The 137,014-nt window shown below is 43.1% G+C and overlaps 3 protein-coding genes across 4 annotated transcripts in view; all 3 read right to left on the minus strand.

Annotated features, from left to right (window-relative positions):
* Positions 1–45,815, minus strand: part of NELL1 (neural EGFL like 1) — a 926,144-nt gene extending 880,329 nt beyond the window's left edge. The window contains exons 1-2 of one of the 2 annotated variants that reach the window (XM_002821956.3): positions 45,584–45,815; positions 37,221–37,349 (exon numbers count right to left, since the gene is read on the minus strand). In XM_002821956.3, the coding sequence (XP_002822002.3) occupies positions 37,221–37,349; positions 45,584–45,638 (184 nt within the window). In that variant the 5' untranslated portion in view covers positions 45,639–45,815. The remainder of the gene's footprint in view (positions 1–37,220; positions 37,350–45,583) is intronic. The other variant, XM_002821957.4, reaches the window with a different exon arrangement.
* A 15,274-nt stretch (positions 45,816–61,089) lies between these two features.
* On the minus strand, positions 61,090–111,763 carry LOC100431924 (sodium- and chloride-dependent glycine transporter 2). The gene is made up of 14 exons (XM_063728507.1): positions 110,341–111,763; positions 107,630–107,761; positions 107,116–107,289; positions 99,996–100,137; positions 96,908–97,040; positions 87,967–88,101; positions 86,726–86,829; positions 83,971–84,095; positions 78,329–78,441; positions 77,444–77,575; positions 76,196–76,295; positions 67,666–67,766; positions 62,831–62,998; positions 61,090–61,254 (listed from the first exon to the last, which is right to left on the minus strand). Exons 1-14 carry the CDS (start codon positions 110,408–110,410, stop codon positions 61,210–61,212), a joined length of 1,674 nt encoding a protein of 557 aa, XP_063584577.1. The 5' UTR covers positions 110,411–111,763; the 3' UTR covers positions 61,090–61,209.
* A 719-nt stretch (positions 111,764–112,482) lies between these two features.
* LOC129048669 (sodium- and chloride-dependent glycine transporter 2-like) lies at positions 112,483–118,182 on the minus strand. Its single transcript, XM_054524577.2, has one exon. It carries the CDS (start codon positions 113,605–113,607, stop codon positions 112,975–112,977), a length of 633 nt encoding a protein of 210 aa, XP_054380552.1. The 5' UTR covers positions 113,608–118,182; the 3' UTR covers positions 112,483–112,974.
* Positions 118,183–137,014: the final 18,832 nt, after the last annotated feature.

Consider the following 137,014-nt stretch of genomic DNA (forward strand, 5'->3'; position numbering starts at 1 on the left):
CACTCCAGCCTGGGTGACAGAGCAAGACTCCGTCTCAAAAAAAAAAAAAAAACCAGGAACGAACTGGCCACCTTATAAATGAAAATGAAAGGAAATAGAGTCCAGAAATTCCAGAGCTTGTAGCATTGAAAGCAACAACATTTTCTCATCTCCAACAATAAAAGATAAACCTGAAAAAGGCTTTGGGCAGGCCAATTAAATCTCAGCCTTGAAAAGAAAACAAAAAAACTCAGCCTTGAGGCAAGGATTAAGTCAAGCAAATAGATGTCCCACCCATTGTTAAAGCATCTGAACAAATTAAGTGAATCTTTTCAGTTGGACGAGATAAAGAAAAGTGACTAACAGTCTGGTTTTTCCATGAAATCCTGATAGGTGTGTGGTACTCAAAATTAATTGTGAGTATGGTTCCTGGTACATACCATGGCTGATTGGAATTAAATAGATGATAAAAATGACCAAGTTTCACTCTTATTTCATAGCCAAAGAGTCACACTATCTTAGACTAAAAAAGTCTATGATTGTTTAGGAAATAAAATAATCCTCATTCTTCCAACCTCTATGGGTAAAGAGTGGACTGACAGAGTTTTTCAAGACTATAATGGAAAAAGAAGGACCCCAAGAAAGTGAAACCATAAGCCATGGAAAACAATGAACTAGAGAACTGTTTCCAGGGAGTTAAAGAACATGCTCAACTTTTAAGGTAAGGATCCTTGTAATGTCTGTCCCATTAAATCCCAAATTTTTTCTAGAAGTAACTATTGTGTATCCTCCATTCTTCCTTTTTCCAAAACTGTGTGTGTGTGTGTGTGTGTGTGTGTGTGTGTGTGTGTGTGTGTGTGTGTTTATGTGTGTTTAATAGTATATTTAAATATTCTGGCCTTGTTCTGACAATGAATATTTAATATGAGAAGCAGATAATTTGCTTTTTTCCTTCATGGATACCTGAGGCAAGAGAATCAAATAAATACCTAGAGAAAGACACATCACAGGATCCTGGGCTATGATCCTACTGCCATGATTAGATGGGACATTTGTTTGGCCTCCCTAGAGAAAGGCCAGAAGAGAGTGTATTTTCTCAATCAAAAAGAGATTGAACCAAATATTTGTGATGAGAAGAAAAGACTGCAATAAACTTTATTATCATTCACAAATATTTGTTGTCTTTTCCTAGGGGAGGCCACTTCCTTGCTTAGCCATGGAACTTGCTTTAAGCAAAAGGGATACACTTCTAGAAGATGCTTTCGAGGCCAGCTCCTGCTTCATCATGCTCTCTTTTCCTTCTGTCAGAACACCAGCAATGTTCTACATAAAGGCTGCCCTGTCAGCTTGCTCCAGGAGTCCCAGATGTCCCATAATGAACACATAAAGAAATCAGCCCTCAGTACTAGCTACAGTGCAATCCAGCCTATATTGAATGATACAACCATAAATTCCCTCCTCTTTGAAAGATCCAAGCCGATATTCCTTCTGCCTCATAAACATTTGGCTCCTCGTTCTCCTCATCGTACTGGGGCTGAGTTCTAGAGCCTTAAGTTCTAGAATCCAGACTAACAAAGATTACAGATATAAAAAACACTACGCACAGAAATCCAGTCTGAAGATTAGCAATACATTTTGCCAGGAGCTCATAGCTTACCTTGAAGAAATGTTTTAGGTTTGACACCTAAAAGAGGAAGACCCTTGAGAGCAAGAGTCATGATTGCCTTCTACAAAGCTATATCCCAGTACCCAGTACTGTGCCTAGCACATAGCTGATGCTCAGTGAAAGAAAAAATATTTTAATCTATTAAATAAATTTAAAAAATGAATAAACAAACCCTGACCCTAAACAGGCCATCCTATCTGCTTGTTGGTTTCTCCCCATATGCTATACATGCCATTTCATCTTTTAAAATTCTGATACTGTTTTTCTAGAATGGCACTGCCCAATAGACCAGCCACTGGCCACATATGGCTACTTAAATTTAAATTTAAAATCCAGCTTCTCAGTTGCACTAGTCACATTTTAACTACTTAATAGCCACGTGTGGCTTGTGACTATAGGATTGGGTAGTGTAGCTATAGATCTTTTCCACCATCACAGAAAGTTCTATTGGATAATGCTGCTCTGGAATAACCAATTTCATTTTTAGAAGCAGAAAGTGACCTTGGTTATTTAATTCAACCCTCTCCTCTTATAGATAGTAATGAAATTTAATGGTAACGAACATAAGGACATAAATATGAGTCCAAAATCTAACTGCATGAGCTCAAGAAGGGAGAAGTCAGAGATTAGCAGGAACAAGTGAAAAACAAACAAACCTCTTTGGGGTTTTGGTCCACAATAAGTTTACTACAAATTAATATTGTGACAGGGGCTACACTAACACCAACATATGCACTTGAACTGAGTGTCACACATTGTGCTGGGTACTGATTTATGATGGAAAACAAAACAAGTAGAGTTTATGGAGTTATTTATTATTTACTGGGGGACAAAAATTAAAGGAGACCAAAAAAATATGTAATTTCAATTTATGAAAAGAACTCTGAAGGACTAAACAGGAAGTAGTGATTGATAACAAAATGGGGAACCCTCAAAGGTAAGACAGTCCTTAAGAAAGTAACATTTAAGTTAAAAAGAGACGATGAGTAAGAGCCAGATACAGAAAATCAAACAAGCTGCCTAAGTTCAAACCCCAGTTAAGACTCTGACTAGCTGTGTAATCTTGGGCAAGGTGTTTAACTTCCTCACTTCATTTTTCCCATTTGTAAATAGAACCTCTATTTACAAGGAACAGAAACTATTGTTGTAAAGTTCCTTGTGTAAAGGAACTGTGTAAAGACAAAGAGGTCTTCCACAGGCAAAAGGCAAGCAGAAATGGTGGCATGAGTCAGGGAAAATCTTAGAGTATTCAAGGAACCAAAATGTGGCCAGCATGACTGAAGCGATTTAGGTGGGACAAATGTTAAGACCATTGCACTAAACCAAATTTAGTCTTCCTTCAAATTACTTCTAACAGAGTAGTCCAAAAATATTATTTGCTGCCTCACAATGTAGTATTATCTCCATCACTGGGATAACCAGGCATAGGATTGGACTAATGAGTTGTTGGATAATTAAGTATTTCCTAAAGAATTCTCTCTATGGTGAGGTATGTGCCATAACAATTTAAAAGCCATGAACAAGGAGGTATGCATGAAGATGTATATTGCAGTATTGTTTGCCAAATATCTGAACCAAGCCAAGTTTTCATCAATAGCAAATGGATGAATACGTTGTGGTATTACGCAGTAGTTCAAACTAATGAACTAGATCTAAATGTGTTCAGAAGAATAATGGAGAGTGAAATGATAAGTTTCAGAGGAATTCATATTGTATTATGCCATTTAGATAATTTTGTAAAATGCATAAGGCAACAGTTAACATTCACTGAATGTTTGCTACATACCCAATGATGTTCTAATACATTATATTAACTAATTTACTTAATCCACAGAACAATACTATGAAATAGACACTCTATTTACAAATGGTAAAAATGAAGTGAAGAAGTTAAGGAAATTGCCCAAGATTACACAGATAGTAAGAACCATAGCTAGGATTTGAATTTAGGCAGTCTGTCCCCAAAGGCTTCACATTTTGCCACTAGACAGAAGCCCTCTCTACTATCTATCTCGTATATGGACACATACAAACGTGGTAATATGTAAGCATGCACACATACATACACAAGTACATGGACATGGATCGAATGCTTTCAATCACATTAGTAGTGACATCTGGCAAGGTTGATAAAGGAAAGGAACCAGGAGAGGAACTTCCATTTATTTTGCAATTATTTTTTGTTAAAGATCGAGGCAAATATGAAAAAATGTGAAGATGTGTTGATTCTGAGAGACAGCTACAGGGTTGTTGCTAATAGCATCCTTTGTGTTTGTGTGTATTTTTATTTTGTTTTGTAAAATAGTTCCTTGTCAAGCTATATAGCCATTTGACTGAGAGCTAAGGCCAGGAAAAGTTAAGTGATATACCCAGGGGTCAATAGTGAAGGCTAGAGCTTGGGTGCCCAGGCAGGTGGCCCCATGCCTGCTCTGCTAGCCCATGCTGCCAGGCAGTTTGTGTGCCTTATTTTTTAACAGACTGTAAGCATGAGACTGGAGCCAGCCTACCTTATCACTACATGTGCTTTATTTCATATATTGGCTGCATTCACAGAAAGTTGTATTTAAGTAAAATATTTGTATATCGAATCTTTTTTTTCACTTACATTTTAATTTCAGAGATGTGTTCTCACAGAAAATTTAGCCCCAATATGTAAAGATAAATCCTACTTAGAATCAGAACATTCATGAAAGACAGTGTAGTCAATACGGATCTAATTCTCCCACAATGCTTTCTCAGGAAAGCCCATGTCAAATATCCACAAAGGCTACATTGAAATACCTGCCTATTAAATTGTGGCCCCATGGTTAATTCAGATGTTCTTGCACATTCTCTTTAAGCAGCCAAAAAGACTACCAGATACTCAACTCTAGGTATTCAGCAGGCTCCTCCAAGTGAAAGGATCATCAAAATTCCATTAAATGGAATTCACCAATTGACAAGACAACCATCTGTCCCGGTTAATTTAAAATACCTGTCAAAAGACACATTGGCAGATGTCCTTTGGTGTCTCTTAAGAGAAGCTGTATTTCTATCAGGTTGCACTTATTTATTTATTCCTTTCCACTTTCATGAAGTAGGGGAAACATGCATAAGGTGAAATGAGTCTAAGCCACAGGCTCTGCAGGCAGTCTCCTGAGTTCAAATCCTATGTCTGCCATAACAGCTAATCTGTGATCACAAATGAGTTACCGGAACCTCCTGGGTCTCAATTTCCTCATCTGGATAAAAAATATAAAAATAGTACCTGTATAGGAAGGCTGACAGAAGGATTAAATTATAAATTTTAGGTATTTGAAATCATTCTTTTTAAAAAAAAAAAAAAACCCAGCTCAAATGGCAGTTATCCATCCTCACTAGGAATTAAGCACAATATATACATATTTTTTCTCACTCTGTCCCCAGGCTGGCGTGCAGTGGCGCGATCTCGACTCACTGCAAGCTCCGCCTCCTGGGTTCACGCCATTCTCCTGCCTCAGCCTCCGGAGTAGCTGGGACTACAGGCGCCCGCCACCATGCCCAGCTACTTTTTTTTGTATTTTTAGTAGAGACAGGGTTTCACCGTGTTAGCCAGGATGGTCTTGATTTCCTGACCTCGTGATCTGCCCGCCTTGGCCTCCCAAAGTACTGGGATTACAGGCGTGAGACACCGTGCCCGGCCTATAATTTCAAATATATACTTCTTGAGAGAAAACAAAGCAGAAATATTTTCCTGATTTAAATGCACGAATTTTCTTAAGTTAAATAAGGTGAACATACGCTACACTTACTTATTTGCCTTTTGTCTTTGATTTGTTCACTGTTACATCCCTCATGCTTTAAAAAGTGCCTAGCACATGGTAGGAAATTGCTGGGTATTTATTTAATTTAAAAAGTATATTTTCTAATAAATACTCTTAATAATAACATTAATTAACATTTAATTTTCTTTTTGTCATTAGCCAGGTGTGGTGGCACACGCCTGTGGGTCCTAGCTACTCAGGAGACTGAGGTGGAAGGATCACCTGAGCCTGGGAGGTCAAGGCTGCAGTGAGCTGGGAACATGCCACTGCACTGCAGCCTGGTTGAGAGAGTGAGACCCTGCCTCAAAAAAAAAATAAAAGATAAAAAAACACATCAGGGCCAGGCATGATGGTTCACGCCTGTAATCCCAGCACTTAGGGAGGCTGAGGCGGGCAGGTCACCTGAGGTCAGGAGTTTGAGACCAGCCTGTCCAACATGGTGAAACTCTGTCTCTACTAAAACTACAAAAAATAAAAAGCCAGGCATAGTGGCGTGATCCTATAGTTCCAGCTACTCAGGAGGCTGAGGCATAGGAACTGCTTGAGCCTGGGAGGTAGAGGTTGCAGTGAGCTGAGAAGGCACCACTGAACTCCAGCCTGGGTGACAAGAGCAAAACTCTATCTCAAAAAAAAAAAACAAAAAAAAAAAAACAAAAAAAAACAAAAAAAAACATCGGGGAGATAGCAGATAGGAGACAGGGGAGGTAGCTCCCACTTCGACTAACAGAACAGTGTGTGGAGACTCACACCATGAACTTTTGCTTGAAGAACCGCCACAGAAACATACCAGAAAAAAACAAAAGAATTCATCGATCTTTTGAAAGAAGTGGCACACTGAAGCAAACTCTGGGAGACAGACAAAAAACTGAGTTCCCGAAGGGTGAGAGGGGAAAAACTGGCCCCCAAACACACATGCAAACTGAGGAATCTGAATATCCAGATCTCAGGAGAAAGATTTAACCTTACCTAGAGCTGAAACAAATTTAGGGAGCTGCACAAAATAAAAAATAGAAGCAGCAGCGGGAAGAGCCTTCTAGGCACTCCCAAACTCCAGCTTGAGTCCAGGGAAGCCATCCCTTACTATACTCATAGGCATCCTCAAAAAAGGCAATGAGTAGAACTGGGGAGGGGTCACAAGGTGAACCAAGCTTCCAAATGAAATCTGTAATAATTTCAACTGGACACAAATTTTCTTGAGTAAAATCTGGGGGGTGGCCAGGAACTGCTGCAGATATGAGCACAGGAGCTGCTGACCACAATGTGGACAGACAGGGAGGGGGCGAGGCCTGAAAGCCATGTTTTCTCAGTGGGAAGTTTACGACCTGGGCAAGATATGAACAGGGGGCACTGCAGGAGCAAGACCAGCCTCACCAACTGCGTGGGAGCTGGGTGAGGCCTTTCACTACCAGCTATCCCCCACTTCCCTGGTGAACTATATGACACAGAAAAGGCAGCCATAATCCCCTCTGAAACATAACCCCATTGGCCTGAGAACCACCGCCCATCTACCAGCCCTCAAGGTGGCTGCAGCAAGTCCCACCCAAGGAGAGTCTGAGCCCAGACCTGCCTAAATCTTCCCCCACCTGATGGTATTTCTCTACCAACCCTGGTAGCTGAACACAAAAGACAGAAACTCCAGAGCTTTGTAGACCTGCCCATCACCTGAGAAACCAGAATACTTACCCTGGCCAACTTAGGGCAAGCTTATATCCCCCTACTACCACAGCTGATGCTCTCTTGAAAGCGCCACCTCCTGGCTGGAGGCCAACCAACTCAGGCCATTAAAGCAACTCATGATGGAATAATCCTGCTCCCAGGAAAGAGAAAACAACAGGTAATTCCACTGCCTGCAACATCCTAGCTAACCAGAGGTCCTGTCTGTCCATGTGATGGCTTCACTGTTAACATAACTAGCATTCGAGAAAGTAAGCACACTAAACATATCTACAACCAAGGACTCTCATAGAGTCTGTTTTACTTCCCTGCCACCTCCACCAGAGCAGGTGCTGGTATCCACAGCTGGGAGATCTGAAGACGGATCACATCAGAGGACTCGTTGCAAACATTCTCCCGCAACAGCCTAGAGCCTGGTAGCCCCACTGGGTGGCTAAAACCCAAAGAGCAATAACAATCACTGTAGTCTAGCTCTCGGTAAGCCCCATCCATAGTGAAAGTGGGAGAGCACCACATCAAGGGATCACCCCATGGGACAAGAGAATCTGAACAGCAGGCCTTTAGTTGCAGACCTCTCCACTGCATTACTCTACCCAAAAGAGAAGGAACAAAAAAAGTAATTCTGATAACATGACAAAACAGGTTCTATAACACCCCCAAAAGATCACACTAGCTCCCCAGCAATGGATCCAAACCAAGAAGAAATCTGAATTTTCAGATAAATTCAGAAGGTTATTAAGCTACTCAAAGTTCAGAAGGTTGATTATTAAGCTACTCAAGGAGATGCCAGCGAAAGGTAAAAACCAAGTTAAGGAAATTTTAAAAAACAATGCAGGCTATGGATGAAAAATTTTCCAGAGAAAGAAATAGATACCATAAAAAAAATAATAATTTCTGGAAATGAAAGATACACTTAAAGAAATACAAAACACAAGGGAAAGTTTCAACAATAGACTAGAACAAGTAGAAGAAGAACTTCAGAGCTCAAAGACAAGGCTTTTGAATTAACCCAATCAGACAAAAACAAAGAAAAAAGAATTTTTAAAAAATTAACAAAGCCTCCAAAATATATGGGAATATGTTATATGACCAAATCTAAGAATAACTGGTGCTCCTGAGGAAGAAGAAAAATCTAAAAGTTTGGAAAACATATTTGAGGGAATAATTGAGGAAAACCTTACTGGCCTTACTAAAGATCTAGACAGCTAGACAAGAAGCTCAAAGAACTAAAGATCTAGACATCTAGATCTAGGCATCTTACTAAAGATCTAGACATCTAGACAAGAAGCTCAAAAAACACTTGGGAAATTCATTGCAAAAAGATCTTCACCTAGGCACACAGTCATCAGGTTATCTAAAGTCAAGATGAAGGAAAGAATCTTAAGAGCTGTGAGACAAAAGCATCAAGTAACCTATAAAGGAAAACCTATCAGATTAACAGCAGATTTCTCAGGAGAAACTTTTCAAGCCAAAAGGGGTTGGGGTCCTATCTTTAGTCTCCTGAAAAAAAATAATTATCAGCCAAGAATTTTCCAGCAAAACTAAGCTTCATAAATGAAGAAGAGATAAAGTCTTTTTCAGACCAAAAAAAAAAAAAAAAATGCTTAGAGAATTTGCCAGTACCAAGCCAGCACTACAAGAAATGCTAAAAGGAGTTCTAAATCTTGAAATAAAACCTCAAAATACACCAAAATAGAACCTCTGTGAAACATAAATCTCACAGGGCCTATAAAACAATAACACAATGAGAAAAAAATACAAGGTACTTAGGCAACAACATGATGAATAGAACAGTACCTCACATCTCAAAACTAACATTGAATTGAATGGCCTAAATGCTTGACTTAAAAAATACAGAATGACAGAATGAATAAAAATCTACCAATCAAGTGTCTACTGTTTGAGAGACTCATCTAACACCTAAGGACTCACACTAACTTAAGGTACACAGGTGGAAAAAGCTCATAATAGGGACACAACTTATCAAAACCTCTGGGATACAGCAAAAGTGGTGCTAGGAGGAAAGTTCATAGCATTAAATGCCTACATCAAAAAGTCTGCAGGAGCACAAATAGATTATCTAAGGTCACACCCCAAGGAACTAGAGAAACAAGAACAAACCAAACCTAAACTCAGAAAAAGAAAATAAATAACAAAGATCAGAGTAGAACTAAAAGAAATTGAAACAAAAAAATAAATAAAACAAAAAGCTGATTCTTTGAAAAGATAAACACAATAAATAGACCATTAGTAAGGTTAACCAAGAAAAGAAGAGAGACGATCCAAATAAGCTCAATTAGAAATGAAACAGGAGATATTACAACTGATACCACAGAAATTCAAAAGGTCATTCAAGGCTACTGTGAACACCTTTGCTCACACAAACTAGAAAATCTGGAGGAGATGGATAAAATCCAACCCTCCTAGATTAAATCAGGAAGAAATAGAAACTCTGAAGAGACCAATAACAAGTAGCAAGATTGAAACAGTAATAAAAAAAAAACTGCCAACAAAAAACACTCCAGGACCAGATGTATTCACAGCTAAATTCTATCAAACATTCAAAGAAGAATTAATATTAATCTTACTGAAACTATTCCAAAGGAGGGCATTCTCCCTAAATCATTCTGTGAAACCAGTGCCACCCTAATACCAAAACCAGGAAAGGACATAACAAAAAAGAAAACTGCAGACCAATATCCCTGATGAACACAGATGCAAAAATCCTCAACAAAATACTAGCTAACTGAATCCAACAGCATATCAAAAAGATATGACACCATGTTCTAGTGGATTTCATACCAGGGATGGAGGGACGGTTTAACATATGCAAGTCAACAAATGTGTTACATCACATAGACAATTAAAAACAAATATATGATCATCTGAATACATGCAGAAAAAGCATTTGACAAAATCTAGCATTGCTTTATGATTAAAAACCCTCAGCGAAATTGGCATAGAAGGGACATACCTCAAGGTAATAAAAGCCTTCTGTGACAAACCCACCACCTACATTATACTGAATGAGGGAAAAGTTGAAAGCATTTCCCCTAAGATCTGGAAAAAGACAAGGATACTCACTTTCACCACTTCTATGCAACATAGTACTGGAAGTCCTAGCCAGAGCAATCAGACAAGAGAAAGAAATAAAGGGCATCCAAATCTGTAAAGTGGAAGACAAACTGTTGCTGTTCACTGAAGATATGATCGTTTATCTAGGGAACCCTAAATACTCGTCCAAAAAGCTCCTAAATCTGACAAATGAATTCAGTAAAGATTCAGGATACAAAATCAATGTACACAAATCAGTAGCACTGACATACACGAACAATGACAAAGCCGAGAATCAAATCAAGACCTCAATCCCTTTTACATCAGCTGCAAAAAGTAATGATAATAATAATAAAATACTTAAGAATATACCTAACCAAGGACACGAAAGATCTATATGAGGAAAACTACAAAACACTATTGAAAGAAATTATTGATGACACAAACAAGTGGAAATACATCCCACACTTACAGATGGGTAGAATCAATATTGTGAAAATGGCTATAGTGCCAAAAGCAATCTACAGATGCAATGCAATTCCCATCAAAATACCATCATAATTCTTCACAGAACTAGAAAAAAGAATCCTAAAATTCCTATGGAACCAAGAAATACTCCATGCAGCCAAAGCAAGACTAAACAAAAAGAACAAATCTGGAGGCATCACGTTATCCAACTTCAAACTGTACTAAAAGGCTATAGTTAACAAAACAGCATGGTACTGGTATAAAAATAGTCACACAGACCAATGGACAGAATAGAGAACCCAGAAATTAAAGCCAAATACTTACAGCCAACTAATCTTCAACAAAGCAAACAAAAATACAAAGTAAGGAAAGGACACCCTATTAAACAAATGGTGCTGGGATAATTGGCAAGCCCCAGGTCAAATAAAGAAACTGGATCCTCATCTCTCTCCTTATAGAAAAATCAACTCAAGATGGGTCAGACTTAAATCTAAGACCGGAAACCATAAAAATTCTAGAAGATAACATCAGAAAAACTCTTCTAGACAAGGGGTCCTCAAACCCCTTGTCAGGAACCAGCCACACAGCAGCAGGTGGGCAGTAAAGAAGCAAGCATTACCACCTGAGTTCTGCCACCTATCAGATCAGCAGCAGCATTAGATTCTCATAGGAGCATGACTCCTATTATGAACTGTGCATGCAAGGAATCTAGGTGGCATGCTTCTTATGAGAATCTAATGCCTGATGATCTGAGGTGAAACAGCTTCATCTTGAAACCATTGCCTGCCCCCACCACAGTCTGTGGAAATACTGTCTTCCATGCAACTGGTCCCTGGTGCCAAAAAGTTTGGGGACCACTGTTCTAGATATTCGCTTAGACATAGACTTCATGACCAAGAATCTGAAAGCAAATGCAACAAAAAATTAATGGATGGGACCTAATTAAACTAAAAAACTTCTGCACAGCAAAAGAAATAACCAGCAGAGTAAACAGACAACCAAAAGAGTGGGAGAAAATATTCACAAATTATGCATCTGACAAAGGACTAATATCCAGACTCTACAAGGAACTCAAGCAAATCAGCAAGAAAAAAAGCAAATAATACCATCAAAAAGTAAGCAAAGGACATGAATAGACAATTCTCAAAAGAAGATATACAAATGGCCAACAAACATAAAAAAAAAAAAATGTTCAGGGAGGTTCCAAGATGGCTGAATAGGAAGAGCTCCAGTCCACAGCTCCCAGCGTGAGCGATGCAGAAGATGGGTGATTTCCGCATTTCCAACTGTGGTACCAGGTTCATCTCACTGAGGCTTGTCAGACAGTGGGTGCAACCCAAGGAGTGTGAGCCAAAGCAGGGCAGGGCATTGCCTCACCTGGGAAGTGCAAGGGATGGGGGAATTCCCTTTCCTAGCCAAGGGAAGCCATGACAGATGGTACCTGGAAAATCGGGACACTCCCACCTTAACACTGTGCTTTCCAAGAGTCTTAGCAAACAGCACACTAGGAGATTATATCCTGTGCCTGGCTTGGAGGGTCCCACGCCCACACGGCCTCACTCACTGCTAGCACAGCAGTCTGAGATCAAACTGCAAGGTGGCAGTGAGGCTGGGAGAGGGGCACTCACCATTGCTGAGGCTTGAGTAGGTAAACAAAGCAGCTGGGAAGCTCAAACTGGGTGGAGCCCACTGCAGCTCAGGCAGGCCTGCTTGCCTCTGTATACTCCACCTCTGGGGCAGGGCATAGCTGAACAAAAGGCAGCAGAAAGTTCTGCAGACTTAAACGTCCCTGTCTGACAGCTTTGAAGAAAGTAGTTGTTCTCCCAGCACAGAGTTTGATATCTGAGAATGGACAGACTGCCTCCTCAACTGGGTCCCTGACCCCTGAGTAGCCTAACCTACTGACACCTCATATAGCCAGGTGCCCCTCTGAGACAAAGCTTCCAGAGGAAGGATCAGGCAGCAACATCTGCCGTTCTGCAATATTTGCTGTTCTGCAACCTCTACTGGTGATACCCAGGCAAACAGAGTCTGGAGTGGACCTCCAGCAAACTCCAACAGCCTGCAGCTGAGGGGCCTGACTGTTAGAAGGAAAACTAACAAACAGAAAGGACATCCACACCAAAACCCAATCTGTACGTCACCATCATCAAAGACCAAAGGTAGATAAAACCACAAAGATGGAGAGAAACCAGAGCAGAAAAGCTGAAAAGTCTCAAAATCAGAACGCCTCTTCTCCTCCAAAGGAATGCAGCTCCTCGCCAGCAATGGAACAAAGCTGGACAGAGAATCATTTTGATGAGTTGAGGGAAGCAGACTTCAGACAATTGGTAATAACAAACTTCTCCGAGATAAAGGAGGAAGTTCGAACCCATCACAAAGAAGCTAAAAACCTTGAAAAAAGGTTAGACGAATGGCTAACTAGAATAAACAGCACAGAGAAGACCTTAAATGACCTGATGGAGCTGAAAACCATGGCATGAGAACTACGTGACAAATGCACAAGCTTCAGTAGCCGATTCGACCAAGTGGAAGAAAGAGTATCAGTGATTGAAGATCAAATGAATGAAATGAAGCAAGAAGAGAAGTTCGAAGAAAAAAGAGTAAAAAGAAATGAACAAAGCCTCCAAGAAATATGGGACTATGTGAAAAGACCAAGTCTACGTCTGATTGGTGTACCTAAAAATGATGGGGAGAATGGAACCAAGTTCGAAAATACTATTCAGGATATTATCCAGGAGAACTTCCCCAACCTAGCAAGGCAAGCCAACATTCAAATTCAGGAAATACAGAGAAAGCCACAAAGATACTCCTTGAGAAGAGCAACTCCAAGACACATAATTGTCACATTCACCAAAGGTGAAATGCAGGAAAAAATATTAAGGGCAGCCAGAGAGAAAGGTTGGGTTACCCACAAAGGTAAGCCCATCAGACTAAGACCAGATCTCTCAGCAGAAACTCTACAACTCAGAAGAGAGTGGGGGCCAATATTCGACATTCTTTTTTAAATTTTATTATTATTATACTTTAAGTTTGAGGGTACATGTGCACAATGTGCAGGTTTGTTACATATGTATACATGTGCCATGTTGGTGTGTTGCACCCATTAACTCGTCATTTACATTAGGTATATCGCCTAATGCTATCTGTCCCCCCTCCCCCTACCCCACAACAGGCCCCAGTTTGTGATGTTCCCCACCCTGTGTCCAAGTGCTCTCATTGTTCAATTCCCACCTATGAGTGAGAACATGCAGTGTTTGGTTTTCTGTCCTTGTGATAGTTTGCTCAGAATGATGGTTTCCAGCTTCAACCATGTCCCTACAAAGGACATGAACTCATCCTTTTTTATGGCTGCCTAGTATTCCATAGTGTATATGTGCCACATTTTCTTAACTCAGTCTATCAATGATGGACATTTGGGTCAGTTCCAAGTCTTTGCTATTGTGAATAGTGCCACAATAAACATACGTGTGCATGTGTCTTTATAGCAGCATGATTTATAATCCTTTGTGTATATACCCAGTAATGGGATGGCTGGGTCAAATGGTATTTCTAGTTCTAGATCCCTGACAAATCGCCAGACTGACTTCCACAATGGTTGAACTAGTTTACAGTCCCACCAACAGTGTAAAAGTGTTCCTATTTCTCCACATCCTCTTCAGCACTTGTTGTTTCTTGACTTTTCAATGATTGCCATTCTGACTGGAGTGAGATGGTATCTCATTGTGGTTTTGATTTGCATTTCTCTGATGGCCAGTGATGATGAGCATTTTTTCATGTGTTTTTTCACTGCATAAATGTCTTCTTTTGAGAAGTATCTGTTCATATACTTTGCCCACTTTTTGATGGGGCTGTTTGATTTTTTCTTGTAAATTTGTTTAAGTTGATTGTAGATTCTAGATATTAGCCCTTTGTCAGATGAGTAGGTTGCAACAATTTTCTCCCATTCTGTAGGTTGCCTGTTCACTCTGATGGTAGTTTCTTTTGCTGTGCAGAAGCTCTTTAGTTTAATTAGATCCCATTTGTCAATTTTGGCTTTTGTTGCCATTGCTTTTGGTGTTTTAGACATGAAGTCCTTGCCCATGCCTATGTCCTGAATGGTATTGCCTAGGTTTTCTTCTAGGGTTTTTATGGTTTTAGGTCTAACATTTAAGTCTTTCATCCATCTTTAATTAATTTTTGTATAAGGTGTCAGGAAGGGATCCAGTTTCAGCTTTCTACATATGGCTAGCCAGTTTTCCCAGCACTATTTATTAAATAGGGAATCCTTTCCCCATTGCTTGTTTTTCTCAGGTTTGTCAAAGATTAGATAGTTGTAGATATGCGGCATTATTTCTGAGGGCTCTGTTCTGTTCCATTGGTCTATATCTCTGTTTTGGTACCAGTACCATGCGTTTTGGTTACTGTAGCCTGGTAGTATAGTTTGAAGTCAGGTAGCATGATGCCTCCAGCTTTGTTCTTTTGGCTTAGGATTGACTTGGCAATGCAGGCTCTTTTTTGGTTCCATATGAACTTTAAAGTAGTTTTTTCCAATTCTATGAAGAAAGTCATTGGTAGCTTGATGGGGATGGCATTGAATCTATAAAATACCTTGGGCAGTATGGTCATTTTCATGATATTGATTCTTCCTACCCATGAGCACGGAATGTTCTTCCATTTGTTTGTATCCTCTGTTATTACATTGAACAGTGGTTTGTAGTTCTTGAAGATGTCCTTCACATCCCTTGTAAATTAGATTCCTAGGTATTTTTATTCTCTTTGAAGCAATTGTGAATGGGAGTTCACTCATGATTTGGCTCTCTGTTTGTCTGTTATTGGTATATAAGAATGCTTGTGATTTTTGCACATTGATTTTGTATCTAGACATTCTTAAAGAATTTTCAATCCAGAATTTCATATCCAGCCAAACTAAGTTTCATAAGTGAAGGAGAAATAAAATCCTTTACAGACAAGTAAATGCTGAGAGATTTTGTCACCACCAGGCCTGCCTTACAAGAGCTCCTGAAGGAAGCACTAAACATGGAAAGGAACAACCGGTACCAGCCACTGCAAAAACATGCCAAATTGTAAAGATCTTCAAGGATAGGAAGAAACTGCATTAACTAACAAGCAAAATAGCCAGCTAACATCATAATGACAGGATCAAATTCACACATAACAATATTAACCTTAAATCTAAATGGGCTAAATGCTCCAATTAAAAGACACAGACTGGCAAATTGGATAAAGAATCAAGACCCATCAGTGTGCTGTATTCAGGAGACCCATCTCACCAGCAGACACTCACATAGGCTCAAAATAAAGGGATGGAGGAATATCTGTCAAGCAAACGGAAAACAAAAAAAGCAGGGGTTGCAATCCTAGTCTCTGATAAAACAGACTTTAAACCAACAAAGATCAAAAGAGACAAAGAAGGCCATTACATAATGGTAAACAGATCAATTCAACAAGAAGAGCTAACTATCCTAAATACATATGCACCCAATACAGGAGCATCCAGATTCATAAAGCAAGACCTTAGAGACCTACAAAGAGACTTAGACTCTCACACAATAATAATGGGAGACTTTAACACCCCACTATCAACATTAGACAGATCGAGACAGAAAGTTAACAAGGATATCCAGGAATTGAACTCAGCTCTGCATCAAGCGGACCTAATAGACATCTACAGAACTCTCCACCCCAAATCAACAGAATATACATTCTTCTCAGCACCGCATCGCACTTATTCCAAAATTGACCACATAGTTGGAAGTAAAGCACTCCTCAGCAAATGTAAAAGAACAGAAATTATAACAAACTGTCTCTCAGACCACAGTGCAATCAAACTAGAACTCAAGATTTAGAAACTCACTCAAAACCGCTCAACTACATGGAAACTGAACAACCTGCTCCTGAATGACTTTTGGGTACATAATGAAATGAAGGCAGAAATAAAGATGTTCTTTGGAACCAATGAGAACCAAGACACAACATACCAGAATCTCTGGGACACATTTAAAGCAGTGTGTAGAGAGAAATTTATAGCACTAAATGCCTACAAGAGAAAGCAGGAAAGATCTAAAATTGACACCCTAACATCACAGTTAAAAGAACTAGAGAAGCAAGAGCAAACACATTCAAAAGCTAGCAGAAGGCAAGAAATAACTAAGATCAGAGCAAAACTGAAGGAGATAGAGACACAAAAAAACCGTTCAAAAAATCAATGAATCCAGGAGCTGGTTTTTTGAAAAGATCAACAAAATTCATAGACCGCTAGCAAGACTAATAAAGAAGAAAAGAGAGAAGAATCAAATAGATGCAATAAAAAATGATAAAGGGGATATCACCACTGATCCCACAGAAATACAAACTACCATCAGAGAACACTATAAACACCTCTATGCAAATAAACTAGAAAATCTAGAAGAAATGGATAAATTCCTGGACACGTACACCCTCCCAAGACTAAACCAGGAAGAAGTTGAATCCCTGAATAGACCAGTAACAGGCTCTGAAATTGAGGCAATAAGTAATAGCCTACCAGCCAAAAAAAGTCCAGGACCAGACAGATTCACAGCCGAATTCTACCAGAGGTACAAGGAAGAGCTGGTACCATTCCTACTGAAACTATTCCAATCAATAGAAAAAGAGGGAATCCTCCCTAACTCATTTTATGAGGCCAGCATCATCCAAGGCCTGGCAGAGGCACAACAAAAAAAGAGAATTTTAGACCAATATGCCTGATGAACATCGATGCAAAAATACTCAATAAAATGCTGGCAAACCAAATCCAGCAGCACATCAAAAAGCTTATCCACCACAATCAGGTGGGCTTCATCCCTGGGATGCAAGGCTGCTTCAACATACGCAAATCAGTAAACGCAATCCATCATATAAACAGAATCAAAGACAAAAACCACATGATTTCTCAACAGATGCAGAAAAGGCCTTTGTCAAAATTCAGCAGCTCTTCATGCTAAAAACTCTCAAGAAATTAGGTATTGATGGGACGTATCTCAAAATAATAAGAGCTATTTATGACAAACCCACAACCAATATCATACTGAATGGGCAAAAACTAGAAGCATTCTTTTTGAAAACTGGCACAAGACAGGGATGCCCTCTCTCACCACTCCTATTCAACATAGTGTTGGAAGTTCTGGCCAGAGCAATTAGGCAGGAGAAAGAAATAAAGGGTATTCAATTAGGAAAAGAGGAAGTCAAATTGTCCTTGTTTGCAGATGACATGACTGTATATCTAGAAAACCCCATCATCTCAGCCCAAAATCTCCTTAAGCTGATAAGCAACTTCAGCAAAGTCTCAGGATACAAAATCAACGTGCAAAAATCACGAGCGTTCTTATACACCAATAACAGACAAACAGAGAGCCAAATCATGAGTGAACTCCTATTCATAATTGCTTCAAAGAGAATAAAATGCCTAGGAATGCAATTTACAAGGGATGTGAAGGACCTCTTCAAGGAGAACTACAAACCACTGCTCAATGAAACAAAAGAGGACACAAACAAATGGAAGAACATTCCATGCTCATGGATAGGAAACTCAGTATCATGAAAATGGCCATACTGCCCAAGGTAATTTATAGATTCAATGCCATCCCCATCAAGCTACCAATGACTTTCTTCACAGAATTGGAAAAAAACTACTTTCAAGTTCATATGGAACCAAAAAAGAGCCCACATCGCCCAGACAATTCTAAGCCAAAAGAACAAAACTGGAGGCATCATGCTACCTGACTTCAAACGATACTACAAGGCTACAGTAACCAAAACAGCATGGTACTGGTACCAAAACAGAGACATAGACCAGTGGAACAGAACAGAGCCCTCAGAAATAATACCACACATCTAAAACTATCTGATCTTTGACAAACCTGATAAAAACAAGAAATGGGGAAAAGGTTCCCTATTTAATCAATGGTGCTGGGAAAACTGGCTAGCCATATGTAGAAAGCTGAAACTGGATTCCTTCCTCACACCTTATACAAAAATTAATTCAAGATGGATGAAAGACTTAAATGTTAGACCTAAAACCATAAAAACCCTAGAAGAAAACCTAGGCAATACCATTCAGGACATAGGCATGGGCAAGGACTTCATGTCTAAAACACCAAAAGCAATGGCAACAAAAGCCAAAATTGACAAATGGGATCTAATGAAACTAAAGAGCTTCTGCACAGCAAAAGAAACTACCATCAGAGTGAACAGGCAACCTACAGAATGGGAGAAAATTTTACAATCTACCCAACTGACAAAGGGCTAATATCCAGAATCTACAAAGAACTTAAACAAACTTACAAGAAAAAATCAAACAGCCCCATCAAAAAGTGGGCAAAGTGTATGAACAGACACTTCTCAAAAGAAGACATTTATGCAGCAAAAAAACACACGAAAAAATGCTCATCATCACTGGCCATCAGAGAAATGCAAATCAAAACCACAATGAGATACCATCTCACTCCAGTCAGAATGGCAATCATTAAAAAGTCAAGAAACAACAGGTGCTGAAGAGGATGTGGAGAAATAGGAACACTTTTACACTGTTGGTGGGACTGTAAACTAGTTCAACCATTGTGGAAGTCAGTCTGGCGATTTGTCAGGGATCTAGAACTAGAAATACCATTTGACCCTGCCATCCCATTACTGAGTACATACCCAAAGGATTATAAATCATGCTGCTATAAAGACACATGCACACGTATGTTTATTGTGGCACTATTCACAATAGCAAAGACTTGGAACTGACCCAAATGTCCATCATTGATAGACTGAGTTAAGAAAATGTGGCACATATACACTATGGAATACTAGGCAGCCATAAAAAAGGATGAGTTCATGTCCTTTGTAGGGACATGGATGAAGCTGGAAACCATCACTCTCAGCAAACTGTCACAAGGACAGAAAACTAAACACCACATGTTCTCACTCATAGGTGGGAATTGAACAATGAGAGCACTTGGACACAGGGTGGGAGAACATCCCAAACTGGGGCCTGTTGGGGGGTTGGGGGGGGACAGATAGCATTAGGCGATATACCTAATGTAAATGACGAGTTAATAGGTGCAACACACCAACATGGCACATGTATACATATGTAACAAACCTGCACATTGTGCACATGTACCCTAGAACTTAAAGTATAATAAAATAAATAAATATTTTATTGAAATATTTTTTTTCTTTTTCTTTTTTTGAGATGGAGTCTCGCTCTGTTGCTCAGGCTGGAATGCAGTGGCACTACCTTGGCTCACTGCAACCTCTGCTTCCCAGGTTCAAGCGATTCTCCTGCCTCAGCCTCCCGAGTAGCTGGGACTACAGGCATGTGCCACCATGCCTGGCTAATTTTTGTATTTTTAGTAGAGACGGGGTTTCACTATATTGGCCAGGCTGTTCTTGAACTCCTGACCTCATGATCCATCTGCCTTGGCCTCCCAAAGTGCTGGGATTACAGGCATGAGCCACTGCACCTGGCCTATTGAAATACATATTATCCATTTAACATATATTTTGTTTTTTAAGCTCTGTTTTTTTTTTTCCTGAAAACAGTTCCTTAATGAAGCTTGCTTTGTCAAGGACTATGTTGACTGATAATGAAAGCATCATTTTATTTAAAAAAAAGTTCTACGTCACTAATTATCAGAGAAATGAAAATTAAAACCACAATGAGATACCACCTTACTCCTGCAAAAATGGCCATAATTTAAAAACTAAAAGATAATAGATGTCGGTATGGGTGTGATAAAAAAGGGAACACTTTTATACTGCTGGTGGGAATGTAAACCAGTACAACCACTGTGGAAAACAGTATGGAGATTCCTTAAAGAACTAAAGTAGAACTACCATTTGATCCAGCAATTCCACTATTGGGTATCTACCCAGAGGAAAAGTCATTATATAAAAAAGAAACTTGCACATGCATGTTTATAGCAGCACAATCAGCAATTGCAAAAATATGGAGCCAGCCTAAATGCCCATCGACCAATGAGTAGATAAAGAAAATGTGTGACCGGGCACAGTGGCTCACGTCTGTAATCCCAGCACTTTGGGAGGCCAAGGTGGGCAGATCATGAGGTCAGGAGTTTGAGATCAGCCTGGCCAATATGGTGAAACCCCATCTCTACTAAAATACATAAATTAGCTGGGCATGGTGGCGTACACCTGTGGTCCCAGCTGCTGGGGAGGCTAAGGCAGAGGAGTCGCTTGAACCCAGGAGGTGGAGGTTGCAGTGGACAGAGATCGCACCACTGCACTCCAGCCTGAGTGACAGAGCAAGACTCCATCTCAAAAAAAAAAAAAAAAAGAAAAAGAAAAAGAAAATGTGGTATATACATATATATACCATGGAATACTACTCAGCCATAAAGAGGAAAGAAAGAATGGCATTCGCAGCAACATGGATGGAGTTGGAGACTGTTATTCTTTTTTGTTTGTTTTGTTTTTTTGTTTGTTTGTTTTTGAGACAGAGTCTTGCTCTGTTGCTGAGGCTGGAGTACAGTGGTACGATCTCCACTAACTACAACCTCCACCTCCTGGTTTCAAGCAATTCTCCTGCCTCAACCTCCCGAGTAGCTAGGGCTACAGATGTGCGCCACCATGCCCAGCTAATTTTTGTATTTTTAGTAGAGACAGGGTTTCACCATGTTGGCCAGGCTGGTCTCAAACTCCTGACCTCAGGTGATCTGCCCACCTCTGCCTCCCAAAGTACTGGGATTACGGGCATGAGCCACCATGCCCAGCTTGGAGACCGTTATTCTAAATGAAGTAACTCAGGAATGGAAAACCAAATATTGTATAACTTACAAGTGGGAGCTATGCTATGAGAATGCAAAGGAAAAGAATAATATAATGGACTTTGGGGACTTGTGGGGAAGGGTAGGAATGGGGTGAGGGATAAAAAAACTACACATTAGGTACAGTGTACACTGCCCAGGTCATGGGTGCACCAAAATCTCAGAAAGCACCACTAAATAACTTATCCATGTAACCAAAAACCACCTGTTCCCCCAAAAACTATTGAAAGAAATTTTAATATAAATGTCTTTTTCTCACACCATGAATTTAAGTTATCTAAATTAATCCTTAAAAATATCTTCTACCTTGGACATTATCATTATTATTCAACGTCTGAAAAGGCAACACATTTAAAAGATGAAGCAATTTGCCCAAGGTTAATTTGTTCAGATGAAATTGGCCCATATAGCTAAATAGTTTCTAAAATAATTCTTATGATTTTGCATTCTCTGCTGTCTCTCTCCATCTCTGCTTTCCTTAATGTACTATTTGATGGCAGAAGGAGCATGACTGAGAGAATAGATTTTAGTGCAGACGGTAGAAGTGGACAGATTTGGAGAATAAACACAGTTTATTTGCTCTATGATAATCACAAAGCTATTTAATGATTTTCCAGAATAAGCCAGTGCAGGTGTTAATTTGCCCCAGAGAGGGATTTGAAAAACCACTCCACTCTCACAGCTAGCTTGAGCTTTTATTTGGCAAGAGCAAAAACACTTATATTTGGGAGACACTGGTATGTGAATTGAATCACTCGGCTAATTGATTAAATGCAAAGTTATACTAAATCACTCCACTCAAAGTGAGGTTGACTAGTAAATGCTCCCTGAGGTAATTAGTGACTAGGCTCATCCAATCAACAGAAAAAACAATTCAGACTTGGGCAACAGTGGGTGGCAGGAAATCTGGAAGATCGGCATTTAACAAACCCTTTGGGTAATTCCACCTTACTCAGATTTTCTGAGCATTAACAGCTATAGCTCAAGCCTCAAGCACGGTTTTGTGTAAATGATTACACATGAGCAGTGTTCCTATGAAAAAGAAACCACATATTTAACTCCTGTACATCTTCCAAGGTCTGTTCAGGTGCCACCTCCTCCAAAGACCATTTCCCAGGTCATCCAGTAAGAAGTTTCTTTCTTGAACATTCTTAAGACTTTATCCACACTTGACGGCAAGCCAGTTCTCTTTTATTCTGAATTAGGGTGCCAGAGGTCATATTTGCCCTTCTCAACTGTAACCTAGTTGAGGCTAAAATCTTACCTTATTCATCCAGGTCTTCCACAACATGTAGCTCAAAGCCTGGAATGCAAATAGGTGCTAAATTCCTGAATCTTCCCCTGGAAGCAGCTACATTAGCCTTTGTTCTATCTTGTCACATAAAACAAGCTACTTGAAAGATACAATCTATTCTTCCTTTAGAAACTCTTTTCAAGCAGAACTCCTAAAAGGTAGCACTTTCCTGGCCGAAAAAAAAAAAAAAAAAAAAGCAACATATTAAAGAATTTGCACTCATGCATATTCTAATTCACTTTTATAAATGAACCACCAATGACACATCTCCCAACTACTTAACACTAAGCCACTGTCAGTCAAGGAGCAGTATAGTTTCAAACTCTCAGATCTCCTCCGAGTACCACTCAAAGCAAAGCAGAGGTATTCCAAAATGATTTTTGAAAATCTAATGCTGGTATTTAGGATGGTTTTCAGCTTAAATATCTGTGCCAGCCTTACCCATTGACACTCATTCTTTTCCCGGCACCATCGCTAATTTGTTGCTAAATTTGGTCTAAAGTTGCCTCCTTGTAAGTTTGGCCTAGAGGTTTTTCTATACATAGTGAACTGAAACCTAACTGGATGTGTAAACAGACTGTAACATACTCTTACACCAATCATTGAGTTTTAGCCAACCAAAGGCAGCCAACTGTTTAAACAGTGTTGAAATAAAGCAAATGCCAAACTATAAACAATTCAGCTATTTCCATACCTCACTTTTGTTTTATGTATATCACTTTCTTTTTTCTGTCTGTAAATCCTCTCCAACCACGTGACAGTACTAGACTTATTCTGGTTGTTTGGAGTTGGGGAGGGTGGCTGTTCAATTCACAAATTATTCTTTGCTTAAACTTCGTTAAATGTAATTTTTCTAAAGTTATTGTGAGTGTCAGATGACAAAAAATAAATGGTGAGATGTAGACCAAAAAAACTGAATAGTATTTTTATTACTTCATAATCAGGCACAAACAAAACATTAGTCCACTCCTTACAACCTATAATAGGTTAAAAAATGAAAAACATTACCAAAGGCTTTCCCTCTTCTAGATAGACATCATTTATTAGGTCCCTTTTGGCATAGTTTAAAATAAATGTGGCAATAATGTTAAATATATCCCTCTGCAGCAAAAGCAGTGTTAAGAGGAAGGCTTATAGCACCAAACGCCTACCTCAAAAAGTTAGAAAGATCTCACATCAATGATCTAACATCATCCCCAGAGAAACAAGAAAAAAATGACCCCAAAGCTAGTGTTTTCCACACCTAGAAAAACAAGAAAAAACTAACCCCAAAGCTAGCAGAAGAAAATAAATAACTAAAATAAGAGCAGAACTGAAAGAAATTAAGACTCAAAAGTCCACCCAAAGAATCAATGAAACCAAAAGTTGGGTATTTGAAAGTATAAACAAAGATCAATAGAGCACTAGCTAGATTAACAAGGGAAAAAGAATATCCAAAAAAGCACAATCAGAAACAACAAAGGTGACATTTCAACCAATCCCCCAGAAACACAAAAGATCCTCAGAGACTACTATACACATCTCTATGCACACAAACCAGGAAATCTATCTAGAAATGGATAAACTCCTGGAAACACATAACTTCTCATGATTGAACCAAGAAGGAATTGAACCCCTGAACAAACCAATATCAAGTTCTGAGATTGAATAAGTAATTTTAAAAAATCCTATCTACCAAAAAAAAAAAAAAGCCCAGGCAAGATGGATTCACAGCCAAATTCTACCAGATGTACAAAGAAAAGCTGGTACCAATTGCACTGAAACTATTCCGAAAAATCAAGGAGGCAGGACTCCTTAACTCATTCTACGAAGCCAGCATCACCCTGTTATCAAAAAACAAAGACACAATGAAAAACTAAAACTATAGGTCAACATCCCTACCCTAATGAACACAGACACAAAATTCTTCAACAAAATACTAGCAAACAGAATCCAGTAGCACACCAAAAAGTTAATTCATCATGATCAAGTAGGGATGTAATCAACATAAACAAATCAATAAATGTGATTCACCACATAAAGAACACTAAAACAGAAACCATATGATCATCCAAATAGGCAAAGAAAAGGCTTTTGATAAAATCCAATGTCTCTTTATGATAAAAACCCTCAAGAAACTAGACATCAAAGAAACATACCTCAAAATAACAAAAGCCATCTATGCAAACCCACAGCCACCATCATATTGGACAGGCAAAAGCTAGGAGCATTCCCCTTGAGAAATGGAACAGGCAAAGATGTCTACTTTCACCACTCATATTCAACACGGTACTGGAAGTGCTAGTCAGACCAATTAGGCAAGAGAAAGACATTAAAGGCATCCAAATAGGAAAAGAAAAACTCAAAATATCCCTCTTCACTGATGATATGATTCTATACCTAGAAAACCCTGAAGACTGTGCCAAAAGGTTCCTGGAACTGATAAACGACTTCAGTAAACTTTCATGATAGAAAATCAATGTATGAAAATCAGTAACATTTTTATATAACAGTAATGTTCAAGCTGAGAGCCAAGTCAAGAACACAGTCCCATTTATAATATACACACAAAAAAATAAAATACCTAGAAATACACCTAACAATGGAGGTGAAAGCTCTCTACAAGGAGAACTATAAAACACTGCTAAAGGAAATTATAGATGACACAAACAAATGAAAAAACATTCCATGTTCATGGATTAGAAGAATCACTATCATTAAAATGACTATACAATCCAAAGCAATCTATGGATTCAACACAATTCCTATAAAGCTACCAATGTCATTTTTCATAGAATTCAAAAAAAACCTACACTAAAATGTACATGGATCCAAAAAAGAGCTGACATAACCAAAACATTCTTAAGCAGAAAGAGCATTACCCCACAGAAACATCACATTACCCCACTTCTATATTTTCTATTACCAAACTATACTATAAGGCTACAGTAACCTACAGTAAACAGCATGGTATTAGTACAGAAACAAGCTCATTGACCAATAGAACAGAATAGAGAATCCAGAAATAAAACCACACACCTACAACCATCTGATCTTTACTAAATGGACAAAGATAAGTGATGGGGAAAGGACTCCCTGTTCAATAAATGGTGCTGGAATAACTGACGAGCCATATACAGAAGAATGGAAATAGACTCCTGTCTTTCGCCATATGCAAAAATTAACTCAAGATGGATTAAAGATTTAAATGTAAGACCTCAAACTATAAAAATCCTAGAAGAAAACCCAGAAAATACCATTCTGGACATCAGCCTTGACAAAGAATTTATGGCTAGTGCCTCAAAAGCAATCACAAGAAAAACAAAAATTTACAAGTAGGACCTAATTAAAGAGCTTCTGCATAGCAAAAGAAAACTATCAACAGAGTAAACAGGCAGCATACACAATGAGAGAAAATATTTGCAAACTATGCGTCCAACAAAGGTCTAAGATCCAGAATCTATAAGGAACTTAAACAATTGAACAAGCAAAAACCAAATAACAAAATTAAAAAGTGAGCAAAGGACATGAACAAACACTTTTCAAAAGAAGAAAGAAGACATATAAGCAGCCAATAAGCATATGAAAAAACGCTCCACATCACTCATCATTAGAGAGATGCAAATCCAAACCACAGATACCATCTCACACCTGTCAGAATGGCCATCATTAAAGAGTCAAAATACAATGGATGCTCAAAAGAGTCAAAATACAACAGATGTTCGTGAGGCTGCAGAGAAAAGGAAACACTTATACACTGTTGGTGGGAATGTGAATGAGTGCAGCCACTCTGGAAAGCAGTTTGGAGATTTCTCAAAGAACTGAAACAGAACCATTGACTCACCAATCCCATCACTGGGTATATAACAGATATATCCAAAAGCAAATAAATCATTCTACCAAAAAACACATGTACTCGTATGTTTGTTGCAGCACTATTCACAATAGCAAAGACATGCAATCAATCTAGATGCCCATTAATGGTGGATTGGATAAAGAAAATGTGGTATATATGTATATACCATGGAATATCACACAGCCATAAAAAGAAAGAATGAAATCATGTTCTTTGCAACAACATGGATGCAGCTGGAGGCCATTATCCTAAGCAAATTAATGCAGAAACAGAAAATCAAATACTACAGGTTCTCACTTATAAGTGGGAGCTAAACATTGGATAAACATGAACATAAAGATGGCAGCTACAGACACCGGGAACTACTAGAGGGGGAAGAGATTGATGGGTAAGAGTTGAAAAACCACTGGGTACTATGCTTACTACCTGGGTAACCAGATCAATTACATACCAAACCTCAGCATCACACAATATACCCAAGTAACAAATCTGCACATGTACCCTCTGAATCTAAAATAAAAGTTGAAATTATTTTTAAAAGCAAAGACAAAACTTTTTTAATTTAAAAAATAAAAAAAAGTTCTCTCTCATAGTAGCCTCTATAACAAATTCTACTACGAAAACTATGGTTACACAATGGACTTCTTTAAATTCTCTTACTAAAAGTATACTAAATAAAATAAATAATTTACTTTAAATTGCATACTTATTAAACAGGAAAAAATCTATATGGTTAGTGACACTTCTTGTTACACATTAAAAAATATGTTGAGCATTATAGGGATTCAATTATACGAGATTAATAAAACAGACTACTTAGTTAAAACAAATAGTCTGTCTAACTTATTCTTTGACCAATTTAATTTTAGTTAGAGTAGGCCGGGCATGGTGGCTCATGCCTGTAATCCCAGAACTTTGAGAGGCCGAAGTGGACAGATCAGTTGAGGTCAGGAGTTCAAGACCAGCCTGGCCAACATGGTGAAACCCCGTCTCTACTAAAAATACAAAAAATTAGCTGGGTGTGGTGGTGAGCACCTGTAATCCCAGCTACTCAGGAGGCTGAGGTGGGAGAATCGCTTGAACCCAGGAGGCAGAGGTTGCAGTGAGCAGAGACTGTGCCACTGCACTACAACCTGGGCGACAGAGTGAGACTGTCTTGAAAAAAAAAAAAAAAAAAACTTAGTTTAGTTCATAAAGACCCTAACCAAAAAACATACTCCGTATTCTTAACATTATCTTCCTAATCTTCATAATACCAGTCTCCCTGGCATACTACATTCTCCCAAAAATTGTAAATGTCTATATACAGCCATTCATAAAATGTCAAATAGTCTGTCTTCTACTGAAACTACAAAAACTCAATAAACAAAAATACATAGTCATAAAGACACCAGATGACATATGACATACTGAGACCAAAAATTCAAAATAATAACAAAAATAGCACTAAAGTCCTAAGTTTTGGTCACACTCATCTACATTAATATCTGACCACTATTACACATTGTATGCCTGTATCAAAATATTCAATACCACATGTAATAATGTACTCATAAAAATTAAATAATAAGAAAAAATCTCACTAAAAGAATTATTAAACAAAATTAGGAGAGGCCTTCTTTTAGACAAAACTCATATACTAGTCCCTAACAGACCAGATCAGATCAAACCAAAATGAAGTCACTCATACTAAATATAACATAATCAAACTAAAAATTAAAAAAAAAAAAGAGATCCCAAAACAGACCAGGTGTTTTTTTCTCTCCTGAAAACAGGAGATTCCAGCATTAAAGGGACCCCTCTACTCTAACCTCTATTAAAAAAAAAAAAAAAAAAAACTGAAGCCCCTATACCCATATGTTCCACTATTTCCCAGTGATATTTGAGACCAACTAAATATATTTACAATAATGACAGAGTCACTTCAACGCCTAGAGTTTTGGTCAGCTTCTCAATTTGGAGAGGGCACTGAAAGGGGAGAATTGTTAAATTAAGTTTAGCCTAAAGCTTCCTCCTTGTAAATTCCACCTGAAAGTTTCTCCATACATAGTGAACTGTAACCTAACTGGGTGTGTAAACAGACTGTAACCTACTCATATTGATCACCGAGTTTCCGCCACAGTGGCCACATGTTCGAACAAGGCAAATGCCAAGCTACAACAAATTCAGCTGTTTCTGTAGCACACCTCCTTCCATTTTTTGTACATCACTTTCCCTTTTCTGTCCATAAATCCTCTCCAACCACGCGGCAGTAACAGTCTCTCTGAACCTATTCTGGTTCCGGGGGCCGCCTGATTCACTAATCATTCTTTGCTCAATTAAATTCTGTTAAATTTAATTTGTCTAAAGTTTTCCTTTTAACACCCTAAAAAAATTTCAAGCAAGAAGAAAATAAAAATCTTACTTACTCAATTCTTTGTGCTCTACAAAGACAGCAGTAACAAAGATAACTCAAAAGCTGGCTAGCCCCAAAATAAATCCTACCAGGCTTTCGAATTGGTACTGTAGAAATGTTCCCAGTTAAGTGAGGTTTCTATTTAAATGTATCGATATTATTAATAGGCTAGCATTGAAATGAAGGTTTTCATTCTCTGAACACACAATTCACAGCTGGACATCAGATGGTGAAATATTAGGAGAAATAAAAATAAATGAAAGAATAATGAACTGTTTTTTTTTTACACTTTGCACTTTTGAAGTGCTTTCCCATACGTAGTCATTGAATTCTTATCAGTCTCTTTATTCGTCCCATTTGCAGACAAGGAAACTGAGGCTTGAAGACATCAAGAGACGTATCCACTGTCACCCTTAAATACTGCCTCAAAATACTTCGATTTACTCACTGATAAAAGGGGGTAATAATAGTACCTATTTTATATCATAGTAGTGAGGATGAAATAAATTAAAACAAAAAATGCTAATTTTAATCTTCTGCCCTTCCCCAGTCTTCTGCTTTTTCCACTATCCTAATCTACCTCTGGGCTAAAATCTGACATCAATAACACATAAGGCAGATGATACACATGAGGGAAAAAAAGCCAAAGCTAGACTCAAGTTTAATGAGAGCTCACCACAAAGTACTGTTCAAGCACTTTATATGTATTATTTCACCCTCACTACAACCATATATAGTAGGTACTATTATTACCCCCACCCTATCAGTGAGCAAATGGGAGTATTTTGAGATAGAGAGCTTAAGTAGCTTGATAGTTGCTATCATACATTAACCTTAAAATACAGGATTTTTGAAGCCTGTCTATATGAACAGAGCTGTGGTGAAACAGTAAAATTTCTGAGCATCTCCAGATCTGTACTGTCTTATATGGTAACCCCTAGCCACATAAAGCAATTGAGCACATGAAATATGGCTAGTGTGGCTGAGGAAATGAATTTCCAATTTTGCATAATTAATTAATTTTAATTTAGATTTATAGTGAATATTTGATGAAACTACAGTTTTCAAGACACTAGCCATCAGTCAATGAAGGGCAGTGATCCTTCAGAGATGGGATACAAAAGAGATGAGCCCTATAATTACCATAGCTTACTGCTCTGAGGGAGTTCCAGGCATAGCATAGGAAGGCAGAACTCAGGCAATCTCCTTGAGTTGCGGAGAGAAAGCTGAGAGTCTGGGGAGACCAAGGCACCTAGATTTCACAGGACAGCATACACAAGAGAAGATAGCAGCACAAAGATAGAAACACAGATCTACCCAAAATCAGTATTCAACTGAGTACTAACCTGTGCATGCATATTAGAAAATTACCCAAGGACAGGAAAGACCCACCCAAAAGGCAACAGTATCCAGCACACACAAGGGCCAGAAATAGTACCTATTTCCGCCAGTCAAACTGGAAAATCCCATGACTTATGAGTCGTTGGGTAGAGCATGCTGAAGGATCTTGCCTCAGTGATGGTAAATAATTAGTTCTACCCTAACTACAAGCACTAGCACTTCTCTGGGCCCATCTAACAAACCTTTAAAGTAGGATCTAAAAGAATTGAATTGTTTCCCAGTAACTAGAACAAAACTCAAAGGTATTTATAAAAATACACAAAAGCTCAGTACCAAAGAAGGTAAAATTCACAATGACTGGCCATTAATCAAAAATTAAGAGGCAGGGAAGGAAGAAGTAATGAGGAGAAAAATCAGTCAATCAAAATTGGCTCAGCATTGATAACAATTATTAGACTTTTCAATTAACAACATTAAAACAGTTATTAGACTGTATTTCATATATTCAAAGAGTTAGGTAGAAACATGGAAGATTTTTTACACAGTCAAACTGAACTTACAGAGTTAAAACTACAATATATGAGGTAAAAAATACACTGATACTAATGACAGATAATACAGAAGTTTAGTAACCTTGAAGGCATAACAATGAAAATGATCAAAAATTATACACAGAGAGAAAAAGGAATAATGTTTTAAATTTTTTTAATTTAATTTTTAGTCTTTTAAAATAATTTTTGTTTTATTTTTTGTAGAGATGGGGGTCTCACTACGTTGCCCAGGCTGGTCTTGAATTCCTGGGCTCAAGCAATCCTCCTGCCTCAAACCTCCCAAAGTGTTGGGATTACAGGTGTGAGCCCCCATACCTGGCCTTAGTAAATATTTTAAATAAATATAATATCAATTAGTTATGGAACAACTTTAAGCAGTCAAATATATACATGTAATTGTAGTCACTACAGAAAAAAAAAAAAGGAAGGAGCAGAAAAAATATTTAAAGACATAATGGCCAAATTTTTCCCAAGTTCAATAGAGTTCATATGCAAGAAACGTGACAAAAACCACACCAGGGACATCATAATAAAATTGCTCAAAATCAGTGATAAAGAGAAAGTCTTAAAAGCAGGGAAAAATACTTGTCTCCAGAGGAACAAAAATATAATAACAACAGACTTCTTGTTGGAAACAATATAAGGGAAAAGACATCTTTAAAGAATGGGGACAAAAAAACCTGTCGACCCAGAATTTTATACTTAGCAAAGATATATTTCAAAAATAAAAGCAAAATAAAGACTTTTGCAGACGTACAAAATCTAAAAGAATTCATCACCAGCAGACCTGCACTATAAGAAATATTAGTGAAGAAAGAAATGTTAAATGTTAAAGAAAGTCCTTCAGGCAGGATGAAAATAATATCAGGTAGAAATATAAAGTTACACAAAAGAATGAAGAACACAGAAAACAGAAACTGCAAGAGTACAGACACAGATGGGAAAAATAGACACTGGGGACCACTTCGAGCGGGAGAGTGGGAGGGAGTTTGTGGGCTGAAACACTACCTATAGGGAATTATGCTCACTACCTGGGTGATGGGATCATTTGTATATCAAACCTCAGCAACACATAATTTACCCATATGACAAATCTGGACAGGTACCCCCTGAACCTAAAACAAAAGGTGGGGAAAAAAAGAAACTACATGAGTTAAACATATAATTGATTTTATTATCTAAATCTGCTTAAAAGATAATTGACTCATTAAATAAAAATAACAATGTAGTCAGGAGTTCATAAACTAAATAGCAAAACAAAGAGTTATAGCTAACAAGCCAACAAAGAAGATAAAACAAAATTGTAAAAAATATTCAATTAATCCAAAAGAAGACATAAAGAGGGGAAAGGGAGCAAAGAATACATGGAACAGGTAGGAAACAAATCACGAGAAGATAAATTTAAATATAATCATGTCAATAATCACATTAAATGTAAATAGTCTAAATACGCTGATGAAAAAACACAAATTATTTTATTGGTTTAAAAAAAAAGTTAGCCCCCAACTATATATTGCCTGTAAGAAAAGCACTTTACATGCTACAATATGTATAAATCTCAAAACACCCATAATGAGTAAAAGAATCCAGATCAAAAAAGCACATATTGTATGATTCTATTTATATAAAATTCTAGAAAATGCAAATTAGTGTATAGTGACAGAAAGCAGATCAATAATTGCCTAGAAGTGGAGGTTGGGAGAAGAAGGTGGGAGGAATTATAAAAGAAAAAAGGTAAACTTTTTGGGTGATAACTATGTTCATTTTTCTTGATTGTGGTGATGGCTGCACAGGTATATTTGTATATTAAAATTACCAAGTTGTATATTTTGAATACACAGTTTATTATAATATAATTATACCTCAATAAAGCTGTTTAATTTTTTAATCTAATAATTGTCTGTACAGAATAATTTGATGAATCTACTTTTTTAACTTTAAATTTTATGAAATCAAAATACATATCAATTACTACAGATTAAAAATTTAGCATGCAAATCGGAATGTGTTTTAAGTGTAAAATACCAATTAATTTTGAAGGCTTTGTTTTTTTAAAAAAAGTAAAATATCTTATTAATATATTTTTAAGTTGACCATATGTTGAAATGATATTTTTTACATGTTGGGTTAAATAAAATATATAATTAATTTTACCTGTTTCTTTTTACTTTTTTAATGTGGCTCTTACAGATTTTAAAATTAAAGATGCAGCTCACAATACATTTTGATCGGACCATACTGCCCTAGAAAAAGGAAGATTCAATTGTAGTACTCAGGAAACATCATTATGTTCATATTTATGCCCAACAATGCTTAGCCATTCTATGATAGAATAATGGGCCCCAAAAGATATTCATATTTTAATCCCCAGAACCTGTAAATACATCATCTTATATGGCAAAAAAAAGATTTTGCAGATGTGATTAAATTATGAATCTTGAGATGAGAATACTTAGATTACCTGGGTGGTTCCAACATATTCACAAGATTTCTTATAAGGGAAAATGGAAAGCAGAAGGTCAGTATCAGAGAAGACAATATGATGACAGAATCAGAGAGAAGGAAATGTGACAACAGAAGTCGACCTTGGACTGATGCAGCTGTGAGCCAAGGAATGTGGCAATTTCTGGAAGCTGCAACAGGCAATGAACTGAATGTTCAGTAGAGCTTCCAGAAAGAACACAGCTCTACTAACACCTTGGTTTTAGCCCCATAAATCTCTTTTTGAATTTATGACCTCCAGAAGTGTAAGACAATAAATTTATTTTAAGTTACTAAATTTGTAGAAATTTGTTATAACACCAGTAAGAAACCAATGCAAACTTTAGGTAACTGGAAGTGGGGTGCTGCTGTAACAAATACCTAAAAATGTGGAAGAGGCTTTGGCATTGGGTAATAGGTAGAGCCTGGAAAATTTTTAAGGAGCTTGGTAGAAAAGGCCAGTTGCCTTCAACAGGGAGTTAAAAATAAATATAGACGTTAAAAGTGGTCCCAGCGAAGGCTTAAAAGGAAATGAGGGACGTATTATTGAATGAATACCCAAAGATGGAGGATCCTTGTTACATGATGCCAGAAAGCTTATCTGCATTTTGTCCTGTAGTTATGTGGAAAGTAAAATAAACTTGGATATTTAGGTGAGGAGATTTCCAAGCAAAGTGTTGAAGGTACAGTCTGATTTCTTCTTGCTGTTTATGGCAAAATGTGAGAGAATAGTGAGGGATTGAGAGAAGAGCTGTTAAGGAAAAAGGAGTCAGGACTTGATAATTCAGGGAGTTCTCAGCCTATCCAGATTGCAAAACACAATAAAAGGAGATACACTATCAGGAAAGCCTGCTCTAGAGCCAAGTTGTGGCCAAACAACTTTTTGATAGTGCCTTAGAAGGATCAAAAGATCAAAATATTCAATCACCTAGAGGCCTCTTTGTAGAGATCAGTATGTGAGTCACGGATTCTCTTCAGCCATCTCAGAAGTAGTCAGAAATAGAGACAGCATTATCTAGGACAGATCTGTGGATAAGCTGCTTGTCCAGTGGACAGGAGACCTTCAAGTTTCTTGAGAATATTATACCAACAGAAACGCTGCCAATTTGGACTGAAGAAGACTGAGAGAGGACACAGTGAAAGATGTCTGACAAACCCCCAAAACTTTACAGGCAGGAAACAAGCTGATAAAACTACTCAACTGCAAACAAATGCTATACTTCATGAAAAACGAACGACGTCTCAGAGGAATGAGCCACAAGCCAGAAGACAGAGCCAAAACCAAGGAGGATTATTTCTAAGACTTGACTCCAGTGGAGTTTGCACTGCTGAATTTCACAATTGTCTGGGACCAGTGACTCCTTTCTTCTTTCCATTTCCTTCCTTTGGAACAGAAATATCTATAACTGGTATCTTATGCCTGTCCTGCCATTGTATCTTGGAAGCAGATTACCTGTTTTCTAGTTTCATGGGACTGCAATAGAGAGAAATTTTTCCCCCAAAATGGATTATACCCACTGTCTCACCCATATCTGATTTACATTACTTAATGAGATGTAGAATTTTTCAGCTGAGATTAGGGGAGATTTCAATCTCTGAGTTGTTGCTATGATGGATTAAGACTTTTTGAGATACTGGGATGGGGTGAATGTATTTTGCATGTGGGACAGACATGAATCTTTGGGATCTAGAGGGCAGACTTTGTGGTAAACAAAATAATGGCTCCCCAAAAATGTCCAGGTGCTAATTGACAGAATCTATGATTATGTTACCTTACATGACAGAAGTGATTTGCAAATGTGATTAAGTTACTGATCTTGAGATGGGGGAGATTATCCTGAATTTTCTAGGTGAGCCGAATATAATCACAGGGGATATAAGAGAAAGGCCTTCTCAGTCAAAGTTCCATAAAGAAGTTACTCTTCCCTCCAAAGAAGCTGAAAATCCCTCCCAGTTGTTGTAGCTGGGCAGACATCACAGAGACGGTTGCCAAAACAGAGAATACACAGATTAGAGAGTAGAGTTCCAGCCCAGGGCACCTACACTGGTGGAATGAATAGTAGTGACTAAAGCAAGCAGTAAGCTTTTTACAAGGTACATAGCACAAAAGAAATTTTAATTCCATTCAAAATGTTTATTAATCACCTACTATGTTTCATGCACAATAGTTGGCCCTGAGGATCTAGGAGTATCTAGATCAGCAGGACTCCTGCCCTCTTGAAGCTTACAGAGCAGCCAGGTTTCCATAGCAACTTTGTTTATAGTGTCAGCAGCCTTGCTCAGATCAAGAAAGGTATGGACTCTCAACAGTGACTGGGCAGATCTCACACAATGCAAAAACAAAGTAATTCAGTCTAGTCTTTTAGCCATACCCAGCTTACATACTTCATCAATTCATTAATAAGGAGTAAGTGAAAATTAGTATGTCCATAGTCTTATTATATATCATTACATAATAACTGTAGATTTGCTATATATCATTAACAAGTCTTGTTATCTGCACTGTAAATATGTAAATCTCATTCTATTATGTTGGTTCAGCCATGCTAAAATAATCCTTTTGTTATCATCATAAAAGGCTGAGTTAAAAGAATGCTGCCAGACATTTTCGTAGAGCAATATCCAGGCTGCCTTACTATGGTATCTCGTCAGTTCATTTCCCTGTTTAAACCTCTACAAAGGCTCCACTTCTCTGAGAGTAAAGCACAAAGCTGTTAACTGGCCTATGGGCAAGGGTAATACTTAAAACAGGTAACAAAAAGCATATAGCATCCCACCTATGAAAATGGACACCAGCCATAAGTCATCAGTACACCCAAACCCACACATATCAGCAGAATATCAGCAGAATATCGGCTCTGCCAACAGAGTCCCATGTAACCTAGTCCCTGTCTACCCCTCCAGACATTCACCATCCTTCCACCACGTGAAAGTCTTTTTGTTGGCTTTTGCCTTACCTTTATATATACTATTTCCTCTATTCAGAATGCTCTGAGGACCCACTCCTTCCTATACCAGGCTTTCTATCCATTTTTTAAGTATCTGTTGACATATCACTTTGCTGATTTGAATATTTGTGTCCCACCAAAATTCATATTAAAACTTAATCTCCAGCACATTAGTATTAAGACGTGGGGCCTTTAGGCAGTGATTAAATTATGAGGTCTTTGCCCTCATGAATGGATTAGTGTCTTTAGAAAGGTAACTAGCTAGTTATTTTTCTGCCTTCCCATCCCTTCCACCATATGAGGACACAGCATTCCACAGGACACAGTAACAAGGCATCATCTTGGAAGCAGACAGAGCCAGCCCCCACTAGGTACCAAATCTGCTGATGCCTTATTCTTGGACTCCACAGCCTCCAAAATTGTGAGAAACACCACGCTTCTAAGAACCATACCATGTTTTCTCTATAAATGCTTGCTGAATGATGTAATGAATTGTGGTCCAGCTTATAGTGGGCAGAACTGAGTAAGCTCTACCCCAAGGAGAATGCAGCCATAAGTTTTTCTCTGTCCTTATGGCCTATCCACTGGATGAAAGATGTAAATATAGGTATAGGTATAAGTACAGGCAAAGATATTGATAACAGCTAGAGAAATATCCTGTAACAATAATATGGCTGGTCAATGGCTTTCAAGTATTTTATGAATTCATCCCACTTTAGATCCTCACCAAAATCAAGGAAATATTTCACTGCCAAACCAAATATTTCACCACCATGATCTCTAATGCCTCCCTCCTGCCCTCAGAATAATACCCCCTGCATATCTAAACACTCAGGACAGCAACACAAGAGAAATAGCAAAGGCGATCTCCAGACAAACACACAACAAATGAGCACTCCCCATACAGACCGTCCTCCCCAACCTCTGCCACCATGCAAGAAAGGAGGTGCCTTTACCTTGAAATAAAAATGCTTTGCTGGCATTGTGCATTCCAGACACCTGAGCAACTCCAAGGGTGGTGTTCACAAGGTCAAGCTCGGTGATGATATCCATCTGAAGGTCAGGGTCCATCCCAAAGCCCACCACTGGAAAGGAACAGAGTTGTTTGGGCTTAAAACGCTGACTGTTAGTAGCATTATCGAGTAGAGGTTACAGAGTCAGGGAGTGGCAGGGAATACAAGGAAGCCAATGATGAGTGCTTGGAGAGTCTTTGTCTATGGAGGGAAAAGAAAAGCAAATCTTTGCTCCCTTACCCCGCTAATACTGTAGTTTCTTTGTTCCTTCCCCCAACCCCACCCCCAATTATAGATTGATAATTTCTTATCCAAAACTCCTGGGGTTAAATATAGTTCAGAATTCAGAAGGTGCCATATGTTAGAAAGGTAATATGGCCTATATACTACATTTTATGTAACATTTTTAGCAAAGTCTAACTCAGAACCCCATAATCAAATACAACATATCTGAAGCAAAAAGTATGACATATTTCTCTAATTGGCATAAATAAAGATGATAAATTGGTTGATATCAGTTTAGATCAAGTCTTGCCATGAAATGAGTTCAACTCAGGATAGGTTTTGCTTTCAGGTGAGTTATGAAGAAACTGGGTTTCCAAGCTTTATAGAGGTAGTGACTGCGGATACAAGATTGTGGCCCTGATCTACCTGCCTCAGAGACAGATGCAGTAGCAAAATCTGACCCACCACCACCAGTAAACACCTCCACAAAGTGTTCCTTAATTAATCAGACACAATCACCTGTGCTAAGAAGGAAAAAAGTGGAAAAGGACCCTGTCCCTGTTGAAGAAGGGTGGCAGAGGGACTGGCCAGGAAGGAGAATCCCTGGAATAATGGATATATATTTCCATCCAAGGGGATTCCTGGATGGAAAGCCAGATACCCTGATAACTCTTTTTAGAGAATCTTAATGCAGAGAAATACAGCCCTGAGCCTCCTCTTCCCTTGTCTGAGAAAGACAAATCCCTAAAGATGCCTCTCACCCAGGGGGTGCTCTGAGTAATGATTCATTCATGATTGCAAAGTGATTTCCAACTATATGTATTAGTAAGGCTAGTGATCACTCTAAGGGGCTGTGTTTAAGCTATTCATAAAGGCTATGTCTATCTACACTTATCATCTCAATAGTGCAATTTTGACTATGCTGTTGGAAATGTTTTAATCAGCAACAGCTGTCAACTCTCATCTGATGGTAATGCAGTCACTGAGACAAGATTTGGAGGGCTTGCACCCACTGCGTGCATGTTCACTGGGACATCATAAGCTGTCACCACCTCACCTGTCCTCCCACCTTAACCCCTGGTCATACAGCCTTGGAGAAGGAAATCTACTCTTTCCTTACTCTTTTCCTGTTAGGAAACAGGACCTGCTAGGCTTCTGTCAACAGACGGTTGGTCAGAAAGGCCTCTTTAGAGCTGAAACCGGTTATTGCCAAGGCAGACAAAGTGTCTATAAATGCTTTCTCAGTTTCTATCAGACTTCCCCTTGTCCCCTGAATTGAAGATTTAAGTTTTCCCCTTCCAGTTGACCCAAAGATGTCTTCCTTCCATTCACTCTGCATTCATTCATTTCATAATTTTTTCAACAGGTATTACTGAGTGCTTACTATATAGCACACACATTGCTAGGCACTGGTGATGTGCTCATGGAGCTCGCATTCCTGTGGGTTAGGTGGGCGGAGGGCAAAAAATAAACAAATGAATAAGATAATCTGAGATGGCAATAAATGCCATGAAGAAAATAGAGTAATGGGATAGAAAGCAACTTGGATGGGGTTTCTACTTTAGAAAGGGGGGTTGAAAAGGTTCTTTTGAGCTGAAACTTGAATGACTAGAAAAGGCAAGATGGGAGGAAGCTTTCCACATGCAGAGAAGGGTGCATGCAAACGGGGAACAAATTGGGAGTGTCCTAAGAACAGCAAAAAGGCCAGCATGGCTGAAACTGAATGGGCCAGGGGTAGAGAAATAGAAAATGAGGCCAACCAGGCACAGTGGCTCACACCTGTAATTCTAACACTTTGGGAGGCTGAGGCAGGAGGATTGTTTGAGCTCAGGAGTTTGAGGCCAGCCTGGGCAACATAGGGAGACCATGTCTCTACAAAAAGATCAAAAAATTAGCCGGGCGTGGTGGCGTACACCTATGGTCCCAGCTACTTAGGAGGATCGCCTGCACCCAGGAAGCAGATCCTGCAGCACCACTGCACTCCAGCCTGGGTGCCAGAGTGAAACTCTGTATCAAAAAAAAAAAAAAAAAGAAAGAAAGAAAAGAGAAGAAAAGAAAAAGAAGAGAGGCCAAAGAGGGAGAGAGAGAAGGGACAGATCATATAAGCCCTGTGACCCAAAAGGAGCTTGGATGTTATTCTAATTCTGAGATATAATTGGAGGGTTCTAAGGTTTATGTTTAAGGGCAGAAATTAAATTTCAGGGGACCTCCAAGTTGGTGTTTCTCTGGCCAGGAATTTGGAAAGTGGTCTGGGGAATGTGCCCTTCACCAGACGCAAGAAGAAGGAAGCACCCCTGTTGCCCAAGTGCCTTTCACAGGCCTGGAAAGATGGCAGGCAGGCTCTGAACTTAAGACCTGATTAATTATCTGATGAATTGGTGCATGATCAATACTTTTGATGCAATGACCTCTGAGCAATATGCATATCTGGGGATAATATGAGATGACGGATGACATGCAAGCCAAGGAAACTTTCTAAAAGGACAGTGGTTGACTGAATATTGGCCTCAAATCTTTACCCCTCTCATATCCACAGCCTTTACTGTGTGGCTTTGCAGTTCCTTCCACTACAATGGGAGTAAACCTCCCCATCTCTTGACTTTGAGGCCAGCCATGTAACTTGTTTTGGCCACTGGGATGTTAGTAACATTATGCAGGCAGAGGCTTGAATATGCTTGTGCAGTGAGGTTTGTTCTCATCTACTTCCACATCATGATAAGAACATGTCCCTGCTGGTCCACTGATCCAAGGAGACCTAGACGTGTGGAGCAGGCAGCCTACCTGAGTTTGAAACCAAGCCCAGCCAAATGCAGCCTAGATAAGCCAACCCCAAACACAATTTACAGATGTGTGAACCAAAATCAATGGTTTGCTTCAAGCCACTGAGTTTGGGGTTATTTGTTATACAAAATTATTATGACAATATTGACCGATGCAGGGACTAAAGGCCTTCTACAATGGCATCCTTAAGATGCTCAAATCTCCCAGACTAAGAGCCCTGCAATTAATTGGGCAAGCCTCCAAACACCCGAACAAACTCTGTAGAACTAGCAGAACACCCCAATGGTGTCGTTGAATCCCCACCCCCAAATGAGAACACAGTGCCCTCAATCCAGAAAGTATTGTGGAAACAACACTAAACTGAGAGCCAGTTTCAGTCCAGTCTCTTCCCTCTACTAACTCTGTGCCCTTAAAAAAAGCATTCATTTATCAAGCCTCAGTTTCCTCATCCATAAAATAGGAATATTAATACCTGCCTCCCTGAAGGGATTGCTGAAGCAGAGACTTCAGAACTCTAGTACCCCATATCAGCGATAACACGGGTGGCTTCATATCTTCTGCTATAGGAAATTTCATGTTTTGGGTTACCATGTATAAAAAGATACTGGTACCTGTTACACCAGACTCATGAGGTCTCAGGGGAAACTATATTCACACTTCAACAGCTCAATCTGGCACATAGGTGGTGCCCAACTGGGAGTTGTTTCATCTGTCTTTAATAAGATCAGTTCTCCAGACCACTCCAGCTCCCTGGTCCTCAACTCCACTGGAATCATACAAAAGGTACAGATGGCCCCTTTCCTCCCAGCCTCTCTCCATGCCCAATTGACCTAGAAGGGCCTCTCACCCTGGGTTTGCTTGTAAAATCCATATATGAAATCTATATTCGCTCTCCAACTCTCTGCCCACAACTCAAAAGAGAAGGAGCTTCTCTGGCTTTAAGATAAGTGTATTGCTTTTTATTATGAAAACACCTCATAAAATCAGAGCCAAAAAAGAGAAATCAATTAGGCTTCTGGATAGTTTTCTTCTCTCCCTTTAATTGGTCCCCACCAGGATGAAAATGCCTCCTGCCCATAGCAGGATGTGTAAAGGATAGCACTTTGCATACTGCCTAGGGAATCAGAAAACCTATTAATAAGGCAGCATTTACATGGGCTCTCTTGAACCTTATGTAGTGTGACTGTGGTCTCATAAAAAAAAAAAATTTAATGTTTCTGCTTCTTGTCCAAGCATGGAGCTCCTGCCCTTTCCTAGGAAACTCTATTAAAGTTCTCTACTTTGGACATAACAGCTCTACAAATGGCTGAAGTTGGGAATTACAATTAAGCAAGATAAAAAGCTCCTGGGGAAGAAATATTTTAAAAACCTGGAAGGCAGCATGTCAATGTCACAGAGGCACTTGAGGCCTGACTAGGATTCAGAACCTCCACCCTAACAAAGATACCTGCTGCTGCTGCTGCTGCTGCTATTGGCTGCTCCTCACCCCCACCCAGGGAATGCTCAGGCCCACAGCCCACTCAGTTCACCTTTGGGGTCCCAGACATAGGCTTTCCAGCAAATCCTCCTGGGTCTAGCTGACTTTAAATTTACTCCTGCTCATTGTCCATGGTGAAAGCTGTTTTCCTCTGGACCATGCAGACTAAAATAATGCTAGAATGATGATCCAAGAGCTCATTTAACCACAGAATTTCACAACCACTTAATCAGGTTTGGGCCCCTGGGCACCTACAAAGGTCCTTAATACCCCAAAAGCAATTTTCTTGAAGAATATGCTCTATGCCTGTTCCAAGCTGGCCAGTATTTTCCATGATCCCCGGAGGCTGGGGGCTCATGTTCACAGTTCCATTATTCAATTCATAATTAATGATCCACCTGAGAGTTCCTTCCAAAAAAATCTCTTGGCCAGGCGCAGTGGCTCACACCTGTAATCTCAGCACTTTGGGAAGTCGAGGCAGGCAGATCACCTGAGGTCAGGAGTTCGAGACCAGCCTGACCAACATGAAGAAACTCCATCTCTACTAAAAATACAAAATTAGCCAGGCGTGGTGGTGCATGCCTGTAATCCCAGCTACTCGGGGGGCTGAGGCAGGAGAATCACTTAAACCCAGGAGGCGGAGGTTGTGGTGAGCCGAGATCATGTCCTTGCACTCCAGCCTGGGCAACAAGAGCAAAATTCCATCTCAAAAAAAAAAAAAAAATCTCTCCTTTCCAGCAGGTGGCAGCAAAAGACATTCACTTAGTCAGTAGGGGCTTTGCAGGTGTAGGTACTCCCTTCACCCTCTACCGTGGTGACCAAAACAAACTGGAAAGCAATGTGGGAATAATTATTGAGTTTTCAATTATTCACACTGTCAAAACATTGGCGAAAACTCATAGTGTGTTATTACTGCTGTTATTGTAGCCTTCTAAATTTTCATTATTAGTGATGTACCTGAACATCTCTGAATGATTTCTCAACCAGAAATAACAAGAACTGGAGAATGGCACCTCCCATCTTGACTCCACTTTGCACTCTAAAACAAGTTCTCTGAACAAGGCAGATTTAAGCAGCTCCTCATGACACCTATCATTAGATCTTTTCATATGCAACTGTGTCTGCACTGCAGTCTTGCTTTAATTAAAATGTGCCTGATATCATCTACACAGTTCCATTAAATGCCGGTGATATCTGAGCAGCTCACTAAGTGAACCACATGTTTATTTCATCTAGGACTGTTAACAGCCCAGACAACAATTGTCCCACTTGACAAAGAAACTTTCAACGCAGCTGTTTGGATGCTGATAAACTAATCACAAGCCAGCCTTTGTTACCTAAGAAGAGGGTGGATGGATGATGTGGAAACGGTGATTCCTGCACAGAATCAGAGGGCTGCCTCCAGAAAGCTACTGCTTATACCCTCTCTAGCTACAAGATATTTTAAGTGTACAAATGGAGAGGTAATTCCCCCCGTCTCTCTGATTCTTCTGATAATGTGTGTAGAAGAAATATGTGGCCTCTAGTGTTCAAATAGTGCCAAGTGACATTGAGAACCCAAGCTCCCTAGGCAACAGCCACAACCAGTGGGTCAGATCCTTCTATGCTTCCCTGCCTTTGCTCAATCTGCTCCCTCTGCCAAGAATGCCTTCCCACTTTGTCCACCTGGAAAACTCCCTAGAGAGCCTTGAAGGCACAACTCTCAAATCCCTGACCACCACTCCTCCCTAGAATTAATTCAAACTGTCCGTCCTCCACATTTCCTTAATATAAACTTATACTCCTACCTCTCCACCACCCCCCATCAATCTGTAAAATTAAAATGCCTGCCAGTTTCTATCTAGATTCCCAGCTAAGCTGTAAGTTCCTAGAAGTCAAGGACTAAGTCATTTCCTCTTTGCATAAGAAATCCTGGCACCCAGCAAGACATCGTTTGTTGAATGAATAAATACATGAATGAATCTTCCCCTACAACGAAATTTTTACAAGATTTAAAGGGGATTGGAAGTGGAAAGAGGGAAAATACCTGTTCTTAAAGATCCCCTCCACAAGCAATGAACCCTGAAACACGTTCCATTCCTTGATAAGGGTACTTTGGCGACTTTTCAAAAGAGTAATGAGAACAAACGATTTAGGCATATTCCGTAGTGATGTGCACTTAGGGATGTGAACTCACTAACCGGTTGCCCTCTCCCTATCTAGCTTCTTCCTGTCTGCGGTTCCTCTGTAAGATGTCCACGAGCACCAGACTCTCGCGCTCAGAGCCTGTAGCCCACGCTCTGCACTAGTCTTGCCTGTCCTGGGGTGCGCGCACTCCTTCAGCGTGTTCTGGTTTTAAAAGACTAACCCATCCGGATGGGCCTGAACTCAAGAAGCAACTATTCTAAGCTAGACTGAGCCTTGGCGTCTTTGCAGCCTGGGAAGCTCGGATAGAGGTAAGGAACGGAATGGGAGGTTTCTTTTGTCCCTGGAGAAATCCATACTCAACATTCTTAACCAGACGAAAGCCGCTACCTGCTCAGTCCTGGGGAAGCGGGAAGGGCCCTCTGAAAGCTCCTAGACGCTAGCTCTTCTAGCGGGCTAACTGCCAAAGAGGGGCGCCTGGGCGCAAGCGGAGGGAACTTTTGAGCCAACCAAGGGCAGACGCCCCTTCTTAGCCCTCTCCAGATGAACTTGCTCTTTGGCCTAGAGAGAAGGCCACGCCTCTAGAGAAGGAAATAAGGATGGTAAAGGGGGGAGAATAAAGAGAAAGGGAATGACCACACAGATTCTGGGGTGCAAAGTCGGCAGCGCGTACGGAGGATGGCTGGGTAGGATTGCAAACCTCCGACACTCCCCTCAGTTGACAGGCCCTATTTTTGTCAATTTCCTACATCTCACCCCACCTCACCTCACCCAAGTCTCCCCGCATCTACTACTAGCTCTTTGAAGAAGGCGGCTGCAAGCCAGTCTCCGAACCCCAGGGGACTTTTGGGCAAGGGAGCCGGTGGAAGCAGAAGGAAGAAGATGCGCTGAGAGTCCTCACAACTGCGTCTCCGGAGGCAGAACGAAGTGGGGACTTCAGACAATCACGCGTCATCCTTGCTCCCCCTCCCCACCCCGAACCCTGCGATTATGGCAAGAGAAAACTGGTTTGAGCTTGAGAAAATTTCCCCAGATTGTCTCCACTGCTCTATTTCCCTCAGATAATTGTTCGCCCAGCCCTTGGGAGCAAAGACGGGCGGAGGAGAATACTCTTGGAGTTCTCCTAGGTAGTCACGGAAGGACAGGAGGAGGTCGCGGGATCCCAGGGTTCTCCCGCAGCTCTCTCCCCTCGCCGCACCGCGCCCTCCCGGGCCCCGGCCGCGCCCGCCAGCCGGAAGCGCTCCCTCTGCAGGTGCGACTCCCGCAGCTACCCCTTCCCAGCCTGGCGGGGATCGGCGAGAGTGGTTTCCACAGCACCTTTCAAGTTCGGGAACACGGGGACCTTTCAAGTTCGGGAACACGGGGCACGCGGGCCCGCCCTGCTGCGGGTTTCGACTCCCTGGGACCGAAAGCTGGTTACTAGCAGCAAGAGGGTGCGCCCGCTCGGCCGCGCCCCTCACTCCTGCGCCCCTGAGGCCGGGTCCCCTGAGAAAGGGCACTCAACGGGGATATCTTCAAGCCCGTGAGTCCCTTCTTTCACCCTGTCACTCCGAGCAGGGCAAAGAGATCCCAGGAACCGATCCACGCTACCGCCGTTCCCCAGACCAGCGCAAAGCTCGGCTCCAGGTCTCCCCACGCCGCCGTAGGCTGTGGGCACCCCCATTTCCCGGATCCCTCTAACCGCCACAGTCATGCTTACCTGTCCTGGCAGTGCACACACAGAACCACACAACTAAAATCACATCCATCGGCATCGCTCCCGAGGGTCCCCGCCTAGCAGGGCGCACCGAAGCTAGGTGGAAACAAATGAGCCTGGATCCTGAGGCGCGCCTGGCTTGGAGCCGCCAAACTTGCTAGCGGGCGGCGGGGGAGGTGGCTCGGCAGCGCCGGGTGCTGCGCTGGGATATGCGCCCGGGAAGGCAGCCCCGGCCGCCCCGCCCCCAGCCCGCCCCCCACCGCGGGCGGCGGCGGCGGCGGCGTGGGGCTCGGGGCCCGGCCCCCGCTGCGGCTGCGTTCGCCTGGGAGCCCGGGCAGGATCGCGGGGCTTGGCTACTGTGGCTTGTTGCGCTCCTCACTGGGGGCCGATTCCGTTCGCCTCCTTCGCCCGCAGAACTGCGAGGATATGGACTGCAGGCGCCGCAGCCGCTACCACCCGGAGCACCGAAGTCGGAGTCCCAGGACCCGCGGCCGAAACGAGAGAGCGGGAGGCGCACGGCGCTCCCACGGCTTCACGCGCTCCAGCCCCTCCGAGCCGCAGTCGCCAATGTTGCCCTCTCTGCTTCCGCACCGCGGTGGGGACTGCCGAAGTTGCCACAGTTCATCCCTGCCGAGTCGAAAAGCCGCCGAGCCCTCGCGGGTGGGTATTTTTCCTCGGGGGAACGCAGACCGAGGCGGCGCCACCAAGCGCGCACGGACCCCCTCGGAAAACAATTACTCGGAATTCGCTCTGTCAACTGGGTGGGGAGGGACCTGAGGGGGATGATGGCTGAGTCCCTGCTCACCGCCTGTACCTTCTGTTGGTGAACCCCTATGACTGAGTACTCTCTTTGTGGGTGCAGGAAGAGGGCGCTGAGGTGAGGGTGCAGAAATGGGGTCCTCGAGGCGGAGCGAGCTGTGGTTGGGGTTTGGGAAGTCTATTTGCAAACCTTCTCATTCTGCAGGGCAGATGCTGCCACATAGGGGTAATTCCTAACCATCATTTTTTTTTCTTGCGTGATTTTCTTAATGGTATTATCAAAAGCCCACTCTTCTTTCATAGTCACATTTTGGCTCCATTTGCAATTCCTCCGGGACCTCCACCTTCTTTTCCCTCCGCCACCACAACATTCTCTGGAGAGAAAAGCTGGGCTGGGCTTTGTTTTCTACTTGCCGGCAAGAAGAGAATGGGTCCTCTCCCCTCTATGCGACCCTTTCAGGACCTGACCTTCCCTATGAAGATCCTCCAAATTTGAGACTTCTGTCCCACTTCCTATTTGTCCTACTAACACCTAGGAATGTTATTTATAACTGGATATGTAGAGTCATGAAATCTGAAATGACAGCCTCTGATTTATACCAAATGAACTCCACCTAGCTTGCTCAGTCTTCCCACTCTCTCTGAACCCCCCCCCCCGCTCCCTCTCACCACCAGTACCCCTTTGAATATTCACAACAGGGATCCCAGAGGAGTCCAAGGAAACCTCAGAACAGCCGTCCCTCATTTCCTGGAAACCAATTCCAACGTTCCAGAATCCTCTTCACTAATAAGAACGTGCCCTTCTCACTTCTTGCACCCACTTTCACTTCCTATATCCTTAACCCCTACACAACTTTGACCCCAGGAGCCCCAGTGAAGTTCACCAAATTAGCGCAGCTTATTAAGAGACAAGGCTTTACTAGCATGCTCTTCTGGTCTCTGCCCTATTTTTCTGGATATTTCTGTGTGCAAGCCACTGTCCCATTTGGCCCTTTATGTTGTGGTCCTTTGGCAGATGAAAAAGAAAGTGAACAAGCAGGTAAATTCCAGCTCAAGAAGTCTACTGCGCAATCCAGAAGTTGAGCTGAATGATTAAGAGGTAAACTGATGTCAGCTGACTCCAACTCAGATTCGGCTAAGGCCCAAAGGAAATCTGTCTGCCTTGACTCTGTATTTTCACTAACAGAGTCCACGTGTTTTTCCCTTCCACCTGGAGCGTGTTGCATTTAAAGCTAACGTTAAAATCACACATCTTGAAGAGAATAGGATTTCCCAAGTCTTGATGGGCCTTGTGGACAAGGACACCATACAACATGTTGTATTATAAGAGCCATTTCCTGTCTCTCCTCTGCAGTCTTTAAGTACACCTCAGCAGGAACAGCCTTGAGTTGCTTTGGACTGTTGTTTCCAAGGCCCTTTTATTGATTTCAGAAAGCCCAGAATCCTTAAAAGTACAGTGACCCCAGCAAGGGGAAAAGGTGGTCTGGATAAGATCTTCAGCGCTCTCTATCTTTAAAGTCTCTGTGTAATTAGCTGGTCCTGTGGGATGGGACTTTTAGCTTGTTCCATTAAAAAATAAAGCAAGACATATGTTCTATCATAGCTTTGCAGCATAACATCCATTAACAGTAACAAGAGTTAATCTCAACAAGGTCATAAATCTTTTCTAGATAACTGCTGCAATCTCCTCCTATAAGTGCAACCCTTGAGTGGGGATTTTGAGTGTGTAGGCCTGTTAAGCTAAGGTGACCTTCATAGAATGGGCCCAGCAAGTTTCTGTAGTGACAATGAAGGGACACATGGCTATGTATGTACTTGATGGTGGAATGTTACAGTGAGACCTGTGTTCAGTGGAAGCCACACTGAAACATCTTACCTGATGCCAGATCCCAAGTCCACCCTCCCCTTCAGGATGGCCTACCTCCATGGGTTCTTCAGGAGCCAGTAGTTGTCTTTGATTATCCCTCTGCCTCTTCTTTCTGACCTCTAAATGTTGGAGAGCCCCAGGACTCACTCCTCAACCCTTCCCTTCCAGCCACACTCCCTCCCTATTAAGCTCATCCCACCTCATGGATTTAAATAATATCTATACAGGGATGACTCTCAAATATGCATCTCTATCCCCAGCCTCTATTTTGAACCCCAGGCCTACATATCTAACTACCTATTAGACATCTTGAATATAATATGGCCACATCATCAAAATGAAAAACATTTGCACTTCAAAGTATACCATCAATGAAGTAAAAAAAACAACCGATGAAAAAGTATCTTTGCAAGACATATCTGATTGGAACTTGTATCTACTAAAAAACTATTACAACTAGATAATACAAGACAATAAAAGGTCCAATTTGCAAATGGGCAAAGGATCTGAATAGATATTACTCCAAAGTATATATACAAGCAGCCAATAAAGACATGAGAAGATGTTCAACATCATTAGCCATCTGGGAAATGCAAGTCAAAACTACAGTGAGATATCACTTCACATCCACTAGGATGGCTAGAATAAAATAGATAATAAATGTTGGTGAGGATATGGAGAAATTGGAACTCATATACTGCTACTTAGAATGTAAAGTATTCTTTAAACAGTTAAATATAGAGTTGCTGTACAGCAACTCTATCCCTAATATCCACACAAGGTAAATGAAAACATATATCCATATACTAACTTGTACATAAATGTTTAGAGCATTATTCAAAATAGCCAAAAAGTAGAAACAACCTAAATGTCCATTGACAAATAAGTGGATAAATAAAATGTGGTATGCCTATATAATGGAATATTATTCAGCAATAAAAAGACATGAAGCATTGACACATACTACAACATTGACCTTGAAAACCTCATACTAAGTGAAAAAAGCCTGTCATAAAGGACCATATATTGTGCAATTTTATTTCTATGAAAAGTCAGGAATAGGAAAATCTATAGAGACAAAACATCTGATTAGTGGTTGTATAGGGCTTGGGGTTAGGGAGGTAGGATTAGGGGGTAATGGCTAAAAAGTGTAGGGGCTATTTTTGAGGTAATCAAAAGGCTCTAAATTTGATTGTGATGATGGATGTAAAACTCTCACAGATATTCACAGTATAGTAAAAACCATTGAATTGTATACTTTAAATGGGTGGATTGTATGATATGTGAATTATATCTCAAGCTGTTTTTTAAAATAATCATGACAAAAAATTGTAATATGCCCAAATGGGGACTTTTGACTTTTCCCTTCTCTTAAATTTCTCGCTGCTGACTTCTAAGGACATGGCATGAGCCTTCACCAAGTGCTCCAACTACATAACCCAGGGTCATCCTTGACTTGCTTGCCCTTAGCCCCCACACACAAGGCATCAAGCCCTGTCACTATACCTTAAAGAAAAATCCCCAGTCAAATTTCTCTTCTCACCAGGTCTCCTCCCACCTTCCTCCAACCCATCATTATCTCTCCCATAGGCTACAGCTGTAGACTCTCAATGCTTCTCTCTGCCTCCATTCTTGCCCCATATAATTCAGTCACCTCCACCTTCAGCAGTCATAGTCTATGTTTTGTAACATGTATCATATCACACTCCCTTGCTCAAAACTCCTCCTGGAGTTTTCCATCATATTTTAGTAAAATCCAAACATATCACCCCTGCTTCTCTTCCCAGGTCCCTCTCTCCCCATTCTCCCCCTAACTCACTCCAGGTGGACTTTCTTGTTCCTTAAACATTCCAAGTTCATACCATCCTCATGATCTTCGCACTTGCTGTCCCCGCTACCTGGAAGGTTCACTTTTAACTGACTCAAATCTCGTCTCAATGTCAGCTCTTTGAGAAGACCTTGCCTAAAGAAGCTTCTCACTTTACTCCCAACATTCTCTGCCTCCTTACGCTGCTTTATTTTTTAGAGTGCTTGTTATTGTCTAAAATAATATGATTTATATGTTTACTTATTTGTTCTGTCCCCCCACCGCAATATAACGCAAGCTCCACAAGAATAGGAATTTTGTCTTTCTTGTTCACCAATGTATCTTTCCACCCAGAACAGTGCCTAGCACATTTTAGGAGCTCATTAAATGTTATTGAATGAATGAATCAATGCATGTTCTGCCAGGAAGCAGTATGGAGAATGAACTCTTCTCATTGGCTGTCAGCATGGCAACAGTCAGAAGGCCTTGTCTCTCTGTCCCCCAGAGTTGCTCCACTGCTGACTCTATGTGGGGCAGCGGATCCCACAGAGGAAGGGTAAGAAGGACTCCTTTTTAGTATCCAAACTAAACGTGCAAGCTAAAAGCAGTTCCAAGCATGAGAAACCCTCTATTGTATTTACTGCCTTACGAATTCCCCTCCCGAAGCCACTCTTCTTTGTCCAAACAGCCTTTCAACTATCTTCACAACTACCTTCACGTTGTGGACACATAGTAAGTGTTTAAAACTTATTATAAACATAATAAGTGTATACACTTATTATAAACATAATAAGTGTATACACTTATTATAAACATAATAAGTGTATAAAACGAGAAAATGAGAAAGTAGCACTGTGACAGATTGGATTCTATACCTTCCCTCTGCTCTAAAGAATAAGTTGAAGTCCTAGCCCCTGGTACCTGTGAATGTGAGCTTATTTGGAAATTGGGTTTTTGCAGATGTAATAACTTAAGATGAGGTCATTAGTATAGGCCCTAATGCAGTATGACTGATATCCTTATAAGAGAAAAATACCATGGGAAGACAGAGACACAGGGAGAATGCTATGTGACCATGGATGCAGAGATTAAAGTGTTGTAGTAGCTGTGCTATGGTTTGACTATTTATCCCCTTCAAAAATTATGTTGAAGTTTAGCTCCCATGTGGCAGTATTGAAAGAGCCTCTAAGAGGTGATCAGATCATGAGGGCAGAAATTAATGGGTTAATGAGTTAATGGATTAATGGGTTATCATGGAGGGGAACTGGTGGCTTTACAAGAAGAGGAAGAAGGACCTGAGCGAACATGTTAGCATGCTCAGCCTCCTCACCATGACATCCTGTGCCACTCTATTCTAGAGTCCCCACTAGCAAGAATGTTCTCACCAGATGCAGACCCTCGACCTGGGACCTTTCAATCTCCGTAACTGTAAGAAATAGATTTTTTTTCTTTAAAAATTATGCAGTTTCAGGTATTCTGTTAAAAGCAACAGAAGGCCAGGCACTGTGGCTCACATCTGTAATCCCAGCACTTTGGGAGGCCGAGGCGGGCAGATTGCCTGAGCTCAGGAGTTCGCAACCAGCCTGGGCAACATGGTGAAACCCCATCACTACTAAAATACAAAAAATTAGCCGGGCATAGCAACATGCGCCTGTAGTCCCAGCTACTCGGGAGGCTGAAGTAGGAGAATTGCTTGAACCCGGGAGGTGGAGGTTACAGTGAGCCAAGATTGCGCCACTGCACTCCAGCCTGGACAACAGAGTGAGACTCCATCTCAAAAAAAAAAAAAAAAAAAAAAGCAACATAAAATGAAGACAAGCTACAAGCCAAGCGGTGTCTTCCAGAGGCTGGAAGAGGCAAGGAAGGATTATCCCCTAAAGACTTGTCCTGCCAACCCTTGATTTCAGATTTCTAATCTCCAGAACTGTGAGAGATTAAATTTCTGTTGTCTTACATCTTTCAGTTTTTAGAGCTTTGTTATGGCAGCAGTAGGAAACTAACACAAGTGCCAACTTGCTGCCAGAGTCAAGGAAAGTGCAAAAGCACCAAGTTTCCCTCACAAACCTAACAGCCTCAATACTCTCTGCAACTGTGCAAGCCTGATTTGGGTGGATATTTTCATTTCCTGAAATGCACGTGCAGTTATAAAAAGAGGCTGAATGAATGTATTTATGTGTGAACCTCTGTTTCTATATGGACATATAAACTCTATATGAAAACTTCGTTCTCTAATTACCACAGTCCACTTCAATGATATCCAAATTAGAGGGATCCATATTTTGCTAAATTAACTAGTGTCCTCATCTCATATCTTCAAACATGTTTTAGAGCAAAGCTGGGTATAGATCTGTAGGAAAATAGGTAGAAAAGTATATAGACATATAGATAAAGACATCTCATGATTCTTTGGATGAAACCATTCTAATCCATAACATCAATAATCTTGGAAAATTTTCAAGTTTCTGATGACAAGAACCAAGGTGTGCTCATATCTAGGCTTTATTAAATGTTAAGTAATCACATGTCCATTCCAACAGACCATTAAAAATTTGGCACACTATCTTCAAAGAGGCCCTAGAAACAGGCTCCATCCCAGCCCTGGCCAGAATGGTATTGGCTACATTTCTTAAGTGTAACTATGAGTGGTTACTGCTGTAAGTACTATCCAAGGATTAACCCATTTATTCTTCAAAACAACCCAGTTAGGTAGGTTGCATTATTATATCTATCTTACAAATGTGGAAAGTGAGCCATTGACCAAGTAAGTGGCTGAGTGAGACTCAAACCCAGGCCATATGAACTTTACTGTTTCTCCTGGGATGAAGCCTGTGAAGTCAGTTTCATAACAGCCTAATTCCCTGCCTGAGTTCTGAACCAATTGAGAAATAAGACAACAGTTAGCAGGAGGCTAAAACGTCACTTTTATTAATGTAGAGACAATGCTGGAAGAGCGTAGCCTATGTGAAAGCCAAAATAGACTGGCCATCTGCCTTCCCTGCAGGCTGCACCTTGCCACAGCCATCGCTCCCACTGATCTGGATGAAAAGAGAAAGCTAAGGAGACCCCGTTGAGAAATGAGGACCAATGGCTGGCACCTTCCTCCACAAGGGATGAGAGAATAGGGAGTGGGATAAAAGGCCAAGAGTGTTTATTTCCTATATCAGTAGAGATTCTATCTGGCTTCATATAACAGGAAAACTCCCAAACGATAGTAATTTAAATAACTTAGGTCTTTAATACTCTCTTCAGTAAAAGAATTCTAGAGTTGGAGAGTCCACCATCCCTAGAATGTAGTTCTTGTCCTCATGGTTCAATATAGCTGCTGGTACTCCAGCCATTACAGCCACATTCCAGACAGCAAAATATGGAAGAGAATGAAGAGAAGAAGAGCATGCCTAGGAGTTTCATGTATTATTTCCATATATATTTGGGCAGAACCTAGTCACAGGGCCACTCCATATGTATCTGTTAGCTATTGCTACATAACAACCACAAAATTTCCATGTCATACAACACTAAACACATATCTGCAGGTTGGCTAGGGTTCAGTTCATCCATGCTGGTCTCAGACAGGCAGTTCTGCTTCAGGTTACAATGGCTGGGCTGATTCCATTTCTCACTGCAGGTCTGTGTTTCAGTTGAGTGACTGTCCCATGTGCCTTTCATCTTCCTTGGGTTGATGGGCTAGCCACATCTGTTCCTCATGGCCCAAAGAGACACCAAGGAGCAGACAGAAATAGGTGAGGCCTCTTAAGGTCTAGACTCAAAACTGGCACACTGCCACATCTGTTCACACGCTATTAGCCAAAGCACAGATGCATTACCAAGCCCCAAGTCAAGGGCAAGAAGTACAATCCACCCATGCTGAGGACACAACAAGGGTGTGGTTCACGGGGGGCGGGGGCGGGGCATAAAGAAGTGAAGCCGGGTCAATCTACCATACTTTGCAGCAAGGGAACCAAGAAACGTCATGCTTTGGCTGGGTGGCAACAAGCCTGGCTAAAGTCAGAGATATTACTAAAAAAGGGAAGAATAGAAATTCAAAGGCAGTTACCAGTTTCTCCCCTACACTCCCTCACATTTTACCAACTTTATAAAATATCAGTACTGGCCTAGTGCAAGTTCTCTGTCATTCTTGCCCTCACCTCAAGGCTGTGTATAGAAATAAGCACTCACAAGTAGGCCAAAAAAAAAAAAAAAAAAAAAAAGGTTCTCAGTGAGATTGTCATGGGCCTGTGCTTACCAGTGCTCTCCACTTTTGAGTAGGTGAGACAGAGTGATTTTTTTTAAATATGTTTTATCTCAAAGCCCTAAGCCCGGAAAGATGAAATTCATGCAATCTTAGGAGGTAAGACCCAGACTTCTCTCTGTGCATCTTTCCTGAACACCGGCAGTGAGTGCCACATGATGGAGCTGGCTGGAAGCCTGGAGGCAAATCATGCAAGTGAATATACCACATAATTGCAGAATGCCTCTGCCTCTGTTTCCTGATTGAAAGGAGTAGGCAAGAGGAATCAAGTTATGAAATAAAAATACCTGGGCTATCCTGAGTCCCCTGAGCCCACATCCAAGACCCCACATACCCCAGCATCCCCCCTGGACTCCCAGACTTCGCCATGATCCAGCAAATCCCATGACAAATCCTGGGAAAAGAGTCACCAGTGAGACTGGAGTATCAGACTGGTGACTCTTCTTCTAAAAATAAAAAATTAACTCTTAAGTTTCCCCTATTTCTCCTTATCCCCAATTAAGGAAAAACATATTTAGAAGGTTTATAAAAACATAATAGAGCATTTCTAACTGAAATTCCATGGTACCTGGGATCTGCTTTGAAATACTCTAAGGAAACAGAGTTTCAGTGTGGGGAGACGGATCATGAAATAAACTTGGACATGAGTCGGTAATTGTTGAAAGTGTGTGATGTGGACATAGGAGTTCATTATTCTGTTCTCTCCAACTTTATGTATACCTGAAATTTTTCAAGATAAAGAGTTAAACACAACACACACACACAATGATCAAAGGAATCTCAGGAAGGAGATAGAAGATGATGAGTCAGCACCAAGCTCTGATCCCACAGAGTGCACTTCTTGCCCTTTCAGGAGCACTGTTGCTGGGAAGAAAAGACATTACACTGAGTTTAGTGTTCACAGTGCTGTGCACCTGCCAAAGTACAGTTTTAAGGCCAGTCCTGAATGTATTATATGGAGCTCTTATTATCATAGACTTTTCCCAGCCTGGAGCTTGACTGCAGGCTGGACACCTGTGCACTTGGCATGTGGATTTCAGCATCAGCTTGTGAGGGCATTTCTTTCCCGGTGAGGATAGCCTAGATCATCTCTGTAGCCTTTCATCACTGAAGCTGAAGATGGAGGTAGAGCATGAGTATGTTGTGCTCATTTGAGGAGGACAGAGTCAAGCCTCTGGGTTGACCTGATCAGACAGCAGAGAACATGACACCGAACCCTAGGGCCCCATCTCTGAGTAAGGAACATGAGGGCTCCACCCACTCAAAAGGAGAGAAATGGCATTTCTTTGTTATTTAGAAATAGGTTTTCCTTCTACTATAATTTGAGTTCCTTAAGATTTGAGACCATTTTATTCCATTTTGCCTGGGGCCTAGCACAATACAGGAACTACATAAAATGTTTGCTAAATTGAAATATAGTTGAAGACTGACAAAATGATCATGAAAACATACACAATGTTTTAACTTGTCCAGTCTTTCTGTTCAGATCTCAGATCTACTCAGATTCTCTTTCTCTTTTTCTTCCTTCTTTCTCCTACTCCCATCTCTCTCTCTCCCCCCATGAGGGTGATTAATAATTCAGCAAATAGTGTATTCTGATGGTTAAAAATATAATAATTGATATTTGTTTCTGCAGCAGCACAGTATCTCGTTTTCCCAGGAGGGCAGTTTCCCATGGCTGTTCCAGGTTTTGCACAACAAAATTGATCAATCTGGGGGATACCTATAAGGCTGTTTATTAAGAAATAAAGATGATGGTTAATGGCTTTGTAAGAGACACAATACTATAATCATGTTTTAAACACTGACATTTATTTAGGGTTTTGTGAACTCATACATTATTAGGATAAATTCTAATTTATATCAGTACATAATAGGCAAATATATAATACAATAAATTGCATTTTTGTACATAAATACAAAATTTGAGGTAGGGCCTCAAGAATAATGACTTCTTAAATGAATAATGTGCAGTATATAATATGTAATCTATAAGATATATATATATATGATGCATCATTTGTAACATAATATATTTTCTTCATGTATAGTTAATGAAAAAATATAAGGACCTGATTAGGGAACATGTATTTATTCATGGGCAACAGTACCCACAAAAGATGCCTGCATTTAGGACATTAGCCAAGTACACAATGTAAGAACTAACGTATTCCTTTACAGGTCCATAATAAAGTGCAAAAAAACACGAACAAATGAGAGACAAAACAGTTTTTAGTCAATTACTAAAATACACCTATAAGGCAAATGGTTACCTGAAGATGTATTTAATCCATGGCAGGCAAGTCAAACCACTGCTTGCTTTTCAGAGGTGATGAATACCCAATCTGAAAACACTTTCTCTTTGGCTGCAGGCTGCTCAGAGGTGACCTGAGCAAAGACCACATTTCAAAACTACTTGGCCTTTCTGGGCAATTAAAGCAAAATCTGGAAAAGATAGGAAGCTTCACTTTCACAAATCCTAGGGCCACTTTGTGGAGAAATGAGTATCAAGGCAGAATCACCCACACCTTTGCTCCCAGCCTGGAAGTTTTCTGCTTGATACCCAGTGTGAAAGAGAAGGAAATGCTCCTCTGTTGGCCTTGGCCTTTTGGTCCTGCAAAACACCCTGCCACACAGCACGTCCTCTCTTGAGTCATCTGCCTCAAAGAAGCATGTCCCAACTCAAATCCAGGTGCAACAACAGTAGTATGATCTTGCCATCTCATCTTACATTGAGCAACAGTTATTGTGCTAGCCTCTGGGAAGAGGACAATGACCTATAGCCAAGGGAACAAAGAGAAAAGAAAATCTTACTTTTAGGCATGGGAAAACCATGCTGACAGCAAAGGTGGACAGGAAGCACTGAGAGAAACGTAGATGAGGAAACAAGAGCTTAATTAAGGGAAAACTCAACTCCAATGCAACATTACCATAAAAACAACCCAAGTCCTATCCATTTAAAGGTCATCGTGTTAAACTCTTTTTAAAGTGCTGCTTACTGAAATACAAGTTGATTACATTTCTTACATATTAAAAACACATTGCAAATTTCAAAGACATTGAGGTCATCATGATTTTGCGTTGACCACAGACCTCATGCAATACATAAATATAAAGGAAAAAGAAACAATAAAACAGAACTAGACACATTTGTACCTGATAAGCACAGTCCTAAAGATAATAAAAGTTACTAATATGCAAGACATTTGCATAAGAAGTCACAACACCGATTGTTAAGAAATATACATTTTTTCTCCTCTAAGGATATGACAGGATTACTGTTTTTCACATATGGCTTTTTTTCTCTGAATGAGTTTCTGGCATTTGTTGGTGTTATGAAATCATCTCACAAGTAGAAAATGCTCCACCATTCTACACAGTGAACCAATGAAAGTCTTTCCTCAGCTACTTGGTTTTTTCCCCACTTTCAAGGGAAATTTTCAGGTGCCAGTTTCTAGCAATGTTATTCATTTTATTTTTATCCATTTATTTTTTTCTCCCTATTGACTGTACATTTTAATATCATGGAAACAATCCATTAGACAAGCTAAATTTACAAGGTAACCAATTCCAGGTAAATTTGGAATCTTTCACCTAAGCATGTCCCTTTAAACAAAGGGAAAAAAATCTTGGAAATTATAGTGAAGTGGGGTTGGGGGGAAACAGCTGCTCAGGGAGCAGCTACTGCATCTTACCTGGACAAATCATAACACAAATGTAAATGCCCCCAAATCCAAAACACGCAGCTAGTGACAAGGTCTCCATTCTCACAATTAAGTTAACTTTCAGTTTGTACAAAACAAACCTGGCAGCATCTGTGGGAGCCCCCCACCCCCACCTTCTTTTCATCACAAAAGCAATAATTAGCAGAAATTGGGTTGGTGTCCAGCATCAGACTCGAGTTTTAGCCAAGAGGCAACAGGAGAGCCAAAAAACATTCATCCTGACACAAACATACCAGTCCCATGAGAGAATGCTAATTGATTTAAGCTCTTTTTCTCAACCTTCAAATTGGAAAGCCTGCAGATAATTTCCAGGCCTAAGTTATTCCTCCGGGCTCCTCTCACTCTACCAGGTATCAGTTGGAGAGGCTCATTTTTGGTACCATTGTGCAACATCTGCTGCACTAATTGGGGGCTTCTCATCAATATGGCTTTCTTAGAGAAACCTGTGTTCATGGCAGAGAGGTGAGGCCACAGCTCAGCTTCCTAAAGCTAAGTTTAGGGGAAGCTCAGGGTTTAGTCTCTGTGATAGACTCAAGCAAGTTCGAGCTTTAGGAGACAAGGGGGGGAAGGATGAGAAGGAGAGGGGAGAACAAATATACACTGCAGACAAAAGACATGAAAATCTAAAGTTCAAAACCCATCTTTGTTTCCTTTTCTAAAACCTTTCACAAGCTACTCTTAAAAACTGGAAGTTCATATTGATGTTGGCAAATGGCAATGATACTTGCCCTAGAAAAGGGAGAGCTCAGTAAAATGAGTTGAGACTTTTTTTAACAAATGAAATCTTTTAAAAAAAAATCTACATTAAAGTCTGTTGTTGGGTTTCATTGCTGTTAAACAAGATGAAAATGTCACAACAATATACAAGATTTGAACTGAAAACTTTGCCTGAGACCCTGTACTATGAAGATAAATGAAGAAAATGATTGAAATGATCTCCCCTAAAGGAAACAATTTTAGGTTTAGATATTATTACTGTAAGGGAAAATAAAATTCCCAGACTACACTATACTAAACTCACCATCTCTACAGAATTCATAAGATATTTATAAGGACAGAAAACACCACGACAAGTTCACACTACATGAACACGTCACATTTTTAAAATTTCATATATGCATGTTCAGGATACAAGAAGATAATAAAGTTTACACTTCGCCAATTTCTGCAGACATATGATCCGCTCTCATTAGAGTGCAGTTAAAATGAGTACTGTGAATAGGGAACTCTTAAAATTGAATCGGCTAAATGGAGTCTTAAAAGCTATAGTCTTAATTGGCTTACTCACTACTTACCTAAGCTGTATTTATCAGAAAGTTCTAAAATACCATGTCCTAAAATGTACTACCAGTGCAGTGAATATTTTGGTTGCTTTCTATTAAACTCTCCATTTCTTAGATTTCTCTATGACCACAATTGGCATTTACTGTGAATGAAAAAGAGTAAAAATTAAGAAGTTATCTGTTTTTTAAGAGCATGTGTCCTATATATATAATACGTAGACAGAACCAGGGTAAGTCTTGTTTTCCCAGAGGTCAAAAGACAAGATGTCTACAGCTTACAGAAAGACATTTAGAGAAGAAACACAGGATCTTGACATTGAACCATGGTGCTAAATATCATGTAGAAACGAGCATGGAGCTCTACTATGAACGTACAAAATGGGGCACAACTTATATGATGGCTTCTTGGGCAGAGGTGGAGGAAATTACCAAAAGAACTCACAAATGTGGTTATTTAAAAAAAAAAAAAAGACAGTTGAGGGAAGAAAACTGATAGTTCAATCAAAGTCACAATGTGCAGACTGTAGCATCTGAGTTAGTGGTAACTGGAGATTGCTGATCCAAATGAAGGAAACAGATCCCCAGTGGTGACTGGAAATATAAACTTAACCACCTCAGTGGTGTCCAAATTGAATGGTCTTGTCTTACATCCAAAACATTTTCTGACCACTGCTGACTCTCTGAAAAGAAAAACCTGTCTTGAACTTTGTGTGTCTGAACAAGATCACTACATTGCTCAGTTCTGTTCAAGTCCAAATTAAGTCTTGTAATTCAGCCATTCTGTATATGCCTTACTGGCACCCCCCATGCCATCACACAGTGGATACCTCTCTATTGACCAAACCACACACACCTACGAGTGCTCACCTAACTGATCCTCCTCTGCAGGGTAAAACGTGTGGTCAGGGGACCAACCTGACCAGAAACAGTCACCAGGGGCACAGGCAAACAGCGCTTCAGGTGGTCTGTGTAGCTCTTTACTACACCATGTGACACTATGCCTACTTTTCTACATAATCACTCTCATGTGTGGATGTGAACCAAGATGTAGGAAGAAAGATGAAGAAAAATGGGAGGAGAGCTATGGAAAACATTAGGAGGAGGCAGAGAGGAAAAACAGGATCAAATCTGGACCATCCCACACCACTGGACTAGCACTGAGTGCCCAGTTCCAAATCCTTCACTGGCAGTTTGAGTCCCAAGGAAGAGGTTCCCAAGGGGTCGATCATGTTCTTGTAACGCTCCCCACGGTGTTGAGCTAAGAATGGGCCCCAGTCCGGCTGTGGTGAGCACACCAACTTCAGCCTCTGCAAAGAAGCCAAAGACAGACATGGTCACAGAAGTAATGCACCTTCCCCACCTGGGGAGGACCCACCCATCCCCAAACTGCTTATGACCACTTTGACCAGAGTTCTTGCTTGAGCCAAGAGGCCCTCTATGAAGAGAGGCAGTTAGGAAGATAAGCGTTCATTAATTAATTAGGTCAGAGACATTAAAGAGGACACTTAGTTTGGTTCACTTGAAATTATTTACATCACCCTGCAAGCAATATTGCAATTGCTCTGTGTTTGCCTTGCACAAGATTAATAGAGGATAAAGGGCCCAGATTTTAATTATACATTTTTTCCCTCCAAATGAAGAGAATCCACAAGCTTCTCTCTTCACTGCCAAACACAGTCTGCAAAAGACATGTGCTTGATTACTTTTGTTCTGTAGTCTCAACAGTGGATTGCTACATCTAAATAATTGGATTTTGTTTAGCATATTTCCCAGAAGGATATAAATGACCAGAGGAAAAAAAAAATCCAACCCCAAAGATACATCGCCAAGAGTGAGCAAAGATTTTAATTATCTGTTGACAAAATACACGCTTCTGACTTGGTTCAGCAGTGTAGGTTCTTGCAGGCAAGCTAAAAATAATAGGAATGTCTCTAATCCTTCAGCTGAAATTTTTATGGAAAACAGAACTTGACTGGAACATTTTCTAGAAAAAGGAAAGAAAACATATTTCTGACTAAGAGGGAACAATTATATGTTTATTACCTTTTAAAGTGAAGCTGGTACTTACAGCTGTTAGTTTAATCTCTCCTTAATCATCAGTTTGCAACCTTTGTGTCCCAAATCCACCGTAATAAATTTATATAGCCAACTCAATCAGTTTAGAGATTTTTAGCCTAAGACAAAAGTGGCAGAGGCCAAACCAGGTTCTATTCAGAGGGAAAGAGATTTCTGGGTCAGTTGGTGGGGAGGCTTATGTGGGGCAGGAGTGAACCATCTCTGGAAGCCCATGGGGCCAGTCACTTACCTCATTTACCTCAAGGGAATAACAGAATTTCCTGAGGTTGGAAACTAGAATACAGCTGCAGTAAAAAGATTCCTATACCTCCTTTTGCTAATTCTGTCTCCACCGTTAGTCCAATGAAGACAAAAGCTACCTCCCCACCCAGTGGACTTTTGCGTTGTGCACATACCACATGCCTGATTCCCATCCTCTGTCTCCCCTCCAGAGCCTCAATGGGATAACCCAGAGGCCTGCTCCTTCTTCATTCCTTTTTCAACCCATCAGACCAACAGCAAATGCCAAACTGTTCTTCTCTGCCTTCTATCACCTGAATCTAGTCCAGTGCTTCACTAACGGGGGAGCTTGTTAAACTGTAGATTCCAGGGTCCCATTTCCCCAAGACTCTGGTTCAGTAGGAGTCTTCTGCCTGGATTCTGATCATGTGCATTTCCAACAAGTTCTCAGGTGAGAAGGATGCTGCTGGTCTCTGGAGCAAACCCTAAGTAGCCCTGATTTAGTCCAAAATGCCAGATTCCTGGATCCTCAAGACCGAGGCAGGGCTGAGTGATTCCTAGCACACCTGAGCAAGCGACTCCTCATAAATAACAAAAGCCTGACCACACTTCACTGGTGGCACAAGAGGCAGTTCCCTTCCCATTCACTCAGGAGTGACAGTGGGGATTCTTCACACTAGAGATGGGAATTGGGTCCAGCAAGGGATCAATTGACAAAGAAAGACAAGTCTCACCTCATACCAGCCAGGTCCTGAAATTCTCACTACATTCTATGGGAACAGTGACATTTTAATCAGCTGAGACCCTCAACCATCCCTAACAGAGGCACAACAGGAGGGGGTAGTGATTTTAAGTTTAATGGTAATAGATGTTTGGGAAGAAGGCTTAGACAGAGAGGAGCATCAGGGAAGGGGGAATCTGATGTGTGGTTAAAAACAAAACACTGAGATTTAAGCTGTGGATGAGGGAAAAGGAGGAGGAAACTCCAGGAAAGAGGAGACCCTCCGATCATTTATTCCCCAGAGCTGTCACCACACTGAGGACTAGCATAATAACAGTTCTGCTTGCAGATTGGCTGAGCCCTTCCATTAGAGGAATCATACATAATAAAAATGGGTTTAACAGAAACAGTGGCAACTGTAATCGCTTCATCACCAAGTCTCCCTCTTGAATAAGTTTACCGAATCTTTTGTTTTTTAACATGCAGAGCTTTTATGGGCTTTCCCTTGGGAGGAATTGGGAGGGAAAGAAGTAGACAAAATTACCTCAATAAATCTTCCAGGGGCCAGATGCATTTTTATCACAAACATAATCGGGATCCAGATGACGGAACAGGCGAGCATTAGCCATCCGAGCACCATGGACCAGTTAGGATAGCGGTAAGAGCCATAGGTCATGGGCTCCCACTGGTAAAAGCTGAAACAAAGGATAAACTGGAAAGATAAAAGTGACACACGTTAGGGTGGTGGTGTGAATTATTCAAGCACTCAACACTATTAAACCCCTGTTATGAGTTTGATGTTTTCGTCTCTATTATTTTATACCCACGAAAGAGTAGTATTATTAATCCATTTTTCAGATGAAGAAACTAAATTTCAAAGAGATGGAAATTATATATTCTGAGCTGCTGACTCTGCATTTGCCAAACCATGGGAGTGGAGTAATATGTGTGCATGTGTATACAGACAGACAGAGAAGACAAGTTTAAAGGATATATACCAAGGTGACAAGTAGGCAGAGGTGGGCAGGGGTGATAGTGGGTGTTTTTAAGTAGGAGCTGTCTGTACTTACTTTTCCTTTTTCTTTTTGAGACAGAGTCTCACTCTGTCACCCAGGTTGGAGTGCAATGGTGTGATCACGGCTACTGCAACCTGCCCCTCCCAGGTTCAAGCGATTCTCCTGCCCCAGCCTCCCAAATAGCTGGGATTACAGGCATATGCCGCCACACCCAGCTAATTTTTGTATTTTTAGTAGAGACGGGATTTACCATGTTGGCCAGGCTGATCTCAAACTCCTGATCTCAGGTGATCTGCCCACCTCGGCCTCCTAAAGTATTGAGATTACAGGTGTGAGCCACCGCGCCCAGCCTGTATTTTCTATAATGGGTAATAATCAAGCTTTTGTTATAAGAAAGAAACCGAGGCCAGGTGCAATGGCTCACACCTGTAATCCCAGCACTTAGGGAGGCTGAGGCGGTGGATCACCTGAGGTCAGGAGTTTGAGACCAGCCTAGCCAACATGGTCAAACCCCATCTTGACTAAAAATATAAAAATTAGCCCGGCATGGTGGCACGCGCCTGTAATCTCAGCTACTTGGGAGGCTGAGGCAGGAAAATTGCTTGAACCTGGGAGGCAGAGGCTGCAGTGAGCCGAGATCATGCCACTGCACCCCAGCCTGGGCAATAGGGCGCGTCTTGGTCTCAAGAAAAAGGGAAGGGCATAGGAGGGGAGGGGGAGAGGAGAGGAGGGGAGAGGGCAAGAGGGGTGGGGGGTGGAGGGAAGGGAATGGCAGGGGAGGGGAAACCCATTAGGTTTATGTATTCTTACTTTTAAAAAATTGAATCTACTTTGCTTTCTTCTGGAATGAGGAATGGCCCACATCCAGGAGCTGCCTCTAATGCTGGCTGAGTAAGACCCAGAGTAGTCCCCAGGCAGTGACTGAGCTGGAAGCTTGGTCCTATAATAAGCTGTGGGACAAACAGAAGGGATGCACAGCTCCCCTTAAATGACTCAATGAGAACAGGCGTCATCACCAAGTGGTGAGCCGTGAGCCCAGAGACCAGCAGGCTAATCTTGGCCCAACCACTAATTAGCTGAGGGACCTTTATGTCCCAGACTTCCCTGCTATAAAATGGATATATCTCACTCTGTGTATACCACACAGGGGTCTTCTGGAAATGATAGTTTGGTATTTACCCATGAGTCCCCCCCTTGATTTTAAGAGAGGTCATGATGTGTTTTCTGCCCATTGACTCCTATCACTGCACACACGGGCTAGCAACAGCCGTGAGAACCCTCTGAAGACTTGGCCAGTGCAGCTAAAGAGAAAGAAAGGAATTCAAGTGCTGAAAATAGAGGCATCTTTAAAAAGTGGAGCCAAGGTTCTAACTTCTCTACTCAAGCCTTTGGGGGAAAATTTCCCTGAAAAGTGTATGGCTCCCTGTATTCACCCTGCCTGTAGCAACATCAGCCTAGAATAATGTACCCATGTAAGTCCTCTCCTCCTCTCCCCACCCCTCTCTTCCTAACTTAAACAACAAAATAACTGCCCAAAAGTGACTGGAAGGAATTTTACCAGGAAAGATAATGTATGAAAGTGTTTTAGAAAAGTGTGAAGTGCTAGATGGATGTAAGGCATCTGTATTATTGCCACAAAGCCCAGGCAGCTGGGGCAAGTGATTATTTCAGTACAACAATAATTCAATATATTGATTCAAAGCAACATGAGCCCAAAGACAACTGCTGGAAAAAAGTCTTCTATGGAAAGAGATGTCTACTCTAGGCCCCTTTTTAAACATTTGTCCCTAGAGTTATAAGCTTTATTAACCAGAGTATTGGAAGTATGGCCTAATGTAATTATGGTAAGCTGCTCCATTTCATTTACTATATAAATAGCAATACATCTGCTTATGTGCATGCATAACTCAGTAACGTGATCCAACTATGTATACAATAATTGCATGGAGAATATTTATAGCTCTATAAATCCATGAAGGCATATATAAAAATGATCAATTTCATTTTAGGGGCTCCAGAGTAATTTAAACCCATAATCTTAGCCTATTGCAGCACACCACAAATATCCATTTTATAGAAGCGCAAATGGCAAAAAATAAGTGTTGGGCTTGGTCCTCCGACACTCATTTCCAGTTGCACAAATATCATATCGAATTTACCTGTGCAAATTTGTCCTTTGCCATAAATTTCCCTCTGCCAAGTTAACTTTGATGAAACCCTGTCCTTGGCTGGGACTGGCCATGATAGGTAATAATTTAGCCACTGAGTCAGGTACGCCCTGACCTTTTTGTGACGGCAGCCAAAGAAAGTGCTGGAGGGAGACTCATCAGTTGACAATGATGATGGAATTGACCCCTTCTCATTGTCCCTAGTTCCCAGCCAACACAGAAGGGGAATCTGGTTCAGGATGTTTTCTGGGACCTCTCCACAACTTTCTGGCATAAGATTTATATTAGTAACTAAGTAAAGCACAACATAGTTGAGGAACTTTCTCAAAAAACAGCAAGTCCGTAAAATTCCTCTTCTCTGACATTCTGCTCACAAAAATGATTAGAACTATTTTAATCCAAACTGGCCAAACTCAAAGATGAAAGTACTAGGTTTTTAGAAATAATATATAGGTATTGGCTTGAAGCTTAGACAGTCCTGGATTCAATTCTTGGCTTTGTCACCTCCAAATCTAGTGGCCTTGGGCAAGTTCCTTGACCTTGCCAAGCCTCAGTGCACACATGTGTGAAATGAGAGAGGAATCACCCAGCAGGCAAAGTGGTCCTAAGCTTTAGAAACAATGCTTATAAAGTGTCTGCCTAATATAGACCACAACAAATAGCAGCGCTGATTATTACTATGTGAGATGTTGTTCCAGAGTATAATAAAATCCTCTGAAGCACAGTATCTTTTGGGGTGGGAAGAAAAGCAAGAGAGAATCTAGAACATGTTCTAACTTTGATTTTAGCCAAGCATAAATCATGAGTGGTAGGACCCAGGGAAGAGGGCAAGCGCAGTAGAGATGGGAACACCGGAGGCCTGCGAGTCTGTCTGTTCGCAGATGTTCTCTTCCCACCGATTAGGTAAATTCAAGTTCTTCATATACATTCCAGTCCTGAATTCAAGAGATAGAAAGCCTACCCTTTTCAACTCCTATGCCCCAAATCTGGTGGGACTTTTCAGACAAATTGCAGACTCTAAAATATAGGTACAGATGTCAGCCTCAGTATGATGTTCGCATCAACGCAGAGGGAGATCAATGCTGAACGATTTTTCTGTCTACATTTCTAGCTTTTCAGAAAGAAATTGAGATGTTTTGATTAAAACTCATTTATGAAGGAAGGGGAGAGAGGGAGGGAAGGAAAGAAGAAAGAAAGAAAAAAATGCATTCCCTTTGCAATTATGCTTTCATCCTGTCTTGCTTTCCTTTAGCGAAACTGGGACCACGTGTTAATAGTAAAACAAAGGTCTTAATCTGGTTTCTAGTGCCACCTACTGGATCCAGTGGGAATTACAGCCAACATCCTCCAGCGTTCCCAAAATTACACCTGTACAAGCCACAGAGGAGGATGGGGAAAAATCTCTGTCAATTGCTGTGTTTGCAGTGTGAAGTGGGGCAAAGCTGGCAGCTTATAGCACAATAACAAAGGTGACAAAATGAGAATGTAAGTCCCTGAACTGCAGATTTTCTGAAATGTGAAAGGCTCTGATCTTTAAGAAGGTGAATGTCAGATGATCCCAAAATGTCATCATCCCACTTGAAGATGACAAAGTAGTTCTCAAAAGCAATAAAAATTAGCATAAAAGTTTAATGCTATATTAGTTGTAGAGCAGCTGTGTTGAACAGTGATTAAGAGCATGAATTCTAGAGCCAGACCGCCTAAGTTCAAATCCAAGCTGTTGATAATTATTAGATGTACAAGGCAAGGCAAGTCACACCAACTCTGGGCTTCCGTTTCCTCATCTGTAAAGTGGAGATCATTATAATGCCAATCTTGAGGAGCTGCTGTGAGGGAGAGATGAGGCTATACATAGGGAGCACTGTGAACAAAGCCTACAGCATGGTTAGCACGTGGAAAACGTGACTGTGATTGTAATCCATTATTAGTACATAAAGCAGACTGATATAATGGGAAATGTGCCATAGGGGTTCTCCAAAGACCTGTGCATGAGTCCCAGCTCTGCACCTGACCTGCTAAGCACCTTTAGGCAAGTCTTTTCAACTCTCTGAACTTCAGTTTTCTCATTTGGAAGACAGACCAGCACCCAACCTACCAGCTCCCAGGCTTACACGCAGGCACGCACTGTTCAAATGTAAAACACCACATACGTATGCAAGGTGCTATCTGCACAAGAAAACATGCAAAATCCTTACAGTTAAAATGGTTGGGGTTACAAATGCCCAGCAGACTTTCCAGAAGATGTTAGGCTGGAATCCAATCATCATCTCTATATCTTCACAGAATCGTTGCAAGCCTGCAAATAGACAAGCAGAGAACAGGTATAAGGCACAGTAGCAGGAAGGTGAGGTGGGGGCAGGGCAGGCACTAGAGCCCCTCACTCAAGCACCATTGGCTAGGGCTGGCCCCAGCCCGGTATCAACATGACCTCTATTAAGCAGGGAACCATCAGATAAATGACTCGCTGCCAGGAAGATTAAGGCAAATTGAACACTTAAATAGATATTAAATATGCTCTGTGGTGATGTTCAAAAATGTCAGCCCACGGTGACATCTAAAAAGCTTAGTTCCAGCCTGGCCCAGGCTCTCAGCATTGCCACAACCTGACATCTCACATGTGCAGCTGTTTTCTGAGGTGCTTAGTGACAACTCTGGCAAAACCAGTGAAGATTGTGGTCAATAAGCAGAGCATATTCTGAAAGCCTTGGAATTTAGAGAGAAAATCACTGCACACTGGCTTTTATCCCCCACCCTCCCAAGGACACTCTTCCAATGAGTCATTTATCTTTGTGCCATGCAAGATGATAATCGCACACAAAAACCAACGTAAATTCCAAGTGTCCATCACCCACTTTGTTGGAACTCAAAGGACTGCTGTCTTCTTTGTCATTCATCAACCTCACTAAAGTAAAAACAGAGGAGAGATGATTACTCTCATGGCCCTAGACAACCGCCATCCCTGCACCCTCTTGGTTTAGGAAGGTTTTTAAAACCACTCCTCAAAAGAAAAAGGCATTGACAAATATTTTAGAACTGGGCAGTTTCTTGCATTCTTTTCCGACCTCATCAGAAGTGTGGCCTTCCCGGAACTGTGGAACTAAGATGTTGAATGGACCTGTACGGTCTCCAAGTTCAAGCTCCTTCATAGTCAGCAGCTCTGATTTCAATATGGCCTCAGCTTAAAAACTCATCATTCCGGCCGGGCGCGGTGGCTCACGCCTGTAATCCCAGCACTTTGGGAGGCCGAGGTGGGCGGATCACGAGGTCAGGAGATCGAGACCATTCTGTCTAACACGGTGAAACCCCGTCTTTACTAAAAATACAAAAACGCTGGGCGTCGTGGCGGGCCCCTATAGTCCCAGCTACTCGGGAGGCCGAGGCAGGAGAATGGCGTGAACCCGGGAGACGGAGCTTGTAGTGAGCCGAGATCGCGCCACTGCACTCCAGCCTGGGCGACAGAGCGAGACTCCGTCTCAAAAAAAAACCTCATCATTCCTTCATCCTCCATCATTTTCGTGAAAAGTGGGTACCTGCAGGTCAAGAGGGACTTACCAACATGTCCTCCCATCAAGAATACTCCTTGCGCATTTTCAGGCCTTCTTTCTAGACCTTGGTCCCTTGCTCCTCCTGTTCTCAGGATTTCCCAGCCTCCTCAGATTTCTGGGTCTTTTGCCCTGAGCTCCACGAAAGCAGATGAATTCAGTCTCTGGGTGTTCCTCTTCCTGCCTTCACTGGCCACCTCTCCCCCTTCTGCCATCACCTCCCTGGCCACCACCTGTCTGATCAGTGTCCCCCACCACCCCCACCTCAGTCCCCACTTATCCTTCCTGGTCCTGTATTTTCAGTGCCTGCCTTCTGCTACTTGGAAGTGGGGAAGGATGGATGTGATGAGAGAAGACAATCTCTTGCTGGGCTAGAAAACAGAGACTGGAGTTTTCCTTCTGCAGAATGGAATAGTTCAATTCAGACCCTTAAAAAATGGCCCCGCTGGGCCGGGACTGGTGGCTCTAGCCTGTAATCCCAGCATTTTGGGAGGCGGAGGCGGGTGGATCACTTGAGAGCAGGAGTTCGAGATCAGCCTGGCCAACTTGGTGAAACCCCATCTCTACTCCCCAGTAGCTGGGACTACAGGCGCCCGCCACGATGCCCAGCGTTTTTGTATTTTTAGTAGAGACGGGGTTTCACCATGTTAGACAGGATGGTCTCGATCTCCTGACCTCGTGATCCACCCACCTCAGCCTCCCAAAGTGCTGGGATTACAGGCGTGAGCCACCGCGCCCGGCCGGAATGATGAGTTTTTAAGCTGAGGCCATATTGAAATCAGCTGGGCTGGGCATGGTGATGCATGCCTGTAATCCCAGCTATTTGGGAGCCCGAGGCAGGAGAATCGTTTGAACCCGGGAGGCGGAGGTTGCAGTGAGCCAAGATCGCACCATTGCACTCCAGTCTGGGCAACCAGAGCAAAACTCTGTCTCAAAAAAAAAAAAAGAAAAAGAAAAAAATGGCCCTACTAATGTTCTATATCTTGATTTGGGTGCTGGTTACATTGGGGTGAAAATTCATTGAGCTGCACGCTGTTGTGCAGAAAAGGGAACCCTAGTACACTGTTGGTAGGAATGTAAATTAGTACAGCCACTATGGAAAACATTATGGATGTTCCTCTGAAAACTAAAAATAGCATTACCATATGATCCAACAATCCAACTACTGGGTGTATATCCAAAGGATGTGACATCAGTATGTCTAAAAGATATCTGCGCTCATGTTTATTGCAGCATCAGTGGAATCAACATAAGTGTGCATCAACTGATGCATGGATAAAGATGTGGTGTACATACACAATGGTGTACCATTCAGCCTTTTAAAAGAGAGGAAATGATGTCATAAGTGATAACATGGATGAACCTGGAGGACATTATGCGAAGTAAAATAAGCCAGGCACAGAAAGACAAACACTGCGTGTTCTCACTTATGTGTGGAATCTAAAAAAAAAATTGAACACATAGAAGGAGACAGCAGAATGGTAGTTACCAGAGGTTGGGGAATGGGGAAAATGGGGAGATGTTGGTCAAGGATACAGTGTTTCACTTAGACAGGAGGAATAAATAATAAGTATTTGAAGTGATAGAAATGTCAATTAGCTTGATTCAATCCTTCCACATTGTATAACACATATTATAGCATCACTTTTGTACCTCGCAAATATATACCACTATAACTTGTCAGTATCTAATAAAAAATACATAAATGAAAAATATATCATGTATGTACATTGTACTTCAATCTTAAAATTAACCCAAAAAACTCCACTCCAGACACCACTACCAAAATAATGGATCCTGAGACCCTTCACAGCCCTCCGTTCCTGACATTTGCTTTTACTTCCTACCAAGCTCAGACTGAGAATGTCAGCCACCCCTCATGGAGAGCAAGTCTTCAGACCCCTGACAACAGCCATCATGGAGGGCCGCCAAGCCTCAGGGCTGCTGTAGAGGAGCCTGTACTGGGAAAAGTATGAGGACTCATCCAAGGCAACTTTTCCCAGCTCACTCTAAAATGCCTTAGGTTGCAGCTGAGCTTCCTGCTCTACTTTAAGGCAAGTCTGACAGCGGTCAGTCACAAACATGGTACAGTGGAAAGAGCACTGGACTGGGAGTTAAGGTCCAAGAGTTGATCCCCAGTTCTGCTACTGACTCACTGTGTGACCTTAGGTGAAACAGTCTTCCTGCCCAAGCTGTTGTTGATTGGGGAGACTGAGCTGAATGAGCTCTTAAGGCTTTTCCGGAGAGGTCAATCCATGACACAAGGACACTCCAGGTTGCTTTCTTGGGTCTACAGGCAAGAACTGAATGCTTTGAGCAGCTGACCCGATCATCTTTGGATTTGTTAGTCTCCTTTAGTTTTTATTATACACCTTCAAATGAGTGGCCTCTGACCACTAGGCCTTCTGAGCATAAGTGAGGGGAGAGAATAAAATAAATAGAAGTCAAAGCTGAGGCCCTCAAAAATATATATAAAGCACCAACAGCAGGCCTCAGTTTTTTTTCTTAAAAAAAAAAAAAAAGAGATTCTAGAAATTTCTATTATTAGCATCAATCCTGTTGCCATGTTGTTCCCCTTCATGAAACCATCCCCAAGAGGTGGTGGCATGTGGCTTGACTGGGGACACCAATATGATAGGGCTCAAGGTTAGACCTAAGGAATACACATAAGCAGCCTCCTGTAAGAGGAGGGGGTCATGGTAAAAGTGCTCAAGCTCCCCAAGAGGGGATAAAGAGCTGGACCCCAAGCTGTAGGAAGGGGTGGATCATGGGTGCTCAGTTTTCAGCAAGAGATAACTTAATGAAGAGGAGCAGTCCCGGGACCAAGAGTGAAAAGGCTTTGGTTCCAGGGCCAGTTTGGACCCTGGAAAGACATTTCCCCTGTCACACAACCCTCCTGCACCGTGCCCATTCCTGAGTCAAGCTCTCCAGTTCCTCCAGCCTCTGCCTCACTCCCAGCACCCAGGCCTTGGCCCACATCCGAGTCCCCACCTGAGTCCTTCACTGAGTCAACAGCTATTTTCATCTTAGGCCTCTGTTTATATGGCTTCCTCTGACTGCTTTCTCATTTCCCCTAATCCACATCCATCTTGCCTTCAAGGCCTAACTCATGATAAAGGAACTGTTCATGGAGCCTTGAGCATGGGCAAGAGGGACTTGCCTGCTGCATGACCTCAAGCCTGGAGGGATAAGAGACCAAGTAGTCAGGTCCCAAAAGGGCTCTGAGCAGCTGATTCTCAAAAATGAGTCTGAATTAGCAGAAAAACAGCAGGGGGAAAAAAAGGTGGTGAACTCATGGCTATTATTTTAGACTCAAACAGATATGAGGCTCAGAAATCAGTCCATGACAAACTGCATACGACCAAAAGATCCTGAACTGAGATGTCAAGGACTTGCTTCAACCAGTTAATCACTTTCCCCCATGCACCTTTGTGGCTTTTGCCTCTCTAAACCACACCTGTGCCCTTGGTCTGGCTATTGTTCATGGGGGCTGCTCTCCCTCCTGGGTGGCCAGGTGTGGTTCCTCTCTGAGCACAGAGATCTGTGTGCTCAGAGAGGAACCATACCTGGTTTAATGCTCTCAAGCTACCATATTGAAATTCATATTTTTTTTTAACAAGGGACTCTATATTTTCATTTAGTACTATGTCCCACAAATTATGTCTCCAGTCTTGTGTATACTTTTGGACAAGTAAATCCCCAAGTTATTCTTTTGTAGTTAATGTGAAGGGCCCTCAGCTTAACACTCCCTAAGTCCCAGTGTTTATTTATTTTATATTATTTTTTCTCTGAGATGCCACCTCCAAGGATTTTCTGACTACTCTGACCCTCCATTATCTCTGGGCAGCAAAAGGGCTCACAGCCAGGGATGCACAGTTAGCACTGTCCTTCTCCTCAGTGTCTTAAGTGTGTGTGTTCTTCCTTGGGAGCTAGTTGGCAAGTTTCATGAATATAGGACATTATCCCATGCTCTCCACATTCTTAAGAGCCCACATGACATACTCACACACATTTACCTGTGTGAGTTATTAATGAGCTAAAGCATTCCTAAAGTTTACTGAGTACCAGCAAATGGAGCTAGGAAACACTGCACCCTGAAATTGGTGGTGTATACCATGACGTTTCAGATAAAAACGTAAGGGAAAATGGAGCTCAGGGAGGGGGCTCATAGAGAAATAAATTAAGCTTGAATTTGTAGATTTCAGGGGGACACTTTATTTTTGTTGTTTTGGGGATTTTTTTTGTACTTTAAAAAATCGTGCTGAGTTCAGCCATAAGGATGGGCAAGAACTGAAAACAGATAGTCCATCAAGCAAAAGCCATTGCCTGCTGTGAATCTAACATTTCCCACAAGAATGTGGAGAGAGGCCATCTGGGGGGTGGGATGTGAAAAAAGTAACTGACTGACATGGAAAACAGATCAAGACCACTCCACATTGAGGTTTGGGAAATACAGAATGGAGAGCCAGGCAGTTAGCAAGCAGAAGACCTTGGTAGTGGCTGTTCAATCACATTGTTCCTCCAGCCAAAAGGCCCCTGTACTGGCTCCAGAAAAAATGCAAATCATTTTTTCAAAATGACTCTGCTTAGATAAAAGTCTGCTAAAGGGACCACTTCTACACAAAACTCAGGGAGTTATACTTTTAAACCTGGATACCTCGAAGCCAGCTATTGGCCACTGAGGCATGTTGATTTGAGAACGTCAAACAACTGTTTCAATCTAATAAATAAAACTTGAAAATTGTCCCTACAATATTTCAAATGTTTGGATGATATCCTCTAGAATGTAGAGATTATTAGAAACAAGAAGAAAACACAAATCTCTTCAATTCAGTGGCGTATTTTTTTTAATTCTGGCTATGAAGGTAGTACATCAAGTGAGTCAGGTTCGTTTTAACCCTTCACAGGTTTATGTTCTACTATTTTAAATGAACCCTGCACTGGTTTGGGGCCTCATCATCTCAATAAAGAATACACTGTCTTCTGGGATATAAGTTACAGATTTGTGCAGGTTTTTTTTGTTTTGTTTTGTTTTGTTTTTACCTTAGTCATGTTAGCTTATTTTTCTTCTTGAGATTCACTTCTTAGAATTCCATCCAGATCTAAATCAGAGGCGCACACCCACATCAGACACTGCAGAAGTCAGGTTCAACCTGAGCGCAGCACAGAGTCAACCTGATTCTGGAGGCAAGCCCAACACCAGCACTCTTACTTAGAAACCAGGGGATTCTCTGGGTGGTCCCAAGGAAAATTAAGATAGCCCAGAGACTAAAGCACACAGGATTTATTTTTTCCTTCAGAACAAAGAAAACTATGACTAGATTTGTATGGGGATGGGAGGAAGGCTATTTATTTAATTCCTAAAAACAGAAATATTAAGAGGTTTCTATTTTAATGATGTTTTAAACCATCCTGAACAGCCCTGTTTTATAGGGAAGAACTGTGCAAACGTGCCCTTTGTGGCAATCAGCAGTTAGGGTACAGGTACAAACAGAGGATGTAAATGAGATAGTTACTTGCACTTGGGCCAGTGCTGTAAATAAAGTGCTTTCCTGACTTTACCAACTGATCATCTAGTGACCTCAGCTTACATGTGGACCCATGAGGGGCTGAGTTGCCAAAGAAGGACCTTGGGGGCTTCTTCTTGCCTCTCCTGGCAAGGTCTTTTGTTTCTGGGCACAAAGTTAAGATTCACTGTGGTGGATTTCACTGGGTTTCTACCACTCTCTGCTCAGGTAAAAAACACTGTGAAGCCTCACCCTAACTCCGACAGCAGGTCTTCAATCACTGCAGGATCTAGGCTGTCTTATCAGCCAAAAGTGCCGGCAGCTTGGTCTCTGATCTCACCAGGACAGCTGGCATGCCTGCCCACCTCTCTTGCCAGGAACTAAACTCTCCGTGCAGTGGGAATGTGATCTCTAGTCTGAGACAAATTCCCCTTCTACCAATGCCCAAAATTGACTGCAGGTATCATCCTGTTTCTGGAGTACCAGAAAGTTTCTTTTTTCCACCTTGATTCCCACTCCACCACCTTTATTTTAATGAGTTTTCCAAAAAAACAAGAAGCTGTTAAGCACCTGTTGGGTGGAGGCTAACAATTACACTAAAAATAAGATGCTAATAATGAGGATACCTGGAGGTTAGGATGAGCTTTGCTGGGCCCCCAGTTTAAAGACCAGAGCTCTGCAGATCCCTTTGGCCTAGACCCCTCTTCCTTTGGGCTCCAGATGGTACATTTGTCCCTCGAGCATATCCTGCATTCCAAATAATATCTTGCACTTCCTTTTAGCTTAGAATATGTTGCTGTCTCTTTCGGGATCTGAAGTACAGTTAGATAGTCTGAACTGGAAATGTTCGTCTTCCTGATATTTGCTATGGTGGCCTTATATATATATTAGTGAGGCCTCAGCACAGTTCTGAGCAGGCTTCCAAGCGGAAAGAAGTCAGTAGGGCCTTGAATCAAATAGGACTTTCTTGAACTGACCGACAGTGCATACAAGGACCAGGAGATACCCTTGAAACCCCAAGGACAAACACCTCCACACAAAGGGCAAAGATGGCATCTAACAGCTCACCATTTCTGTTCTTGATAATGTCCCCACTGATATGGCATGCCGGTTGCTATTGTGATAGCAGGAAGGATAAACTGTAAGTCAACTGGAAGTTTATTCCTGGAAAAATCTGAGATTGAGATATTGCATCACAGGCTCCTATGATGCTAATAAAGTTTCCTAAGGATCTGTGGGCTGAGTGGTCTCTGTTCTCACTACAGTACCCAGGGACCAGCTACAAAGTTACCCCTCAATTCAAGCTGCATGGGTATTGAATACCAGGAAATAATTTCATGCCTGCAAAGTAGCCTCCTCCTTCCTGATCTGGCCATTGTTCAAAAGCATTAACTGTTCACATGCCAGATCATACCCAAAGGGGTGTCCAAGTCCTAGGAATTTCTGACACAAAGATTTTTAAGTTTCACCTTCAGCCACCTCTTGTTTCCCTGTTAAATTTGGATCACAGTGGTCTTGAGGCAAGTTTGGAAACAAAAGTGCAGCTGTCTTAGGTTTTCTAAATAGTTGCAATTTAAGCCCTGGATTGTCTTATTAAGTATGGAAAATCTGCTTGCCATGAATGCCTTACCGACACTCAAGCTCTACTTCAGCAACAAGCACAGTGATTTCCTTACCATACACATAAGAGATCCCCACGAGCTCAAAAATGGCAATGATGACAAGGGCATAGGAGGCAGCATAGGTGTCCACAAGCTGAAACATGTAAATTCCACCCTAACAGGAGAGAGAAACAACCAATATCAAATGCGTCCTGAAGCCAGGCTGTCTCTTCCCACGTTTAACAGCCAGTTCTCTCAATCCTAAGAAGAGTCAGGTGCAAACAGCAGTCCATGCATCTCCCTCCTCTCAGTAGCAGTAACCTACACCTGGTCCAGCATGTAAGCTGGAGGCCTTGCTGAGTCAGCAAAGCAGTTCCTCAACAGGCTGCGAGCTAATCAATATAACAAGCACCAAAAAAAGCGATTTAACATCTTATTCTTGAAAGGCAAAGGTCAACGTCTGAAGTAGTATATGTGAAAGCAGCCAGATTGCTTTATTTTCGCTTTAAGCAATTGATCATTTCCACCTATTTATCTGCATTCGATTGACCCTCCGATGACCTTTAGGTGTCTCTGGGTATTTCTCACACCCACATGTATCTCTACCTCAATCTTTAAGTCTCCCTACAATAAATAAGGTGTAGAGACCTTCACATTCCAATCCATTATTTTACAGAAGAAATTACAGCCCTGAGTAGTTAACTTGCTCAAGGCCACAGAGACAACGAAAGCAATATATATACTGAGCGAGCTAACACAATTTACCAAGACACTCGGGACTGGAAGAAACTGAAGTGGCTGTTGACTCATACATGACAGTAATCATCAGAAATTGTACCTGATTGGTAAATAAAGATTTTTATGTATTCTGTTTTCTTTTTCCTAATTTTTTATTTACTTTTTAGAGGCAGGGTCCCATGATGTTGCCCAGGCAAGAGTATAGTGGCTATTCACAGATGCAATCAGAGCACACTGCAACCTTGAACTCCTGGCCTCAAGCAATCCTTCTGCCTCAGCCTCCCGAGTAGCTGGGACTAGAGACATGCGTCACTGCACCTATTTTCTTAAAGTAGGACACACCTGCCTTGTTGGCTCAATAAGGCTACATCTCAATTATGAAGATACTAGAAGCATCACTGGTAGCCAAGATGACATATTTCCCTCTGCAGTCAGAATCCCTAATGAACTGGTGCCGTCTACATGGAAATGGTAGTGATTTGCCTTTGATTATAAGGTCTGAGAGCTAAGGATTGAAGGACAGATAGCTATTGGCCCCCCACCCACCTGCCCCCACCCCAAGCCTGTGCCTAGGAGGCAGCTTACCTGAGTGATCATTGGAAAACCCATGATGAAGAAACAAATGCAGCAGCCCAGAGTAAACACTGGCTTGTGTGTGCGCAAGTACTTGGGAAACTCGTCTGAGATGGAGGTCACTATGGTCTCGATGGTGGCAAACTGGAACCGTGTCAGGAAATGAACATCTGAGTCAAATTGTACCACCCAGAAGGTACCCCCAAGCCCTTTGTATGTCCCATCCAGGAAAGTTGTATTTGTGTTAGGTTTGGTTTTTAGGATGGCATTCCCTCAATGGGTCTAAAAAGCCTCCTTGGGGTCCAACCCACAAGGGCAGCCAAGAGAACCCAAGCAGGATGTGAGCTTTAAAAATTGCACTTTCAACCCCCAGAGACTTGCATTCATATTCACCCATTAGGACAGTTTAAGTTTCACTTTGTATTCATGAGATATAAATTCCTCTCCTCCAGTTTACCTTTCATTTGCTCTTCTTTTTGAGGAAAACCCTCTTTGCACCCAAGGACTAAACTCTGAGCACCTGTCAGCATGATCTGTGGTTGTCTCAGCCCCACAGCAATTTCCCTAAAATTGACTTCACATTATTCTTTATCCAGCCCTACAGAATTTGCTTTGGCAAAATGACACAAAGGCAGGAAGTACACAGGCTAAAATTTGCCACATAGAACGGAGGGAGAAGGAAGGAGAGAGGACGACTCTCTTGCACCATTACGTGAGCACCCAAAATACAAGGTGATCCTGAGCCCTACACAGGCACTTCAGCATCTCTAGATCTCTCAGGAGAAGCATTCAGACACCCCAAAGCCTACCCCTCTCCTGAAGGGTGAACCCAGGACCCAGGAGAGGGGGAGTCTTCAAGAGGAGCATGGGATAGAGACTGATGGGAAAGGGGCTCACCATAGTGTCAAGGCCAAGAGTGAGGAGCATCAGGAAAAAGATGATGGCCCAGAATGGAGAGAGAGGCAGCCTGGTTAAGGCTTCCGGGTAAACCACAAATGCAATGCCTGGCCCTGGAAGGAACAAGACAGATGATTGCAGGCAGGTCCTACTCAAGGCTGCTCTTCCCAGAGCCCAGAGGGCCTTCTCTCTGCTGAGATCCTCATTTATTACTTCTTATATGCTGCTTCCACTGTTGGTTATTTTTTACTCATCTCTATCCATTTCCTCAATTAGACCATAGGCTCCTTGAAAGGAAACACCAAGGGAATTAGGACAACAGCTAGGAGAACTCACAGGAGAGGCCTAAAAATAGTGTCTAAGCAGACACTCAGAGGCAACTCTACTGGACTCCACAGTTAGGCTGTGTACCATGTACATAGGATCTTTGTATTGGATGAATTAAAGGAAAATGTAATTAATTACCCTTTACAGCAGTAGTACTCAACCAGCAGTAATTTTGCAATATTTGGGATATTTGGCAATGTCTGCAGACATTTTTTATTCTCATGGGTGAGCTGGGGGTAGGGGTAGGATAACTACTGGCATCTAGTGGGTGGAGGCAAGGGATGCTGCTAAGCATCTTACAATGCACAAGAGAGCTTCTTGCCAAAAAAGAATTATCCTGTCTCAAATGTCAATAGTGCTAAGGTTTGAGAATCCCTGCTCTAAAAGTTGGAACATGACCAAAATAACATTATTTCTTTCTTTATTTAATTATTAAGTTCTGGGGTGCGTGTGCAGGATGTGCAGGTTTGTTACATAGGTAAACGTGTGTCATGGTGGTTTGCTGCACAGATCACCCCATCACCTAAGTATTAAGTCTGGCATGCATTAGTATTTCTTCCTTTAACTACCCTTTCTCCTACTTAGTCCTCCAGGAGAAAATATTCACATAAAATATGAATCTAACACTTTCAGGATCTTGCACTATTGGCATAAATGAGGCTACATCAGTCCTAGTAGTTAGTTGGGTTGGGGGGGCGGTGCATGAAACATCATGTAGGGGTTAAGAGGGTCCAGTCTCTAAGGGTCAGATCTGGTCCAAATCCAGATTCCATGACTTACCATCTGTGCAACCCTAGACAAGTTATTTAATTTCTGTAAGCCTCAATTTTGTCCATCTGTAAAATGGGGACAAAAATAGGACCTCACAAGGTGGTTACAATGAACAAATGAGAAAACGCAGGTAAAACACTGAGCCCAGTACCCCCTACATCATCAACACCCACAGAATATTATCTTCTATTATGAGTGGACTATGAACTTGGAAGTTAGCGGTTCTGATTCAGGTTTTCTCTAGAACACTTCATGTGGTCTTGGTGGGGATGTCTGAGCAGCAGTTTTCTCTGCTATCATAAAGCTCTGCCAGCCATTCTCCCTGCCTCACGGCCTCACTGGGAAGATTACTGTAATCAAAGGTGGCTAAAGACACAGCAGTTGTGAATTTCCCTGTAAGTAGAAAACTAAATGATAATGGGCAGAGACAAGTGAATGTGGGTGCCGGGATAATCCACAGCTAGCACACGTCCACAATCAGCAATCACAGCACCTAGAACGTTTATAACTCAAGCATAACAGCACTTTTTTAAACTGAAATTTATCAGGTTGTTAGTTCCTAATGTTGCCTAGGGCCTTGGTGTATTTAAAATATAAAGCCTCAAATGCCAGAGATACCCCTGCTTTACGCATTTATTGAACAGACTGTAGAGCCAGCCTCTGAAGGCTCCCTATGTGAACCGTAAAAGAAAAGTCTGTATTAAACTAAAGTTCAAAATAGGTCTCAAATGTAGAACAACAAGGAAGTCAGTTTAACGTTCTGGTGACAGTCAGGCCCATAAAGCCGACAAGAAGGTCTTGAATGGCCACTACCAGAGGACCTCAGCTGCTTACTTTAACAGGATTCTACCCTTTGGGCTTTATAGCTTTTTTACAGGAAATAAGTGATTTCAAAATATTCAGCCTGCTTCCATTTCAGTTGCCTCCCTAAAGCACCCAGGTGAAGGCATTATTTGCAAGCTAAATTACAGCAGACTTCACTTACCCAAGGCAGATGGGGAGCGGAGTCATCTAGAGAATAACATCATTAGATGTTTAAAAGAGTATATGGCACTCTGATGGAGGCCAAGTTCTGCCTCTCTCCTCTCCCACTGGGAGGCAGTAGAGCCCAGTGGCTGGAGTACAGGCTCTCTTCCTCATGGATTAAAAAACTGGCGGCCGGGTGCGGTGGCTCACGCCTGTAATCCCCACACTTTGGGAGGCCAAGGTGGGCAGATCACAAGGTCAGGAGTTCAAGACCAGCCTGGCCAATATGGCGAAACACAGTCTCTGCTAAAAATACAAAAATTAGCCGGGTGTGGTGGCGGGCACCTGTAGTCCCAGCTACTCAGGAGGCTGAAGCAGGAGAATGGCATGAACCCCGGGAGGCAGAAGTTGCAGTGAGCCAAGATGGCACCACTGCACTCCAGCTTGGGTGACAGAGCAAGACTCCATCTCAAAAAAAACAAAAAACAAAAAAACTGACTGCACCTCTTACTAGCCGAGGACTTAGGGGAGTCACTTGTTCTCTCTAGACAAACTTTAGTTTCTTTATCCACACAATGGAAATAGTAACAGTACCTACCTTTCTAGAGCTTCTGTGAAAATTAAATGCATCAACACAAGTAAAAAGCTTAGAACAATGCCTGGACATACTAGGAACTTGGAAAACATAGACCATTATTAGTCTTCTTATGGGAAGGGATCAAAGGGGCTCTGCATTTCAGTAACTTGAGCAGAGTCCCCAGAGATCCTACCATGAGAGCCTCCTTTATCCTAGAGTGCCACTAAAGACACAGCAAGGGGCTCTGGCCAGTGCAATGCATCAAGGCCCACAGCACAGCTTCGGTAGCCACTCTGCTGTGATAACTATTACAAATTGAATGAGCTCTCTGAGGATATGCCACCTGGACTTCTGTGCCTTTGGGCAGAAGGATTGGGATACAGGTGATAGACAGATGGCTGCATGGAAGTGGGATGTCAGTGCTGTTTGAGAATGCTCATTTTGATTAGTAAGGTGTCTGAACTATTAAGGGGCAAGGGAACCAAAGTAGTATTTCTAGTGCTCCGGTTAGCTGAGAGTTACCTATACCTGGGAATGCTAAATAAATATGCACATTTCTGCTTATCTACTCTGGTCTAACTCAGTCTTTCTGCTGTTGGATAAGCATCTTTGTTTGGCTTCAGGACAGATTCTGAATATGAGTCACCGCTCCATAGGTGGCAATGCATATGGTGGCGAGATGGCTCTGAAGGGCTAATTTTCCTGTAAGCTGCTTTTCTAGAGTAGTTCCCCGAGAACATGCCCCCTTCCCTATGCCTATCATAAAAGCAAAAGACAGCTTGGTCTCTTCACCAATCCCATCCTCAGCCCCTCAAAATTTTGATAAGACCAAGATTTAAGATGATCATTTTGGGCGAAATGCCTCTTTTAGAAGGGAGTGGTAAACTAAATCGATTAGTGTTAGGTCATTAAGGAGAACCTCTATTTGACTAAAGATCAAAACTTAGTTACAAAGTTGGGTCAGCAAAAATGTCCTGAATGTCTATATGCCACTGTTGCCCAGCAAGGAGGAAGTGGGGCTCAGGTTTAATGCAGGCCTGACCCCAAATCTCTGTCCTGTATTCTGCAGAGCCTCCATTATATCAAGGCAAGTAAGACAAGCCTTGATATAATGGCTTGTCATTATATCAAGACAAGACATATAAAAATACATCCAGGTTCAGATGAGCAGAAAAGCTTCCCCAGTGGGTCTGGGAGAAGATCTCATGGGCCCTCTCCTGTGGGAGATGAGGCCCACCATCCTTGTGCCAGAGACAAGTGTTAACACAACAGGTTAGAACCTGTTAGAAGTGCCCTTATCCTTGTTCAAATCAAAGGAAGTGAAAAAACACTGGAAAGGAGAAATTTCAGAGGAAAACATGGGCAATTTGTTGGCTGCATTTTACATACCAGATAAACAACATTCTATTTGAGTTTTTGCAATGTCTCCCCAGAAATCCATTTCCTGGAGCAGAAAAGAGTTCAGAATCATTTACTAACCTAGTCCACATCTCAGGATTCACAGTCTCTAGCAGGTTGGCCACTGGTTCCAAAAGAACTCAGTAATGTCACAAAAAGCAAAATGCCTAAGATCTTCTAGAGAATGGGACAGAACCTATCTGCTCCAACCACTCTGCTAGGAGGAAATTAGGTTACAGGACAGCTGGAAGTGACTGCAGTACCTCTAAGGACAAAACCCGTTTACCCTCTCACTTTCCCTCCCTGCCTCCCAGGGTATCTGAGAATTCTCAACCAGGGAGAGCCATTGCTTATCTCCTGGGGCCCCTCTAATTTAGTGCATTGCTGCGGAACCAAACACCCCTCAGGGTTTCACACTCTCTCCAGGGAGAGATAATTGCACCCCTGGAACGTGCTGGCTCTTTAACTCTTTGAGGCCCTGGTGCACCATCAGCATGAATTGGCGCAGTAATGAATTATCTATCCTTGGGGAGCCAGAAGAAATCTTAGTATTCAAAAAGGTGACATTTCCAGGGCTTAGTTCTCTCACCACATCTGAGCCATTATCTGAGAATTGCAGTCAGCTCCTTGAAGGAAGATAACTGCCCAGACAAGCCTCTCACAGGTACACCCCTTGGTTGTCCAGGGCCACAGTCATGCCCCACAGCATGAGGAACAGGACCAACACACTAGGCATCCCATAAATGTCTGAATTGAGAATGAGATCATAATGGTAAACAAAAGACACAATGAAATCCCTTGATCACTGAAACCTACTAAATATACAAATCCTTTGTGGAACCAGGCTGGGTGAAAATGAAGAGTTAAACTAAAATCTTGAATGCTCTCTCTGCAAAATGCTGTCCTAGTAATATGGATTAAATGAAATAAAAATGAAAGCTCTTTGTCAACTTGAAAGCACCACACAAATGTTAGCCATTAATAAAAAGATTATTTGGGTAGAGAGTAAACATTTATTCCACATGCCTCTGCACCCACCCAGCATGATCCAACATTTCTACCCACTGGGGAAAAAAATTGCAGGTCTGCATTGCTAACTAAGCAGAAGGCCCTGAAAGCACATTTGACCTAACAATCAGAAAAGTGCTTTGTAAGGAAAATGCTCCTCTGAAGTCAGTTCTCTCACTAAGCCATGGTTTCGACAGGGCCTTCTGCAATGAATGTCATCCTACAGCAGCCTGTGCCCACATCAGCTCCTGAGGCAATGGTTTGCCTAATAAATTCTCTACTCATACCTAACAGGTGTAACCGTTACTTCTATAGACTGGAGCTAAATTAAGAGGGGCAAGGTAAGAGGGAGGAGAGGAGAGGAGAAGGAAAGAGGGCTTTTAAAGCAATCCCTCCAGTTAGAGTCCAGCCAGTTCTGACTCTGCAGTGAGCTTCCTACTTGAGCCTGCCTTGGTCCCTCTGTAAAGAAGGACCTGTTCTCCTCCACCCTCTAACCTGTTCCATAAGGCCAGCTTCCCAGCATAGTATAAATTAGGAGCTTGTGACATGAGCCTGAGACCTGCCCTGCAACAGCAGGTTAAAAACTGTCCTGTACCTTGGTCTGCCACATTCTCAATGTTGACTTTGCGTTCATTGGCCATGAAGCCGATAACGGAGAAGATGACAAAGCCGGCAAAGATGCTTGTGGCACTGTTGGTGCAGGTTACAATTAGAGTGTCCCTGGAAGGAAGAGACCAGAGTTTTCCATTAGGTGTGCTTGGTGAGTGGAAAGGGACAAGGGGAAGGATGCACAAATGTGTGCCCACGTGTTTGTCTGCACATGTGTAGGCGTATACATGTATGTTCATGTCCTAACCACAGGCTCCCTCAGGCTCATTTAAAAAGCACCAAAAGGCTCAAAAGATATCCCCTCATAGCCCTGATTCAGGGCCTCTGGGCCAAAGCTCTGACTCCACAATCTATATAAATGGGTCTCAACTCATCTGCTATGGTCTGAACCCCCCCATCTCAAATTCATTGGCTGAAACTTAATCTACAATTTGATAGTATTAAGAGGTGGGGGCTTTAGAAAAGTGATTAAGTCATGAAGACAGAGCCAACTCATGGGATTAGTGCCCTTATAAAACAGGCTGAACGGAGTGTGTCTGCCTCTTCCACCATATGAAGACACAGCAACAAGGTGCCATCTTGGAAACAGAGAGCAGCCCTCCAGACACTGAATATTCTGGCACCTTGAACTTGGACTTGCCAGCCTCCAGAACAGTGACCAATAAATTTCTGTTGTTTATAGCCAAAAGTCAGTTAAAGATACAAAAGTATAGCTAGATAGGAGAAATAAATTATAGTATTCTATAGCACTATAGGATGACTATATTAACAACCATCCCAGCCGGGCACGGTGGCTCATGCCTGTAATCCCAGCACTTTGGGAGGCCAAGGCAGGTGGATCACCTGAGGTCAGGAGTTCGAGACCAGCCTCACCAACATGGTGAAACCCTGTGTCTACTAAATACACACACACAAAAAAAAAATTAGCGGGGCATGGTGGCACATGCCCACAATCCCAGCTACTTGGGAGGCTGACACAGGAGAATTGCTTGAACCTGGGAGGTGGAGGTTGCAGTGAGCTGAGATTGGCCATCGCACTCCAGCCTGGGCAACAAGAGTGAAACTCCATCTCAAAAAAAACAAAAAAAATCATCCTATAGCACTATGAGATGACTATATTAACAACAATTTATTATATGTTTTCAAACAGCTAGAAGAATGAACTGTCAGTGTTTTCAACACAAAGAAATGATAAATGTTTGAGGTAGTAGATATGCTAATTACCCTGATTTGATCATTACACATTGTATACATGTACCGAAATATCATACTGTACTCCGTAAATATGCATAATTACTACGTGTCATTTAAAAATAATAAAAGCAAAAAATGTATAAAGAAAAAAATGTTACTCAGTCTGTGGCATTTTGTTAGACAATCTGAACAAACTAAGACATTATTCCAGGGGCAGAGGTAAATCTGTCCATCAGAACAGAAATTGAGGAGATCGGGCCTTAGTTGGCTCCAGGACAGGAACTGTGTGTGAGGGAAGAGAAGGAGTGGTAAGGTCAAATGACCCTAAAATGTGAGGGTAGCCTGGAGTTGGGACACACAGGGTTGAGAAGGACAAAGCGGCAGGGGAGGGAAGAGAGCCCAGTGTCTCTACCTTCATCGCAGAGCCCACTGCTGGTAAGATAGCCAGGTTTCCCAGCCTACCTTCAGTCATCCTAGATTCAAATGTGAGGTCACAGCTAGACGGGCTACACTGTAACCCAGGGCTACACTGAAATCCTGGTTCTCCTGCCTTTTAGTGGCATGACCTTGAGCAATCCACTTCCTTTCCACTCTGATTTGAAATGGTAGCAATGAGTCTATCTGTCATAGGCTGTTGGCCGGACAGAATGAGATGATACCTGTACTATGCACAGCCTAGCACAGAGCAAGTGTGCAGCAAATGATCCACCTTGTCTGACTCCTTAGTTTACTGATGAGGAAACTGAGGCCCAGGGAAAGGTAATGGACTAATTAATAGTGTGGGCCAGGATATGAATCTAGATTTTCAAGCTCTCAACCTGGGTTATTTCTGCCACACCACACAGCCTCATTTCTAATAAAGAAGATAGCAATGCTTCACCCTTTAATGGTGTTCAGACTAATTTGGGTCAATGGTTAATGAGCAGTTGTGACTAAAGAAGTTTAAATACCATAGTCTGTTACTCAAGGTCATTTTGAACTGAATTGTGTCTTCCTACCTCTCCCCTACCCCTACCAAATTCATATTTTGTCATCCTAATCCCTAGTATCTCAGAATGTGACTGTATTTGGAGATAGGGTCTTTAAAGAGGTAATTAAGTTAAATGAAGTCATTAGAGTGGTCCCTGATCCAATGTGACTGATACGACTGGGGTCTTTATAAGAAGAGGAGATTAGGTCACAGCCCCACACAGAGGGAAGACCATCTGAAGGCACAGTCCATTGTATCCACAGACTAGGTAGCTCACAAATGACTATCACAGAAGAACACAGCCGACTGCACAGTGACCTGCAGAGAAACTTGCTTCCATCCTATAAATAGCCACTGAGCCTCCACCATGTGTCAGAGCCAGGTATGTAAGTGAGGGTCCAGGCCTTCAGAAGATAGTGCCTAGGCCTTAGCAGGTGGTTTCTCCTAGGCCAGAAGCAAATCTTTAGCTCTCCCTAAGATGAAATGTGAGGATGTGGCCTCAGGTGTCTGATAACTCAGTCCATTCTTCTGTCCCACTCAACCAGCTATGCCCAGATCTTGTAGTACCTCTACATACCTGTAGCAGTTGTTGTGGAATTTGTTGTAAGAAGAGAGAGTGATCAGGCCTCCCCATGCAGCAGATAAAGAGAAGAAAATCTGAGTGGCAGCATCTTTCCACACCTGAGAGGCAAAAGGGAAAGAGATTCAAGATCCATGAAGGAGACTGGCCCCAGGGGAGAGGAGTCACACACCCAGTGCCATATCATGTTTCCAGGGGAAACATCAGGGACAAGATGACTCCTGACATCAACAGCAATGAGAACATAAATCACTTGTGCTGGAAACCAAAGGCATAGTAAGTTACCTGGGAGATTTTAACTTCCTCTATCAAAGGTGAGGAACTCAATAAACTACACTACATACCATGCTCATATGTTCTCTCCTGCAAAGCTAAACAGAAGGGAGAGTCCTGCCTTTAGGTCAATACACTCTCAGAAAATAATAATTTACAACAGAAAAATATAATAACGGATGCAAAATCAAAACCCTTTTTAACTGACATTTCTGCAGATTACAAGTGCTATTAAATTTCTGAAACTCTGTAGCCCCAATCTCAGTAAAGCAACCTCTATGCCGCTGCAGACTTTATAGTGTCACGTCCTACCTGCTATTAAGTGGAGACTTTCTGTTATGTGCAATCAAACTCAATCCTAGCTATGCATTCTTAACACACCCTGGAAAAGCAGAGTTTCCTTTAAGGTGAGAAAACTCAGTTCCCCTTCAACAATCACCCCCCTCATTTGTAGTTTTTGAATTGGAAATTTTAGAGTTAGATGTGCCTGTACAGAATATGCAAAGAGAAAGTTCAGCTTGTGCTGGCCCTGTGTGGGTATACAAAAGTATTCAGACATGTCTGAGCCCTTAAAGGGTTCAGGTAAATATATTTTAAAAATAGAATCACTTGTGGTTTACACTAAGTGCTGTTATTTTCCCACCAGCAAAACTACACTTCCGACACTCTATAATTAGCAACAGATAAATGACGTGAGTTGACCCAAAGCTATTAAGGGGATTTCATTCTTCATTTTCGGCCTCTACTATAACTCCAGATGTAGGACAACTATTCCAGGAATCTAAAAACCCTCAGTTGTCTACTTCTCATTAAATATTTCCTGAGTGCATAATGTACCAACATCATCAGGCTCTTATAAAAGCACACACCGGGATTCCCTGGAGGAGGAAGTCTAACCCTTTTTGCCCAAGCCTCCCAGAGGGCCACTCCCCCAGGGCTGGTTATAAATAAAATTAGAAGCCCACCGTGGCATCTGTGAGTTTCTCCCACTTGGGTGTGATGAAGTACCAGATCCCAGCTCCAGCTCCAGGCAGGGTGACTCCTCGGATGAGGAGGATCACGAGTACGACATACGGGAACGTGGCCGTGAAGTACACCACCTAGAAAAGCCATGGGCAGAGGGGCTGGAAGAAGCAGCCCTGCAGAGTGCACCTGTGCAGAAGGAGCATTGCTCGGGGAAGAGTGGGGCTGTGCATGACAGAGAGCACATCAGGGTAGTTCTCCCCAAATGCAGCCAGGGCTGGGGAAGCAGGGAAGGCACTGGGACCAAAGGTGAGTCAGAGAGAGCTAGAAATAAAGCCTCTTAGGAGAGACCCAAGGCTGTGGGGTGAGTCGGCCTACAGCCAGAAGGCTGGGGGAGATGTCACCCAGCCCAGCTGATGAGTACACAACTCCTTAGGGAACCACAGAGAGAAGGAGGGAGGGGGGCTCTGTGCCCACGCCCGCTAGAACACCTAAATACCACCATTAAAGATGAATCCTATTAGCTTAAGCTTTCCAACCCTGTTTATACACATACCTAAGTGAGGCAGTCCCATAAGGTCAGAAGAACATGATATTAGAATTAGACGCATTTAGGTTCAAATGAAACTGTACATCTGGCACTGACTAGCTGTGTGAACTTAGACATTATTAAGCTCTCTGAATCTTAGTTTCAGTATCTGTAAATCAAGGATAATAGCACCTTTCTTGCAGATAGTCATGAGGATTCAATGAGCTAATGCATGGATAGGACCTAGCATGGTGCCTGATCCATAACAGCGGGTCATTAAATGCCATTAAGTTCAACAAATATTTATTGAGGGCCTCCTATGAGCTGGGCACTATGCCAGGCATCAGCTGCATAAATGTGAAGGGACTCCTAACCTAGAAGACACAAAGACAATGTCTGAATAATGAGCTAGGGAATTACACACAGGGCACTATGGAAGTTCAGGGAAGGGCATCGTGCCCAACCTGGGAGTCTACTAAGAGGTTCATGGAGATGACACTGAACTGGACAAGTGCAGCTTAGAAGAGGAGAGGCAAGGTGGGAAGGTGAAGGAAGCACATGGGCAAGGCAGGCGTGTGAGGCAAAGCCCTACTCACTATCAGCACAGCATAAAGTTGAGGCTAAGAGTAGGGGGTGGGGGGCTAGAGACATTGGAAGAGACCACGTCATGGGAAGCCTTGAATGCCAACAAAAGGGTACTGCTGGATGCTGGAAGACAGGGAGGGACCAGCATCAAGAAACATTTGGGAGGCCGGGCGCGGTGGCTTATGCCTGTAATCCCAACACTTTGGGAGATCAAGGCGGGCAGATCACCTGAGGTCAGGAGTTCACGACCAGCCTGGCCAACATGGCAAAACCCCATCTCTACTAAAAATACAAAAATTAGCCGGGTGTGGTGGCAGGCTCCTGTAATCCCAGCTATTCAGGAGGCTGAGGCAGGAAAATCGCTTGAACCCAGGAGGCGGAGGTTGCAGTGAGCAGAGATCACGCCATTGCACTCCAGACTGGGTGACAAGAGCAAAACTCCATCTCAAAAGAAAGAAAGAAAGAAACATTTGGGAGGTAACATTAGCAGAACTTGGGGGTTAGTTGAACATGGTAGGTAGGAGGACCTTTCCTTCCGTACCTGTCCATCAAACCTCAAGGTGAAGGTAGGACTTGGGACCAGGATTTGGCAGAAGCAGAAGGAGCAGTGTGAGAGCTCAGGCTCTGCAGTCCCACGAGCCTGGGTCCAAATCCTGAATCCAGCACTTACGAACTGTGTCACCTTGGGCAGCAACTTAACCTCTCTGAGTCTCTGACCCTAAGTGTCCACACCTGCCAAGTGGCAACAACAGTAGATTCTTCATGGGGCTATTGGAAGAGTACAATGTTACTTACAATCCACACAAAGTGGAACAGGCCCAGGGCACTGGAAACAGAAGTACCATTTCACAGTCTGGCCTAGGACTCCCCAGTCCTCAACTTAATAGCACTGATAGCGCTTGACTCACAGGTAGGCTACATTCCAAAAAGTGCATTAAAAGACACTTGAGAGGCTGAGGTTAAGCTCCCATCCAGGCCCACTCTGGGCTCTCAGGATCCATGGGGTGACGGCTGTTGGTTCAGGGCTACCTGCATTTCCACCTGCAGTCGTCCCTCTAAGGGCAACTAGAATACCTGACCCCATGAGAGGGACACAGGGCACCTGCCACACGCTGCCTGCACAGACTCGAGTACCTGGTAGGGGGCTCCAGCATGGTAGTGAGTGGGATTTCAGGAGATGAGGACGGATTCAAGGACTCACAGGGGGAGATGAATTGGGAAAGTTTAGAGCTGAGATGAAGAAATAACTCTTGGGGGCTGGGTGTGGTGGCTCACACCTGTAATTCAGCACTTTGGGAGGCCAAGGCAGGCGGATCACTTGAGGTCAGGAGATCGAGACCAGCCTGGGCAACATAGTGAAACCCCATCTCTACAAAAATACAAAAATTAGCCGGGCATGGTGGTGCATGCCTGTAGTCCCAGCTACTCAGGAGGCTGAAGCAGGTGAATTGCTTGAACTCAGGAGGCAGAGGCTGCAGTGAGCCAATATCACACCACTGCACTCCAGCCTGAGTGACAGAGTGAGACTGTCTCAAAAAAAAAATAATAATAAATAAATAAATATATATATATATATATAATTCTTGGGGTCATTCCACTTATTCAAATGAATATACATACTTATACATATATTTAGAGCAACTAATATGTGCCAGGGACAGGGACAGTTAAGCATTCAGGACCTATCAGTAAACAAAGCAAAGATTTCTGCCGTTCTAGCTGGGGAGACAGTCAACCAACGATAATCGTGGTAAGTATTATTTGTGATATATTAGAAGGTGATATGTGGGTTGAAAAAATGAAAAATTAGATCTGGGTAAGTGGGGTGGGGTGTGGGGAGGATGGTTGGGAAGGCTTCAGGGAGAAGTCGGTCAAGGAAGAAAGTCAGGGTGAGCCAACTGGATGTCTGGGAGAACATTTCAGATGGAGGGAACAGTTGGAATCACGGCCCTAAGAAGGGACTGTGCCAAGAGGCCAGTGTGGCAAAAGAAGGGGCCATGGGTGGGAGAGATCGGCAAGGTGGGGGTAGGGAGGGGCAGACTAGGTGGGGCCAGGCAGAGCTCTTACTCTGTGGGCAACAGGGCTACGGCAGGGACTCAGGCAGAGGGGTAACAGGATCTAACCTTTGCGCAGAATCACCCAGTTGCTATGTAGCAAGAATACTGCAGGGTTAACAGTAAGGAGGCCGCAGCAGCCAGCAGGCAAGGGACAAAGAATGGGGATGACTCCAGCCAGGGTGTTGTCAATGGAGCTGGTGAGAAACAGATGCCAGATACATTTTCAAGAGGAGTCACCAGACTTCATGGGGAGTGTGAGAGAAAGAGAAGAGTCAGGGTGACTCCCAAGTGTTTTAGCCTCAGCAACTGAAAGGGTGGAGTTGCCATGAACTGAAATGGGGAAGTTACTTCTGTCTCTAAACCCAATTACTCAAGGCCAAACTCTTTCTTCCTGGCTGCAGGTTCAGAGCTGCCAGAGATGGGCTGCACTCCTTTTCTCTCCACTGTGACACCGCTGACCGGGACACCTTTTCCCTGCCCCACAGAACAGCAGTCTCTCCTCCCTCCTTGTCTCAAAGAACTTGCAGTACTAGGGATGGAAGGGAGGAGCAGCCGGCAGCTCCTCTCTATTTCTACCAAACCTGCTTCTCTCCTTCCCTCCCCTTGAAGTCTAAGGAGAAGTGAAGCCCTTCCACACGTGGATGTTAGGAAATCCAAGGGCATCTGATGTCTCGGGGCTGGCCTCACAGCTGTCAGGTGGGGCTGGGAAGACGAGATGCTACAAGGGCAGGCCCTGACCAGCCTGACTTTCCTGCCCCCAAAACAGCATGGGGATGAGATAGGAGACAACTAAGGAGTATCCTTTCCATCCCCTGACCACCTGGGGCTGGTGGGAAATGAAGATGGAAGGAAGAGGTGAGGGAGAGGACATGACCTAGACAGCGGTGGCTTATAGAAGGAAATCTCCAAGGCTGGCATGAGTTTAAGAGACAGCTGTTCCCATTTCACTGTTGGAGGCTGTTTAGACACCATCATTCCTGAGTTCCCTCTGTGGCCGGGTATATTTGTCCCATTTTGCAGAGAAGTTAACTGAGGTTCAGGTTAAGCATCTCACAAGGGATTAAATATCTCATTCAAGGTCTTGAGACAAGACTTAAGCCCAAAGCTTCCCCACTCCAAAGCCACTCTTTCCATGAACGCCATTCTATGGGCCACATGATGAGAAATGTGTATGGCAGTGCCAGGACTAGGGGGAGGCAAGTGAGACAGGAGGCATCTAGGGTGCAAAATTTACAGAGGCATTCACTGTCAGGTGCCGGCCCTGCACTTCAGGAACCTGAGAGTGAGTGCCTCTCAATTTTGCACTCTAGGCACTTGCTCACCTCACCCAGGTGATGCATTCATTTTTTAGAAGGTGATCATGGTGAACTGAGAGGGCCAACAGTTTGGTTTATACATCCTGGGAATGCCTCAAATGTGAGTCAGGTGTGCACTGGAGGCTTTCTGCACAGCTAGTTCCCCTGTGTCAGGGGAGATTTAGAATGCACCTGTTTCCACATTGTATTGTCAGAGGAATTAAACTTGAACAGTAATGAATTACACTTGGCAGGAGTGACACTGACTCACCCATCTGAGCCTGTTGGCCTGACACCTCCGGGCATCCTTCTCACCATGGGACCCCTGAACAGGTGGTAAAGGCCCACCAGCCTGTATGAGCTAATTAGGTTAGCTTTGCTTCGTTGCCACAACTCTCAGGCAGAGGCGCCCCTGAGGGCAGGTGGGCTGCATTTGCCCTTCAGGCTTCCTGCTGGTCTCCCGTGCCTCTGGAATTCTAGCTGCTGGAAAACAGTCTCCAACAGTGAAATAGAAAGACCTGTCTCAGAGGAAGCAACCTGCCAGTCCTGTCTCCTAAGGCCCTAAACAAGAGGAACTGAGCTTATCTGGCTGCAGGAGGACGACATCTCTTTTGCATAAAAATGACAGTGTTCCTGGGATTTCAATCACAAAGGAGTTCATCATAAAACACCTTCAGCTGTGCATCCACCTTGGCTCCCAAATAATGCTCCATGATTAATGTCCGCATAGCCCAGGGCAGGATAGTAAATTGTGATTCATTATTTCTGGTGGTGTTCTTCATTTAAAATAAAAATTGATCATTGATCTCTGGTTGGAAACTTTTCTCAATGAAGCAGAGAGATAAGTTGGCAGATCTAAATGAAAAACATATCTGCTCAAAACTTCCTATTCCAGAAAGCCTATAAAATCTATCACCAAAAATTAGATTCTAAATCAGTGGAAAGAACTGGCTGCAATGCCATTCCAAAAGAGCACAGACTAATAAGATAAAAAGAATCCCAGAGAATACTCTAACTCTTGATTTTGCAAATGAAGACAATGAGGCTGTAATATATCCTGTGACTTGCCCAAAGTCACACAGCAAGACAGCAGAGACCGGGTAGAAATGCAGATTCTGATTCACTGTGGGGGGATTTTTTTTCCCCACTATATGAAAATGATAACTCCACAATTCCTCATTTACTATCTATTCTTAATAACCCCTTCTTGGGAGAGAATGTCTTGTATTAGAAAACGTCTAGGCTGGCTGGGCACAATAACTCACACCTGTAATCCTAGCACCTTGGGAGGCTAAGGCAGGGGGATCACCTGAGATCAGGAGATCAAGACTAGCCTAGCCAACAAGGTGAAATACCGTCTCCCGTCTCTACTAAAAATACAAAAAAATTAGCCAGGAGTGGTGGTGGGCACCTGTAATCCCAGCTACTCGGGAGTCTGAGGCAGGACAATCACTTGAACCCAGGAGACGGAGGTTGCAGTGAGCCAAGATGGTGCCACTGCACTCCAGCCTGGGTGACAAAGCGAGACTCCATCTCAATTAAAAAAAAAAAAAATTTTTTTAAATTAAAAATTAAAAAGTCTAGGCTTCAAAGCCAGATAAGACCTGGGTTCAAATCCCACTACTGCCACTTAAAAGCTCTGTGACTTCAGGCAATTTACTCTACCTTGACAAGCCTCAGTCTCTCTCTACAAAATGGGAATCAATGTGCTTCTAATGCATATGAAGCAGCCAGCACAGTGCCTGGCACACAGTGTTCAACAAAGCTCTCTTTCTCTTCCCATCTCCCCAGCAAAGCCACTGCTCTGGAGATGTCAAAGTGGCACAATACTCAGTCAATACAGCGGCCATTCAGAATAATAAACATGAAAGGAGATAATGTTAATTAATAACTGACCATACACCAGGTAGTAACATGCATATCTCACTTCATCCTTACAGCAATCCTAAGTATTATGCACTATTATCCCCAATTTATAGATTAGGAAATGGGTTTCAAAGGTTAAATAGCTTGTCCAGAGTCACACAACTAGAAAGTGATAGAGCCAGGATTTGAACTAAGATTGGTCTGACTCTGGAGCCACAGGCCCTCCCTCCTCACATCATTAAAAGGTGCTGTTCTCACCCTTCTCACCTATCACCTCTCCTCCTGCAGTCTCACCTTCCAGCCTATACTACTAGACACCTATCTGGCCACTCACATCATCGTTGAGGTCAGCTTGTCTCCATTTCTAGCCATAAGTGACAGTCTTGCCCATGGGATTTTGATTGAGTATATACTTGGCTAGTTTCGCTGAGCAATTGCTTGGCTGGGCCCTTTGGAGATGATGAAATTCCCACCCAAGCTCAGCTCCAAGCCACAGAAGGTGAGGGGTCCAGGAAACCTCAGGCCATGCTGGGTATTGTCATAAGGGTCAAGTTAACATTTCCCATCTCCCTGTAACCTTAGAAAAACAATCAATCCAGTCTCATGGTACTCACTCAGAGCCAGCAGGTTCCTCAGGGGTCACTGAATCCCAGTTCTCATTTTACAGAAGGGAAAACTTAGGTCACAGAGTAGAAGCGCCCCGAAACCTCCAGCTAACCCAGCAAGTGTTCCGACAGAATAATCTTAGAATTAGAGGACCTTAGACATCACCCAGTCCAATTACCCTCACCTTAGAAATGAGGAAACTGAGGACTTCTAAAATAGCTAGGAAAACGTGCTTTTCATTTATTGGCCAAAAAAAAAAAAAATTAAAGCTAAGAGCAAAATCAGAAGCTCAGCCATGTTTCACCACCCAAGTAGAGATATCCCTACACAGCAAACACCGTGAGAAGTCCCCAAGGACAAGGGCCCAGGTCTCCTCACTCCTGGGCTTGTTCTCTCTAGCTGGCCTGATTCTCCCCACACTCTGTGATTTAAGGCATACCACCTGCCTCAGGTAACTCTGACAAACCTGCCAGAATCCACCACTCAAGTCCCTGTGGAACTAGATGACATGAAAAGCAAGCACTAATAAGAGCCATAATCAAAAAATGTCCATGTCCCCAGGCAGAAGACAGTTTGGTCTATGTGGCTAATAGGTGCTGGGATTACGTGCCTAATGGGGGATGCAAAGCACGCCTGGGGGTGAAAGATGGCACTGACTACCCTCCCGATGAGACCCAATCTTTCAGAAGTTGGTTGATTGTAACATAATCGCAGAAATCTTTGGCCTGGATAATCAAACCAAATCTCAACTCCACAACCTATGGTCTCAGAATCCCTCATTACATCCTCATTCCTTGAGCCTTAAAGACATTTTTGTTTCATCCTAAAACATGCAAATACCTCCTGGGGCAATTAAATATTATTGCATGTTATCAGAATAACTGGTTAACTCTTCAGTAGGTTTTTCTTTTGTGTGTGTGTGTGTGTGTGTGTGTGTCGGGCGGGACAGGGTCTCACTCTGTCACCCAGACTGAAGTGCAGTGATGCCATCTTGGCTCACCGCAATCTCTGCCTCCCGGGTTCAAGTGATTCTCCTGCCTCAGCCTCCCAAGTAGCAGGGACTACAGGTGCCCCTCACCATGCCCAGCTAATTTTTGTATTTTTCGTAGAGATGGGGTTTCACCATGTTGGCCAAGGTGGTCTCGAACTCCAGGCTTCAAATGATCCACCCGCCTCAGCCTCCCAAAGTGCTGGGATTACAGGCCTGAGCCACCGCACCCAGCCTTCAGTAGGTTTTTCTAAGGCTGCAAGGAGATGAAGAAATGTTACTCTGGTCCCTACAACAATGCCCACTGTGGCCTGAGGTTCGATGGGCTCCTCTCTTTCTGTGGCTTAGAACTGGGCTTGGGTGGGAGTTTCACCATCTCCAAAGGGCCCAGCCAATCAATCACTAAGTGACCCTTACCAAGTAATTGCTCAGCCAAAATTCCATGGACAGGACCATCTTCCTTTAGTGCTAGGGGCACATGGGGTAGAAGAGTGTCAAGCTTAGAGTTGAAAGAAAGGCAAGGAAGGCCACGAACATGGTGGCCGGGAGTGAGGAGAGGGAATCTACTACACAGTTTTGATCTTCAGCCAGCTTCTTGGCAGAAGCAATAACTAACTTGGCAGCCAGACCAAGAGGCAAAAAGCCAGCAGCACAAATTTTGGAGTTTAGAGAAAGTGACTGAATGATATCAGGGAGGTTCCTTCTGCTGAATGAGTGGCAGCCCCTGACAGGAAAGGAAGGAAATCCTAATCAGAGTACCCCCACCATCCCTTGGGAGCTCTGTATATATGTGTCTCATTTAACCCTTAAAACAGCCCTGCAAGAAAGGTGTTATTATCCCCATTTTGCAGATGAAAGTGAAGTCACTTGCCCACAGCCCCTCAGCTGCTCCAGGGCAAAGTCAGAATTAGCATCCACAGCTCCTGACTCTCTTTCCAGCACTCTGCCTGCTCCCCAAAGCAACCACCCCTGGGTGTCGCACAGCTTTCTCTTACTTAGATAAATCCAAGTGCTTACTTTTCCTGAAGTCTTGATTCCTTTAGCCAACGATGCATACACAATGACCCAAGCCAGGAAGAGGCAGAAAGCTAGTGGCCACCTGATCTCGCCAGGATATTCAATCCCTGCAGAAATCTTCAGCACAAAGTACCTGAGAATTGGAGGGAGGGATAGGGGAAGTGACAGAAAGAAGGAGAGAGGGAGGTGACAGGCAGCAGGCTTTAAGCCTCCAGTAAAGCCAGGAGCCTTGCACAAAACCCCAGCATCCTCCACCCGCCCCACCATCGGAAACCTAATCACATCAGGCTGTGGGGAATTTGCTGGTCTGGGATCTTGCCCACAGCCATCTGCAGAGACTCCAGCTGGATTTACTGTGCTCTTGATTATGTGCTGGGAGGCTGCTCATGGCCCTGGGCAGGCTTCAGGATGAGGCTGTCAGTTCCATTGTCACTAGCACATCCCCAGGAGAAGTGCAACAGAAACTCTGAACCATCAAGGGTGACTTTTGTGTGTTTTCTGTATTGCTCTACTCTTTTATGAGAATTTATTCTGGTAGTATTTGTGTGATTTTTAATTTTAAAAATTAGTACATAGTGGAAACTGCATATGCTAAATGATGAAAAATGTGGCCCTGGAGTGTAGTTCAAGTTGTGTGGGCATGTCCTGAGGCTGAGGTTGGCTTAATTATAAAAGCGGGGCCTGCCTAGACCTTGCTCAAGCAAAACATTCTTTTTTTTTTTTTTGCTCAAGCAAAACATTCTAAGACAGATGAGCAGCTGCCAACAGAAGAGGCCACTGGTCAGCTGTAGCTGCTGCTGGCAACTCGTATAGATAATGAAGACATCGTGGCCTGCCTGGCCAAATGGCTAGCAGGGCAGCCTCACCCCTGAGGACAGGAGGCAGCTTCAGGGACAGTGCCTGATAACAGATTCAGACAATTCTTTCTACTCCGCAACCATCTAGGCATACATCCTCTGTGAAACTGCTGTGTTTGTAAGTTGATGTTTTTCTGTGACCTAAAGGAAAGGCAAGCCAGCATCCAGGCTCTGCAGGACTGTAGGAATGATGGCCCAGAGCGTTCTGACCTGCTGAAGGAAATGTAGGCAGCAGCCCCACTCCTGGTCCAGCCAGCTAGCTTGAGAGGCTGTTTGGCAACACATAGACATGCTTTTCATAACAGTGATGGCCAACTCTGTGCAGACAGAGCCTCTTTCAGGCCCAAACCCTGGCACAACCTGGGCTCAGAGTTGACTAGGGAAAACCAAGGCTGGAACTAAACTTGGTTCCAAGGCAAAACCCTGAGGACCATATTTGCCAAGCAAGGAAAAGGACCTTCCCCATGTCCCATCCCCAAAATAAGTAAACCATATAGTCAACAATTCCACGACTTAGCCATCTCAACTGCTCCATGCTTCAACTGTAGGACCTCAAACAAGTCCCAAGAAACTCCTGATGACATTTCTTCTTAGAAATCAAGACTGGCCCCAGAGGATTAGTAAAGGCCACCAAAAGCAGGTTTGCAAATCACTTTCTAGTACACCTGACTGCATGGATTAAGTGTACTGGAAAATGATTTGCAAACCTGCTTTTGGCAGTCTTTCAGATTTCATCATACTATCAGGTCAGACTCAGTTGCTCAGTGCTCAGGGAGAATTAAAGGTCCACCCTAATACCCCATGGTAGTTATGGTCAAAGGGGACTATTTAATCAATTAGGTAACTCTCCCTTCTGTTCTGCAGGGAACAACTATGTACACCCTGAGTCTACAGGAAAGAAAACCAGGAGTAGGAAATAATGACAATTGGGAGAAGAGTCATGGTATTAACAACCATTTGTTATCATCTAAGTGAAAGCCACAAACTGAAGGCTCATTGATTTATGCATTTTGTTTGATCCCCATGTTCTATTTGAATTATTTTGCTGCCATTTAAAACAGGAGAGATCCCATAAAAAGCCAGACTTTAGTTCCATCTTTTATTGTAAAATAGAAGCTCTGGCAGCACTGCCCCACATTTTCACAAGGCAGTGATCAGAGGAGCTGGGCACCAGTGGCCTCCCTTACATGCGACAGGCAGCCTCTTTGGTTTGCCACAGTCCCCACCCCTCCCTATCATCTCACTTATTTTCACTTTACTCATTTATATTCCTGCCATGCCCGAGTGCATTTGAATTTACAACCCCTGAATTAAAGTTTAGCTAGAGAACACTCTTTATGTACCCTATGATGAACTCTGTCTACATTTATCTCCCTTAAGATATAATTTCATGGCTGGGTGCAGTGGCTCACGCCTGTAATCCCAGCACTTTGGGAGGCAGAGGCTAGTAGATCACAAGGTCAGGAGATCGAGGCCATCCTGGCTAACACGGTGAAACCCCATCTCTACTAAAAGTATAAAAAATTAGCCAGGCATGGTGGCACATGCCTGTAGTCCCAGCTACTCAGGAGGCTGAGGCAGGAGAATAACCTGAACCCGGAGGCAGAGGTTGCAGTGAGCCAAGATCGCGCCACTGCACTCCAGCCTGGGCAACAGAGTGAGACTCCATCTCAGAAAAAAAAAAGAAAGAAAAGAAAAAAATAATTTTATGAACTTCACTAAATCTTCCAATGGTAGCTAAGGATCTTCAAGTATCGCTGAACCTCAATCTCCAATGTCTAGCAATACTGATATTAAAAAGTACAAAACTAAGGCAAAGCTGTAAAAAAAGGAAAAAAATGAATTTGTTCTTATTTACACTAAAGCTTTGAACATGACTTCTTTTCTTTTTGTCTGTCTTCCCTGAAGCCAAGTGCAGATGGAAGAAAAAATAATCTGGTTAACTGACAGTCCACTTAGATCACACTGGATCAAGGTTTTGAAACGGGATTTTCATCAGCATCATGAATTATAGCCGCACTGATTCTGCTCCTACTACTGTCATTCATCCAGCTCTGCTTTCCAGGTTCACAAGACACAACAATCTGCTCTTGGAAGCCAAACCAGGGAAAAAACCTTCCTCTCTGATTTCATCCCTTGGGCTACCCACACCTCTGGTCTGTAAATTGAATATTTATTAATTCACTGTGTTTCTCTTAGAAGGTAAAAAAGGAAAAAGAAAGTCATCTTACTTGAAATACTCTTCACTTCCACTGACAAATGTCTTATTGGCCTGGCTGGTGAAATTAACCATTGTCAAGTTGGGATAAGCGGTCATGCAGAAAGTCGAGTTCTTGATCTGTATTTTGGGATGGTCACTGATAACACAGGAATCTGTTTAGGAGACAACAGAATAGAAACACAGTGAAATCTGTACAGAAAACAGAGATGTGTCTCTCTGCAGCAGTTTAAAAACAAATGCCAAAAACATTTGCAAATATTGGAGAATAACTTCAGGAAAGTATTAACTGGGCAAAGCCAGATATATTAAGAAAAGAACCCAAGAATTATGTTTTCTCCATCAGAGCCCCCAGTCCCCACAACCGCACCTTGTACTGATGACAAAGGCATTTACAGAGCACTCTTTATGTGGTAGGCAAGTATTTTGCATGCTTTATCTCATTTAATCCTCACAACAGCCTATGCAGGAGGTACTATAATCTTCCATTTTCAAAATAAGGAAACAGGCTTAAAGAGGTAGGTAACTCTACTGAAGCCACACAGCTTATGAGGAAGAGAATCAGGATTCAAACTCAGATCCTTATGACTCTGCAGAAAATAAATAAGTTGCTGAAAGGAATTTAATTAGAAAATAAGCAGACCTCCTGAAGGGTACTGCTACAGAAGGCTTTCTAAGAAGTTCACCTTGGACCCACTGCCTGGCACCACATTTAGTAAGTACTCTAGGATACACGTGCTGTGTACTTTCTACTCTCATGTGGGTAAGCAGAGGCAGCAACCACACCATCTACCGGGGATCCTGAGACAGGACCTAACAGTGTGGTGCTCAACTGGGGATGAGTCTTCTCTCCAGGAAACATTTGGCAAGTCTGGAGACATTTTTAGTTGTCACAGCTTGGGGACCTGGTGCTTACTGGTATCTAATAAGTAGAGGCCAGGGATGCTAATACTAAATATCCTACAATGCACAGGACAGCCCCCCACAACAAAGAATTGTTCAGTCCTTTAGCCAGGCATGATGGCACACACCTGTAGTCCTAAATACTTGGGAGGCTGAGGCAGGAGGATTGCTTGAGCCCAGAAATGCAAGGCTGCAGTGAGACATGATCATGCCACTGCATTCCCAGCCTGGGTGATGAAGCAAGACCCTGTCTCTTAAAAAAAAAAAAAAAAAGAATTATTTAGTCCAAAACATCAGTGGTACCAAGGTTGAGAAGGCCTGATCTAGGCAGGGATGGAGAAAGGAAATTAACCATGTCAGTCTTAGTATGTCAGGCTCTGTGTTGAACACTTTAATGATTATCTCATGAAATCCTCATAAAACCCAGGAGGTATATATTATTATTGTCATTTTAAATAGGAAGAATCTGAAGTCTTTCTGACCATTTTACAATGCCTCTCTTTAAAATACAGATAAACTGACAAATACCTTAAATAAAGAATCCACCAGGACTAATCCCAAAGGACATTATTTTGCAAAGGAGCACATAGTAACAATAACAACTTACACTTATATGGCAGTTACCAAGTTTACGGCACTGTTTTAAGTACTTTACATGCATTGACTAATTTAAGTCTCACACCACCCCCTATGAGAAGGTACTGTTATTATCTCTATGTTACAGATAAGGAAAACTGGGGCACAGAGGGATGCAGTGGCTAGCCAAGGTCATACATCAAGACAAGATGTAAACAAGCTCTCTCTTTGGAGTCAATGACTTAGGCACTCCAATGTGAATAGGGAGCAGGGATTATAAATTCAAACACCTACAGAAGCCAGGATGATGACACAAATGAGGGAGGCATAAAATTAGAAAATAATAGAGAGAAGTGGGTACAGTGGCCAACCAGAGAGCACTCCAGCCAATCAGTGCCAAGCTTTTCCAGATGTTGCGGCAAAAGATGCAGAAAATCTATAAACTTACATGAAATATCTCCATTTAAAAATATTGAATGTGTTAAAATTGTCTTTAAATACCAGGAGCAACAATAACAAAAAGTGGCTGGGCAGGGTGGCTCATACCTATAATCCCAATGGTTTGGGAAGCCAAGGCAGGAGGATGGCTTGACCGCAAGACCTCAAGACCAGCCTAGGCAACATAACGAGACCCCTATCTGTACAAAACATTTTAAAAATTAGCCAGGTGCAGTACTGCACATCTACAGTCCTAACTACTCAGGAGGCTGAGGGAGGAGGATTGCTTAAGCCCAGGAGTTCAAGGTTGCAGTGAGCTGTGATTGCACCACTGCACTCCAGCCTGGGCAACCGAATGAGACCCTTTCTCTAAAATAAATAAATAATTTTAAGAAGCAGGCTTGATCTGGTGCATGGACTCCCATTTTATGTTCTCTGTGGAAGAGCATAGTGGGCAAGAATGTGAGTTCAGGCGTTCCACTACTCCTGAGAGCTTGAATGAGTTCCATTTGTCCAAGCCTCCATTTTCTGGTCATAGTTGTTCAGGGTTGCAGTAAGGACTAAACGAAGACAGATCACAAATTAAAAATCTTCCCACAATGCCTGACACATAGCTGGCACTCAATAAATTTTAGCCATAATTCAATCATCATTGTTATAGCTTTTACTGGAGAGAGTATCTCTAGTCTTCAGCATCATCTCCCACAAGGCCACTTGCCTGCCATAAATTGCCTACCGCTTCCCATACATACTGCAGAGTTTCTTAGAATGTTGGGTAAAAATGGAAACAATAATAAGAATCCCTTCCCTTTCAGTAGTTCTTTAGACCAAGGTTTCTCAATAGCTGTATTAATGGCATTTGGGGTCAGATAAAGTAACCGCAATAGGTCCATTGCCCAACAGGCACAGTGAGTCAATACATCACCAAGACACTGCATTGCAGCAGAGAAAGAGGTTTAATTAAGAGAAAAGGACTTTTTTAAGTCACCCTAGAATTCCAAAGGACCAATACCCCTGCAAGGGACAGCCTGGCCCCAGGAACAGAACACGCTCATGTGCTGATAACACAGAGAATGACAGATGGAGGGGCTGCACAAAGAAAGAGTGGGGATTGACACCTTGGTTTTTTTTTTTTTTTTTCACCAAAATAAATAAACAAATAAACCACTGGGTAAGAATGAGATAGGATCTGCTCAGCCTGGTCATATACTCGCAGGAAGCAAATAGCGTTTCCTGCGTTGCAGCAGAGAAAGGTTTAATCCTAAGAGCCACTAAACAAGGAGATAGGAAACCTCAAATCCATCTCCACAAAGAGTTTGGAGCTAGGGTTTTGGAGTAGGTTGAAGAGTGCAGGGTGAAGTCCTGGGACAGAGAGATGAAGAAATGTATTCTCACACTGATTCAGTTCCTCTGTGGGAACCTTTTTTCATTTGTTTGTTTTTTGGTTTTTGAGACAGTCTCACTGTGTCACCCAGGCTGGGGTGCAATGGCACAATCTCTGCTCACTGCAACCTCTACCTCCAGGGTTCAAGTGATTCTCATGTCTCAGCCTCCAAAGTAGCTGGGATTACAGGTGTGTGCCAACACTTCCAGCTAATTCTTGTATTTTTAGTAGAGACAGGGTTTTGCCATGTTGCCCAGGATGGTCTTGAATTCCTGGCCTCAAGTGATCCATCTACCTTGGCTTCCCAAAGTGCTGGGATTACAGGCATGAGCCCCTGCTTAAAGCTGGTAGGAGACTTTAAACTGGTTGGCATCAGCTGTTTTGCTGGAATTCAGGATCTGCTTAAGCAATTCTTAAACAAAAGCCTTATGATTCTAACATCAGAAATCTCATCTATAGGAAAAATGCAGACGCAAATGTACGTAGTGTTACTCAATTTTTGGTTTCAGGGAAGTGAGTCAAAGCACAGCCTGATTAATGCTGATTATAACAATACTTCTGTCTAGAATTCTTGTTAACCCTGCAAGGACAGCTTTAATAATTCTTGGCTGTGGGACCGTCCTGTGCATTGCACAATATTTAGCAAAATCCCTGGCTTCCACCTACTAAATGCCAGGAGCCCACCCAGCTGCAACAACCAAAAATGTCTCTGAACGTTGCCAATTGTCCCCTGCAAAATCTCCCCTGGTTGAGAATCTCCACTTCAGGGCCTAAAAATATCTTCCTATTCAACGTATCTTCTTTAATCAAATAACAGAGTTTCAGGAGGATTCCCACCTAATCACTATCAAATATTTACCAGGAAAGCTTTTGTTTCCCCCAGCAGTGACATGAATGAAGACAATTAAAGAACACTCCACATCTCTGTTCTGTAAATAAGCACATAAGTTATTTCTAGCCCTCCTGCCAAACATTACGTCCACCCAAGACTGGAGAGATCACTAACACGAGGGCAAACACCAAATCTCTCGATTCCCAAGTTGCAATTGTGAAGCACGCAGGCAGCCTCACTAGCAAGCGTCTCTGGATGTCTGTAGATCACTGCCGCCGCAGCAGCACAAGGTCACCGTTCCTGCAGCAATGCAGCAGGGTTCCCAGGCTCCCCACTCGCTCGCTCCGCAGCCCCAAGCCTCCTGCAATATCCCCTCCCACCACCGGGCGGCAGGAGCATGCTTCCCAGCGCCCGGCGTCTTCGGGTCCACCGGCGAGGGAATGATGGGCCATCTCATCAGAGAGCTCTGCGGCCCAGCAACCCCGAACAAAGAACAGCGATAATGATCGTGCTAAATTGGAAGCTGTGGAATGGGATTCTCTTTACTCGGGCAATTATTAATAAATGAAAGCACATGAAAGACCAGGGAGAAAAGGAATCATTTAATTAAAGTTGTAATGAAAATGAAGCCATTCCGGAAATAGAAATGGTATTTATGTTGTTCCTATTTTACGTGACCCAGCTAGCTCCTATTTTCAAGTAAAGCCGCTGGTCTCACTTGACAGGGCGCAGACTAGTCATTCTCCATTACAGATACTTGGAGAGTTGAGTCACCCTAAAGACGGCAGCCTCTCTTACAACCTGCATCAGAGAAAGATGTGGCAAACGCTGCCTCTCCCCACCCACAGATCCAGGGCTTTCCTCTGGGGCTGGAGTGGGTATGGTTGCCTGGTATCCCGTGGAATGTATCCCTTGCAGCACTGAGAGTGTCATGGGGCAGCTCCAAGCTGCACATGAAGGTCACAATAGCTAGCCATGCAGCCCCTCTCTCCTGGGATGAGTCCTTTTGCCCAGCAGTCACAGGGTGTGGGTAGTTATGGGGTTGTGAGACAGAAGGTGAGACTGGAAGGAAATTGGTGGGAAATGCTGGGGAAAGAGTTTATCCATCTCTTAAGGAAGCCTTGCTCAATATGACCATTTGGGGAACAGCCTGGGAATATCTGTTGTCTAGACTCCTGATTTGTCCAGCAGAGCAGTGGGGCTCTGCGAGTCAGGCCACCATCAACTTTTCTAAGTCACCCCAGAATTCCAAAGGACCAATACCCCTGCAAGGGATAGCCTGGCCCCAGGAACAGAACACACTCATGTGCTGATAACACAGAAAATGACAGATGGAGGGGCTGCACAAAGAAAGAGTGTGGATTGACACCTTGTTTTTCTTTTCACCAAAAAAAAAAAAAAAAAAAATTAAAACACTGAGTAAGAATGAGATAGGATCTGCTCAGCCTGGTCACATACTCGCAGGAAACCATCAGCGTGAAAAATGTACATTGTCTCCTTGTGCTCAGAGCTTGCATCGTTTTAATGGTTTGTACCAGATGAGTAGGAGCTGAGCTGTGTCATATCTTTGCTCTACCTTTCATGTCTCCCAGGCGATGGTGAGCCAGACTGGAAGCCAGGGACAGGGGCTTCTGTGCCTCTTGCGCCTCCACCCATGTGCCTGATCCAGTCAACATGCTCAGCCTGCTTTAAACACACACACACAGAGAGAGAGAGAGAGAGAGAGAGACAGAGAGAGAGACAGAGAGAGAGGCTATAAAATAAACACATGTTCATGGCAGAAAATGCAGAAAAGAATGGCATCTCTCTGGGTCTGCAAGAGGGAAGAATTCATCTTTTTGCGCTTAATATACTTGAAGGGTTAAATAATGTCCTAGTTCCATCATGAAAAAAGCTGGTTTTGGAGGGCAACACTAAGAGCCAATCATACAGAGATCACAGGAAGCTGGTCTCGGCACAGACCTAGCTGAGGAGAATTAACAGATCTACTGGAGAAAGAAGAAACTACTTGTTTCTAGGTTCCCTTTAAAATGACCAGAGCTTCCAAAGTGACTGCTACTAGCACCTTTTATTTGTGGCGTTATATACTTCTGCAACTGTATCACACCCCTCATTTCTTTTCTCCTTACAGCAATCCCCATAAGGTAGGTAGAGGAAGAACATTTTTATTTCTATTTTTTAGAGAAGGAAAACAGATCCAGAGAGAAGTTACTTGACCCAGACATACATGCAGTCAGTGACAGAGATATAGACCGAAAGACTTTCTGACATAGCTGCCCTACTTCTCCTCACATTCACTCTCTTGCCCTTGACCCAAGAAGCTGACACTTTCCGCCAAGGCCTCAAGTCCCAATCTATTTCACATCTGAAACATCTTCCAGGAACACTCCCTGACTCCCCATTAGCTTGCCATCTTCTAGACACTACATTTTTATCAGAGTGGTCTAAGGGTCCACTCTCATATTCACCTCATGCACTGAGCAGTATCTTGTGAAGTCTGGCCCCAGGATCGCTCTCCTGGACTCTAGGAATTAGACCATCACTTTTCAAATTGTACCATGCAGATAAGTCACCTGGGAACCTAGTTAAAATGCAAATCTCATTCAGAAAGGCTAGGGCAGGGCTTCTAACCATCATCCAGGTAATGCTGCTAGTCTAAGAAACACTATAAAACAAAATAAGATTCTACAACGACTTGTTAAAATGCAAATTTTCTGAACCCAACCAAATCTATAAATCAGTCTATCTTGTGGGCCTGTGAACCAGCATTTTAAACAAAGATTTCAGCTATTCATAAGCAAACAAAAATTTGATTACACCCTCCTCTGGGCGAGGAGCTCCTTAAATGTTAGAATTAAGTATATTTGATAGTTTGATGTAATCTCTGTGTTCCCAGAACCTAGTATAGGTCCTAGCATGCATAACATATGTTCAATTATTTTGCTGAATAAATGGATAGTTTAGAATACACACACCTAAAGCAGATATTTCCAAACTTACCTAATAAAAGTTTGGTTTTATCTTTGCATTCTGGCGTATTCCAAGGGTTGTTGCAGGAGCCCCAGGGTAATACAGACACAAAGGAGGCAAACAGGTAGAAAAGTGTATAGCAAATAATCACATTGTAGTATATGGCTATTAGGACAGAGATGATCAGCATCGCGACTCCACAGCCTGCAGAAGCAAAAATTCCAGGGGTTCATTCCATCTTAAATGCTATGGAATTCTTAGAGTTGGGCATAGGGTGGGGACCTAGGTCTAGGCTCTCTTGTACAGAATGGATGCACTAATAACAGAGTGGACTGTATGTCTACCAGGGATATGAAGGCATTCTGCTGGGAACTTAACAATGCCAGAGGTGATCTTGGGCCATTATTCAGAAGGATCAAATAAAGGAAGGAAAGAGTTAGTTCTATTAACCACAAAGGCAGGTCTCCCTCCCTGGGGCTGCATGGTGCCAGAGGGGACAGAGTAAGAAAGGGCCTGAGGAGGCTGAGCAGCAGGCTGGACTCACCTTGTAGAGCTGGGATGGCCTTCCACACAGACACTGGCCCCTGGCTGGCAAACTGGCCCAGCGACACCTCCAAGAAGAAGATGGGTAATCCAGCCAGAGCCAGCATCATCAGGTATGGGATGAGGAAAGCACCTTGGAAAGAGAGTGGGGAGTGAGAGCCCTGGGAGGCAAAAGCAGGCTGCTGCCCTCCTTAATCCTCTGGGTTGGGGGCTGGGCTCCCTCTCAAAGAACTAAAGGACAATTTAGCTCCATTCCTGAAGAAGCCCTTTGATGTCCTGTCTCAGCAACAGTCACCCACAGATATTTAAGAGCCCTCCTCCAAAAAGTATAAGGGTACCCATGCAAATACACTCCTTATTTCAACTCTCCACTGGCAGCTGTCTAGGGATATGTGCTGATGGGGTTTTATTATTTTCTTTTTTTATTATAGCACTTCAATTTCCCAAAATTAAGCCCTCCCAGAGCTCAACCAGTCTATGCCTTTGACTCACTACTGGATTCAGGTTGGTGAAATCTTGTCAGAGCCTCAGCTCTCCCAGGACCCAAAATCTTCTAAGCTAAACTCCAGGAGCCCTCCTCTACAGTAAGTTACCTGAACACCTTCTGCCAACCAGGGTTGGGCAGGCTCTTCCAGACAGCCATTGGGGGATACCCATCCTTCTTCCTAAACCCATCTCCATCCCCATCACACACTTCTCAACGCCCTTCTCCATATGAGAAGTTCCTTCCATCCTTCAAGGTCAGCTCAAATGCTTCCTCCTCCAAGAAGTCTCCCTTCTGTGTCCTCCCACAGTACCTTGCTCCAGGCACCGATCACTTGATAATTTTTATGTAAGTGTCTTATTCAGTCTGTGAGCCCCTAATGTTGTTTGCGCTGCATCTCTTTATTCCTCAAAATGCCCCGTCTAGGGCAATAGTACTTGGCAGGCCTCCATAGAGTCGCTGAGGCTTCTCTAGGGTTCTTTCCCTTCAACATTCTTTGAGGTTGTTTGGGAGAGACTTGGGGAATGGTCATGATTCTTGAAAAGGTTTTGACCAGAACGTGCTGCTGCATGGGCCAGAGTCAAAGTGGGTACTGGAGATGCGCGAGCGCAGAACACTGGCCTCAGCGGAGGGAAAACTGATCTTTCTCCAGTCTACTCTTCATGCTCCCGCCCCTCCTCACTTCCTGTTTGATGGCAGGGCCCTTCCTGCCCGGGGCTCTCCAAGCCTGGAAGGCCCAGGGGCAGCCACGGGCTGCTGGGCAGTAAAACCGGGGTCCTGCTTTATCCTCTCAAGACAGGGATTGTGCAGTCCTCCTCTGCTCCTGAAAAGGAGCGGTGAGCCTTCCACCCCGCACTGAGGGCTACGGGGCCTCGAGCCGCAGTGCGGAACAGGCTGCCTCCCATCGCAGAGCCTGGCTCCTCCGGAGCCCTGAGATCTGCTCCGCCGCTCTTCGCAGATCCCCGGCGGGCAAAGCGCGGGCACTTGCGCAGGCCAACCTCCTTTTGCTGGAACTCCCTCCCCATCCACTACCCTGAGTACCCACTCCCCTTCTAGTCACTGGAAGCCTCGTTGTAGCATCCTGGCCTGAGGGCGCCCTGCGGAAAACCAAACGGGAACCTATCTGGGTGCCTGTATTAGTGTGGCCGGTACCTGGTCTGTTTTCAGGGCACCCCCGATGGCAAATGCTCTGCGGTCCTCATAAGTACTTGTCAAAGTGTCCTAATTTGGAACTGGAGAGGAGGGGAGTAGTGGCCTATGTTTTGCGCTTTAACCGTCCGGTGATGCAGCACCTGTCCGTTCTGCTGCAACAAATTCCGCCTGAAGCGGACCCAGGAGACAAAAACAAAAGAACAAAAATCCTTAAACTGCCTGACCTATGGGGTGAAGCAGTGCATTGCTTGTCCCTTCGGTCCAGTTGAGAAGATGTGGGACGGGGCTCTAGGTTCAAATTCCTATTGCTAGAGAGCGGCCGGCCCCGCGGCACCTAAACGTTGGGAGGACAAGAGGGATCGTGAATGTGCCAGGTCCCTCCTCGGTGGGTACAGAAGAGGTACAAGGGAGCATAGTGGCCCAGCAGCCGATGCAAGCCTAACTAATGTCCTCCCCATCTCTGAAACGGCTTTCATTCAAAAGCAGCACCTTTCCCCAATTTAGGGCAGATGAAAGAAACCTGTTTTCGCTGTACGATTTTACTAAAATCAAAATATGTTCTGCTTCAAGAAGCAGAAGGCGGGGGTGGCAGGCACTTCTGAGAGGTTTTTGACAGCACAGCCTCAACCCCTTCGCCCTCACCTCCTAGCTCGCCTAAGGAGTCCCCTAGGAAGACAGGATACAATCCTGAATCAGGGCTCCAGGACTGCACAGCTGCTGGCTCTAACCTCGTTGGGTGCCTGGAGTGCCGCCGCTCCCTGAACACTTGACCGCTAGCACCCGTGCTTACCTGGCTCAGGACCCAGGCCCCAAAACTGGGTCAGTGGGGGTTTGTGGGGCCTCACTCCTCCCCTGAGCCCCTCTCTAGATAAGATACTCCGGGATCTAATGCCGGTCGATTATGGTCGCCCCCGCCCTCTGGTTATGCACTCACACCTACAAGGTGCAGGGCTGGAGCCTGAGGAGGCTGTCCTGAGCCTCCCCGCCCGGCGGCCCTGCCTGAGGGCTCCTGTCCCACCCAACCCTCAGGTGCCCGCCCCGCCCCGCCACAGGCGGAAAGAGCGGAAAAGCCATACCTCCCCCGTTCTGGAAGGCCAGGTAGGGAAACCTCCAGACATTGCCCAGCCCCACTGCGTACCCCACCATGGACAGGATGAAGTCCAGTTTGCTGGACCAGTTCCCTCGGGCCTTATTCTCATCCCCTTGCTCGTCCTCCTGGGGGCGGAAAAGCACATTGTCGATAACAGCCCCGAGTTGGTCCACAAGCAGGCCCCTTCCACCCTTCCCCCCGCTAGGGGTCCTTCCCAGCAAGCAGGCTCCCACTTTTCAACCGAGGATGCATCGGCAAGCAGGACCCCAAATCTAAAGAAAGGATGCATCTACAAGCAGGGACCTGACCCCTCAACCCTGCATTGAGAGTGAATCAGCAAGCAGGTCCTCAATTCTGATCTGAAGATCCATCTTAAACAGACCCAAAACCCCTCTTTCCCAGATCATACAGTCAGGGCGCACCAGCAAGCAGCTCTCCCCAAACCTTGAACCTGTAAGGTGATTGCAAGCAGGTCCCTCCATCCCCAACCCCTCACCAAGAATTTATTTGGCAAGCAGGCTCCCCCAACATCATGCCTGGAGTTCCCAGCAAGCAGGTTCCTAATTAACCCTCTCCCACAAAAAAAGCCTTCACTACACCCCCTCCTCAGCCGTTTCTTCCTTTAGAGTGTGTGCCAAGACCAGAAAGAGAGCTGCAATGCCGAAGCCAGCCGGAGCCCCTGCCTTACTTTCTTGACCAAACCAGAACCTGCCTGGTCAACTAATTTAAGAAGGCATCCTTCAAGACTAATGCAAGGGAGATGGGCAGGAGGGAGATTTGAAGGTGAAACAAGAGGGAAAACAAACCAACCAAAAAGTTGATATGGGAAGAGACAAGCCATCTACAACCTTGAGTTCTGGTCTAAATTTTACTACTAACCAGCTGGATAACCCCAGGCAAGCCACTTGCTCTCTCTGAACCTCCGTGTCTCATCTGTAAAAGAGGCTTAGAATAACTGTCCCCTGAAGCCCTTGCCAGCTCCAGCAGTCTATGAATCTTTGAGGCTCATTTCTTCAAGCTCACACTAAGATGCTTTCTTGGGGCAGTGCCTGGTCCTGGAATGCCTCACTAGTAAGCAGGAAAAATGGGGGGAGACCACCCCAAATAAACTCTGAAAATGTTCAGGACACCTAGACATTGCACAAAGCTTTCCAGGGACTCAGGCCACCGCACAGTTCACACCTTCTCAGTCACCCTTCACCTCCTATTGTAGTAACTTGCTAGGTCTCATACTTTTCTACAAGCTGTGCAGGACACAGCAGCAGCTGTCAGGAGAAGTCTTAGGGAGGCAGAAAGGGCCAGGGTGAGTGTCAGAAAGGCACCATCAGAAAGATGGGCACGGCTGAAAATAAGTACTTCCAAAAACCAAACATTTTAACATCCTCCCTCTAATCCTCCCACACACAGACCACCTCCATTCCTAATCCCACCCTTCAATCCTTCCAGGGCTACAAAGGGTGGGAGTTCCAGCTCCTTCTGCCGCAGTGCGGAGGTTAAGCAAGACAAGTGAAACAAATATTCTGCTCCACCTGGGGTCACACTGTGGGATACATGCTGTCAGAGGCAGATAATATACATAGAAAAACACTCCGGATGTGGACCCCAAAAGGAAAGGCAAGTGGGAAATTCTATGTTTATTTCTAGTTCTGACACCACAAGCTCCTGCTATGTGGGCCTGTGGATAAGTGTGAATGTGTATGTGTGTGTGTGTGCAAACACTAGAGTGACTAAGGATAGAAGGGTTGTATAAATCCTAAACCTCACACAGGCACAAATTTTGGTCCAGGCCCCACTGCTGGATATACGCATAGCCCCTGAGGCCAGGAAAGGAGAGGAAATAGCAGAAAGGCAGGCAGTGAGAAGGGAAGAGCTGAAGTTGATGAAAAAGGACAGAAGAAAGAAGACATCAGAGAAGGAAGAGATCAGAGACGAGAGGGAAATTGAAGAGAACAAAAGCCTATATGAGATAGCGGGCCACCAGTAAAAGCTGCCTTTATTCATAACCCAAGGATTGGGATTTGCTCTGTGGGTTTTCCACGCCTCTAATTAAGTAGTAAAGGATCAAATGCAAGAGAGGATTAAGATTGTTGGGGCCTGAAGCGTATACAATTGAGGGAGGTTACTTTAGGGAAAAAAATAGAAAATTATGGCAAAAGTAGACACTAGGTTTTGGAAGGGCCCAGGCAAAGGACAGGCCCCAAAGCTTAAGCTTCAGTAGCCTCAGGTAAACCCACCTCGCATCAAATGAGTTCTCATGTAATAAACGTAACTGGCAGTGTAAAGGCTACAAAACTTAAACTATTATCCTCCTACCCCTCCACCCCCAGCCACCACTACCTGGCTTTGTTCTGAATTTTAACCCTCTTTTTGTTTAATTAAGAAATTATTTTTGAAAAGAAAAGACAGTCATTGGCAGGAGAGGGAGTCTGTCTGCATAAAAGGGTGGAATCTATCTGCCTCAACTGCTTCGTGGATCTGCACCTGTATTCCCGCTACCGCCAAGGCTGGGAAGGGGCAGGTCGTGGCCCCTCTGGCAGGGTCACTGCAGCCCTCGCGCCCTGAACTGCCGACCCCAGCGCAGTGCGAGCTTCCGAAGCCCCAAAGCCGCCTCCCGCATCCATCACCTGGCACTGCCAACCGGTTTCCCCATCAGCATACGTGCACCCGCCACGGCCCGGCTGGCCTCTCGCGCAGGTGGAGAGCAGGACACTGTGCGGGCCGAATGCAACCTGCTTACCTGGGTGGCAACGGTGGCCACGCTGCCCGGGAGCACGGACGTGATTCCATCCGTGCCCAGCACCACGGTGCTCTGGCTCATGTTCACCCAGCCCACAGCAGGGGTATTGTTCCGCTCCAGGGTGCCCTTGCCCACACTCACGTTCTCATCCCCCTCCGGGCCTCGCAGAGAAGGGATCTTACAGTGCAGCGCGTTGCCGGGCCCGGAGCTCCCAGGAGGGGGGGCGGCCTGTGCGCCTTGCGCCTCTCTCAAGTCCCGCAGAGCTGCAGAGGCCGCCTGCGCCCGCGGGCTACTGAGTTTGCAAGACCCCACTCCTGGCCGCTCAGCCTCGCAGGCTCGCGCGTCCGCTGACTGGAAAGTTTGGGCGCCGGTGGAAGCGGACCTGGGCACACGTGGCGGCGGCGGGGCGGCAGCCGCGGGAAGCTCCTGCTCCGGGCTCGTCCTGGGAGCGCATGGGCCATCAGGGTGGCCCTGCGCCGCCGCCGCCTCCGGGTTGTTGGCTGGCTGTTTATTCATTTCCTTGGGAGCACTGCAATCCTGCAAACACAATGTCAAGTTCGTGCAAAACAAAGTCACAACAGCTTTTAAAATACCTGTATCTACATATGGAGGCGTTCTCAACTCAGGTCCAGACACAATATCTGGGAAAGCAAATTGGAATCTGAATTTTTTTTTAAAGAAAGGCTGCAATCAGTATTTCTCAATTTGCCCGCTTCATCAATAACCAGATGACAAAAAGAAGCTAATATTCCCTCCCTAGTGGAGGATGAACTAAGAAAAGAGGCAGAAATGTAATTTTGTAAGGGTAAAGGGGCAATGGAAATAGCCCTAGAGTCATGAGCTCCCCTCCCTGTTTGGATTTCACCTCACAGCTGTGGGTGCCCGCATCCCCATCACCATTGTAGAAAGATTCTTTAATTTTCCACCCCATTTCCTTTGTCATTCAACAATGCACATTGCCTTTTTCCCCCATAGACAAGCTGTGGCCACAAAGCTGATGCCCTGGCACCTGCGAGCGCTTGAGGCCAAATTGGTTGAGTCCCAGCGCTCCACAACCCACCTCCTCCCGCCAGGTAGCAAAGACAAGGTTAAGAATCACGATCAAAATAACCACAAAAAAACCTACAACGATAATAAACTAAATTTAAGACACAGAGTAGTAACTAGGTTTGTTATCTTACACAACTTGTATTCACTTCCAGATTCCCAGACATGTAAAAGAACATGCAAAGTTTTTTTGTTCTTTTCTTTGGGTTTTTTTTTTTTTTTTTTTTTTTTTTTTTTTTTGCGTAACTATTCACGGGAGTCTAATATCCTTCACAACTCTACGCTTGCTTGAGTACCAAAACTCATGACTAATTTTTATTCGCTTTTTCCCAATTCACTTTCAAATGAAAAGAACTGCCAGCGGTGGTTTTTCTATCCACTTTCTCCCCTCGTGTTATCTTTCAGGGCTTCCTAAACATTAGCACCAATAATTATTATTACACTGTGTAAGAATAATCCTATTATCTTCACCTCCACCGCACTCCTCTCGTCTAACCCCCTTTCACAAACACGCAAAATAGAACTCCTCAATTTGCACAAATCTAAGTACCTCGGCTTCAGCCAGCATTTGTCTCAGTAGCCTCTAGGACCCAGAGCAACTCGCCTCTGTACCGGCATCTGGCTTTTCAGCACCGAGGACAGTGCCCGGGATCGGGTCTTTAGGAGCCACAGCCAACCTCTCAGTTCTACAGCCTAGGAAACCTCTTTGCGACCTCAGGTGACGCTCACAAGTACAAATACCTAGGGCTGCGAGAATTGTTCTCCTCGTCGCCCCCTTTCCCCCCACCAATGCAGACATCTCCAAAAGAAATAGCCAAAACGAATCTGCTTTCCCTGTCCCCTCAGCCCCCTTTCCTCTTGAAAGAACAAAAGCAAACACTCACCATGTCTGACACAGGCAACAGATAGAACTGGTGGAGGGTGAAACCCGCTATTGACAAGACTGGGTTTGGCTCCGGCAGGAGAGGCGCTTTCTATATCTCCTTGGGAAAGGCCGGGTTTGCGTCAGTGCAAAGCAAGGTGCCCTTGGTTTGACATTTTCTTGATAATACAAGTTTGATAAATCATCACCCCCTTGGATTCAAGTTTTAAAGGGACAACATCCTAGAGTGTGCTGGCCAGTTGTCACTCCAGCGGGAGGGGGCTGCGTGTTTGGCGTGACTCATGTGGTCTGATTACTAAACCGAAACCGGCAGGAGGGGAAGACAGAAGTCTGCCTCCTCCTAATTAAGGGAAACATGGGAGGGACACGTCCCACTGCACCCAAGGCAAGGCGCAGCCGCCAACAGAGTGGATCGGGCTGTAGAGGTGGGAGGAGGGGGCTAAATCACTGCCTTCTCTTTCTCTTTCACTAAATTCCATTGCTGTCCCCCCTTATCTTCAGGGATTCCGAAAATATTACTCCGAAAGAGATTGAGGGTCTGCGCATAGCCCCACAGCTCTGCGATGACTGAAGCAGGCATGGGTCCTGCATTTATCAAGGTGTACCTACCTAGCATGTATGTGGACTTCAGATTCTCACATCCCTACCCTTCCAGACAGTCAGTCTTGGAGGAATCCTGGGTTTTTTGCTTAAAAATTGTGATCTAGTATTTCCGTTCTTATTTCTGTTAACACAGTCAGGAGAAAATTCTGAGTATAACTGACCGTTTTCATTGCATTTTTAAGCTTTTCTGAAGACGTTTTAGAGAAATAAAAACGAAGTTTTTCCAACACAGACCTAGTTCTTAGGTCACTTTCAAAGTCAAGGGAAACCCATTCTTTCTTTATAGTCCTTTCAATAAAATCCTACCAGAGCCAGGCCTGATTTGGCAGCGCGGGACCTTAGAGACCGTCCAAATCGGGATGCCCAGCAATGGGGGGGAGGGGGGGATGAGAGCTGGCAATCTGGAAAGCCATGCCAGGATGTTCAACCGTACTGTGGCAGGGATGGGAGTGGGGGTGGCCGTGGAGATAAAAAGATGAACTTTCTTGTTGGTACAATGCAATAGCTATAATCAGAAGAGGAAAAAACGCCTTTACAAAGAAGTTGTAGTTTGGAGACTAGAAGGGGATTATCAGCAAAATGCTTCCCTTCTCTCCTTCCTTGCCTGTCTAGCTCGGGGAACCCCTGGCCTCGGGGATGAGGAGCCACAGACAGCACGTTGTCCCTTCCCTACTGCCAACAGCCCAGCCCACTGCCTCGGGGTGCGCGCCGTCGCCAGCGGCTGGGCCGTCCCACGCGGCGGGAGGACAATGTCTCGGCGGCCGCGGCCGCAGGCGTAGGCTGCAGTGGCAGATTGCAGCGGGCGCCGGGGGCACTGAGGGGCACCCTCCTGCCCCTCTGGAGAGCCCGAGAGTGTTTGGATGCCTTCGCTGGTTGGCTTTCCCGCCTAGCCCCTCTAAAGGGCAGCTGGCTGGGGACACACGGTCTGCATTGCCTTTGGTGGGGGCAGGAGGAGGAGATCTTTCTTTTGAGACGCCTTGAGGATTTCTGGTCGCTTTTTATTGTAGTTTTGAGCTAACATCTATTGAGATCTTAATACTCAACCATTGTGCAAGGGCTATCCATGAATTATCTTGGTTAGATTTAGCAATGGCCTTTCAGAAGCTATACCAATTGCAAAGCTGAGGAAATTGGGGCTCAGAAAGTCGCTTTTGAACTCTGGAGAAGATCCCAACCACCTCCCGCCGGGCTGTCGCTGGGGTCAGTCCCTCTCTCCCCGGGGCCCGTTCGTAGGGAGAGGTCGGGAACGAGGGTTAAGAGGGTAGGGTGGGCTGTGGTGGACTCTGGCTGGAGGAGGGTCGTCTGAGTGGGTGGGACTGAGAATTCCGCAGGGGTGCCTGCTCAAGTCCCGGCTGGCGCTGAGAAGCACGCCGCAGGCTCTTGGCATCTTGGGGGACGCCAAGGGGACCTACGAGTGTTTCTGCCTAAACAGTCCCCAGTTTCCGAGAGGGCTCACGACGAATGCGAGAACTATAGAAGGCAGGCCTGGCAGGCAGGCTCGGGCTCAGAGAGCGATCGGCCGGAGCGGTACCACGAGGCGCGCCCAAAGATCGGTGTAGGCCTCCTTCTGCGATTCCCCGGCCGACTTCCCCGAGGAACAGTCACGACTTTGGAAGGTTCTGGCCAGTTTCCCAATTTGCATTTGAGCAGCCCCCGCAAAGGGCCAGGTGCGAATGGAGAGTCTACGCGGCGCCCGGACGTCCCAGGGCGCACAGACTTGGCTGCCCGGGGAAGAAGGGGGAGAACTGCGCGGAGGCGGCCGAATCCTGCCGGCCTTCTCACTTCCCCCAGCTGCGGCCCTGGGCCTGAGTGACGCCCAGCGCCCCCGCTCGGCCCCCAGGCCTGATATTTCGCCCGCTGGCCCTCCCCGGCCCAGTGAGCACTTGGGTTCCTGCGTGGAGACTGCCGCTCGTCAGGCTCTGCAGAGGCGGGTGAAAGGCAGGAACGGCTGCGGGGTTTGGCTGAGGCGCTATTCGGGATCCCCGCCTCCCCCTACTTTCAGCCGCAAGATTCTAGAAGGGAGGGGCTACGTGGAGAATGGAGGGAGGGTCTGGAACGGAGAGGCCTGGAGGGGTCGCTATGAGGCCAACGCGGGGACGGAGGGGCGGGCACCAGCCCGGCTTGAAGGTTGGGCTTCAGGGGCGGGAGAGAGCATGCGGAGGCAGGAAGCCAGGCCCCGGGGCAGCAGGTCGTGCGTATGGGTGTGTGTCAGCGCCTACGAAGCGCAGAGAATGGAACCGCAGTATTTAAAATTAAAAAAAAAAATTAATTAATTAATTTAAAAAAAGAAGAAGAAGACCAGCCGCACGTCCTCTAGACGCGGGCCTCCGCCCCCGCCCTCCGCGGACGCCTGTTTGTAGTGATAATCAAGCCCAGCGCGCCGCAGCCAAGGAGGCCGTAAATCCGCATCCATCACCGCGCAGCCATTCGATCTGAATTAGCCAGTCACTACGGCCTTAATTAGTTTGTCAAAGATGAAAAATAGTAATTGATTTTGTCCTCGATCACTTTGTTCCCTCCTCTCCTGCCTTGCAGATAAGCAAATAAATATTTTTGAAAACTCGTGTCCACTCGGTTGTATGGGGGTAGCCTACTGAAAAACAAGCCATCCGGTGACAGTCCTGACGCCAGTGTTACCGCCAAGACACGAAAGGCCAGCTGCAACCCAGACAGGAGAGGGCCCAGAGGGCGGCCTACCACATTCAAGTCGCTGCCCTCCTTTGCACTAAGGAAGGAGAGAGGAGGGAAAGGTACCGGTGTTTTACGAGCTATTGCTCTGGCGTTAGCGGGGCACTGTGGCACCAGCCTCCTCTGGTCCTCAGGGCAGCATGCGAGAAAGAGCTGCCAGCGCGACTGACAGGCGAAGGAACGTGTCCAGGGTCAGCGGGCAGAGCCTAGCTTTGAGTCCCTGTCTGTGTTGGCTCCTCTCCATCCACCACATGAGGGATTGAGTATGAGCGCCTATGTCTATGTTTATGTGATTTTAACATGGGAGCCGTTAACACCTACAACTTCCATAGATGATGGATGTGAGGGCTCAGTGTGGGTTTCAGGTGACATGGCAGATAGTCAAGAAGCCATGCTGTATTTTTGTCCCACTTGTCTACTACTGCCCAGCTCCATTGCAGTATTGTTCTGTGCTAAGAATATGGGCTCTGCAGACACACTGCACCACCTCCTAGCTCTGTGACCTTGGGGGAAATTCCCCATCAGTAAAATGAGCATAATAAAAATTAACCTACCTCGGCCGGCGCAGTGGCTCACGCCTGTAATCCCAGCACTTTGGGAGGCCGAGGCAGGTGGATCAGGAGATCAGGAGATCGAGACCATCCCGGCTAACACGGTGAAAACCCGTCTCTACTAAAAATACAAAAAATTAGCTGGATGTGGTGGCACGCGCCTGTAGTCCCAGCTACTTAGGAGGCTGAGGCAGGAGAACAGCTTGAACCCGGGAGGCGGAGGTTGCAGTGAGCCAAGATGGCGCCATTGCACTCCACCCTGGGCGACAGCGAGACTCCGTCTCAAACAACAACAACAACAACAAAATTAACCTAACCTCAAGGGTGGCCTGAGGATTAAACGAAGGAACGCATGCAAAGTGCCTAGATTGAGATTGGCTACCCGGCATACTTTCAATAAGCTATTGTTAACAATATTATTCAGTCTAAAGGAAACATATGTTTGAAGCCCCTCAGAATTAGCAAATAAGACAAATCCCTCTTCCTGGGTCGGAAGGTTTAATATGGGTAGACTTATGCAGAATAGAAAACCTTACAAAATATGTAATGATTGTGCAACATTTCTCCCTCCTCATCCAGTGTTTGGTCGCCCAATAATCAAGTATTTACCTTTACTAAATGAAAATTAGGAGCATCCAGGGAAAGTGCTCAAATACAGAAGCTGCTATGAGTTTTTCCTGAGGCATTTTTTGTTTAGATGACGGTAAATTTCAATATAAAGAAAAGACAGAAGCTTGGAGCTTCATAATCAGCCTCACTGTTCAGTTCTCATCTGAACCCAGGGGTGTCAGGGAAACACAAGTTAATCAAAGCAAGCGTCCCTCATCATAGCATTTCAGAAGAGCTCATACTTGGAAATCAATGGTTCAGCTAAATAATCAGTCTGTGCAAAATGCAGGTCCAAAATTCCATGACTCAGACAGGCAGGACGTTTGTTCCTGAGTCAGCAGTAATGATGATTCTCACTTCACTGCAGCAAAACACAGGGCAGTGGGTGCTAGCGCAGAAGCAGAGAAGTATATGACAAGATGAATAGGAGTTCAAGGTCACCTATGGTCCCACATGCCTGCCTTATCAGTGAGAAAGCAGAGTTCCAGGTCCAGGGAGGAAAAGTGAGTACTCAAGGTCATTTGACAAATTAGAAACAAAGTCTAGTGGCATCTCTTTAAAAAAGAAAGAAAGAAAAAAGAATTATATTATCCTTTGACCCAGCAATCTCACTCTTAGAAATCTATCCCAGAGAAATAAAAAACCACAGTGCAAGAGTGTTTATTATAGCATAGTTGATAAAGTGAAAGCCTGCGGAAAAAAGAAATAGCCACATTAGATCATTAGAGTATCTGCAGTGTGGAATGATTTGTAGCTGTTAAAAAGATTGAATTAGAACCATTCAGAGATTGGAGAGATTTTCATGATGTATTGAGAAAAGCCAGATACATTAAAATATGTATAATACAATCTCATTTTTATAAAATAAATAGTAACTAAAACGCCATGTCTGTCTGTCTCTCTCTCTCTTCTCTCTGTCTCTGTGTGTGTGTGTGTGTGTGTGTTCTAGTAAAATGTGGATGCACACACATAAGTTAGTAGGTAAGATTACTGGTAGACAATGTGGGCATTGATGTGAGCTGAGGAGACGAGGGAAGAGCCAAGCAGAAAAAGTGGAGGGAGGGTGACAAAGATTGTACTTAAACAAAAATAGTTCTACTAGTCGTACTTATAAATTTATGTAAAATATGTATAAAAAATTTAAAGGAAAGAATTCAGCACTAGAATCTATTGCTTTAATCAATGAGAATATTCACCGAGGCTTTCATTAGGAAGTATTACCCCTACACCTATTTTATTGTCTTTCTCTGAAAAGTAGAGCTCAGAAAAATGAATTCAGTTAATTAAGGATCCCAGCTACCAATATTTGGCTAATCCTCCTTCGTCAGGTTCTCAGGTTTCTATCTCTTAGCTCTGCTGGGGTGGAACCAGGGCATAATTAAGACCTTCAGAGGACACAGTCTTGGAAAATATGATGCTGCTCTGCTACCCCCACCATTATCCTTATAATGTACACTAAACTATAAAGTAATTTACATTAAAATTACACCAAATTGAAAATTCCTGATTTCTAATTCTTCCATAATGATAACATTAATGTCTTTCTAGTAAGCATTCACCCCTTTCTTCTGCTGCCTTTCCTCTGCTATCCTTTTGGTAGTCGTGCTTTACTTGTTGCATATTTTTGGTGAAACTACTCAGTAATCTCCTTCCAGGTATGAGTCTTCTGTGTTTATCCATCTGCTGAAAGTTCCCAAACCCTAAAATGGGAGATACTAGCCTTGTAAGAGGTCAGATCTTGTAAGGTCTCAAATATGTTTATTATGGGAAATAGGAGACTTCTAATACAAGAGAATTGATAATGTGTCGCAATGTTGGTGAATAAGATTCTCTTTTTTTCTCTTTCTTAAATGTTTCCCTGGTCTTCTCTTTTTGTCTTAGTTGGTGGGGCAGTGGGGGGTGGGGAATTAAGTTCAATGTCAGGAAAACCTAGCAGGAATTCCCACAAGTAGAATGAAACAGATGTTGGAAATCTTCACTGTACAGGCAGTTTATGTAGTTAACCAAGGCTATTGGGTGGAACATGAAGAAGGTTCAGAAAGGTACAATGGTAAGAAGCAGAACTTGGAAAATTCAAGACACTTTATGCCTGTAGAGAACTGCTAGACAGCATTAACAAGCTTTAGGACCTTGTGATTTTGTCACTGGGTAGCACCCTTGTAAATTAGGTCTAGGGGACTATGGACATTGGCACCCCATTTGCAACTGTTGGTTCTAGCAATCTGTGGCATCCAGATTTCTAAGACCATTTCAAACAATGGCCTGGAGGAGGCCACCTATGCCTACCATTTTTGGCAGACAATCCAGAGTTAATCATTATGGTAGTTGTCCTTTGGAATGTCACCATTAGAGCTTGGAAATAATCTACAAATCTTTTAGAATAATCTCTTAGAATCTACATTCTATTTCAGGGTGTTTCTATTTCAGTTTAAACATCTTCCTGGGTGGAGGGTAACATTATATCATGAAAATAGGGCTTTAGTAGTAAACATTAGTCATGAGTTTGAACCAAGTTCAGCCATTTGTTAACTATGTGTTCTAGGGAAGCTAACAGCCAATGTGTGGCTATTAACATTTACTTATCTTCAGAGCCTCACTTTCCTTTTCAATAAAATGGAGTTCCTTTGACTGATTAAATAAGATGAAGTATATAAAAGCTTCTAGCATGGTGCCTGGCAAGAGCTCCTTCTACCTTGAGATACCAGAGTTGAAAATTACTATCTGAAGTCTGACACTATGCCCTTAGAGATGTACCCAGATGACTCCTTTCTACACATCTTAATATTCCTGGATTTGTTCACCAAATCTTTATGTATTTTGCCCATCTTTCTTCTTTGGTTTTTAAAATAATAGGTGATTCTAAGGACTTCATTCTGCCCATCATTTTTTTTTTTTTTTTTTTTTTTTTTTTGATACGGGGTCTCGCTCTGTCCCCCAGGCTGGAGTGCAGTGGCGCTATCTCAGCTCACTGCAAGCTCTGCCTCCCGGGTTCACGCCATTCTCCTGCCTCAGCCTCCCGAGTAGCTGGGACTACAGGCGCCCGCCATCAAGCCCAGCTAATTTTTTGTATTTTTAGTAGAGACGGGGTTTCACCGTGTTAGCCAGGATGGTCTCGATCTGCTGACCTCGTTATCCGCCCGTCTCAGCCTCCCAAAGTGCTGGGATTACAGGCGTGAGCCACCTCGCCCGGCCTCTGCCCATCTTTCTTGATGGGAAATGAGCTTTGCCTGTTTTTTTTTTTTTTCTTTTCTTCAAGTGGGTTCTTTTTTCTATCTCTTTACACTGCACCTCCCTTAAAATGCCAAGCCCATCATAACGCTATGCCTTTGCCACTGCAGTGTCCTCTGCCTGAAATGCTCTTCCTTCCAGAATGAATTTCTACCTATACGTAAGACTGCCCAACATGTATCTCCTCTTGGAGGTTTTTTATGAACAAAGTTAATATCTCCATTCTCTGTGCTTCCCTAGCACTAGTGCATTGTAATTATTTATTTCCATGTGCATCTTTTCAACTACAACAGCTAATAGCCACGTGTGGCTACTGTTATTTTAATTAATTAAAATAAAATTAAATGTAAAATTGTATTATTCACTCACACTAACTATATTCTTAGTGCCCAACAGCTACTTATATTAGACAGTACAAAGAACATTTCTGTTATTGCAGAAAATTCTACTGGACAATACTGTTCTAAATTGTGAATGCTTCAAAGGCAGAAATGTATGAATTTTTTAAGCCTCTTTCCAACTTGTACTGATATGCAGTAGTATTTTTGAATAAACGACTTAAAAAGTCATAGAATAGCCTCTTAGTTTCTTACATGCCATCTTACTGTCTTTGCTAAACCATATTTTTGTATTTCATTAGTTTTCATTTGTATTATATTTCTGATGATAAAAATAATATGGGCTTAATACGAAAAAGTTGGAAAATCTACCCCCCAAAAAACATAAAAATACACATTCTTATCTAGCCTAAAAAGTATCCTACTAACATTTTGGTGTAGAGCTTCCTAGACTTTCATATGTATAGAGACATAGTTTTTGTTTTTACAAAATCGAGATCATGCTATTCATACTGTTTTACAATCTTTTTTCACTTGTATTATTGATATAGCTCCATTTCATTGCCATAAAATTTACATCGTCATTTTTAATTACTGCATAGATTTTCATAGCATGAATATACTACAATTTAAGTAGTAAACAGTTACTATGCATTTTAACTGTTTCCAATTTTTATTTTATTTTATTTTGAGACAGGGTCTTGCTCTGTTGCCCAGGCAGGTGTGCAGTGGCACAATCATGGCTCACTGCAGCCTCTAATTCCTGGGCTCAAGTAATCCTCCTTCTTTGGCCTCCCAAAGTGCTGGGATTACAGGCATGAGCCAATATACCCAGCCATTTCTAATTTTTAAAATAAATAGTACTATATATTATATATATTTCTGTCTATATACATCTTTGCTCATATCTCTAATTTTGATTCTTAGTGTCAGTTCCTAACTATGGAATTACTCCCTAAAGGAATTGCACATTTTTCAGAATTGGATCATCTTATCTGGACCAGTTTTTTTGATGACTGCCTTCAAAACGCAGACATGGAGCTGTGTATGAAGATGTAGCCAAGCTCTGAGCAGAGAGTGACAGTGCTCTGCGCTTTGTTTTCATTCCTTTTCCTAACGATGCTCAGCAATCTGTGAATACTTCTGGCTATAAAAAAGCCATGGGAACAAAGAACATAGTATGTTTCCATAAAGAATAAATCAGTTTTCTCTTTAGCATAAAGGAATTTTTTATGAAAATAATATTACTTGGTAAATACAAGTATTTGTAATTGTCAGTATGCACAATATGCAAATTTTACAACTATTAGGACTCAAGCAAATAAGCTCATCTGTTTACACAGGATTTAATTAAACAATTGCAAGAAATAATACAAACATTGTTAAAATGTGGAGGATTTGTGAATGCTTCTTCTGCAGTGAAAATGCCTGATTCAGGGCTCTCTCTGGTTTCTGCAGATTATGTGGATGATGACATGTTTTTCCAAGTCATTAACTTGGGCACAGCTTTGGGGCCAAATGAGAAGCTACATCCAAACCATTTAAGAGTCTGGGTGATTGGTGGGACTGACAAAGGAAAGACCCTCTGTCATTGCCCACGGTGAGAGCATTTGGGGAGTGTGATTGTCTGTGATGATGCACGGTTCAATGATTCCATTGTTTCACGAAGGCCTGGTTTCACTGATACCAAGGGAAAAAGGTGGGCTGCGCCCACATGGGTGATTAAGGTGACGCTGTCAAAGACATTTAGAGTGATTTTTTCCCTTAGAACTCTATTCTGTCACTTTTTGGCGTTATAAGGTCTTTTGTATTACATTATGGAAAAAAAATAAGCAAAAAGAAGAAAACAAATCACTTTATCAGGACTCTTTTTCAATTGCAAGGGATAGAAACCCAACTCAAAACTAGCTGACACTTAGGTGTCAAGTCATGGACAGGTCAAGGTAAAAATGGAGCTGACTTCAGGTAGGCTGGATCCAGGCTGCCCACAGCAACAGGATTCTCTCTTGGAGTCTTGGCCTCTGTGGGTCCATTCGTTGCATGTTTTCAGACTCTCATGTTGTAGGTGTCTTGTGACTTAAAGATCTGGGTTCCCATGCTCATAGATTATAATCCAAGGGGAAATAGTATATCTCTACTTCAGATTGGGAGGTTTGGGGAAAGGAGGCTGAGATGTGGGCTTTGATGCAGGTAGATTATTTGGGAGTCCCAATGAGGTAGTTAGGGAAACGAGAAGAGTCAATAAAGAGTGCATTAATGAGTAAGTTACCTCTGTGGACAATTGGATTCAGGCTCACTGGGGTCCCTCTGAGGTACCACGTGGAACACATGTCAAAGTTTTCCCTCCAGGGGACAGGGAAGCTAGAAGGTGATTTGTCCACAGACTCCCACCCCTTATTGGCTGAGGATTGTTCCTTAGAGTATTAAATCCTCAGCACTTGGGGGCACTCTACAGTTGGGCTGAGCAAGTTGCTATAGCACTGGAAAAAGGTGACAGGTAGAGAAACAGAGAGACATGGTGGCTTGAGGTGGGGAGCTGTCAGCATGCCAGAAATTGTCCAACACGACTGCAGGTGGACTTGCAGATGGGCCAAAGCAATATGGGCTGGAACATCAAAAGCAGCTGCTATGCTCACCTTTACTTTCTTCCCCACTCCTTAGGCCAATCGCTCAGTACTTTAATAAGTCCAAATTTGGCCACATGTCTGCCTCTCAAACATGGTGGGCAGGCAGCATGCTGTGAATGGAAGCTTCATCAAAATCACCTGGAGAAGAGGAGGCAGTTTTCCAAATAAAGAATGGGGTAGCAAATTAGTTCTCAGAATAAGTGCAGGAGGGATGATTGACAGACTAAATAATAATAATAGCAATAAACAAGATATTCACTTCCAAACTTTAATCCTATTTTAAGGTTAAAACCACTGAATGTTTTAGTAAATATCCTTCCAGAATATGTTTATTTATGCATTTTTTCCTTATAAACTGGGATAATACTAGAATTCATATGTTTCACACCTGCATTTTTTACTTAGCCATATTTAGTAAATACTTCAATATGTAATGAACATTTTGCTGTACATGATTATAAATATTGTAAAAGTACAGTTGACCCTTGAACAACATGGGTTTGAATTATGCAAGCCCACTTATACATGGGTTTTCTTCAATACAAAATACAGTGTTGGCCAGGTGCGGTGGCTCACGCCTGTAATCCCAGCACTTTGGGAGGCTGAGGCAGGTGGATCATGAGGTCAGGAGTTCAAGACCAGCCTGGCCAAGATGGTGAAATCCCATCTCTACTAAAAATACAAAAATTAGCTGGGTGTGATGGCAGGTGCCTGTAATCCCAGCTATTCGGGAAGCTGAGGTAGAAAATTGCTTGAACCCGGGAGGTGGAGGTTGCAGTGAGCCGAGATCGTGCCACTGCACTCTAGCCTGGATGACAGAGCAAGACTCCATCTCAAAAAACAAAACAAACAAACAAAAAACCAGTGTTACTTTTCAATAAAGTTACACTGAGTGTGTCTGTCTCCGGCCTCCCCTTCTGCCTCCTTTACCTCTTCAGCCTCTGCCCCTCCTAAGACAGCCAGATCAACCCCTCTTCTTCCTCCTTCTCCTTAGCCTATTCAATGTGAAGACAACAAGGATGGCTTGACAACGATCCACTTCCATTTAATGAACAGGAAATCTTAATTTTTCTTCCTTATGATGTTCTTAATAACATTTCCTTTACTCTAGCTTACTTTACTGTAAGAATACAGTAGATAATACATACAACATATGAAAATGTGTTAATCAACTGTTTATGTTACCAGTAAGCCTTCACATCAACTGTAGACTATTAGTAGTTAGGTTTTAGGAAGTTATACCTGGATTCTCAGGCAGGTCACAGTGATTCAAGCCTATAATCCCAGCACTTTGGTTGACTGAGACAGGAGGATCACTTGAACCTAGGAATTCGAGATTAGCCTGGGCAGCATGGCAAAACCTGTCTCTACTAAAAAGACAAAAATTAGCCTGGCATGATGGCACGTTCCTGTAGTCCCAGCTGTTGGGGAGGCTGAGGTGGGAGGATGACTTGAGCCCAGGAGGTCGAGGCTGCAGTGAGCCATGATCATGTCACTGCATTCCAGCCTGGGTGACAGAGAGCCTAAAAAAAAAAAAGAAAGAAAAAGAAAAAAGAAAGAAAGAAAGAAAGTTAGTTATATTTGGATTTTTCACTGCAGGGGTTTGGTGCCCATAATTCCCACGTTGTTCAGGGGTCAACTCTATGTAAAACGCATCAGTCAATATACTTTAAATCTTTTCTCTCTACTCATGACTCTTGATTAAAAGTGGACTGGGAGGATAAATATATGAAATCCACAGCAGTGCCTCTGCCCAGAGAAGAATATTTCAGTGGTAGAACTTCAGGCATCAGAGGAAGCTGTTAAAAAAAAAAAAAAAAAAAAAAAAAAAGCACCAATTTCCAAATCATAGAGCTCAGGATTTGAATTCTTATTACTAGCTATGTGACACTGGTCAATTTATTTAATCTTACAAATTTCATATCTTATTTTACATATAGTAAATGCTAAATAAAATGGTAGCATTCTTATTATTATCTAAAATGACAACAATCACCCTTTCCTGACAGTATTATTATGAGGCTCGACTGAGGTTATGCACGTAATGTGCCCAGGAGAGAGCTTGAGACATAATAGGAGATTAATTAACAATAGCTTTCTCCTATGATCTCTTAAGCTTATTATTTATTTATTTATTTTGAGACAGAGTTTCACTCTTGTTGCCCAGGCTGGAGTGCAATGGCACAATCTTGTCTCACTGCAACCTCCGCCTCCTGGGTTCAAGCTATTCTCCCGCCTCAGCCTCCCGAGTAGCTGGGATTACAGGCATGCACCACCATGCCTGGCTAATTTTGTATTTTTAATAGAGATAGGGTTTCTCCATGTTGATCAATCTGGTCTTGAACTCCCGACCTCAGGTGATCCGTCTGCCTCGGCCTCCCAAAGTGCTGGGATTACGGGCGTGAGCCACCGTGCCAGGCCCTCTTAAGCTTATTTTAAGGCAGACTTCATGTCAGGCATAGCAGCTAGGCACCACAGCAATGAAAAGAGTGCCTTATGCCCAAAGAACCTCCTGAACACAAAGATTTGTACTACGCCACTATCACCAATTCAAAATTCATATAGTATCGTAACTAGGGTTTGGTTTGGTTTTGTTTTGCTTTGACAGAGACTTACTCAGCTCACTGCAGCCTCAACCTCCTAGGCTCAGGCAATCCTCCCACCTCAGCCTCTTGAGTAGCTGGGACTGCAGATGTATGTTACCACACCCGGGTAATTTTTATATTTTTTGTAGAGATGGGGTTTCACCATGTTCCCCAGGCCAGTCTGGAACTCCTGGGCTCAAGTGATCCACCTGCCTTGGCCTCCCAAAGTGCTGGGATTACAGGCGTGAGCCACTGCCCCCAGTCTAACCAAGCTATCTTTTGTTTGTTTGTTTTGTTGTTGTTTTTTAAATGTAACCTACTCCTAGAATAACTAATTACACGTTTTCATCCTGGTATAAACTTTATTACATTGCTTTCCTCATTATAGCTAGCTGACATTTGCAGTATCCATAAAGAAAAACCTTAGTGAAGAGAGAAATAAAGACAGTTTTGTACCATTTTGGTGGAGTGTTCAAACAGGAGAGAGAGATTTGGGCTGCCAGAAGAGAACATGATGTGCCTGAACTTCAGAGGGGTCAGAAGAGAGGTACTAGGAGGTGGGAAGATCCCTGAGAAAGGTACACTTCCTCTCCTGATTTTCAACTACTTTCAATCGCCACTTTCCTAGAATTGCTAATATGAATGAATGAATTTGTTCCAATTGAACTGAGCTCCAATTTACAATCTTTTTCCCTGGCTCTGAATGGAAATAGCCCTAAATTAAGTTATCAGGTGACCTTGGATAAATTACTAGCTTCTCTGAGATTTCATTTCTACAGTTGTAAAATGGAGATAATAAATCTTGCTCTGCCTAACTCTCAAAGCTGAGGTGAAGATGAAATAAAATAATGGAATTGAGAGAGCTGGGTAAATTGTGAAATATCATGCAATCCTAAGAACTTGGATCTCAACTATTCATGGACCTGAGGCCTACAGATCCATTTTAAATCATTCAAATGTCCATGTATGTGCGTGTGTTGTGGGGGATGGGAAGGTGGGTGTTTCTTGAAATGAAGAATTATCAAAAAAGTTACTACTTCCCTGGCTGGGCGCAGTGGCTCACACCTGTAATCCCAGCACTTTGGGAGGCTGAGGCAGGCAGATCGCGAGGTCAGGAGATCGAAACCATCCTGGCTAACACAGTGAAACCCTGTCTCTACTAAAAATACAAAAAAATTAGCCGGGTGTGGTGGCGGGTGCCTGTAGTCCCAGCTACTTGGGAGGCTGAGCCAGGAGAATGGCGTGAACCCGGGAGGTGGAGCTTGCAGTGAGCCAAGATCACGCCATTGCACTCCAGGCTGGGTGACAGAGCGAGACTCCGTCTCAAAAAAACGACTCCGTCTCAAAAAAGCAAAAACAACAAAAAGTTACTTCCCTAAGGAGAGGATTACTGATAGGCCCAGAATGAGAAAAAATGCCAGTATACTGGATGCGATAGTCTGCTAGCTGTATTCCCCACTTTTTGTTCTCTTCCTCTTCCATAATAATTGAGTTTAGCTGGACACATGGCAATTCAGTTACAGATGACATATCTAAGCCTTCCTTACAGGTAGGCTAGCCCTTGTCACTAAGTTCTGAACAATAGGATGTGAGCAAACAGATACGTGCTCTCAGAGACTTGCTCTCAAAAAGCTTAAGCATGTGTCTCCCTCCCTTCCTGTTGGCTGGGGGAGGATGAAAGCTGAAGCTGCCACTATGGACCTACAAGTCAGAGCCACATGTTAAGAATGGCAGGCTGCCTACCACCCCAGCCCCTCTTATCTCTTAACGATGACATAAAGACAAATAAACCCTTATCTAGTTTAAGTGGTTGTCATTTGGGGTCTCTTTGTTGTAGCAGCCTAGACTTACCCTGACTAACACGCCAGGCCTTCACACAACATCAACCTGAGTCTGCCCCAGGTGGAAGCAAGCAGCCATTTGTCAAACTGAGGTAATATCCATGCAACTGACGAGATCCCCTGCCACCCTAATTGACTGACCAGAAGACCAATAAGCCATTTTTCTTGAAAGCCACCTTCTATCACCCAGGCCTGCCAAGGTCACTTATGCGAGGCCAGCAGTACGTGTCTGAGATTAAGGGCAGAGCCTCAGTCACCAGCACTACTCCATTACTCTGTGCTGCTGTTTAGTGGGGCTCCCAGAGGCAGAGCAGAGTATGTGCTCATCAATCACACCTTACCTATAATGAGGCTGGCTCTTTGTATGCCTGCTAGGATCCAGATACCATATTTGGCATTTTAAATCCATAGCCTCAAGGTAGGGGGTATTTTTCATACCAAGAAATAGTCTCAGAAAGGTTGAGTGAGTTACCTGAGGCAACAGAGCCTAGATGCCAAGGCAGATTGGGATAATTCGACAGTTTGTGCTTCTCCCACTGTGGTGCTGCTTTCAAATAAACTGCCTCCTTCCAAGCATGGCTTAAGGATACTTAAGCAAAGCTGGCACTTGTTTATTGAGATGAGAACCTTAAAGGCCTGGAAGCTCCACCCCAAAACCATTCACTACCTGCTGCCCACACTCTGAGCTTTCATCGTTTAAGAGGGTTTTTAATCCTATAGGCGAGTGTTCCTATGCATGTGTATTGGGTACTTTTGAGATATGAAGAAAGCTATGAAAACACACACAATGTTGGGAGTTGAACTGGGTCCCCTGAAAAAAGACATATTGGAGTCCTAACCCCCAGTATCTCAAAATGTGACATTATGGGGAGACAGGGTCTTTACTGAGGTAATTAAGTTAAAATGAGGACATTAAAGTAGGCTCTATTCCAATATGATTTGTGTCCTTATAAAAGGAGGAAATTTGGGCACAGAGACAGACACATTTAGAGAAAAGATGATGTGAAAAGACACAGAGAAAACACGGCCATCTACAAGCCGTGGAAAGAGGCCTAGAATGAATCTTTCCTTCACAGCCCTCAGAAGAACCTAGCCCTGCCAATACACTGATCTCAAACTTTCAGCCTCCAGAGCTGTGGGACAATAAATTTCCATTATTTAAGCTGCCTAGTCTATGATATCTTGTTACTTGCAAACTAATACACACCCTACCCTACAAGCACACATATACACATATTACTGTATTTGAGTATACCTTAAAAATACATGAAATACATCAGAATTCACATATAAATTCAGGGAATTCATAGTTCACCCCAGAACACCCTTGGGCTCCTCTTGAAGGACGCTTACAAATTTTTATTTCCTGAAAACATTCCAATGCCTATAATAATAATATTAACGAAAACATAAAACAACTACGGTTCTAAGCGCCATCCTAAGGGCTTGTATTAACCCACTTAATTCTCCCAACAACCCCAGCTGCCATAAGAAACTCATACAGATTTCGGTTCCTGGAAATGGAGTGCTGCTGTAACAAATTAGCAATAAACTTGATGGCTTAAAACAACAGAAATTTATTCTCTCACAGTTCTGAATGCCGGAAGTCCAAACTCAGTATCACTGGGTTGAAATCAAGGTGTTCACAGAAATGTGCTCCCCACAGAGTCTCTAGGGGAGAAGCCCTTCCTTGCCTCTTTTAACTTCTGGTGACTGCCTGCATTCCTTGGCCTGGGGCTGCATCACTCCAGTCTCTGCTTTCATCCTCACATCACTTCTCTGTAGGTGAAACATCTCTGCCGTGCTCTTTTTTTTTTTTTTTTTTTTTTTTTGAGACAGAGTCTCACTCTGTCACTCAGGCTGGAGTGCAGTGGCATGATCTCAGCTCACTGCAGCCTCCACCTCCCAGGTTCAAACGATTCTGCTGCCTCAGCCTCCCAAGCAGCTGGGATTACAGGTGCCTGCCACTGCACCCAACCAATTTTTGTATTTTTAGTAGAGACAAGGTTTCGCCATGTTGGCCAAGCTGGTCTCGAACTCCTGCCTTGGCCTCTCAAAGTGCTGGGATTGCAGACATGAGCCGCCATGCCCAACCTTCTGCCATGTTCTCATAAGGACATATGTGATTGCACTGAGGGACCACTTGGATAGTCCAGGTTAATCTCACCACCTCAAAATCATCTCATGCACATTGCCTCCCATTAATATTGTCCATTATTTTTCAGTTTCCTCATCCATAAAATAGAGTGAAGTGAGGTTGAAGTGCATCAAGGATGGCAAGAATGTGGCCCATAGGACACCATTTCCTCTTCTGCAACTTCTCGCCAAAAAGAAGAAGGCTTTGCTTCATGTTTGTGTTCATAATGAAAGGTGAGGTCTTCGGGAAGGCATCGAAGTTCATTAATTAAATTAACATGTGAAATACCTGGATGCTGAACTTGTGCAAAAGCAGCTGGAAGTTAACTTGATAGTCTCACTACTCTGAGGCACTCACCGACTAGTGGACAAGACAGGCAGGCACTGAGGGGTGTGTTTTCATGGTGGGAGCTTATTTCATTGCAAGAACAGAAACTGGCCAGCTCTATCAGCCTCAGAGAGAGAGAGAGATTTCACCTTTCAGTATATCCATCAAATAACCCTCAACTGTGTCTCAGTTAGTGATGTGGGGCCTGGTCCCAGCTCTGAAACAATTACTGCAGCCAGGCATGGCATATGCTAATTGGTGCTGGGAAGAGAGATGGGGTCAGTTTCATCCAAACTGTTGGACAGAGAGGGAGGAGTGGTGGTTTCCAAAGAGAAAATTGGGGCGTTTTTACTAGAAGAAGAAAAATGGTGGCTGAGCATCCAGAAACTATAGATGTCAACAGAGCAAGAGTGGTTTCAATGGGAACCACTTGATAGCCTATAGACAGGGCTCTCGTGATTCTGCAGCAGCCTGTGTTCTAAGCATTGGTGTCTAAAAATGGGAGTCCTGCCCACATTGTTCCATTTTACTCCAACCCCACAGGAGGATATAGATCTGGTTGATTCAGATTTCAGGTCATTTGTAGGGTCACTTTATCTAGGAGTGGAATTTGGTGGCCTAAATAAGCCAACAAATGCATGTTCGCTTTTTGGGCCTGGGCACCTGGGGTCATGAAGTCCCACTAAAGGGCTTGAAGGTTAATATTTTGGGGCACTGGGGAAAAGACACAGCAGGTGAAGGAAGCCTCCATATCTTAGGGGAAGAGACTCCCTGGCTCACTGGAGTTTTCTACTTGGTGGTTTGGTGCCAGAACACCAAAGTGAAGACAAAGCACTGCCTGACCCATTTGTGGGGACATCTGTGCCCAATGACCAGACCAGCACATTATCTCTTAGTAGCGTCTGTTACATGTATTAATCTAGTCCTTCTTATAATTCTGGAGTTCACAGTAGCCCCTTCTCACGGCTATGCATTTACATTCTGATTTACTGGAAACACAGGTGGTGCCAGATCAAGGAATGTCCTTTATGCTGGTTTAGGGAAACTGGCCTAGATCTTATGGCAATGATGTTCCATGTACTAGTTTCGAGTGACAGTTGTCTAAGGAACCTGGAGAGTTATATGGGCTGGAATCTCTAACATAGCCACTTGGAATGGGAGGATACATAGGTGAGTAGAAGAGGAAGAGAGGCAATTGACCCATTTGACTAGCTCTGCACCTTTAGGCAGGCCACTCTGTTTTGAGGTCCAGGACCCATTCCTCACACCACCCCGCCCCAATAACTAAAGCTGTGAGCTTTAGGGTCTGGAGGACAATGTAATTTAAGTTAGAAACCTTCAGCCCTTTGGCAAAGTCTCGGGAGATTGTTATTGGTTACACGGCATCCTTAGCACCATTGCAACATCTCAGAACAGGTCTGGCTCCAAGAGGTATTCACAAAGATTTTGTAAATCCCAAATTACAATCATGTCTTAGGTTCCCTCCCACCAATGTCATGCCCCTCCCAACTTAGCACATAACTACTTACTTCCACATGATAGGAGTGAGGAGTGGACTGCAATGATCATTGTTTGTCCTGTGATGTTTATTTGCTTATTTGTTTATTTTTCAGTGACTAGGTCTCACTATGTTGCCCAGACTGACCTCAAACTCTTGGGTTCAAGTGATCTTCCTACCTCAGCCTCCTGAATAGCTGGGACTACAGGTACATGCCACTATGCCTGGCTGATTTTATATATCAACTTGACTGGGCTAAGGGTTGCCCAGATAGATGGTAAAATATCATTTCTGGTTATGTTTGTGAGGATGTTTTCAGAAAATATTAATATTAGCATTTGAATCAGTAAACTGAGTGAAGAAGATTTTCCTCACCAATGTAGGTGGGCATTATCCAATTTGTTGAGGGTCTAAATAGAAGGTCAGCCAGACACAGTGGCTCATGCCTGTAATCCCAGCACTTTGAGAGACCGAAGCAGGCGGATCACCTGAGGTCAGGAGTTCAAGAACAGCCTGGCCAACATGGCGAAACTCCATCTCTACTAAAAAAACAAAATTAACCAGGCATGGTGGTGCGTGCTTGTAATCCAAGCTACTCGGGAGGCTGAGGCAGGAGAATCACTTGAACCTGGGAGGCGGAGGTTGCGGTGAGCTGAGATCACAACATTGCACTCCAGCCTGGGCAACAAGAGTGAAACTCCATCTCAAATAAATAAATAAATAAATAAATAAATAGAAGGTCAAAAGAGAGGAGGAAGAGAGAATTCAACTTTTCTCTTGAGCTGGGCCATCCATCCTCTCCTGCCCTTAGACGTCACAGCTACTGGTTCTCAGGCCTTTAGACTTGAACTGAGACCTGCACCATCGGTTCCCCTGATTCTGAAGTCCTCAGGCTTAGACTAGAACTACACCACTGGCTTTTCTCAGCCTCCAACTTGCAGATGGCAGACTGTGGGGCTCCTCAGCCTCCATAATCACACAAGCTAATTCCTCATAATAAATCTCTTTCTGAATATCTGTATATATCCTATTGGTTCTATTTCTCTAGAGAACCCTGACCAATATATCTTGAGAGGTTTTATCTTATCCTTAATGTTCCAAATAAGCTAAGACCTTGATGCCTCGAGCAAAACTTAAAATTTAGTTAGATCTAGATTTTGTTTCCCCAAACTCCACACAGTGAAACCAAAGTCCACACAGTTTGGTCTGGCACCAAACCACCAGATATTCTTCAGTCTTTTCCATCCTATATTATCAGTTACTAGGAATTATAATTAACTCTAGGACCTGAGGGCATATTTGTTTAATAAAAACTTTAGAACTCAATTATCATAGAAGGTTAGGAACGAAGGGAATCATTCATATCGATGGCTGGTATTGGTGTTACCCTGCCTTGCAAAGCTCAGGCATAGAGTGGTAGAAGGCTGGCATATTTAAATTCTGTAGTAGTTTCTTTCCAATTCTCTTTTGGTAACAGTCCGCCTTTTGATCACGAGTATTATGTTTCAGCAACATTCTTTCTTGACTACTGAATTTTCCTCTGAAGAATGAAGTTAATCTTCCAGGTGTCTCTTCTAAAAAATAGGATACTCTAAAATGTGAACACAATTTTATGCACAAGGATACACCATCTACAATAACAAAATGTAGACTAAAGTAGGGGAATCAAATAATTTAAGGTGTAGAGCCCTAGAATAAAGTATTATAAAGCCATTCTATTTTTTTTATTATACTTTAAGTTCCAGGATACATGTGCACAACGTGCAGGTTTGTTACATAGGTATACATGTGCCATGTTGGTGTGCTGCACCCGTTAACTCATCATTTACATTAGGTATATCTCCTAATGCTATCTCTCCCCCCTCCCCCTCCCCACCCCATGACAGGCCCCGGTGTGTGATGTTCCCCTTCCTGTGTCCAAGTGTTCTCATTGTTCAATTCCCACCTATGAGTGAGAACATGCGGTGTTTGGTTTTTTGTCACTGCGATAGTTTGCTGAGAATAATGGTTTCCAGCTTCATCCATGTCCCTACAAAGGACATGAACTCATCCTTTTTTATGGCTGTATAGTATTCCATGGTGTATATGTGCCACATTTTCTTAATCCAGTCTATCATTTATGGACATTTGGGTTGGTTCCAAGTCTTTGCTATTGTGAATAGTGCTGCAATAAACATACGTGTGCATGTGTCTTTATAGCAGCATGATTTATAATCTTTTGGGTATATACCCAGTAATGGGATGGCCGGGTCAAATCGTATTTCTAGTTCTAGATCCTTGAGGAATCGCCACACTGTCTTCCACAATGGTTGAACCAGTTTACAGTCCCACCAACACTGTAAAAGTGTTCCTATTTCTCCACATCCTCTCCAGCACCTGTTGTTTCCTGACTTTTTAATGATAGCCATTCTAACTGGTGTGAGATGGCATCTCATTGTGGTTTTGATTTGCATTTCTCTGATGGCCAGTGATGATGAGCATTTTTTCATGGGTCTGTTGGCTGCATAAATGTCTTCTTTTGAGAAGTGTCTGTTCATATCCTTTGCCCACTTATTGATGGGGTTGTTTTTTTTCTTGTAAATTTGAGTTCTTTGTAGATTCTGGATATTAGCCCTTCATCAGATGAATAGATTGCAGAAATTTTCTCCCATTCTGTAGGTTGCCTGTTCACTCTGATGGTAGTTTCTTTTGCTGTGCAGAAGCTCTTTAGTTTAATTAGATCCCATTTGTCAATTTTGGCTTTTGTTGCCATTGCTTTTGGTGTTTTAGACGTGAAGTCCTTGCACATGCCTATGTCCTGAATGGTATTGCCTAGGTTTTCTTCTAGGGTTTTTATGGTTTTAGGTCTAACATGTAAGTCTTTAATCCATCTTGAATTAATTTTTGTATGAGGTGTAAGGAAGGGATCCAGTTTCAGCTTTCTACATATGGCTAGCCAGTTTTCCCAGCACCATTGATTAA

The sequence above is a fragment of the Pongo abelii genome, chromosome 9 (genome assembly GCF_028885655.2).
Source record: "Pongo abelii isolate AG06213 chromosome 9, NHGRI_mPonAbe1-v2.0_pri, whole genome shotgun sequence".
NCBI lineage: Eukaryota > Metazoa > Chordata > Mammalia > Primates > Hominidae > Pongo > Pongo abelii.

Excerpts from the sequence above, each read along its gene's own strand:
- LOC100431924 (XM_063728507.1), bottom strand. The coding sequence starts at position 110,410 with ATGGTGGGGTACGCAGTGGGGCTGGGCAATGTCTGGAGGTTTCCCTAC. Across the intron at positions 76,296-77,443 it reads GTTTTCCAATGATCACTCAG|GGTGGAATTTACATGTTTCA; the intron begins GTAAGCTGCCTC and ends CTCTCCTGTTAG. Across the intron at positions 67,767-76,195 it reads GGGGATCTCTTATGTGTATG|GCTTGCAACGATTCTGTGAA; the intron begins GTAAGGAAATCA and ends GTCTATTTGCAG.
- LOC129048669 (XM_054524577.2), bottom strand. The coding sequence starts at position 113,607 with ATGAATAAACAGCCAGCCAACAACCCGGAGGCGGCGGCGGCGCAGGGC.